This window comes from Sturnus vulgaris, chromosome 3 (genome assembly GCF_052056855.1).
Source record: "Sturnus vulgaris isolate bStuVul1 chromosome 3, bStuVul1.hap1, whole genome shotgun sequence".
NCBI classification, from domain to species: domain Eukaryota; kingdom Metazoa; phylum Chordata; class Aves; order Passeriformes; family Sturnidae; genus Sturnus; species Sturnus vulgaris.
The window spans coordinates 60,650,619-60,766,488 of NC_142245.1; the positions used below are offsets into that span (position 1 = coordinate 60,650,619).

At 40.2% G+C, this 115,870-nt stretch overlaps 1 protein-coding gene and 2 long non-coding RNA genes across 11 annotated transcripts; 2 read left to right on the forward strand and 1 right to left on the reverse strand.

Moving 5' to 3' along the window:
• The first annotated feature begins 3,274 nt into the window (after nucleotides 1-3,274).
• On the forward strand, nucleotides 3,275-47,010 carry LOC106851931 (uncharacterized). Its single transcript, XR_015802497.1, has 3 exons — nucleotides 3,275-3,421; nucleotides 5,745-5,866; nucleotides 46,719-47,010. It is a non-coding gene; the product is annotated as an uncharacterized LOC106851931 (long non-coding RNA).
• On the reverse strand, nucleotides 28,466-106,338 carry LOC148224377 (uncharacterized). Of its 9 annotated transcripts, none has more exons than XR_015802489.1 (7): nucleotides 106,205-106,338; nucleotides 105,196-105,431; nucleotides 101,947-102,055; nucleotides 84,805-84,897; nucleotides 76,941-77,061; nucleotides 62,130-62,666; nucleotides 28,466-28,704 (listed from the first exon to the last, which is right to left on the reverse strand). It is a non-coding gene; the product is annotated as an uncharacterized LOC148224377 (long non-coding RNA). The 9 variants fall into 9 exon arrangements; XR_015802490.1 differs by lacking the exon at nucleotides 28,466-28,704 and adding an exon at nucleotides 41,842-41,955; XR_015802488.1 differs by lacking the exon at nucleotides 28,466-28,704 and adding an exon at nucleotides 56,009-57,466.
• Nucleotides 106,227-109,100, forward strand: CCN2 (cellular communication network factor 2). The gene is made up of 5 exons (XM_014874278.2): nucleotides 106,227-106,328; nucleotides 106,435-106,657; nucleotides 106,773-107,024; nucleotides 107,250-107,461; nucleotides 107,781-109,100. The coding sequence occupies exons 1-5, from the start codon at nucleotides 106,269-106,271 to the stop codon at nucleotides 108,075-108,077; spliced, it is 1,044 nt and encodes a 347-aa protein (XP_014729764.1). The 5' UTR covers nucleotides 106,227-106,268; the 3' UTR covers nucleotides 108,078-109,100.
• Nucleotides 109,101-115,870: the final 6,770 nt, after the last annotated feature.

Below are 115,870 nucleotides of genomic sequence, written 5' to 3' on the forward strand. Positions count from 1 at the left end.
GCTCCTAAAGAACACCCATCTCCTATTCACTAATATTGCAAGAAAGATTGTTCTGGATTATTGCTTATCCTTAGATCTTGAGAAAAAAAATCACTGAACTCTTTGTTCTTCCAGCTTGTATCTCTTCTGCACTTCCTTCAAAGATGGATTTCCCTCTTCTCCTTGGGGAAATCCCTGAACTACGTCTCTCTCCATTCATACACTGTAGAAGTATAATGGTATGCCCAAAATTTCATAGATTTCTGAGTAAAAAATTTCCACACTGAATTTTAATGGATGCATGTTTGTAGAAGTAAATTAACCATTTATGCCTTTTAAGAGATATGATTTGATGAGTCTTCTGAAGTTCACTAAATTAATGCAGTGCTCAACAGAGCATGGGCAATCAATATTCACAAATATCCCATGTGTGTTGGAAATCTGATTATTTGTTTCTACCTGTGCCTGCTGACTCTTACTTTGTCACTGTGCATGTCCAGCTTTGCTCCATCTCCTCTCCAACCACCCTTTAAGTAATTGTAGACAACAGTCAGACACTTCTGAACCCTTTGTCTTTTAGACTGAGCAAATTCCTCTCCTTCAGCCTCTCTTTGTGCATAAGTGGTCCAGGCCACTGACCAGTTTGGTGAACCTATGCTGGCTGGTCTCTCCAGCAAATGTTTATGTCTTGTACTGTGGAGACCAAATAACTACCAAAGAAGCAAATAATCACTTCTCTTGCTGCTCTGACCTTAAACAACTACCAAAGACCAGGTTCTGCAGATCCCTCACCCTTTATTTTCACATGACCTCTTCCTGTGCTGGTGTTATGTGAACCAGATCACATCCTATATATTTTGGTTTATTTTCTGTACACACCATCAATAGATATCAAGTGGTTTTCAGCCCCATAAATGCTGACTGGTCCCCCTTTCTTCAGGGGATTAGCTTGTCTGAAAAACACAGTATGAAGTGTGACAGAGCATGAGATGCTGCAAAGAGTACAGATGTGTAACATGATGATTCATGAAAAAACAAAGTGAGACATATCAACATTTATTCCCACTAGACTAATTCCCTTTTATAAAAGTAACAGTGTTTTGGGAACATTTAGCTGCAAAGAGGAATAGGGGCTGGTCCAGACTTCTCACCTCGGAAAGAAAGGAGAATTTTGTCTCTGACTTCAACAGTAGTAAATCCACAGATCCTTTGCCAAACCATACAGTGAATAGAGAGCAAAATGTGTCACATCCACTGCTGTGTAATGCACAGCTGCCATTAAGACCCCTTAGTGTAATGGTCATTGACCACCCTCTGCATGGATTAAATAGTCCTTTTGCAACTTCGAGACATAAAAGGGAAAAAATACTTGTCCTAGGGAGCAAAATGAATACAGGTAGGACATAAAGTGGGCGTTAAGCCCAAAAAACCTTCCAATTTTTGGAACAACCTAAGAGTTTCAGCTGCTCCCCAACCTCTGGAATCTGTCTTGGAGAAAGGAATTTGCAGAGCCTGAAAGAAGAGGCAATGCCATACTGCCTGCCCCTAGCAAGGAGTGCTGGAGGGGCTCCACAAAATAACTTTTATGTCAGGGAATAATTATTTTGTACTGAGACAGAAATTGTCTCATTTAAATAACATTTTTCCTACATTACTTTCTCAAGGCCTAAGGCTTTGCTCTTCCAAAAAATGAGATTTTTGGCAGCCCCAGAGCTTTTCTCGTATTTCTGTCTGTCCTACTCATACTATAAACAGTATTCTTACAAAATAATTTCTAGACTACAGTTTCTTCATCAGTCCACTGGAGAAGAAAGGAAAAAAATCTATGTTTTATGTAACTTAGCAGCTGCAGACAGTTACTTGGTTGTGCTGTACAGGTCTACCTTTTGTTAGTCAAATAGTCCAATTCTATGGGATTGGATTATTCAGATGTCAGACGAAATGTTTAAACAGTCACTTTTGGCATTAAAAGCTATAAAAACAATTATAATTTCAGTATCATAAACAATGCTATTAAATACAAAGTGTCTGTATGTACCCTTTAAAGTTTTTGTACTGTATTGGAGTCACTCATAATACTGAATATACTTTTTAGTTTGGGGATCTCTTCCTAGATGCTGGAAGAGATTGTGGCTGATAATCAACACATACTAATAAGAATCCATGAGCAACAAAACTATATTTGATGGAACTGTGGGAAAAAATCCTTATAATTCTGCATTCAACTTCAAAATCAAATACTGTTCTGTTCACTGGTATATTCAGTTTGCATTCCGCAGACAAAAAAAAATATTGGTTAGATCAACAATATTCCCTTTACTTTTATACCTGTACATTTGTGAGTAGCTGAAACACAATCCTGGACCTGCCTAAACTAACAGGGATTTTGCTTGAATCTGTGAGGGGTTTTGGCAACAGTGATTTTATTAATTCATTTAAAATCTGTAGATATTTTTGCTCTGCACAGATTTCCAGGGATGTATTGGATAGGTACTGAATGTAGGGAATGTAAATTGCCCCTCCTTCTGGCCAGGGATGGTGACTGACGATTTAGCAGTCCTATGATGCTCTAAAACCTCTCGAGGAGCAGTAACCTTCCAGGAGACTTCAAAACAGAACACAATCATTCCACCTCCTGTCTTGAGCCACAGCTCCAGCAGAACAAAGAATCAGAGACACCCAATGCCCTAAGCACCATAGCACCTCCTCAGTCATTTCTTATTAAAATAAAATAAAAAGAGGTCTGCCAAGGTACTTTGAACTTTCTGGGGAGAAAGAAAAATGATCGTGCAAGCTGAAGCAATTAGAGGAGCTGTGAATGGCTCCATCAAACAGATGGCTAGAGGAACAGAGTCTTTCCCCATAGGTATTATAAATAATGTTTTCATATTTTATATGTTCTATAAACAATTTCAAATGCAGTGGAATTAGTGGGGATGGAGGGAAATATAAGAAGCGAGCAGGGTGGGAGTGCAGGGTGAGGGAGGATATGAAAGACGAGCTGTCTGAAATATGAAGATCATAAGTACTGGTGTGTCTGGTTATTTGAGTGTCCCTAGCAGTCAAATAATGAGCCTTCTTCATGTTTTGCCTTTCTGGACTTGGCTTGCTTCGACAAATTTGTAGGCATTAGGGTCTGTCTGGAGTTAGTTCCAAGATCTCTTTTTTTTTCCCCTTAACATTTTGCAGCTGAGGCAGGCTTGTGAAAAAGATGCTTTGAAGAGAAACATTACCAAATATGTCTTTTCTCCTGCCCATATCTTCTGTTTCCACAGGAAAAGGACGCAGGCACAGGCAGCCCAATGGAAACACAGGAACATCCACCGTCACAGGGGGAGGAAGGCAAGTCCTGTCTGCAGCCCTGCTCACAGAGGAAGCAGCTGAGAGTAAACGTCTTGAACATCCGTAAAAGGGGACGCTGACAGCTTGACTTTTCTGCCAGGTCTGTAAAGGTTTTACTCAGCGCTTCCACCACCTCCAGCCACCCTTGGCCACTCTTGGCTGACCACCTTAGATGATTGTTTTGCTTTCCTCAGCTGCTCTTTGCAAAGTGCAGACAGCAGGGTCTGTCTATTTTTGTCGGGGACACCACTCACACAGGCAGGATAACTGAATCCTGTGCTATGAAATTCTTCCTGCCAGAACCTCAGCTGCAAAAGCAGCTACATAACCTACTCACTTCTCTGTGTTTCCAAAGATTTTAGGTAATCACAGAATGAGAATGGAAGAAGGGAGCTGCTTGTTCCTTTCCACTGCTACTTCTTTTCTGATACAAAATGTTGATTGTAACACCTGCATGTAAAAGCCCTAAAGAGGCTGGTCACTGTGCTAGGATTGTATAGACCAAAACCAAGATGTTTTACTGTCCTGTTCATTGATGTCCCTTCTACTATTATCTCAATAATTTTTCCCCAGAGGAAAATCCTAACCTCTGCAGTCACAATTGCTCAAAAGTCCTTATTTACATGTACTGAAACTCCCTTTTCCCCAAAATGTTACTGCGAGCTTTAACACAAGCGAAATCAAACTACCGAAGTCATCATTATCCCTCTACCATTCTTTCTTGCTACTCCCCAATCACTTTTTTCTGTAACCTATGACAGTCATACCAGTCTTCAGACCATACAGACTACAGCTCATCCAGACATGCATAAAGGGTGGTTTCTTGTCTGGTCTCTTTTCTGAGTGAACAGGCAACTGCTACCAGGCAAAATCTCCTAAGGTTTATCTCTGCCTCCTTCTCCTTCTGGAAGAAATTAATTCTACTTCCTAGCTTCTAACCAGCTCTCACAGAACTTGAATATTTAAACTTTGTGGCAAGTCAGGTTGAAACTAGTGAATGCATTCAAAAGATGCCACACTTGCTCAAATGGATAGGCCACGTCAGAATTATGATATGCTGTTTTCCTTAGGAAGACAAACAAAAATATTTCTAGACTGTTCTTGCAGACAGGAAGGAAATAGTCAAGCTCTGTTTACTCCATTTCAGACTAAGAACAAACCCAGATTATAACAGTAGCAAGGTTTCCCTAAGTGTTCCTACTTCAAATCCCATTTTGAACAGAAATTTTTGTTTGGCTTTCTGTACTACCTTCTTGTGCAATTGTATTGAATTATAATCAAATCAAGTGGCACTTGTGAAATCTTGTTCTCCATGGAGAGCTGTAGTGACATTATACTTTGACAAGCCACAAAGTTGAGTCGAGACAGAGTATGGAATCACCAGATGGCAACTTTATTTTGTAGTTAACAGATGAAGCTGCAGATAGGATTGGGACCAATAAAGAGCAAAGAATTTGGAATATAGTTATGTCTAACAATAACCTTGGCTGGGTTGCAGTAGGCAATCTCTGTGTAAATTTTCTGGCAGTACCAGAATGTGGCCTAGGTTTATGATGTGTCTCATTTGGTGATGGCAACTAGCAGAGAAATAAACCACAGGTGACCTACTGGTAAGACATTAGGCCTTAGGTTATGACTTGTATGAAACCTAAGATTAGATGCAAGGTAGTTTTTAAATTGTAGGGAGTTATCACATGATAGTTTTGGTTTGTTTTAGCGAATGCCTACTGCCCATGACTGTCTTAGGTTAGGTAAGAACTAGAAGGAACCAAAGAGTTGAAAGTCAGTTTAAAGCTAGTGAAGTAGAAGCTAGTAGTAGATCCTAAACCATGCCAGACTAGGTTCAGGCTGCAGGTCAGCAAAGAGCTTTGTGCTAGAGCCACCATCAAAGGTGACTTCTGCAGGCCAAGGAGATCTCCAGAGGATGGAGATCCTGGAGCCTGATTGAGACCTGGCATGGCAGGCATTTGCACAAGGTATAAGGCTCCAGTGGAAGGCCACAGCCAATAACATGAGGCTGAGGCCCAGGGGGTGGTTTTCTTTCAACCACGAGCACTGGATGGATTACAATTATATTGGCATGTGTTGGGGTTTTTTCCCTATAATAGTGTTAGAGACAGTAGGTGTCTGTGTGCAAGGGCTACAGTAGGAGTCAGTGTCTCAGTGATAGTGCTCAAACAGTTTGGAGCTAGGCTTAAGAGTAAATCCAGTAAATCAGTCTGTGAACTGCACCCCTCAAAATATTCAGCTTCATCTTTTATGTTCTTGTTTACCAATCCTCAATGCAAACTCAAGCCACATTTATACCAATACCTTAAACTATTTATCTTCCTGAATTCCAACTCATTCAAATTTGTTCAGAGGAAATAATCAGAATTTTATTCAGTGTTATCTTCTGGCTTCAATCCTAATCCAATTCACAGATGCCTGCCTATATCAAGAGCTCTGAAAAGCTACTGTCCAGTGTGCATCAGTACCAGTTGCCATCTGAAGCTAAGTCTGAAGAAATATATTGTTAAGGTCTTCATGCCAAACAGTTCCATGGGTAAGTTTCATGCCAGACAGCTTGGCCAATATCATTAAAACAAAGATAGAAGTTGTATTTCTCCACTGGGCACCTGCAATTACTTTATTAAATTCCTATAGCTGCACATTATTCACATTATAACAGAGAAAAGCGCAGAGACTCGGTTGCACCAGCCCATATGAGGTGCAACCGGAGATGCCTTACAGAGACTCTCAGGGCCTGTCCTGAGGAAAGAGATCATGTCTGCACCTCAAGAAACACTGAGGCTGCTGCATGGCTTCTCCTGAGCAACACCTCATGAAATGCCACAAACTTCTGCATACATCTGTGATGCTTTCATTAACAGTAATAAATAAAACAGTAATAAATAAAATTACTAAAATAGCAGTAAATAAAATTGAGAATGGAAAGAGATATGCCTTTTCAGCAAAAAACCATAGGGGCAAAAAGAGGAGAGAGACATTTGGATTTTCAGGTTTAATATTCACTCTAGCCTTTCAGCTGAAGCATATAGGGGAAATGATTAATTAGTTTTGTGCTAACTTTAATCATCAAATAACTCTTCATAATTTCTGACCAATATTCTTTCCCTTTGGAGTAACAATCAAATAATGCATGATACTCCCTGTTTACTTCCTGAGGAGACGAATAACAACTCCCTCCTGTTATGACTGCATACAGATCCAACCCCTCCTGCAAGTCCCCTGTGTCAGTCACCCCCCTCTTCCCACAAAACCCTTGTGCCTACAGTGGTAATTACAACCATTCTGAATTTTTGATCTCTTGGCTTTTTTTTTTTTTTTTTTTGTTATTTTTGCTTCTTTCCTGCTCCCATTCCTCTCCCCAGCCTTGTAATTCTCTGCAGGCTCTGAACAATGGATTAGCTGTTCCCTCCAGTAAAGTTCTCCAGAAATAGTTTTTAGAGTTTTGCCGTATGTTTATCTTTCTTAATACTCTAGTGAGTAGCCCCCTCATGACTCACGGGCAAACAAAGGTCTTGAATGGTCTCGAATGGTTTGTTTATTCTTCTCAACTAGATGGCATTGCCTGGGGCTTGCCATGAGGGCAGCAGAGGAGATCTGAGGAGCTGCATACTGTTGCACATATTACATTACAAGCAACTTCATATTTGCCCTGGCCCAGACTGCTATGAATCAGAATGAAGGCTGGAAAATCTAGCTGCCCTCAGGTAGTCTCACTCTAATATTGTCCCATGTGCCAGTGTGCTTCTACATGTACATTCATTCCCATGTGGACCCACTGGTGAGAGAAGCAGAGGAGGAGTGGAGAAGTCACCCTAAATAACCCAGATTCTGACCTTTTCCCACTAGGCTGTCTCCCATTTCCGACATAATCACTGAATAACTCTTGCCCGTCAGTGGTAAGGTGTATTTTGGCTCACAAAGAACTAAGTCAAGAACAGTGCTGGAGCCCAAGAATTCAGTATTAGATAAATAAACAAGTTTACCACTCCTGACAAAGACAAAAACACAACAGCCAGTCACAGAGTTAAATGCCCAGCAAAAACAAATGTGCCCAAAAGAGACCTGAGCTCTGGAGCTAAGCAATATTCTTCAGAGTGCTGAATATAAGACTAGGTCTCATGGCCAGAGCTGGGTGTGCAAAGCCATGCAAAACATTCAGATACAGAACCTTAAATCACTTCAGATCCTGAAGAAGGATTGATGAGGTTAGTCAGTTGCCTGTCCCCTCAAGAGAAAGGATCAAGGTGAAAGAAGCTAAATGTGATCCAAGTAGGCACCTAAGCAAGCAGCTTTCTCCAACTTTTAAACACTCTGTGGTCTCTAAGGGGACTGTGCCTGTCTGGCAGCTCTGATTAGGAACATCTGTGAGCTCTTGCTTTTACAGAGAAGGTGTTGGAGGCTGGGCATAGGATGCTATTTAGAGGTCTTCTTTTAGGGCTCAGAAACTTGAGACCTGTCCATTCAGCAACCCATACATCTAGTTGGGACACACCATGGCATGGATTAGGGTCATGGGTTAAGATGGAAAAGTGTCAGGTATTGTGTGATATTTTGACAATCATGAGTAGATCTGGGAAGCTATGCTGGTTGAGAGAGATGAGGCTGCTGGGATGCAGCTATTGTTTTAGATGCAAAGATGTAAAATAAAACTGTTAGAGGAAAATATATTAAATCTAGACCTACCTAGCAGAGGTCCCAAGGTGTCTATGCCCTCATTTAGAGACGGCTGAATAGCAAAATTTGGAACTAAAGGCAAGGGTGACCAAATGGCATGAAACCTCAGAAGATGGTGTGGAGGTAAAAAATTATCAGATCACCAAAGGAAGAAGATTAATCAGAGCTACTGTACACTGAAAAGGAAAAGAAGTCTTTGTGACTGAGAGGAACCTCAGCATCTAAAATGCAGGTTGGTACCAAGGTGTCCTACCTGGTATCCACCTCTTGTTTCAGAATAACATGGGCCTTCTAAAAATATGACATAAATATGTCACAATATGACAATAAATATGTCACAAAATATGACACAAAATATGTGACATGTATCAGGTACCACAAAGCACTTAAAATGTCACAAGTGACTTGGGCAGGCACTTGAGCGGGTCCAAACTGCCTGTCACCCATGTGAGCACTTAAAAGTCAAACTAGGTAAACAAGGATGTCTGACCTTTCTGAAAAACAGTGAAATGATGAAAGTTCAGTCCCTAAGGAGTGACTGTATTTCTGTACTTCAGAAGGTCACAAACTGCCTCCAAATGCTTATTCACCAAGGTGGGCTGCCCCTGGAAGATGAGCAGATTAAAGATTTGGGGACCCAGGAAATCAGTGAACTCCAGCAGGCTGCTGTAATCAGCACCATTCCCTTACAGACAGGGACCTTCTTTTCAAAAGACTCTGCTGATCACAGCTGTGCAAATAGCAAGAGAAGTAAAGCCTTTTTGGAAGGGAGGATTTATGTCTTTCATAGGTCAAGCTTCTTCTGAAATCAAGAGGAAGATCAGGACAGGTAGTGAAGCATGAATATAATATATCCACTTCAAGGTAGTATATAGTGTATGAGATCTTTTCTAAAGATTAAAAAGGGATTGATAGTATCTTGGGTTTTCGGCATACCTTGGAAATATCACCAGATTTCCAAGTTTTCAACATCAACAGTAAATGAAAGGTGAACTCCTCTTTACTTAAAGGGTAGAAAAGGGAGGTGATGGAAGAAAGATATAAGGTTGGCAAGTATTTTGTTGCTTTCTCTGAGCAACCCTAATCGTCACAAGTCAAAATATTTTGCAACAGGAAGGAAAGGATAACTTGTACACTGAGGTCTTTTATAAGAAAGGAAGTTCAGTCAGAGTGTGTGTTTCCTAAGCATCAGAGAAACAAATACATTCAGCACCAAAAAATGGAAAAACAGAACAAGTTTTCCAGGCACAGCTCACCTCTTCTCACAAGGCAGGTAGAAGTCCGACAGGAAGAGGAGGAGACACAATTTCAGATGCTCTACAGAGCCATGTTAAATTCCACCAATACTCCGAAACAAAGGCACAAGGTCTGAGTCTTTCTGTTGACAAGGTTTTGAGTATATATTTCTATATTTTTGTTTATATATTTATCTTCTACAACACACTACCATCATGTACATTATTTCATCTTGTATGAATGGGCATGGGCTGTATTATCTTGGGAGCACCTTAAATGGTACACTGAAAAGGGAACATGTCTCTGCCTATGTATTTGTAGGCTGCATTTTACTTCTGGAGCAATTGGTTTGCAAAAACAAGAAGCATAATTTTTACCTGTTCTGGACATGTACGGATAATATTTTTTTTTAACATAAATATATGATAAATTTTAAGGCTACAAAATCAAGCGCTCTGTCTGAATCTTCTATAATAGGTATAATATTATACATTGTAATTTAGGGACAAAGAATCTATTGCAGTGTGATTCCTCTGGCCTTTTTTTCAGCAGTGCTACATAAAAGGGAGTAAAAATATTATTTTATAAAATATCACTCTATATCAATATCCATATCACTGCAAACCATGATGATTGCATGAAGGTGCATGAGATGTGTTTTGATTTATAGGTATTGGGCTATTTGTGTAGGCCATGAAAACCAGAGAGGATTCTGTTCTGTGTTTAGTAAATACATAGCATCTACTGTTTTGTGGAAGTATTCACCATTTCTGCTGATCTTTTGCCCAGGCCTGCTTTTTGTAAACCTCACCATTGCATGTGACATTTTAAGTACACATCACAAGAGTCGATGGTTTCAGCTAAGTAGCTGGAAACATTGAATAATTCATGCCTACATTCATATATTTCCTGGAGTTTTCAAGCAGGATGTTTCAACAGAAAAAAATTGAAGTTCACATAGATCCTGTGTCTACCCACAAATTGAAGCAATCACAATAATTGATTTGCTTCTTATTTTATTGGCAACAATAACCTTTGCCTTGACATCGTACAAGTAGAAAGAAAGGTTTTGTGAAGGTAATGTTGATGCCTAGAACAGAGGCTAGACAGTGTCAAAGGAATAAAGTAGGTATTTATTAAAAGGCCTTAAAGGATACACCTTGGGCAGTGCAAGATCCTGGCTAAGGCTACAATGGACCCCGGGTCATGAGTTTTCACACTTTTATAGGTTTTGGTCCATTTACACATTGAGGTCAATTGTCGAATTCCAGTTACATGTTATGAAGTCCCATCCTCCCAGTTTGCTCTCCTCAATTCACTGCTGTTTATGCTTTTTGGGCCTGGAGCTGTAACAGTGTCCTTGGTTCTCAGGCTGGTAAAGGATTGTTTTGTCTAACTAAACGATGAAGAGAACTTGCTAACACTTTATATAAAGTTCAGAGTTACATACTAATGCAGTACAGAATCTGGAAAATATGAAAGTTACAATTTAAGGCATCAATGTGGAGATTTGTCTGTGCTGATTTTCTGGTCATCCCCTTACCAGCTACGAAATCCTGACACTCCTTAGCCATCTAGAAACTTCACTGAGTTTTGTTGATGCAAGTGCTTTAACTTCAGAAGTAAATGGCTTGCAAACTGCACAGGATTCATTATTCCTTCAGTGTCTGGTTCTGTTTCTGTTGAAACAGGTGTAACTCTGACCATCAGTTCCTATGAGCTCCTTTATCTTTTATGTAAATCAGCTTACTTTTCTTTATAAGACAAACTGATAACCACAGGACCAATAAATCATCAGCATAGTTGTCTGTCATGTGCATCAGAAATACTGAGAAGCACTGCATGAGATAAATGTAATTTCAGCTCCTTACACAGCCTATTCTTGTCTTTTGCTGAATGCTAGTTTTGACTTGCCATCTTCTTCTCATACCTGGATGTGAAGGCACCTTGACTAGTTTGAGAGAACAAGCCTGCAGAGCTGTCAGTTGCTTATTATGTTTAGAAATTGCTCCTTGAATCGTAGCTTACATCTGTCATGATGTTAAAACAGCATCAGGATCACCTGAATTAATTTCCTAGCATCAGGTTTTAAAGTGCCACACAGAAATTTCTCCATCAGAAAGAAAGGCTGAGATTGTCCAGCTTTTCAAAAAAGAGATCTTTCCTTATTCAAAGCCTGCTGTACTGCTCAGTACCAGATTATATATATCTGATGTATATGAATCATACTATATTCCTATTGTGCTACACTACAACAATCTAGTCTAAAGTATTGTATCATATGCTATGCATAAAGCATTATGTATATGTTGCATATTATTATTAATTATATACACAATATATTAATATCCTAATATTCCTCTGTTAATGTGATTATTGCTGTATTAATTACATATATTGGCATATTTTTATATAGACTATATAGGAATTTATATATACACACATTGTGTGGATATGCATATATCTATATCTATATGTATGCCTATGTATACATTCATACACATGAATATCCAGGCTGTAGAATTATTTTCAGTATTTACAGCAGTGAATGGAGTGGTGGTATAGAATAACAACCTGGACATGTCCATATGGCTCCAGGCTCCTCCCCCTCACAGCTGCTGCCATAAAATTAACTCTGTCCTGGCTGAAACCCAGGACACAAGTGATAGTCTATTACTATTCTGGATTATTACCCATGGCAGCAGGCCAACGTGTGACATATTTTAGAGTCTGTCCAACCTTAAATCTTGCTGTAGCAGTGAGAGGCTAACCACCAGTTAGTCCAGTCTTGGTGTGCCAGTGAATGCCAAGGGCCACAAGGAGTCCCAGAGGGTGGGTGAAAGACGTGCAGTGGTGAAGCAGAAGAGGGAAGGAGGCTGGTGAGCATGCTGGCACCTTTCCCTCATGTTGCAATGAAGACTGTGCCAGGGGCTGGGAGTCTAAAGTCCAGCCCTGGTATTTCGAGGGACAAGCTGCTCACCCAACTCAGGGTCCTGGGGGGTCAGTGCATCATCTCCCCACCCCTCTGGGTCTTCTCCTTTGCAGAAGCTTCCTGCAAGGCCTTGGAATCCCCCTACTTTTTCTGGGAATTTGGTCTCTCTCATGACCCTAGGGCATCATGCAGTCTTATTTTTTGGATTCATATCACCAACAGAGATGTGATGTTTTCAGTCAGCAAAAGTTTACGCCCATGTTACGATGGCAGCAGAGGCAATTCCTTCCTGTCTTTTGGCCTGATATACCAACTAAATAATAAGTGTCTTCTGCTTGCTGTCTTTCAAGCTGCCTCCTGAAGGCAAGTGGATGATTGGCATCTGAGCTCAAATAATGGATCTTTTTCCCTGTAACCACAGGAACTGTGCCTCCCTTTCCTAGTCTTGTATCTTATTTTGAGTTGTCCCTTTCCTTGAATTTTCATCTGGCAAATACCAGAGATATATTTTCCTGCATGCAGTGTGAATTGAATATTTTCTAAAAGTCATGTTTAGTGCCTCCATTAGTGCAGATTTGTATAGTGTGGAAAACCCCATCATCTCTTACTTTCCTTCCAAAAGTCTCCTCTACACAAACAATGAGGGAAAGTGATATCGAGGAAAGGGGAGGGCACTGCTGTTTTCTGGGAGAAAGACTCTCTAAGTATTTTTCAGCATGTTTCCTAATAAGTGAATATTTTGCAATGAATTAGGCCTCCAGTAACATTTTTTAAGGCAGCTGTAAGGCTTCACAGAATCATAAAAGTCATGGACTGATTAAATGATCTAAGACAATGCACTCATTTTTCCATTCCTCTCCTGGTAAACGATTGTTCTCTGAGCGATGTTTTTCCAGTGCTCTTTCTCAGTTTTGTTTAAAGGAATTAGACAATAAAGGACTCTCATTGTTTTCTCAGTAGGTTATTTCCAGAGCCAGAAAAATCTCCATAGATATAATCAGCAAATGTTTCGTGCTATTACTCTGTTTTCTTGTAACTCGTGTTGTTCATTTTACTCATGCTAAAATCATATCTTTGTGCTGCTTACACTCTCAAAATCTTTACAGGTAATTTCTGTGCTGTATATATGTTCTCCCAGTTATGTGCTGGTCTTAAATGAGATCTATATCCTTTGCTTTCCTAGCATTACCTTGAATTTAATAAATTGGTTCCAAAATAGTGATTTAAAAATTCAGATCCCTCAAAATAAATTTTTCCTTATTTTTTTTGTACTGGTCTCCTTTTAATTCCTTCCAATTTGCTGTTTTTCCTCTGCATTTTCTATAAATTGAATGTGATACTACAGGTTTAATATATGTATATTTATGTTTGGGAATAGATGTTAAGATACCAGCTCATCACAGTTAAGTGGGTGTTTTCAGGTACTTGAGCAAAGAATACACAGAATGAAACTTCACTATCTCACAGATAAGTACCATATTTTTTAAAGGGCTCCAGCACACAGTCATTCACATTTATAACTTGCAAAAGTCAGAGGCAAAATATGTAAACTTGTTTATATTCATGCCAAAACTTAGGCAACTTCTGCCTCTTGTCAACAGGTGTGGTGTTTAGTATGACCCACAAGCCACGAAAGCCTTGCAGATGATATGGCTTGGTTTGCAATACAAAACAAATGCCTTTCTGTTTACTTAATTTGACTGTGAAAAAGCAAACCTGTGGAAAACACATTCTTACAGAGGTAAAATGTGGCTATAAAAAGTGTTCCTCTATTCTTAAATCTAAGTAAGTTATTCACTCTTTCATTCCCATGCTAATGTGATGAATGTCTAAAAAAATCCAAGTTAATTACTGCTAAAACTTCATTGATTCATAATGCACTGCAGATTTTTTCAGACCACTGTGCAGAAGTGTTGTCTGACTACAGCACTTAGAAGTGCTGGATGTTACAAGTACCTAATGAGTACGGTATGCTAAAAGTACCTCAGTTCCATTACACTTGAGATAGTACTTGAAGTAATTTCCATTTGGCTGGCTCTCAAGCATTTGCTGTTGTCCTTTTCTGAACTACAGCTAAACAAAAAAGTAAGAAAGGCTCTTTTCAACATTGCATTCCACATTTCTCAGCTCAGATTTTCTCTTTCAAGATCTATATAGTTCATTAGACTGGAATGGTAAAATGAAAGGAAAAAAAAAACTTTTCAAGATGATGTAGCCTGCATTGCAGAGTAGGTCAGGGTAGTAGTCACAGTCAGACTGGGAAGGAAATTGGGTGCAAGGGCAGGGAGGAGGAAGCAATATACCTTTACGGCAATGATATCTCAGCATTGGCACTACATAAGGCCATCAAGTCATAAAATCACTAGTATAACATGTTATCCCTTCTGTACAAGTGGAGAGAAGAGCCTGTAGACAAAAAAGACATGACCAGGGTAAAGCTAGAGTTGCATGATTCCAGCTTAGTGACACACCACGCCTTCTAATGCTGGTTTTGACTGGGGTGGAGTTAATTTTCTTCATAGTAGTTCATATGGGGCTATATTTTGTGTTTCTGTTGAAAATGGTGTTGATAGTATAAAAATATTTTTTTGTTATTGCTAAGCAGCACTTGCACAGGTACATGGCCCTTTCTACTTCTTAAACTGCCCCACCAACGAGGAGTCTGGGGATGCATAAGAAGTTGAGAGGGGACAGAGCTGGGACAGCTGACCCAGATTGACCAGAGGGATATTCCAGACCATATGGCATCATGCTCAACATATAAACTGGGGAAAGAAGAATGAAAGGACAGGATATTGAGAATGATAATGTTTGTCTTCCCAAGTCACTATTCTGTGTGATGCAGCCCTGCTCTCCTGGAGATGGCTGAGCACCTGTCTGCACGTGGGAAGTTGTGAATGAATGCCTTCTTTTCCTTTGCTTGTGTGCACAGCTTTTGTTCTACATGTTAAACTGTATCTCAATTCATGGGCTTTCTCACTTTTACAATTTTCTTCCTCATCCCACCAGGAGTGGGTTCCAGAAGGTAATTTCTATGATACTCCCTACAGCCAGCAAATAGGACGACTTGATCTTTGAAATTATCTCTACCCTTCTCTTTTATGTGTATAGAAGGTATTTGCAGAGTCTTTCTTCCTGCATTTACAGATTCTTAGACCAACAGACACCTCACAGAGAAGGGGAGCTGTGACAGAGCTAATAGGAGTAGGCAGTGGGCAGTCAGAACAGCTGTGTACTCCTGTTCCTTTCCACACTGAAGAAATGCAGCTTTAAATACAAATACATGGATATAGCTGAATTTAACTAGAGAAAGTTTACTATGCTTATATGGTTTTTTGGCAAACCACTCGACTAAGTTATAGAGCTCACTGAAATTACTGTTGTGTGAATCAACTATTTTAAATGTTTCTAAATGCCTGTTTAAAAGACTTGTGCCTTCATGGGCAAGTATGACTATATTCAAAAGACAATATTGCATGATCCACTGTGTCATGCAGAAGGAGAGGAGTTCCTCTTTGTTGTTTTGAGGGGAAAAGTGCTTCTGCATGTTGCAAAAGGCTAGTATATTGATTTGAGCTGTGCAACAGAAGGTCAGACATATTGTGAATGATGATTATGTGAGTGTTACAAATTTATCAGGACTTTTAAAACTCTCTCATCTGTCAGCCAGCTGTTAACATGCATAGGTGTAAATTTTAGTTACACCTACACAGAAATAAGAAATCTCCATTTGCCAGCAGGGTTTGCCACCATTTTACTGCTCAGGAGAAAAGCATGAATAGCATGAAGTGTGTATCCCATGAGGTTTTCAGGAGAATTTCCTTCATGTGAGCTGCTTGAGGAGAGCAGGAAGATAAAACCACAGGATTTGGTGCTAGACACACCATCAATGTGCTCCCCACACACAGGGATACAACACTAACCTGATTTGTTTGTGTTAGGTTAGATATCACACCAGAAATTCATGATTTACAAACACTTGAATTTTTCCCCACTAAGTCCATATATTATAATAACATTAATAGTGAAAGGTATCTATCAGCTACATGGTCATAATGCCATTTTCCACTTTTAGGAGTCAGTTGCTTTCTACAAAGAACTGGGAAAGAGGAGCAAATCCCCCTAGAAGGCTCTAATCCAGTAAGCATGAAGTCAGTAATCATTTATGCTTAGATTAGATTCTAACATCCAAACTACAAGGCTACCAAAACCCCAGGGATCTTCATATGTCAGATGAATCATGCCTTCACTTATCATTCAGGAATGGAAAGAGCAAGTAATGACTTCATTCAAGCAGTAAATCCAAAACAAGTGCTCCAAGCCTTTGAACCCTGAGCAATGCCAGTGAGGCCCAGACAGTATATTTGGCCTTCAGAGTTTGGGCATGTGTGTATGTGTGTGCAGTCATCCTCCTCCATTTCACGTAACAGGATTGTCTTGCATGCAAATCCAGAGCCAGGTGACCCGAGGGGAACTGTAGACCAAGTTATTTACACAGTTTCCACATTTTGCTTGCTGAGCTGTAATGGTTTTAAAACCCTCAAGTAAGGAGTACACTGTGCTCTGCTGTGTAAATGTGCTGGAAAAAATACTGCATGTGTTGTCCTACCAGGTTTTGGTGATGTGAGCTCCGTGCTGTCCTTCTGCAGGTGAATAACATGTAGGGTTCTTTTAGAATAGTCCAGACATGAGGTGGTAATCCCAGACTTGAAATCCTAGGGCAGACAGGGGTGCAGAGTAGTCATTACTGGGAAGTTAAGAGGCAAATCTGGTGTAGTTTCATTACCTAAACAGATACTCAAAGATTTGCTCTGGAGATCTCACCTTATTCATTGATGTTATACATGGTTGGTAAGGGAAATAGTCATAAATGCTTTGATACTCAATGGAAAATTGTATCATTCCACAGAGATGTAAATTGTTCCTATCTCTAGATCTTTAAAGGATATACAAAAAGTGAAAATAAGAACAGAATCTAATTTTCTCTGGGATCCACAAAAAGGAATAGGAATTTTGCAATTACTACAGTGAGGCAAAGTTGTCTTTGAATGTGAAATCTTTCTTACCACAGTAAGTTTTTCTTTTTTCATCTCTCTTACCAGCCAGTAAGCCTGTGATCAAAATACATTGTGTTCTGTTACTGAACTTCAGTTGCAACTAGTTACATATTTTACTATTTTAGAGGATTGGCAAAAGCTTTTATTTTGAAGATTTTCTCTTCCATTAAAATTACATATGAAGACCTGGTTCAGCAGAGTTTACCCACATGGTTTTGAAATGACCAAATTCACAAATAACCATTGTGGTATATGAAACTGCAGAATAATTGTCAAGAGTGGTCCTTTTAAATACACAAACCTCTTCATTGACTGTACATAGTGGCTTCCCAAATTCTTTAAAAAAATTTTTGAAAGGTATTGTCTATGAAAACATCTGTGATCAGGAAGCAGAATGAGGTCAGAGGAAAAGCTGTGACGAAAGTAACCTCAGTGGGCATATTATTATCCAATCCAGACAACATGCTGGTGCTACAAAATAAATACCACCTTCAGGTAAGAAATTCTTCCCCAAGTGTCTTTGGTCAACACCTGAGCTCAATTCAAACTTTCCTGAAGGTCCAAGAGAAACATTGCATTCTTCTTAGGTGTTTTCCTGTTTGTCTGCCTCTGTCTTCCTGAGGTGCAGCCTGAATTGAGTCACCCAGTCTTAGAATTCATAGAGGAAATTGCAGAACGTCAGATTGACATCATCACTGTTGCAGTTGTACCTGAATTTACAAATTTAGTGGGTCCAACAGCAACTTTACATAGCCTGGCCCTTTAAACAGGGTCAGTATTGATCCTAATTCATGGGCTCCCATGAAACCAAGCAAACTGGCATCAAGAGTGAAGCTAGGCAGAAATGAGAGGCTTTGAGCTGCTTCTAAGCAAAAGCAGAGGCTCCTTGCTGGCAGTGAGGCTGCCTGCAGCTGAAACTGATGCACGGAGGAGTTTGTACCAAGGGGAGAGGACCTGCAGTTGTAGGCTGTGAAAATAACACAAAAGAGGAAACTTGTGAGCAAAGAGAAGTTCAGAGGGAAGGGATCAAAGCACAGCCAGCTTTAGGCTATTTTCAGACTGCAAAGACTTTAGCTTCTCCTGAGTTTCAGCCATGATTAAAGACTGAAGACTGAGGATGAGCACTCGTTTCGTCTGTAGAGGAGAGTCACAAGCAACTCAAATCTCTGACATTTATGTCCACTGACATATATGACTCTAAACAAATTACCTTGAGCCAGGTATTTGAGATTGTCTATCTCACCTGACTGCTCAGGGTGGCTCTCCTGTTGTGTTTCTTCTTCTAATAAGCCCTGGCCATGAGAATAGTCTGTGGTCAGACACCCACTCAGTTGGCTTTACATAGACAGATTCAGACCATCTCAGGTATGAAAGCTTAATTGTCCCAAAGACTTGCCCTGGCACAATCTGGAAGTGACACACAATTCCAGTACAGTCACAGGGGTCCTTTTAAAGCCTCAGAAGTCATTTGGACTGTGTAACTCATCTCCCACTGGGATTTCAGTGGTTCCTGGGTTTAGTCATCAACCTATTTGCTGTGGAAAGGCCTAAGGAAAATGGGATTCACAAGAAGTCCTCAGCACTCTCCTAGACCTACTTCTATTCAAAGAAATGTCAGCAGCATTCAAGAAAGTGCAGGGCATTTCCAAAGGTCCTTCTTCAATCCCACTTTTGTGAGGTTGGAGTAAGGTATTTTTCTTTTTTAAGCTTGAACTTTCCCACACTGTTTTGTCAATGGTGAACAATATTAAGAGGGCTTCTTACCTTCAAACTTTTAGGACATTTTTAACCTAGTTACCTAAAAAAATTAGTTATATATGTTGTATATGTTTTTCCTCTCCAAGAAAAAAAAAATCCTAAAAATTGTACCTAATAATAGCCTGAAAAACCTACAAAGAATAAAAATCGGGTTTACAAGCAATTCTAAACAAGTGTCACTTCAATATATTTTTATGCCTTTAATGAGCTCATTTTTCAGTGACTTTTCTTATCTGATATTCCTGAAGGGTCCTTGGCATTCCTTGCATTTTTTCCCTTTTGCTTTCAGCTGCTTCATAGTGCCCTTTCTACTTCAATCTTTCATTGAGATGCTAAGTTGAGTGACATACTTTAATTAGGTGACATTTGTTGCTAAGGAGATATGCTTATTTAGATTAAATAAGAGGAGGTTACTTTAAAATCCAAATGCACTCTAAATGGTAGCTTTATGTGTAGAAGGGGACAAGACTTTTATAGAAGAGGTCATTAGCATATTCCTCCTTTTATTTTGGAAAGAAACTTACAGCAACATTCATTTTTTTGCTGCTCAACATAGCTCCAGTCTTGCCAGTCTGCCACGCTAAAGAAATATTTTTCATAATTAACCAGTGAAAGCTGGTAGTACCTGGCAAGTGCTTGTATTTAAATCCTCTTGGAGTCAATGTTGCATTGGTATACGAAGACATATGTTTCTACCATGCTTATTTTGGCTTTTTGTTAGTCCTAATTCTAGTAATGATAATATCTGAAACAATTAAAAAATATATTTTCAGGGTACCCAGTGTGAAAAGGTCTTGTCTGAATTCGCCCTCTGGTAAAAGGAGTAACAGATGGAGGACATACAATATTAATTATGGGAACGTGTATAGGAGTTGGTAGCTGGAGTAAGATTAAACCATCAAAGTAGATTTCACATGTCAACACTAAGTCCACAGGGATATTCAGGTGTTTCAAACTGAGCCATAAAGAAGCTCCTTGAATTAAAAAAAAAAAAAAGTATAACATAGTCAAAAGTAAGGGCCAAAGATTCATATATCAGATATTAATACAAGTATATAAAATAATGTAGTCAATCAATATGTAGCTGCACAGTTATAGAGACCTGCTGCAGAGATTAATGGATTATATACCAAATTCCAGATAGTTCTGAGCCATTCCATAGCTATTCTTCCTGAAGTGGAACCTTATGCATTTTAGAATAGTGTCTCTGATTAAATCTTGGTTCAATTTATATATGTGAAAGTCCTGAAAATCCTTGAAAACCTATCCAATCTCCAAGAAAAAGAAGGTTGAAAATTTGTTTTGGAGTGAGCTAAAATTCAATTAAATTTTCACTAAGATAAGAGAGAAAAATAACTTCCTATCTCACTTAAATAAGCCTTATCAGGACAGGAAATAAACTCTCTTTTTTGTTGTTGTAGTAATAGCAAAGAGATCATTATAGCCATCTTATGCTGCAGGTTTTTGTTTTTGACCTTGCCTTTTTCCTGGATAGAATGCTTTGCCCCATCTGGACAAAATTGATTGCAACAAAACAGGAGGAAGAATGAAACTTTTCCAGTCTGAATCACAAGTGCCTTAAGGAGCTGGTGGTGCCATTGAACCAATCTGGCCAAGCATTTTGGGTTAGATGCACACTTATGATAGCAGAATCCATGCAACATATTTACAGTCTTTTCCTTGCTGCCATGGTGACTGCGTGTTTAACTATTTGTTAATTATTCCATGCAAAATATATAAAATCTCAGTTCAAAACTACCCTTGAGTATCTGAATGGCAGTCAGAACATGCTTTATTACTTAATAATAAAGATAAATTTTTAAGTGCTTTGCTGATCTAGGTAAGAATATAGTCTCACTCATGTTTTTCCACCTGACACCAGTATGAATAAACCCAATGACAAGGACTACATGTGAGCAGGGATCTGAAGATCAGACATTTAACCTTTAAAATATGTTCCTTTTCATTGAATCAGTTCTTATAGAAAAAGTAAGTTTAAAATATTAATTGTATTTTATAATCTTCTTAAGACTGGTATTTGATGTTTTGGTTATTTTTTCAAAATGATGCACCAGTAGACTTATACATTCTTCTCTCAGTCAGTCTGAGTCTTTAATTGTCTGCCTTTTGATCAGCCACAGACATGAGCCTACAGTGGTGAACTCTGCAGCCTGTAGAAATGAGGTCAAGTATTTTATCCACTGAGATGATGCCTTCTAGCTGAAGACATTTCTTGAGGAATTTGCAAAAGAACAGATTTTTTCTTTGCAGGTGAACAGCCATGGCAGTCCCAGAGGTTTTGGTCTGAGTAAGCTAAAAATGCCAGCCAGTGTAAAAGGCTGGTGCTTGGGCCAGCTCTGTCACCATTGGTGGCCATTACTGCATTATTTCAGCAAAACAGGATATTATCCAAGAGAAAAATGGGGTGTCCCTTCCTTTAGCTAAATTTCACAACGGCTGGGACTATTAATCATAAAATCTCGGAAATGGGAGTGGAGATTTCTCCAAGAAGATGAAGGAAATTATCCTGATTTCCTACATCCTGACAAATATCTGAGGGAACTGCTCACTCAAAAAAAGACAGGGTAAAGAGTGCATCCACTCTTAATGACAAATTACATGAACTCTTTCGTAGCAAATTTGAAATGTCATTGAACTCTAGGAGAAAGAGCAAAAGGATTTTATATTAATAAAGGATTAAGGCTTCTAGATAAAACTTGTCTTGTAGATTCCCCTCAGTCATTTTAATGTGTACCCTATCATTTGAAAAAGTTTGCAGAAATTGTTAAACTATTAACTCAAACGCAGCACAAATGAAGTCAATTGGATAAGATAATAACAGAAAACAATATAGAAAAATATAGAACTCAAAAAAAAAAAAAAAAACAGCATAAAACTAGGTTCTCGCTGAGACAAAAAATAACTTGTGTTTGCACAGGACTAAAGGAAATTAATTCTGATTTATATTGGATGCTTCAAATATGTCAATGAAGCATTTATGCACATTTTAATGCTCTCCTGAATATGAGCTCTTGTCCAGTAGAGCTTTCTGCTGTTGCCTTCTCTATACTTTCTTAAGGTCTATTAGAGCAATTCTAAGAGACAGGGAAAATGAAACTGCCACGACTCCCGTGCCTTCTCTTGCCTGTATTTCTCTTTCCCTAAAAAAGAAGATGTCAGTCTACATATATCTACATATCTACCTTACTATTTCTCTTAATATACACAATTATACATCAAAATTTAATTTGATAGCACAGTTACATGACTGTCCATGTCTTTAGTCTAATTTAATTTAAAACTACCATAGAAAAATACTCAATTTTTAATAAAATTCAGGTTTTTGGCCCCACCCTTCTTCCCACATCCAAACCCACCATCCCAGACAGAGGTTAAAATAATAACATAGCAATTCCCTAATTCCCTAATTCCTTAAGGTCAGCAGGTTCAAGTTTCTTCTCAGATTAAATAGAAATCTTATCCTAAAAGACCCTGATTGAAACTGTACTCTTCTGTTTAAAATTCTGAGGTGTGCATTCAAGTCCCTGAGCAGATTTTAATGTTGTGGTTACAGGCAAACAGGGAGATTTTGGATAGCCAGTGCTACTCTAGTTCTCTTAGAGGGAAACACGAGTGTGTTCAGAGTCCTCACTCCCACATGTCTTGTATTGACTTCACTTAGATGATTCCTGGTCTACTCTGGCATTGGCAAGGTCAATACTGAACATGGGAATCTGCAGAAGCAGAAATTTGGTTGTGGGCTTTTCCAGAACCACAGTAAAAGTTAGCATTTATTATATAGGTGTCTCTCAGCTAGAAATCTGTGCCTAGAGTGCACTATTCAAAACACTTACTGTAGGGCCTGGCTTTCCTCCTGTCCCTCTCTATACACACACAACCATGTAAAGTCAATTCTACCAAATATGTGGGTGGAGAGCAATTTGCACCTGCTTCTAATACTTCCCTGTGTTATTCACCCCTCTACCATTAGCATTGGTACAGGGGATGGCTACAATACCATTCCTGTAGAGGCTTTTCTTTTTCATTTGCTTTTAACTGCTAGCTTTAGGATCAAAAGCTTTTGAAAGTCCAGCTATGAGTGGAATTCAGGTGCTGAATCAAACAACCATATGTGAAGATGGGAATGAATATTGGTATGCCTTAAAAAAAATTACTTGTGTATCAGAATGGGCAGCATCCCCTGAAGAGAATAGATGAGGGTATAGGACAGCTAGATTGTTTCCAGCCTGTCACTACCTCCATTAGTGCAAGTGCCAATATCTGTCTGCTGAATGCAGTGCAGAAAAGCCATGTAATTACAGAGCTCATCTTTCAGTTCTACTCTTGGACGTAGGCTGGAGATTAATTTATCTGCGATGCTGAATCCTTTTTCCTTCTTATGATGAAGTCAGGAGAGAATTGCCACCCACTCTAAATCATGACACTGTAAACCTCGAAGCTGTGACACAGAAATGAACAGCAGAGCTTATTTTCCCTTTGAGAAAAAGAAGGATAAACTGTCAGAGAAAGGGCTGCGACTGTGATAAGATTGGATCAAAACAGTGTCCACCGTTTGTCCTTACTTCCATTAAAAAACACTCCCTGAATAATATTTGGCTGGAAAAAAGACATTAACTGCTGGTTCTGCTTGGCCACAGCTCTAGTAGAGCTCCCAAAGGCAGCTGATTTAATGTAGGTCGTGGTTCCTCGCCCCTGTGAGCACATTTACAGTACATGGATCTCAAAACCCCAGAGTCATGGGTCTTTTCTGTGAGGTGAAGTGAGCACAAAGGGTTTGGAACACACACTTAGGATTGCTTTGGGGGTTATTTTGCTTGGATAAGATAAAAGCACAAGAAGAAAGCTTCCCAGGGATCACTGCCCCTTGCTCAGGTGGTGTGTTTAGTTAGGTGCTGTCATGCATTTTCAAGTTGTCCTGGAAAAGTCTGGCCAGCTACAATTTAATGATACTTTTGCAAGGTATTTTTTTGCATATTGCATATTATTACTGTTTAGAATATGTGGGTACATTAGCATTTTTCCATAATATTTTGATTTAATGATGTGTTATTTAAACTAAAGGCCATGTCTTGTAATGATAGTACTTGTCAGATCAAACACAGAAAATATCAAAGGACAGTCACATATCAAAACTGTAAGTCCATTTGTCTCATTCTGTGCAAGTAGTCTGGTTTTGAAGGGTATTTTTCGGAAATTATTAACTTCCTCTGCCTAAGTCAGGCAAAGTACTCCCCAACTGTTTCTTCTGACTGTTCTTCTGAACTACTCATTTCCAACCTGTTTTCTGTGCTTTTAGTGTTCTTCATGTCTGCTGTCTGGGTGAAACGACTGCCTTGTAGTGCAAGGTTTTCCACAGTTTTGAAAGCCCATATAATCTTCTGACCTTAAAAATCTTAAGCAAACAGATATTTGCAGTGTTAAAATGAATAACTAAAGCTAGCATCTTACAAATTAACTAGACAATTCGCATCACAGAGCTGGTGTTTCATTCTGTGTTTGTAGTCTGTTCACTTGTGTCTGCAAACATGTATGAATCCATATAATAGGTGAGATTTAAGTAAAACAGCATCAGATAAAGCAAGAAGAATATGCATAATATATCATTAATGCAATACCAACAAGATGTTAATATTTATTTTTATGACATTGGAAAACTGAAAAAAATTGTCCCTGAACTATGGGACATGTGAAAATCATACCTAATGCAGTGTTATATTGACAGAAAAAGCAGTGGAAATAAACATTTTCTTTTGAAAAGCTTCCCCAGCACACAGCAGGTCCCTTCTGTGATGACGCTGGCAAAGGCACTCCCTGCATGGGAGGGTGCTTGTCCTTGACCCTGGGTGACAGCTGCTATGAATCCACAGGGAACCTGGATGTTTAAAAGCAAGGTATTATAATGCTCACTGCTGTAGTCTCCAAATAATTTTTTTAAATATACTTTTTTATTCAGTTTGTTTGCTTTGAATGAAGGCTAAGGTCTTGAAGATAAACCATGGCCTCTTTTATGTCTCTCCAGAAGTGGGTCTCTTTGGTGCAGGAAAACACTGTCCTATTGGAAGTGCAAGGGAAATTTTAAATGTTATTTCAAAATCTGGCCATTGGATCCCTAATGCAAAGGATAAAATAGAAGAATGGCAGAGGCACAAATTCTGTAGTTAACTACAGCTCTTCAAACTGTACAACTCTGGTTTCCTTGCCCTGTTTTTGAATTTTAAAGATTAATAAACATTAAAAACATCCAGTAAAATAATAAAGCCTGGGATAGAAGCCTGATGGACAAAGGTAGCCAGATCTAGTTCCCACCCTTGTCAAAAATAATAGGAAATCCATTTCAGACATGAAAATAAACTTCTGCAGAATAAGTCTGATTCAAGGCCAGAATGAAATATGGTCTCTTCACAAAGGTTTGTGTTTGTCAAGTACCTTTTCAAGCAAGGTCTTCTAAGCAGCTAAAAAAGGAACTAAAAGTGCTGAAATACAGAATAATCCATCTAGGATAGGAAAATATTTTTCTTCTTCCTAATATCTGAAAATGGAATAGAGTTGCATTACCTTTTCTTGTTTGATGACCACTTTCTTTTTTATAGCCTGTATTCTTGTGCCAAACCAAAGTTCTAGTTTGACAATATGAAAGGTCTGTGACAACACTGACCTAGGGCACTGCCTTCTAGAGTCACAACCAAGTTTCAGAGGTTTCAATGCTTTCATAAACAAAGGAAAATGTGAGGAAAGGAGGAGCTGCTCAAACCTTACACTTCTTTTGTAGTGCTCAGCATATCCTTAAAGAGCCTCTGGCATTTCTGAAGATCCTCTATTATACCTGTGTTTGGGCTTGCCAGGGGACCAAAGGTAACTATTCTACTGATCACAGACACAAAAAGATAATTTGTCCATTTTCTTCAGTGAAATAAATGTTGTAATACAAAAGCCAGAGGGAAATAATCAGGATATCCAAGCAACGTCGATTCCTCAGTGAGACACTGTCTCACAGTCAAACGTGAAGTCACAGTCTAAACAGATATTTCTTACTTATTAGACCCATGCAGACTTCTTTGATTACCACACTATTTATTGTACAATACTTTGATTCGCATACTACTGCTTTCTCACACATGGTTCTCACACATGGATCGTATTTTCCTTCATAATATTGCAATTTCTTGTATAGGGAAATGACAAAGATGTTGCCAGAGGGAGAGGGCTAATTTATTAAAAAAAAAAAAAAAAAAGAGTCCTTTTAGAAAAATTAATGTAATTTTTGACACTTAACAAAAAAAAATCTGATAAGCCGTCTATTTTGAAAGACACTTATAATAACTTTTTTAAAAATATGCCAAAATTAAGAGTGATTCCCCAGAGATTTAGAGTAGCCTGGAAATGCATCCAAAACAGGGAGTGCTTTGTCTGCACCCTGCAGGTTAGTACAGATAATTACTTTCTGAAATCAGATTTCACTGTGCAGTGAAAGCACAGAGTTCCTTTGCAAAGACCCTGCAAGCCGAAGTACATGTCACGCATGACCAATGTTAATTTTCTTACTCAGTGGAGCAAAATTCAATCTATTTTATGCCCAAAGACTATCACAGTTCTGAGACACACTTATCTTGTCATCAGTTCCTCTTCCATGGCATGTGTGCTGGCTTCAATAGTGCATGAGATGATTGACTATAAAGTGAATTAGTTTTTAAAAATATCTCTACGTTAGAAAGTTACAGCCTGACTATATTTCACTGAATTACAGAAATTTAAGTACACCAGAAAGTGGTGTGGAGAAAGAACAGCAATTCTCTCTCAGAGTGGACTTTGCCATTTCCATATCTGAGTACAGTCTCGTTAGAAAGTCCTGTGAAACTGAATAATCAGCAGAAGAGCCACCAAAGCACAAGAAGCCAAGCAGGCAGGGGAGCAGGAAAGAGGTCTGTGGGCAGTCTGGCCTGCTTGGCTTCAGCCAGAAGCTTTTCCAAATGGCTGACCTCTTTTCCATTCTGACTAGTCAACAGATATCAGAGGAGCTGATGTTGCAACTGAGTATTTCTCTGCCTAGCTCTAATCATGACAGAAATAAGTCTTTCTGGACTAAGAAAAAAATTAATTGCTTTTAAATGCAGGATGCTGGTCTGAGCAGTCACCTTGGCTACACTTTCAAAGACATGGCTTTATTCAAACACTGTACATATGCCTATGTCCCCTTTCCATCAACAGTTAAATACATATTTTAAACCGGGGGCAGTGCTGACTTTTTACTGAGTAGCACTAAGATGTGAAAGCAATCCTCACGTTAGGTTTCCCAGACAGCTCCATTACACCTTTAGAAAACTGTTAAGGAAATATTCTGGGCAGAAACTGCCGATCATTGGTTCTGTCAGCCTGTGGGACAGCAAAAAAAAATGTTGAGAGAAGACTATCAAGTTCCTCAATTGATCCAAGGTCAGAATTTGAGCTGGATTTGCAGACCCTCAGGCGTGATTCCATCCACTGACTCTTTGGATTATTCTGGCCCTGAAGACCTGCATTAATAATAACGAATTAAATGAAAAATTAAATGTTTCTTTTGTTAAATGAAAAATTAAATGTGTCTTATACAATATTGCTGCAGTGAGTTGCTACAGAACAACGGAAAAAATGAGAGTTGCCACCAAGATTTTCTAGACTGGGAGAATCAATTACTGGAGTTGATCTCAAGTTTTCACTAGAAGAAGTAGTGCTGCTACCTGAACTGGAGGTCAGGGGAAATCTATTTGGCATGCAACTTCACTGCTTTCAACCTCTCCAGAATTTTTTTTTTTTTTTTTTCGCTAAAGTCTACATTGTATTTAATCTTGCACAATGTATCTCAAGCTTCTGGAGGTAGGGCTGAGATGCTCAGTATTTTATTGCCCATAAGAGTACAAGCAGACATAGGATATGTTTTAAGGATGTAGTAGTTGTGAATATTTTATCTTGCACTGGAAATGGCTTTTTTTTTTTTCACATGCATTTGGAAACTTTAATGGAACTCAGCTTGAGAAGGGTCTTTCTGTAATGGTCACAGTTAGAGGGTAGTACTCTTAAAAAGCAACATTGTCCCTACCCATGATCTCTCAGAGGTGGAATGTCAGATGGCTGCAGGCTGTCCAATTTCACAATTAGTAAGAAGGCTGCATTATATTTTCATTTAAATATATGCTTTCCAAACTGTGGAGACATCAGCTATCTGTTACAGCCTGGCCTGCTTCATTAATGTGACTGGGGAAAAGAAAATTCCACCCTTTCCCCAATGAATTACACAAAGAAAATGGGATTCTGTTGTGGGCCACCTCAGAGTATTTTTTTTTAATCCCACCCATGGAGTGATTGTATGAACTGGTAGCAGTCAGTACCCACAGAGTTAAGGCCCCCCCTTAAGCAATGTTCGAAATATCTGAATTAATGGATTCAGCATGGGGAAAGGAAAATCCAGAGTCAGGGAGGATTGTGAGGTTTGTGTCTTTTGAATATTTTTATTCTGCACAATTTGTTCACAACTGCAGCATCTCCAGGCTGAGTTATCTGCTTTGCTTCATTCATCTTGCATTATAGAAAGTGAGGGTATGCCAGGCGGAGGGATTCACTGCTGTGGCACAAGCCTGGCCACTTCAGGAGCTGTGGGAAGAGCTCTGCCATCTGTCCCTCACACCTGTGTCACCACCTGCTTTCCTGGACATTCTTTCCCTGCAGTGAAGGAAAACAGAGTACAGATTAGTATTTGCTCTGTGTTTTCCATTTAGACAAATTCAACAGAAGAAGAGGGAAATTTTATAGTGGGTAAGTCAAAGTGCTTCTCACAGCCAAAGAAACTCCCATTTTACAAGTCATAGCTGCATGGAGCACTTGTTTGGCAAGACAGTTCCTCAGCATTAAGCCTCTCACTTCTTCAGGAAAAGGATGTAAAGAGCTGCTCTTCCATCAGATGAATGTGCTGCCCATCCATGTCACCTTACAGATCTGTTTCTTTCCTCAATGATCGTTTTCCTAATCCAGCTCTTGGACTACTGTCACTTCTTTCTTGAAATTAAACTAATTTTCTTCACATCAGAGGAAAACTTCAGGCTCCTCACTATTTAGCTCCTATATCTCTTCCTATTTCACACATACTGGTGCTTGACTTTCATCTTTTACAGTTGCTTAACTCCCCATATTTCAAATTTCAGATACAGTCTCAAAACCAAAACTATTTTACTGGTCTTCTTTGAATCCCTACTGAAATCTCTCTTTTGACATCATTCCTGAGAAAATCTTGACAAAATTTAGGCTACTGCAGGGTTGACACAGCCAGAACTGTTGAACATACCTGTAACATTCTTATCCAGGTCTGTCATCTTCTTTTAAAGAGACCATAAATTTGTGGAATAGTCACCCCCTTTTGACCTTGCCTGACAGTATTATCCACATTGTGTTGAGGTATAGAACTGTGGCTCCTAGGCACAATGCAGATATCACTTCAGAAAGGTATTTTTAGTAAAAGTACTGCTCAGGGGGTTTATAGCTCACTTTTCCATTACAGTTGGCCCAGGCATTCAGGACGTTCCTTTTGTCCATCACATGCTTAAATTTCCAGAACAGTATTACTCATAACTCAGGATAATAATAAACAAATGTCATAAATTAATTAATATACTAAATAAATGGTGCTGCAGTTTCCTCAGATTTTTCTAGCTGGAATATTTACAGGTGCATGCAGAGACTGGCTTTCCTTAATCAAAGCTTAGAAGGAAAACTTCTTACAGTAAAGAATACAATTTAACTAAATATGTGGGGAATTAAAAGATCATCCTACCAAAGTCTTTAAAAAGGGTGTCAGCCACTGATGTAATCAATACACTTTGAAATGATTCCAGCAGAACTCTAGTATCTTTAGAAAATGATTGGTTTTATTCAAATCATACTTCACAAATCTTATATAAAAGAGATCTTAGCACACCAGACACACCATGAAATGGCATCCAAGACAGCCTGTGTGGGTGGAGTGGTGCCTTGCTTTTTCTTCTGCTTAGTGAAACAATATGGATATAGACCTCACAGAAAGAAAAATGTCATGTTCATCAAAAATTTGCTAAAGTTGAGCTGTCTGTTCCTAACATTCCTTTCCTAATGTTGAGCTTTTCCCAGCCCTTAGAAAAAGGGTAAAATAGTCAATCCATTCCCTGTCACATGAGAAAACAAGCACCCTGGATTGCCAGCCTGGCAAAAAGGACATCCTTTGTCAATGCTCATGCAATCCCATCTGAACAGGATGTTAAAAAGAAAGCTGTTGTGTACGGAGGCTACCTCTGAGCTAATGACAATTCATTTCTGATGTTGTATATACTCTGTGTGGGAGATTTAAATTGAAAGTGAAAGAGTAGAGCCATAAAATCAACAAGGCTGGAAAATTGCCATCTTCATACTACTGTGGTGAGGACATCTGTAGAAAACAGATCCAAGGTCCCTCTTTTTCTCATCCAGCTCAAAGCAAAAAACAGGGAGAAGTAAGAGATGACCAGAGTTATTCACTGAAGTTGAATTCTTGCCTCTGGAGATTTGTTTTACCTTCTACCTAATTCTTAACTGTTTGGAGGGAGAAGATGAAAAGTAAATGATACTTCAGTATGCAAGTGATTGAACTATGACATAATTTTTGGACAGTCACATCATATCCATTTCCTGTCCTATCTGTTAGTTGTCAGGGTCTCTTTGATCTCTGACTTTTAAGGGCAAAGCCTGTCTCTCACCATGTATTTGCACACAGCCTAGCAATGCTGGCTTCCTTTTGGATCAGGGCCTCTAAATATTACCATCATATAAATAGCCATTCTCAGAGAAACAAAAATCAAACACAAAACTGTGAGGAGATGAAAAGAACACATGGTTTTCTGGTTACTCATTTTGCACAGTTCTGAACATGTAGTTATATTTTGCTCTCAAAGCAAAAAATGGTGCCCTCCACAGAAAAGTAAGGTTGCCAACACAGAGAAGTAACCTACAGCAGAACTCAGGGCAAGTGTTTGGGTTTTTTAGGGCTTGTTTTTTTTTCTCTCTTTTTCCTCCACTGAGTACTGCATCACTAAACAAGCATTTCTCCTTGCAAGTTATAAATAGGCACCAGTCCTTATCATCTTCATGCTCACTGGGAAAGAATGTGGATCAGCTAAAGAATGAGACACCCAGGAAAGCTGCTGAACTGCAGCAACCATTTTTTGTTTAAAAACCCTCTCTCCCAGAGTCATAGGCATACATTCTTTGGGAATGAGTTTCTTGACCTGGTAAATAACATGATGCTTTATATACAAAAATGTTAGGAGAGGATTATGTCACTGGCAAAATGTGCTGAAATGAGGCCTTTCCCTTTTGCAAGCCTTTAAAGGAGCTTTCCAAGCTTACCAAAACTGTGCAGTCATGCTGCTGACAGGCAGCCAAGTTCCCATAAGAACCAGTACAAGGGCACCTTCAAAGCCAGCACACTGATGGACTTCTCATATAAACTGTGAGGTGTGTCAGACTTCACATTACCAACATGGGATCTCAAAGCCCAGAAATAATTATCATCCTTCATTCTTGTATCTCAAGGTGAATCTCAAAATAGCTATAAATCAGGACTCCAGGAAACATGGAGATGATTGGGGAAAGAGAAGCCATCAAGACAAGGCACTGGATGAGGATCAACAAGATATAGGCCAAGATCCACATAGGTATTTAGCTTCTTGTCATTCATATATTTCACAGTGAGCATTGGTGCCTAAAAAGAGTTACAGTCTTAAATTCTTTTGTAGATTTTTGCCCTCTGTTTTATTCCCAGGCTTATTCAGCTGACAAAACAATTCACCTCTCAATGGAGAGTTCACATTTCCTAACTTGCAAAACATGTGCATAGCACATATGTATCAAAAGTGCATTTTCACAGACTCAGTGTCATGACAAGGATGACAGAATATCCCCAGGCGAAAAAACATTTTGGTCCAGTAATTGAACACTTGTTTTGCTCATGCTGCAGGAAGTATTAATGTTTCATCAGGTTCTTCAATGTGAAGAAAGGTACCAGATTTTTCAGTTCAACTGCAGCTATAAGTGATAGATGAGGCAGGGAACTTTACTTAAGAAGAAGATTAATTTATTTTAATATAATCTCTTTGGAGACACATTCCTTTCAACCCTCTATACAGTAAGCACCTAATTCAAATTGATAAATTGATTCTGCTTTATTAACAATTCCTGGGTGGAATCTTTATCAGCTGAGATCTTAGGACCACAAAAAAGAAAACAAAAAAAACCAAACAAGCAAACAAACAAAACCCACAATTTAAAAAAAAAACCACCCAAACCATTGGACCATTGTATGTAAAAAAAAAATATGGCCAGGGTTTGTCCTTAAAAGGCGTAGAGAAAGACAAATAAAAAATGAAAATAATGATAACCCTCTTCAGCTTTGTAGTTTGTTTCTGCAAAGTAATTTTTAAAAAATTTATTAATTATTCTAAGTTTTAGGAACGTCTTACCTAAAGCATGCACAGAGCCAAAAGATGGTGCTATTTTTGGAGTGATATTTCTCAGCTTGTTTTGGCAGGATAAAACCAATGTATCTGAAAGACTTGCATCCTCCAAGACTAGAAACTTTGAGAATGCACAGGTCAGACCCTGTCTTCAGGCGAGTTTGGCAGACATCTACACACAAGACAAAGCTTTCCAGAGGGAAACCTGCTACAATAACAAATTTGCTATGAATGGAGTAACCAGGAGAAAGTCATACCCATCATTGCTCAGGGTTCTGTAAAACAGGCCATTAGTATAGTATTTTCTAGACTACTACATCCTTTTCAGCGCTTCCTGAGTCAGTTGCTAGAGCAATCTATCCCCTCAGACATTAAAACAAATAACATTGGAGATCTATTTTCTTCTGTTAATATCACAGAACTCTTTCTGGATCTCAACAGCAACTGTAAGAAATTGTTCTGGTTTCAAATTCACAGCAATTACGGGGGAAGGGATTATTAAGTGAAAAAGGATCTCTCCATCATAGATAACTGTCCCACACACCAACAAGAAGTGTTCTTCACCATATATGCTGAAACTGCATCTAGCAGATCTTCTCCTGCTTCTGGTAGGAGCTGTGGGACTGTGCAGCAGCCTCAGCATGAAGATTAGAAGCAACCATTGGGACATAATTCCCACCTTAATTTGTAATCAGAAATCAGCTAGTCACTCTAGAAGCCACCTAGCCTTCTACAGTGCCTTTCTTTTCACACACTGCTTTGTGGCAGTAGGTAAAAGTCTGAGGCCACTTAAGAGTTCAGAGATTAATGAGGGATGAAGTGTCTTAGTCACTGTGGCAGCTGACAAACCTTTGTTTTCAAGAAGCAGAATTCTAATCCCGATTTTACTGTGAACTGCGCTAGAACAATAAAATTTTTGTTTCGATTGTTTTCTTAATACTAGAAGAGACGTTTTCTAAAATAAACATTGCTGCAGACAGGAATCTGGACAAGGTATGGTAGAATTGCACAAGTAGACTGACTTACATCAAACTTACAGATGTGCTCCCAAAATGTGTACACACCCATTATGCTTGAAAGTGCTGGACATTGATCTCCATTTCAATTTAAACCACAACCAGGATCTAATTTCCCTTTCTTCACATTTTACATTTTCAAAACCAACTCAGCAAGTTCTCATCCACCCTCGCACCTGGGGAGAAAAAAGCCAAAAAGGCAAGAGAACCAGCCAAAGGGAAACAGGGGTACTCCTGGGTTGCTAAATGACTTTGCTCCAATAGATGAAAAAAAGATTGACCTACCCTTAGAAGATGTTGCCACTCCAGTTCCCACTTTCATGTGTTTAGGATGCTAAGCAGAGAATTAATACTCTCTGACAGTGCAATATGCTGACATGGAAATACTCTAGTCCTTTCTGGTGAGGATTTGACAGAATACTCTTTTTAATATATCTGAATGTCTTTATATGCATCTCTTCTTGGCCAGGTAGTAGAGGGTCCTCTGACCAACCATGCCCTTTTCCAGTTCTTAAGCTTGTTATGAATCTCATAAAATAAGTTTTTGAAACATTTTAGAAGAAAGAGTCATACTGTTTCTTTGCTTTTGTTATTGTTTATCCAATTTCAGAATTTGCATTTTTTAAACATACAAAGAAATAGGAAATAGCTAGAAATGGGTGCAGCCTTTTGTATGTCTGTTCCATGGCTCCAAAACAGATATAAACCAGATGTAGTTTGGAGCAGAACAATTACAGAAGTACAGGAGTAAATTCAAACCAGCATATCAGCTGGTTACATTAATTATCTTTAGGTCAGCCTAGTATTAATGTAGTCAAACTTTCTTTAGTTTTGTGTATGTTAGGGGAGAGCTCAGCTGGCTTTCCCCTAATACATAGCAGAACCCTCTTCAGAGTACTCAGAGAAGATAAAGAGTCTGTTTTCTACCTGTAGTTTCCAAAGATTTTAATGCATCTCCCTTTTATCAAAACAGAATATGCTAAAAGGTGTCTATGAAATGAAGGTTTGGCTATTGCCCTTGCCAGCATCAAAGGCAAAAACTGGGCAACTTTTACTTAATTGAATTAATTACAAATTAACAGAAACTTTCAATCACTGGTCCAGGTATCAGGAAAGAAAGAGATAATATAAACAATTAAACACTCAAGTAAACATCTTTTCCTTTCCTTCCTCAGGCTCACTTTAAGTCAAACACCTATGCTCCTTAATTCTTAGTCTCAATTTCCCTTATTCTTGCTGCAGGATACACTCAGTCCACCCCATTTCCTGCAGTGAAGCAGTGGGTGGTCCTGGAAGTTGGATTGTGTTCATAACAGCTGCTGCCTGTTGCTCTGTGCTCATTGGCTTCTCTCTTCTCCAGGGTGCTACTCATTGCTTTTCTTCAACTGTGCTGATGCTTTGTATTGGTTTTTCAGGATCACCTCCTACAATCTCAAGAACCACCCATTCTGAAATGAAAGAAATCATGACAGGTGACAGGAGGCCTGAATGGATGGACAAGAATTTCCTGATCAGCCTTAAATATAAACAGGGTGCATAAAAGAGGTCAAGGCAGGGAGAGGTGACCCAGAGGGAACATAGAGACATTGCTGTATCGTTCAGAGATGAGATTTGTAAAGCCAAAGCCCACCTAGAGTTGATTCTGGTGAGACACATGAAGGCAACAAAAAAGGCTGTGGAAAATGTGGGTCTGCTGCTGAATAGGGCAGCTGCCCTTTGCCAAAAGACACAGAGAAGTACATGGTGTTCAGGTCTTCTTCACTTTGGTCTTTACTGGTAAAAACAGTCTTCAGAAATCCCAGACTCCAGAGATTAGTGGGAAAGTCTACTGCAAAGAAGACTTACTTGTGGAGGATGAGGATTAAATCAGGGAGTTTCTAAACCAAGTGGATAAGTGTAACTCCACAGCACCTAATGGGATACACCCATGAATGCTGAGGGAGCTATGCCGAGTCAATGCAAGGGTACCAGTCCTTTACAGATCTTGGTCATTAGGGAAGGTTTCTTATGGCTGGAAAAAAGGACATTTCAATTCTATCATCTCTCTATGTGTCTATGTGACATATTCCTCCATATTCTTCCTTTATTGATTTTATTTAAGGAGAATAAATAAATAAATAAATAAATAAATAAATCTTTTATATATATATATATATAAATTATATATATATATATATATATATATATATATATATATATATATATATATATAAGAAGCTGATGGGCTGGAATCCCAGTGACCAGACTCCAGTCAGGATCTGAGCTTCAATTAACTTGTGGATTGTTGGAAGACTAAGAGTGTTGCCTGCTGTCTGTTGCATAATTGAACTGTGTGAACAACAGGCTTGCACTCTCTACAAAGAATTAGAGTATGAATTGTCTTTTCTTTCTCCAGAAAAAATCTGGTTTGAAAAGTCAGTAAATTGTACAAGGTAAGCGGAAGCATATGTCACTTTTTAGTCCCTTTTGTAATCCTTATGAAGTTTCCACCTGAATCATAGATGGCAGAAAAGGAATAAGAATTTTCTTGGAAATTTGTGTAAACTTTTCAGTAGAAACAGGTTAATTGATCATGAAAAGAATACATGGAAATAAAATAGTTAAGAGCTGAGGAAAATCACATTTGTTTGACATGAATTGAAATGAGCAAATGGAGCAGGAAGACACTGCTTAACACTGTAAGAATGCTATTATGACTGACTACCCACATTTAGAAGTGGTGAACACTGCTGAGTGAGAAGAATTGCATATAACTGCAAGTGATGTTATGACATTGAGCAATGCACAATGTTGGCTACATATCTGGAAAACAACCCTCTTCATCAGAAAATCTGCTGTAGACCAGCAGACCTAACTCCACCTTCGTTTTCTGTAAAGTGCTCCATTGTCAGGCTAAGGAGAGTTTTGAGTGATGTACCATACCCAGGATACACGACTGGTAGAAGGATAATCAGATTCTTCTTGCTCCTGAGGAGCTAGGAATGTCACCTGTTTAATGTCTGTATAGTTGTTCCCTGTCTCCTGATACTGCATCCATCTTCCGATACAATTCCATTCAGCAGGCTGTGTCTTAAAACCACTTTGGTTCCTTGCTCCAGGCTCATCATACTCTGCTAAAACTTTGCAGTACTGCCAGTTCTTTCAGTTTCTAACCCAGGGTGATTCATAGTCATATTAAAAAAAAGAAAAAAAAAATCAGTGCAGCATGGTCTTTAAGTTCAGAGAGTTACTTCCCTGCTTTCCTTTACTCACCAATGTACTTAGGGAGTGCAACCTATGTTTCTTTCACTGTGCTTCTCAGTCTCTACCTTGCAAGACAGAACTCTCCTCCACTGGCCATTTCAACCATCTTCTCTGCATGTTTTGTTTAAATTTGCTTTGCTGAAGAAAACGTATTAGAAAATGTAATTAACCAGAGGTTAAATTTCCAGTGATGCTTTGGGCTCATCTCCAGACTATGCTGAAATTACCATATCTGATAAATCTTAGGATGATGTGTGACTTGTTCAGGACTGGTCCTGTCAGTGTTTCACAGTCATCCTCTGACTGGCTAATACCTTAATCTGCTGTAGCATACACTCTATCCTGATTTCCAACAAATGAATCCCCAGTTTCCAATGGAAAATCTTACTATATACTTCTAGGGGTGTAACTCCTGCACTTTGATGATTTAAATTCAGGACAGAGATCTAAATCACTTAATAAACAGAACCCTGCTGCTGCTATATTTCTCTCTGCCTTGAGAATAGTTAGTTCTTCCCTTTTTATGGAAAAAAAGAATGACCTAAACAGAAATACAAAGCATTGCATGTTTGCATGACCTCACCCTAGTCTTGTCCTGTTGGAAAGTACCCTACACTTGACATGCATTCCAAGTATACTCTGCTTTGCAAATTTTTTTTTATTCCCTCTTCCCAGAACTTATTTTAAGCCACTAGTTCATAAACAAAGGTCACAACCTTACTTTTATGCACAAGCTTGCCAGTATAATTGAAAGTGGGGTCATGACCCCAGAAGGGGGTCTTGACAGACAGATGTTCTGAGATTCAAAACCCCTTTTGACCTCTTTTAACACCATTAAAGTCTCTAGTAGTGTGAAGCACATCATGAATGCAACGGGAGAAGATGAACCTCCACTTACCATCATTTGAGCAGTTGATGAACTCTGAAGCTCTCAGCCTGAGCAGCTGCTGGGCTCAGGACACAACTCCTAAGTGTTTGCCGAATGGGCAATTAATAATAAAATTTTCTCTGTTTCCATACAGGGTGTTTTTAAGTGAGTGCAATGAAAATAATATAGGAAAGCTCTTAGTAATACACACACACCTCACGAGTCTATTCTAGGCCTGCCTACTTAAGCTGTGAAATTATTCCGACATGCTGATAAAGTCTTTCCAGGCTTCCATTGGGATCATATACATCATTCCTCTCAGATAAATTGAACTCAGTTATTCCTATGAGCTGAAATAGTTTGGTTTAATTACAGAACTGTTCATGCCCAGATAGTGCTCTGGAAGGAATTCAGGGGCAAACATAGCCATTTTCCGTAGAAAAGGGTCAGAAGAAAAATAGATGCAGATAAAGACCTGCTGTCACAAGCATTAAATAGGTCTAGGGCTGGCACAAAATTAAGAAATACTTCATAAGAGTGACTGTGACCAATGATGAAATGTGTGCCAGAGCACTCTGGTCCCACAGTTGTCTGGATAGTCAGTCACCCTTCTCACTTGTGTATCCAAATCTTCCCAAGAGCATGAGATTGCCTTTCTCTCACTTCGGAGCATGGCAGGGAGGCAAGGAAACACATATTCAGATCCTGTAGTTGAGAAGCCCCCTGGAGTAAACCACTTTAGACAATGAGGCTATGTCTGTGTTAGTAAATTACACAGTGCCCAGAACAGTCCTGTGCACTGGAATGCAATTGTCTCTACATTTCCTGTTAGAGGGCTCCCAGGTATGCTTTAGGTCTCTGCCAGCCAGCATCCCAAATAATTCCTAGATAGGAACTGTGGTCTGAACATTTCCAGGAACATTCTCAGTGGGGACTTTGCATGCAAATCCTCTCTTTTGCCATCTGAAAGAGCTTATTAGAATAGAGATAGACTATTCAATCCAGTAAGATGGTTTAAATTATATACATAGAGTGTTAAATGTTCCACTAGCTTCAGTAAAGTTATTCATGGTGTGCTATTGTACTTAAGTTGTTGGGGTCCTTACTGTAGGAGGAGAGTGAGGAGGCTTTCTGAAATACTCTGAGCAAGAAGCAAGACTGTGAGCCACTTTCAGTGGACCTGAAGGAGGCAGAAGTACTCTGTTCTTTTTGTTGTTGTGTATCTGCTCGTCAATCCTGTCTGCTCCAGAGCACAGAGACAGCAGTGGTGCTTGTGGAAGGATATGCCAGCCAAAAGCATAAGCTCTTCCTGGTGGTGGATCCTCTGTGATAAATGGCACACACAGTACAGCTTAGCCCTTTCTCTGTTCTGGCAAAGGCAGCAACCATCATGTTCACTGGTCTCAGCCAGAAGTTGAGCAGAATAATGCTTCAGTGACCTATACCCTAATAAGAAAGTTTCCATCACCATGACTAAACTCTCCACTTCAAATGTCAATTCTTCCTTTCATTCTATCATTTATTTAATTTATTTCCTGAAGAATAGCTTATGCCCAATAGATACTTTTTCTTTCAACAGTATGATGATACTACCTGGTTTTCCTTTTTCTCCTTATGAACCACTGATAGACTTTTGATGCTGTATTATTCTTCTCTTTTAGTTTAGGCCTATGTTTTGTCTTAGTGGTCTTTCTGAACTTTAAGTCATTTTGCCATAGTTCCTAATTACTGTCCCACACTTGCCAAAAGGAAACCAATATGCCTCCAGAGAAATATTACTTAACAATTTTAAATGATTGTGCAAATGCCAGTGTTAAGGACTTAACAAAAATAAATCATCTTCTGCTCTGATACCATCAGTTCGAGGTCTGTGGCTCTGAGCCCAGGTGTTTTGTTGGTTGACTGTGCATCAGCAGCCAGGCTGTTGTCATTGCTGTATTTAAACTGCTCTAGACACTGGGAACTTTTGTTAGTATTTTTCCCACTGTGCTTCAGCACATATGTTCAGCTATAGAATAGCTCTTGAACACTGGGAGTCTTTTGCATTTTTCTCTGAATTTATTAAAATTCAGATAACAGTGCATAGCGTGTGCTGCCCCAGGCTTTCTCAGTCAAAATGAAAAAAAACTCTTCTCAGATGACACAAGTTTTCACTACAACTTTTATCCCTTTAAAATTTTTTTTTAAAAGTTGATAATGAATATTCATGACCACTTGAGTATATAGTCTGGTGGCTATAGGTACACTTGAAATCATACGGAGAGCTCAAACAGTGGGTGACAAAGATAGCACACACCTCTGAGAAGGCCTGAATGACTATGCAGTGGAATATAGTGATTGGGTCATATGAGGACTAGAACTCCAGGATCCTCCCAAGTGCATTTTACAAGCCAGACCAGACACCTAGGGAGATCTGCCACCTCTGAATGCCTCCCCAACCTGCTCCCAGCTACTGGTCACACCTGCCTTCCAGAGGCAGCATGGAACCCCAGCTCTGCTGTGGCTTTGCATGTGCACTCACTCCCAGCCCAGATCTTTGGGATTCAAAGCTTCATACAAAGGTCGCAAATATTGGAGTCACTGTGATGGCAACAGACCAAAGAATCTGCTTTGTAAGAAGGGAAAATCTTTAGCAAAGTTCTTTTTCCCTAGCCAGCCTGCAGACCCCATGAGCTCTCCCCGGTGCCCACAGAGCTGCCTGCACCACTATCAAGGAGCAGCCAACCCAATTAGTCCCTTCTCTTTCAAAAAGGACACAGGCCCTTGAGCCGTGCCAGATGCGAGACACTGGGCCCTGTAAGAGTTGGAGCAGAGACAGGTTCAAGATGGCTTGCTTCCTTTTAATTACTTACAGTTATAAATCTGAGAGTATAAACTCTGCAAGGCTAAACAATATCTTCTCCCATGACTTATTAAAGTTGAATGGCATGCAGCCTTGTTCTTTTGCCATGCTGTTTCACAGAGCTCCGTCTCAGACTGGTTGGCGAAAATTCACTTTAAGATGAAAAGCTTTTGCAAAGAGAACAGCACATTCTGAGCACATAACAAGTACTTTGAGGCAAGAAAGGCTTTCTCTTATTTTTAAAGATAAGCTCATTAGGGGTTGGGCTTGTGTTTTGTAAGTGATGTTGCAATGGCAACAAACTGGCTCCTTAATAGTTCTAGGTGGAACAGACTCACCTTCTCACGTCTCCCTCCTGCTTCTCTCCCTGCCCAGATATTCTGTTCCTCTTACCTTCCAACCCACTGAAAAAAGTGCAGGTTGTGCATTCTCCCTTACTCTGCCTAGGAGAGTTGTGTTTGACTGATTAGCTGATGATTGTGAGCCACTTCTAGTCTCTCTCACTGAGTGTAAGGTGGCCTTCTGCTGAAGCAAAGAAGCAAATAAGACATGTTCTAGAAGCTGTTTGCAGCTATGTCCTATATCTGCAGCTGTGTCTCTTATAATCTCTGCTTTCACTGCTTTCTAGTACGAAAACACTCTGGTTCACAAAAAGCAAAACCATTAACAAAAATTCTGACCATAATCTGTTCTCTGTCTACTGGATTTCCTTTTTTTCCTGCAGGAGGATAACAGTTCTTGTCCCTTTCTCCAAGGCCACCCCTCTTGCATCACAAGTCTCAGCTTTAGTGTTTTTCCACTTCAGGTTAATCACTCTCCCTTCACCAAACCACTTCTTAAAATCCACAATTCTCATCTTCTTCAGACTTCTCAAGTTTGCCATTTCTATCAAACCCTAGGGAAGAACAAGGAGATAATGACAACTTCACAAGGATGTGTAAAGCTGAATCAAATCATCTTGGGCCTCCTTTAGAGAAATAAGCACAAGTGACCATTATGTGAAAGATGTTGTCACTCCTTGCTTTCCTGCCTCTCCTCAAAGTTGCACAGTTTTGAGAGCTTGTCTGCTCCAGAATTTCTGAGTAGATCCCAACATAAACACTGGAGACTTTTCTCCAGCAGTAGTATTTTCTGTCAATTATTTCACCCGCTGTTTCCATGCAGAATGACAATGGTTACACTATTATGGTCTGCATTATATTTGTACCTACTTAATTGCTACTTTTATATTTTCCACTGAACAGAGGACAGGGAGGGGTTATCTCCCCCTTTTAACTAGTAAATAAAAAAGAAATTACAGAGTTATTTGACTACTTTATCTTCTTTCTCTCAGACAGAGGACTAGCTTTCATTTTACAAAAACCCAAGTTGTTTTGATCATTAAACTTGCAAAGTATATGAGGAGCCAATTGCTTTTCTTGACCTTAGTGTCTGAGATGTAGCTTTTCAAAACTCTTCTTCGGCCGAGTCATCACAACTTTTACAAGGCTGTGAAAAATGATGAGAAAAAATATAGCGTATTAGGGGAAAATACTGACTGAGGTGTCAAAAGGAGTATTAACTTTGGAGCCAAAAGGGACATTGACTGTGTCATTATAAGAAAAACATTCTTAAACATTGTGTTCCAAACAGGAAAAATTAAGAAGTCATGGCTTGAACTGATGGTAAATGCTGCCTTGCTGAAACAATTTGCTTTTGTCCATGCTACTGTTAAATATGTGTATATATACATGTCTATATAAATGTTCCCATGAGAAAAAAAATCTCTTTTTTTTAATGACAAAGTGGTAGTATCATATTTCATTCCGGATTAAAATATTTTACATTATCCAGATCAAAGTAAAAATTTCAATAACAACTGACAAATTATTTCCTTCAGTTGGGCAGAATAGAATGAGAAGAAAAACAAAAAAGGGAAGAAAAAAGCCACAGAGACAATTAAAAGTAGAAGAGAAGCAGGAGGCAGCCAAAGCAGAGCACAGATTTTATCAGATGGGCATGCAGAGAAGCTGGCTGGCATGACAGTGCATTAGGGGCTGGAGAACAAAGATGATGTGAACACTGCTTTGCTTTGATGCAGTGACTAGCCTCATACCTAAGATGAGAAAAGACACTGTGTACAAGTGCCACACCATTTTATGAGCACTTGACATACGGCATTAATCATTTCCCTCACTAGAAGCAGCTTGCCAAGTATTGTTCTCTGTTCTGGGAGTGCATTCAATGAGCACTGCACCTACCTAATAGAGACTGAAAGCTGGCCTAGAGTTTCACTTTGAAGGTATTTTGCAGGAGCTTTCTTGTCATAATGCATTCATTTCTATAGGATTCAAAATCTTTAGGTCTTTAAGAGCTACATGGGGACACAGGTATGTGAGGGTCACTCCATGCAGTTCAAGTGTCCTGCTTCCAACAGGCTCCATTTACTATCAATCTGGGAAAAGATGGAAACCACCCAGAAAACTGCATAAAGCTCTCATGGTGGGAAATGCCTTCCTGGTTCCTGTGGAGATCAGCGTGTGCCCTGAAGCATGAGATTTGATTACCTTACTCCAGATCATAAAACTTTTAATGCTATTAGAAAGCCTTTAGGCTCTTAGGCATTTTCTTGAAATACAGCTACCATCTCTAGCTTGATGACCCCCTATAGAACAGGCCATGTGCCTGGTATTTCCTTCTACTTTCTACTTTCCTTCTAATCATCAATCATTAATATCATCACATGAGCCCTGTACATAACCATATGCCCCTTTTCAAGAAGCAAAAGGCCACCTGGTCCTAGATTCCACCAGAAAAGAAAAGGTCAGTCTGAAATTCAGGGCTAATAGGACAACTTTATTACAAAAAAGGTCTATTCCTCTACTTCCTATGAGCAGCTGTACACACACAGCATTTGGACAGCCCAGGCCTTCCCTGTAGCCCTAGAGAAAGCATGAATATGTCAGCTGTGCAAAGTAGGTCAGCAGCTTGACCCTTAGCATTTTGCCCAGAGGCTTACTCTGAGCCTTGTGCTACACCTGCTGTTTGGCCCAGGGGCTTGGGTAAAAAACACCCTCTGAAGTAGCCATGGTTTGGAGAACCTCAGGTCTGAGCTATTCTGGGGGGAAAGGAAAAAGAAAGAAAGGCAAAGTGAGGTAGCTTACTGTAGGCTAAGCCTGTGATCCTCTGTAGTAAAAGTGACAGGCAAAAAATGCTATGTCGTTTTCTTGATCTGCAACATAACCACAGATGACTGCCAATAGTCACAGGCAAAGTTTGTTCCTTTGTTTGCTTTGTCTCTAGCCCCACCTTCTGCAGATCACTCAGCTGTGAAGAGTTCTTACCTTCTCCTAGATGAGAAAAAATGCTCTTCTTTAGACCTGTTGATACCCAAAGGTTTGCTGGAAGTAAGGGCCCTGCATCTCACCTGAACGGATATACCTGGTAGCATCATTAGCAAAATCCTTGCTGCCTTAAATGAAACTAGGATTTCATTCCCTGTCTTTACAAAAGCTTCAGGTTCTGCAATTTCTCTACTATAATACCTGTGATTCACAGAAATCTTAGCTCTAGGGTTACCCTCTGGGCACTTTTCTACCGCTGTCTTAACAGGTTTTACAGGCAGTATAGTCAGATGGATTATAACAAACCCTGCTGGGGCAACTCACACAGCGGCCCTGCAAGCAGGATCCTTTCTACCTTCATGCAGCTCTTTAACAGCACAACGGTGTGCAGAATGCTGTGGTCTTCCCCTCCTACAGGGATCAGGGAACATACATACAAAGGTATTTGTATATCTGAAGTCATCAAAAGATATGAAAATGAAAACAAAAATAACTACTTCCATACTGAATACCATATTGTGTAGGTGGCACACAAGAGCTGAGAGAAGACAAGCAATGAGCTCTACCATATAGCAATAATTTCCTTCCTCTCTGTTAGACAGATAGCTGAGTAGGGATTGAAAACCTTACAGGTGCCAGGAAGAATATGACATATCTATAAAGTTGTGCTGGAAGGTGTCAATATATAAATATATTTGAAATAACAAAAGCACAGCTGAATATATATTGCTCTACATAAATATCTCACATTTGGAGAAAAAGTATGAATAGTTGAGATTAAAATGACCAGCATTGCATGGGTGATGCACTGGTATCAGAATGAGAGGGGGGGAAAACTCCATCTCACAAAATGACTGGAATTAGAATGAGGGAAGGATAGCTGTTCTTCCAAGGGTTTTGTTGGCTACATTCTTTATGTTATCAAATCTTAATTTTATTTGAATTTTGTGGTAAAATAAAGGCAAGAACTCGAAATAAATTAAACTAGAATACCAAGTTTTGCCCAATTTTAAGATGACATCATCTGTTTTTACAGGGTTTCTACCTGACAGCACTTTTCAGCCATGACTTAGATAATGGAGAAGGTTGACTGAGCTACAAAATTGAGATCTGGGTTATTTAATCTCCTTTTTTCTTCAAATTTTAAGAAAATTTGTAGCAAGACTTGTTTTGGTGCAACCAATTTAAATGTCTGTAGTTATTTGTGAGTCCTTGAATGAATCTGCACTAGGACATTTTCCCTGACATGACACTAGACAAATTTTAATCTGCCTCCAGTCATTGGAAAGACCACTCTGAACCTTTTAGGCCTCAATCAGTTGTCACTAGTCTCAGGGTAGAATTATGTCTTTCAGAAAACATGTATCTGTTTACATGCAGTTGTTCTCTGTAGGAACCAAAGAGGTGCACTTTTTCTTTCTGACAAGCACTTTTTTTTCTTTCTGACATCTTATTTATGCAGTTTCTATATTAAAATGGGGCAATCTGTGAGAAAGTAATATCTGCTAAGAGGAGATCAGGAAAAAGCCAAATTAGAAACATTTCTTATACCTATGTAATAATCGGTTTTCCATTGAATTAGAGAAAAAAGTACAGGATAAGCAGGGAAATCATGGTACTTTAAAATAAGCATCTTATAAGGATTCTGTGACTTGAATTCCTTGCTATACATATAGAATGAACCAGCTGATTGTTGAAGGCATGTTTATTGAAGATTAATCTTCATGTAAAGGATGCATAATTCCTAAGCCGCAGAAAATCTGTTTTTAATGTTCAACTGGCATAAAACAAACCAAGAATAATGAACTCTTAAAATCTATATTGAAAGTGTATTGGAGACATTTGTTTCAAACTGTCACTGAAGTATTTCTTAGCTAATGGCATCAACATTTTATTTCAGAAATATAGAAATAATCACAGGCTCTCACTTTCATTGCTTTTCACTGAAGAAGGCATGATTTAGGTAATTAAGTATGCCATTTTAGATTAATCCCTTCTGTTTCTTAGAAGATGAAAAAGGTTTCCTCCCCACATTTGCATTCATTAAAACCTGTGACTATTGTCTACTGTTCATGCCAGCATTCTAATGACTACTTAAAGTTAACAACATTAAGGCTTGAGATGAAAATAATTGATTAAAATAACTCTCATAAATTTTTCCACTGCAGCAACTCCGTAAAAACTTTGCAGGTGGCATTGGTGGGTGGGAAATAGGCATCACTCTAAAGCTGCCATCACTGCAAAGAGGTTCATTGCTCCACTGCACTAACAAAACTGAGAATTAGTTTTTCAAGGCAAGCAACTGAAGATGAACTTGTCCTCTTGAAAAATTATTTCTCTCTCCAGAGAATATTGAGGAGCTTGGGTCAAGCTGTGGGAAATGTTGTGTGGGTTCTGGTAAGCTGCTCCCACTCTGTTGGTGCTGGCTTCTATAGCACTTCAGCCCTGATCACAGACAACAGGTCCCACAACAGCAATGCACTTACATCACATAATTGCAAGCTGATCCTTGGGCTGGTTCACTCAAAAAGACCCCTGACCTCAGTGCTTGGGTATGTTTTGCTGTTTGTAAGAGCCCACTGTCAACTCTGACTACAGGCAATAATTTTCTTTCCTACATGAGTGGGTCCAGGACTGAGACTTTTATTTATCAGTTTCTTCACAGATTTGGATAGGTACTTGGCAATAAGAAAGTAAAATAATTATTTAAATAATAGAAACTGTTTCTCATCCTCATGTTTTTTAAATTATATCTCGTATCAATAGACTCTAAATCGCACAAAACAAACAAAACCAGTCAGAAAACGATCACTGGGGAATTCTTGGGGCAATAAATATTCTTCCAGAGGCACGTCACGTAATGTTAACAGTTACTTTATTAGCCTGTGCTAACTAGTGTGTTGATTTTTTTTCATTTTTATTTTTAAGATTCTGCAGCTCTCTGATTCCTGAGAAACAATAAAGCCTTGGATTACTCAACAGGAAACCATGTTTTTTTCAGAAGAATTTATTATTTCAACCATTCTTTTACACTTATTCTTCTGGAAAACTCAACAGAGGAGAAGTTTCTCCCAAAAAGGTTGCAAGGGTTTGTTCATCTGTTCCTGATGAAGAAGTCCTCTTCTGCAGTTCCACAGTATTTATTTTTGTCATCAGACTGATCTTCCTTATGATGAGAATAAACAAATAGGTAAAAGCAAGTCTTCTTTTTATATATCTTAATGATCCCTTTCAAAAGACTTAGTTTAAAAAGCAATGTGGCCCCCACGACAGCAAATATCAGAAACTTCACAATCAGAATTTACATAAACTCATGCTACAGAAATCCTACGCTTCTTGTTTGACAGATGTGAAATTGAAGCACAGATTTTGAGGAAAACTAAGTCTGTTGTGGCTCTGTGGCTCAGTGATTTGTCAAAGATAACACAGGAAGTATGTGACAGAGATTTTAATTTAGGTTTCCTTAATTTGTGGCTATCATCCTGACCATCCTCCTACCTTTTTCCTCTCATCAGTAATATCACCACAGTGATCTTTACCAAGCATCAAACACATATTTTTAGAGGAAGTGGGAGGTAGTTGCTAAGGCTAAAAAGAAAGTCTATGTTTTAGAAAGAAAACAAGCCCTGTACTTGCCAGCTGGCATCCACAGTTAGAAAATGAGCTTTGCTTTCTGTTCTGGCTGCAATTATAAATGCTCTTTCTTGTGGACATGGGCAAAGTACGCATAGAGGACAACTGCCACAAGTTGGGCAATAAAGTAACCAAGCAGCCAACACCACTGACACTTAAATACCCTGAGAACTGCTTTCTCTAGGAAAATGTCTGAGGAAGTCTGAGAACGTTTCCACTGCTGTCAATTCTCTCCTTTTTCTCTGTGCAAAAAGAAGGCTTGCTTTGCTCCTGGTCTTGTGACTTAACTGAGAGAAGCCCTTGTCACCTAAGTGGCATCACGACTGGTCTTCAGAACATAAAGCTCCCTGCATAAAGAATCCATATTAACTTTATATCACAGAATTGCTGTGGAGAAATATCCTGAGATTGGAAATTGTGTTTATGAAGTAGCCTCACATTCCTGTGCATCTCTGGCGTGCCATACTCCTACAAAGTCTGCTGCCTCCAGCAAAACAAGGGTTTTTTTATAGAAAAGGCCCCTAGCCATGACTGCAATTGAGGGTCTGTTGTTTTGGGGTGACCTTAAGCATGGGCTACGTCCATCCACAGGACACATGAGCGTATGGCCTCTTTATTATCTCCTCCAGAGAGAAGCGAATTGTGTGAGAAGGTAAAACTGTACAGTCACCACTGACAAATATACAGTCAAGGGGCAAGTCTGTTGTAAAACTGCATTTCTTCTCAGCAGTGGAATTAAACAGTGAGACAAGTCTGAGAAAAGTAATTCTCTGAAACTTTTTAGGAAGTGATTGTTGGGTTTTTTTGTTGTCACACAGAGATGACTTTGCCAGAACCATGAGAATTCAAGCGAACTCAGTGTCCCCGTTTGAGCTGAAAATGGCCATAAGAAACAACTGGAGGGTGCTGATAGCATGTTATCCTACATGAATTCTTCACAATATCCTTGCACTGTTCCTTTTAAAAGAAGAAAAACATTTCCTGCCTGGATACATTACTGCAGAGGGCAAATGTTCTGGAATGACCCAAGACAAAGGCAGGGGTTTTGTTTTGTTTTCTTTTGTTTTAATGAGACTCGGAGAATAATAATGGTTCAGGATACCAACAAACAGCCCAGTTGGGCTTTTGCTCCAGCTCTTAGAAGGAAGAAAAACAACCTCCCTAGACTGCAGACATTTTTTCCTTATATTTGTCTTACACCTCAACAAGGAAGGTCTGCTAATAATGGGAGGCTAATATTGCTTGTGTTTGCCTGTATATTAAAAGGCTTTCAAGTATTCAGATTTCTTCCTTATGTTAAGGGTGATGCAGCTGCTTTTTCTCAAGATGTTTTTCTTCCATAGCTGTAGTTGTAGAGCAATGATAATGACTATTACTAGCCAGGCATAGAACAGATTTATTTATCAGCACAGAAACAAACACAAAAATGGAAAAATACCCATTATACTCAGAATCTTTTTTCTAATACTTTTAATCATTTCACAGAAGAAATTAACTGGTGCATTTAAAGATGCACTATTTATTCAATTAGAGTGTTTTAAAATATCTTGAATAACATATTAAGTCATTAAAGCCAGAATTAGAGAAAGAAAAGATTTGAAGTACCTGATTCATTTTCCCATCAGAAGCAAGATATGTGGCTTTGAACTTTGACTAGTGTTTTCATTACTTTTGCTCATCTGGCTTGCAGAGAACCCTTACACCACTGTTTAGTGCAGTAGGATCCAGGGCCAATGTTTTGATTGCATTCAAAAATAATTTCTTGTGTAACAGAAGAATATATACAAAGACATTCAACTCCTGCTTCTCAGCCCAGCCTTCTGTAAGGTATAATATCAACACTCACAAGAAGTTTCCACTTTCCTCAGCTCTTAGTTCAAAGGAGAAGTAAAAGCAAGAGGCACATGTAGATGATTCTCCTTTCACATCACTGAAAATCAGGACTAGATCCAGAAAGATCAAGTGGGCTGTACTAGAACAACGTTACCATAAGCAGGAACACAAGTGATATGCAATACTGCTGTAACTGTTGGCAGACAGAGTTCTGCCCTCTTGTGTATTTGTTCTTGTCATTTTGACCGTCTGCCTAGAACCTTTTCACATGCTGAATTTTATAGTTATGCTAGCCCCTGTTTATTTCTTTTTCCCTGGTGACACCCACTCTCAGACATTTTCTTTGAAGTTCTCCTGATAAGGTTAGGAAATCTTGGTGGATCATGAACTTTGAACAGTTTTAAAGCTGAAAGAAGACTAGCATTAGCTCCTTCTTTAGGCCAAAATTGCAATCTTGGCTATAAAGCTCTGGATTATTTCATTTTAAAAGTCTTGATAAAACATTTTGAACTCTAACAGTAGTTTTTATTTCTCTTTTCAAGTCTCCACTTAAATTGTCAGGAGTATCTCTGCTCCTCACCTTTTTTTATCACAGAGCACATAGCCAAGCACTCATTATTAGTAGCTTCTAATATATTGCAACTAACAGCTTTAGGTATGCTCCCTCTTTCTTATAAATGGAATTGGTAACATGCAGGATTATCTCTTCCCTTAAGCCTTTTTGCATCATCACATCTCTAATATATTTGACTATGAATGTACTCGAATATACTTGTCAATACACATGCTAATAATGGAGTGGGACTCATATCACATAACCATGACAAAGTTATGGCATGCGGTCAAGTCAGTTCTTCTGGATTCTTCTGTAGTTAAAGGAGAGAGACCATTACCTCTAGACACTAGTCCTTCCACCTTCAGATCAGTGAACTGAATTGCCTCACTTCAGTTAGAGCCCCACCCTAGAGAGATAGCATGGACTAGATGGCAGCTGTCAAGTGGCAGTGTCTAAATGAGGTGAATATGAATTCTGGTCACAGGAGATGACATCCCTAAGCACATGGTGAATGGAAAGGGATAAGACAAGAAATAGTATCTTCAAGTTGAGAGATGATAAATTTCACTCCAGACTCTTATCATACTGTTTGAAAATGTTAACATAAGACTAAGGGCAGCAAAAATTTCATGAAGTCATCTTTTCCCAATGTGGACAGGCAAGGTTCTGAATGTATTGTGAACAGGTAAAGTCACTTGTATTTAAGTATAATGACCAATATTCAAGTGAAGGTGAAAAAAACTTATCAAAAGATCAGGAGTGCTAAAAAATTTATAGAGAAGGTAAGTTAGACTGGTATGATTGGTTTGGCAAGACGATGAACAGGGGATATTTTTCCCTTTTTACAAGTACAAAGCAGAAAAAAAAACCACAAGGAAGATTTAAATGGAAGCACAGCACTGACAGAAGACTAGGTGGGAACACAGGAACTGCAAACACAGTGTGGTTGTCAGAATGGAGCAGTGCAGCAGCGTGTCTTTCTGGATGTGTGATTAACTCTTGGCTTTATGTGTGACCCCAGGAGAGAGGCTGAGAGCCCTCCATTCAACAGAAATGGAGAGTGCCAGATCTTTTGAAAGAAGTATAGCAGATGCCTCCATTTACATAGGACTCAAGCCCCTCTGTGGTGCTGACACAACATATATCACTGTTAAAAACAGATTTCTTACAATAGTTAAAGGGGTGGAAAAAAAATGCTTGTCCTTCTCCACTCTATGTTTTCTTATTTTTAAAGTGAACATTTTGCTAACTGCTTCCACATGTCATTTTAATACATGAACAAATGTCTCAGAAAAGTACCTAAAAAATATTAACAGTTATTTTAGTTTTCAATTTAAATCCAATATCACTCTTCCAAGATAGGAAAAGACACTTTCACAACAACCTTCTGCTCAAACTACTGTTAGGAAGGTTATAACCCCTTGAAAAATATGTGTGAAACTGAAAATACTGGCAACCATTTCAGCAGAAGATCCCCACTCTACACTGCTATAAGAAGGATTTGGAAAGAATGATACTTATGACATCAGCTATCACTTTCTTCAAAAGCCTAAATCTTTTTCTATGAAGTTTTTTTATCATCTTACCAATGCTGTAAAAAATGTTGATGCGTCCCTAAATGTGGGCCAGATTAGACAGTCAAAAAGGAATTAAATTGCCATTACTTTAAACAGAACTTTCTGGTTCAAGTAAGGACTTTTTGGATGTATCCGATGCTGTAGAATCTGACCCAGTATTAATAGACACTAGTGAAATGGTCTCCAGTTACAATCTTATGCTAAATTTAGAATAAACTGTATTAATGAGGAATGGTTTGAAGTACACAAATGCTGTGGAGAAATGTTTATTCTGCATCAGTACCCCATTACCAAAACTGCATTTGTTACTAGTAGATATTTTACCCTTCAAGTGACCGCTGAAGGGGAAGAGATGTTAGAGAGAATTACAAATTTTTGTACCAAAAGGAAAAGGCATTTTGATACAGAACTCAGTCCAACCAAAAACATTTGGTTGCTAAAAGCTGTAGGTCTAAATAAAAATAATCCTGTAAGGGAGCAGGAGTCGAAAGGCTGGAGATAAAGAAATACACACAGGTGAATACTAAGGCACAGGACATATGCAGTGTGTATGGGTCAGAGTGGTCATTAGATACAAAAGCAAAACTAAGCTTTTGAAGTGCAGGTATTGTTGCAACACTAGATTTTTCTGGCTGTGCTCAAAAGCTTAGATGTCCAGTTTCCTTTTACTAAGCTTCAGCCGAGCTGGGCACCTGAAAACTGAACACCAAACCATGTGTACACTATCACTCAGAGCTGCCTAGAGCAAGTCAGATGGCACAGGCTGAGCTTTGGTACCTGCTTTCCCCAAGATTTTGGTTGATGCCCAAAGATGGGTCACTTTATGCAAACATTGGGTAAAATATAGAAGCTGCCCTGCAGCCTGCTAACCCTTAAATGTGGTGCTCCATCTCCTTTTTTTCTGACCCAGTGGATTTTGGATTCTTCATTGCATAAGGTTTCCTCTTTAACAGAAGCTGTTTGGACAGCAAGTTTTGTTTTTGGAAAACGAGTTTTCCAAAAGCCAGATGATTAAGAAATTCTTCAAGGACATCTTGAAGCAGGCTTCCCACGAACTGGGCAATTCTATTAGGATGAAGTAACTTGTTGAGAACTAGGGCAGGATAAACCTTACCCTAAATGTCCATGAAAGCATAAGCTATGACTTAAAATCAGAACTGGACATCACACTCCTGATACAGAACTAGTTGGTGCCCGTTCTTCTGAAGCTCAGAGATAACTAGATTTGAAATGCTTTAAATTAGCTTCTTGTTTGTTTGTTTTTATGAACAGTGATCTCTACACAGGGATCAGGAAAAGTAACAGCACAGCACTTTGAGCCCTCTCACGCCCATTCACCACAGGAACAGGTCAATATTTTGTTCTTTTTATAACACACTTTTTATATTATGTCTTTTCTTATCTGGAGCCCAGAAACAGAGATACTACTTCAGGCCATGGAGTATTTATTCCCATTGAATGGCTTGCAACCACAGAAAGACCAAAAGCAAACAAGCAACAGATCCTCACTGCCAACTTGGTCTCAGTGCTGGGGGCCAACTTGAAGGAAAGCAGAGGTGGTGAAGGACCTGGGGCTGGAGCCAGCAGTGTGCCCTTGTGACCAAGAAGGCCAGCAGAACCCTGGGGTGTGCTAGGAAGAGCATTGCCAGCAGGACAAGAGAGGTGATCCTGCCCCTCTACTCAGCCCTGGTGAGGCCACATCTGGAGTGTCCAGTCCTGGGCTCCTCAGTACAGGAGAGACATGGAGCCCCTGGAGGGCTGTGAGGGTAACAAGGATAGTTAAGAGACTGGAACATCTCTCTTGTGAGTGGAGTCTCCCCCATTGGAGATATTCAAGAACTTCCTGGACACAGTCCTGTGTCATTTGCTCTAGCATGACCCTGATTGAGCAAGGAAATTGGACAAGATGGCCCACTTCCACCTGACCCATTCTGTGATTCTGGGATCTTTCTACAAGCTACCAGGGAGCCCTGGGTGTATTTTCCCTGGGCAGGATGAACTCACCACCTCAGGAAGCTGTTCTCACAGCCACATGAGGGACCTTGAGCACTAGATGCAGAAGGGCTTCCCCTTCTCCCTTGGGTATGTCCAAGTTGCAGCCCAAATTTGTTTCTTATGATATCTGTCATGCACACGATGACTCCAAAGACAAGTGTATGCTTGAGAATTTCCACATCCTTGTGAGCTTCAGGAAGTTAAGTCCCTTAGAACTCAACCTGGCTGTATTTTGGACAGCCAGAAGTTTCCCACTGGCCCCAGTCAGGACTGAACTGACAGCGAGGTTTTCTGCCAAGACAAGCACTTCCTTTAACAGTGGGTGGGTAACCTGGAAGCTTTCAATCATGGGAGACAACTGGGAGTCATAATGCTGTAAGTATCCCCAGGAATTTGCTTAGAAAAAGGAAGCTGAAGATACAAAAAAAATTCTTCTTTTTAGTCTTCAAGTACCATAACGCATGGCTTGCAATATTTAATCTCACTTTTCCCAGCAAAGTACTTTTTAAGTCTTTTTTTTTTAACATATAATCTGTTGGCTAGCTTCTGCACTTTCTGTCTCATTAAATCTCCTTTCCACCTAATAAAATGAATAAAAAAATGTATCCTGTTCTGAGCTATTGACCCATCTCATGGCAGGGCACTTATGTCACTTGGAAAGCATTGCACCCCACTGGTTTTGTAGTGATATCTGGCTCTCATGGAGATGTGGTTTCTACCCACTCATGTTTCTTTGGACTGATATATGTATGTTAAAGGACAATAACACAGAAAAATATTATAACATCCTGGACAAACTGCAGCTAGAACCTTAAAAAGTTCTGTGAAGGATGTGTAGTCTAACATTATTCTTGTGGCTCACACTTTCTCAGATGCAACTTCTATGAAAATCCAACCCTATATGGATCACACTTTTCCATGGCCTACCCCTATCCTGCATTAAGCAAACAAACAAACAGAGAAAACACCTAGAACTGCATTGAGAACTGGAATTTAAGAAGAAAGCAAAATTTTTTGACAGAAAATTTGGTGACAAATTCACAAAAATTATTAAATATTAAAATATTCCATACCTCACTGCAAACAGAAGTGGCAACCTAATACCAATATGCTGGGGACTTTATGCTCTTATTTCTCTCTATAGGCAGAGTTCTCTGGTTAAAACACACTTTCCAGGGCACAACACAGACTCCTTACCTGGAGAGGAGATATGTTTCTTTACAACAGACAGAGGTCAACACAGGAGCGTGCCTTTTCATCAGGAAACTTGAACACAAACTTTCAAGTATACTTCTGCCCCAAAACTAATTTCTACTAACTACTGGCATTCTACTTTTCCATAGCCAGCAATGTGTAGAATAGTAGAAAAACAAACATGCATGTAAATAGACAGACAGTCAGGCAGATTTTCTACCAAAGTCAAGCACCTTCTCATGTACTATTTTTGAAAAGACAGTTTTCAAAGGCCTATTAAAAAGACTGATTCTGACAGAATAACCAAACATTGAAATCACTAGCAATTAAAAGTCAAATTGCCATGTATAGCTTCATAATCCACCTACAGCTCTGTGGTTCTGGCCACATCTGTATCTTTATGACGAAATTAAGAAATGCACTGTAAGCCCAAGTCATGGTCCTGCAAGGCTAAGGGGAAGCTGGGTGTTGTTTTCCACAGAAGACATGTCTGAATTCATAGTCCTCAATTCAGTATGGAAAAGTCTTGCTATGGAAAAGTTTTTCTGATCCACAGTAACAATAAAACAAATGGTGTGCCTCATGCCAGTCTCCTTGACTAACTACACTGATAGTTGGATCCCCTTGTGACATTTTCACAGGACTTGTTTGAACACTATATTATATTGTTATCAGAGTTTCTAGACTAGAAATGGTTGGACAGCTTGGAGGAGAGAAACATGAAGTCATTAACCTGTACCCATTTTGAAAGTGAAGTCCTTGCAAGATTCAGCTTATCATTCCTGGATGTTTTATGCAGGCGACCTCTGAAATGATGTAGAATCAATTATGTGGAAAAAAAAGAGATAATTTCACTTCAGAGCTCACACTCTCAGCTAATGGGAATAAGCCCTTTTTTTCTTGTCTCTTTAATTCTTATTTTGAAAATGCAATTATTGTCTGGGAAATCTGACTCTTGTTAGCCACCTGCCAAGTACTGACTCACATCTGTGTACAAGATGTTCCCAGCTCTTGTGCATGTATTTTTTTCTATTTGCAAAATGTATCACATCAGGCACTTTCTAAATGCATAGAATGAAAAAGAAAAGGACCCCCAGCATAACCAGAGGGTCGGGTTCTGGTTCCCCTTACTTGTTTGCATCTTTCCGCTTTTGATGTCTCTTTACAGGCTGCTCTGTACGATTCAGAAGCAATCACGGACTCTCAAGCACCACTAAAATATGGCAAATCTCCAGTCTCTGGTTTCCATAAGATGCTGATGAACTAGTGTACAGTGAATATATGGTATCCTTATAACAAGCTGGCTCAAATGGTTTAGCTCCCATTCCTTAATTACCAGGTTGGAGCATTTCTCTTGTGATAGCAGCCTTCAAATCTAGTTACATTCATGATATTAGCCTTGTATTGATGCCATTTTCCAGCACACTCAATGCCATTTGGGCAGTCCTGAAATTTATTTGAGCTCTTTCACATATGTGTTTGCATATGTGTGTGTGTGTGTGTGTACACACTAACTGAGAACCAGGAAGAAAGATAGACTTGCTGATTTACAATGTGTATGGTTCCTGAAAAGGCTTTACTGCTAAGAAACAACAAGTATCACTTATAGTCAATCACCTAGACTGGCATTGCACTCGAATTTGGTTCAATCTCCCATCAAGACGCTCAATGTAGGGGGAATACCCTAAGGGGAAGAGGAGCTCTGTAGGCAGAGGAGCACTGTCAGGTGCAGATGGAGCAGGTCAGTCATTATACCCAGAACCCTGACATCTACCAGTGTATAACAGTCAAGCAAATGCTCTTTAACACTATACTAGTGCATCAGCAACTTATGCAGGCTGGGAAAGAAATTCCTGTAGGAGTTGCAATTTATTTCCTGTTAGTCTGTCACTGACTTCCCGTTGGCTGTTTGTGCAGTATAGCACTCAAGGAAACCTGAAGTCACACTGTCAAGACTTGCAGCCTTTAATATAGTGAGCTGCAAAAGACCTTGGAATTTTTGTAAGCTGGAAATAGCTGGAAACTTGTATTAAGACAGTCTGGGACGGCACCCCTGATCTCCCTGAAGTGAATTGGTACCCATCTGGCTGTTCATCAGAAATGTGATGGGTCAATATGGTTGTGACTGTGTTGAAAAAGCAATTGCTATGTAAATAAGACTGTCCAAATCACTTAATGAACACAGCCCTAGGTCTTCAATATCCCTCTTCAAAATGGTACAGATCAACAGGATGAACCCAAGCGCTGTCGAAAAAAAGACCGAGGTCCCTTCTGCTAAATTCTAATAAGTCCCGTAGGTTTGATGTTTTGGGGTGACTCGAAGGAGATTTCTTCAGAGCAATGCAGTATGGTAGCAGAGATGGGGTGTACCTGGTAGGTAGGTTTGCTCACAAGGAGAAGTAAGTGCACCCATCTCCCTGGCAATCTTTCTTGTCCTGTGGCCAATTGTGGCAGAGGAAAAGTACAAGGACAAGGTAAGCACAGAGTTATGAATTCATCTGGAAGAAATGGCTGCTGTTTCCTAGCTATAGATCAGCACTGCCTAACTTTCTCAGTGAATATCTGGTTTTGAAATTCAGACTTCTTAAATGATTCAGATGGAATGCTGAAATCAAAAAAAGAATGGAAAAATCAGAGAAACCAAAATCTGATGTCTCTTGAAGAGCAACTTGAGAGACTGGCTGTTACTTCATCCACTTATTCCATTGGGGAGAAGTCAACCATTCAATATCTCCATGGCACACACAGCTGCTTCAAAGCACCTTCAGGCTGCTCTTATGCTGTGCTTCTACAGAGTGCTGAGTGTATTCGTTGCTCTCTTCTATCCTGACCACCTTCAACCACAGCTATCTCTTTAGGAGAGGTACAGAAAATACTCCAAAGCCTTCCTGCCAACAAACAAAACAAATTCCCATTAAGTAAAGAGTAATGTATAGACTGTGCTTCCACAAAAAAAACCTACTATACATAGTACAGCATACATAATACTATGACAGCAATAGTATTGTTTGTTGGGGTATTCCTAGCTTCCTGAGTATGACTGACCTGACCTCAGGGAACTACTCCAGGATGTCAGGAGCAGTCTTATGCCCTTCTGGAACAGCTTGAACTTACTATGCAAGTCTTGCAGTACCAATCGTCAGCAGTCCCGGCCTTATCACGCTGGCCAGCCAGCTTTCGGCAGCAGCTGCAGGAGCAGCATGGCTGGAGCTGCTCCTGTGTGCCTTGAAGATAAAAAAAGAACACCCTATCTGACTCACTGAGTTAATATCTATCAGCTCTGCCAACACTGTGTTCAGTGTCTGGGAAGCTGATATAGTAAATTTCTGCCCATATTGGTAATGGCAGTGATTCACTGAAGCACTTGGAAAGATGTTTAAGATCATGTAACAGGCTTAGGATTTCTTTACCTGGCAAAAGAAATAGGGATTTAAACTACCATAAATTCTCTGTGAAATATTTCTTTTGCATTCATTTTATTTTCCAATTTTAACTGGCTTTCTGTTCTTGACCATCTTTCTTTCTTTCTTTCTTTCTTTCTTTCTTTCTTTCTTTCTTTCTTTCTTTCTTTCTTTCTTTCTTTCTTTCTTTCTTTCTTTCTTTCTTTCTTTCTTTCTTTCTTTCTTTCTTTCTTTCTTTCTTTCTTTCTTTCTTTCTTTCTTTCTTTCTTTCTTTCTTTCTTTCTTCCTTCCTTCCTTCCTTCCTTCCTTCCTTCCTTCCTTCCTTCCTTCCTTCCTTCCTTCCTTCCTTCCTTCCTTCCTTCCTTCCTTCCTTCCTTCCTTCATTTCCTCCCTTCCTTCATTTCCTCCCTTCCTTCTTGCTCTACGTTTCTTTTTTTTCTTCATTTTTCATGCTCTATTTATGTCTTCCCTTAAAAGAGTATATGCGGGCAGCCCAGGAGTAACTGCTACACCTCACACATAAAATTCATGTACATCTTCATAATATTTCTCAGATCTTTCTTTTCTAATGCTGCAAGTGAAAGGTTTGTGTTTCAAAAGTCAATTTTAGAAGAACAGACTGAGTTACATGAAACAATGATTATACACCAAAGTGTATGATCTTAGATTATAATCTGTTGATACTGATTATTGCTGTGAGCCTTAAGTTTGGCCAAAATGACTGTATGGAAAGTTTGGACCTTGAGGTTTCCATGATATCTAAACCTATTCCCTTTCCTACAAATTCATATTAGTTTATTAATGACTGATTTAACACATCAGAAAAATTACTGGTATGTAGAAATATGATATTATATGAGAAGGAACAGGAAGAGAAACTCTAAAGTATTAATGGTGAAGGTCAGGGAAAGGAAGTTGCAAGGTTCAGAATAACAAACAGACATGGTGTTTTTATTTTGGGAATATGGGAAAATGGGCCTGTGGAAAGGAAGGAGTCTGAAGGGTAAAAGACAATGGAGTTGAACTGAAATTGAACTGAAGTGCCCCAGGGAGGTAGCAGAAGAGCCTCACTGAGCAACTGCCACAGATTCAGTAGAAACTGGATTCCTACAACTCTTCTTGGGAAAGACGGACTTTCAAGGAGGGAAACCTAAGGTCATTTAATGGTCATTTCTCCCACTGGCCTCCTCACTCCCAGGAATAGCTCTGGATATCAAGCACGGTATGATATTGAAGTACGTAGAAGTCCAGGGATGAGTCATCAGTGAAGCCTATCTAGCATTCATTAACTTCCACTAACTTTGTTAGTTCTCTCTTCAGCAGAACCTCTGAAAACAGTGCTATATTTGGCAGGGCCTAAACAAAACACTTGTTTATTCTGGTGCAAATCAGCACAACTTGAATTTTACTGATTTAGGTGAGACTTAAGACTCCGCCTAGGACTCATTTTCTTCAAGTGAAAACCCAAAACTAAATATTCATAAGGACATAGCAGTGGAGGAAAGGGGAATTGGTCGGGGTTTTTTTTTTTGGTTCATTGGGTTTTAGTAAAAATTAGGCAGAAAGAACCAAAACAAAATATGTAGCTCAGTTCATTCGAGGTGGGATTGGAGCAACAGACAGGACTGATGCCTCACAACAACATACCAGCTTGGACAGTACTCAGTACATAGCATTCTTCAAATATTGAAACAGGACAGTGTTTAGAACCTGAGTTTGCTCAAAAACACTGGAATGAGAAAAATACTAAAAGAAAATAGTTGGCTACCACTTACATGGCTTCTGTTTCCTTGGAGTTGAGGGAAAATATGTTACTAGAAGTAATAATTATTGAAATTATAGAAAGGGACAAAGTGAGGTCTAGGTTAGTTAGACTTACCTATTGCCTGCCAGCTGTAATAAAAAAAGTGCACTTTTCAAAATTTTTTTAAATTATTTTTAATTTTTTTTGCAAAAAGTACTCTGTGGCTTCACTGAGGAACTAGAAAATCCCTTCACATTGGCATGGTATATGGTGCTCCATGCTTTTTTCCCATGTGTCTCACTTTGACTTTTGGCCATGCAATCAAATCTTGTAAACCTAAAAAAAGAACCTAAACAAAAAACCTAAAGATCTAGGGGCAAACAAAATGCAGTACCAAATAATATTTGAGGCTGATGTGGTAGAAGAAGAAAATGGATCAACAATTTATGAATTATAGCTTTTACACTAATGGGGGAAAATGCTGTAACACACTTCACACCCTCAAATATTTGTTGTTTTCCTGTCTTTGCATGGGGCCAAGTTCTTCAGCTCCTGTATGCACCTACTCATTATAGTTCAACAGCATCAAATGCCAGTGTAGAATGACATTGACCAGTTCCCTTTTAAGTATCTTTACATGGAACTGAGAATATTTGCACTTTAACTGAAGGCTAATCATTGAACTTCCTTAGTGAAAGAGAAAACTTCGGTCACATTTTCCTTTTTTGATTTTTTTTTCTTCTTCTTTTTTTGGGGGGAGGGGGATGGGAGGGAGATTAAAAACATTTGATTTGGCCTGAAGTAAAAGTGCATACTTCACACATATTTCTAACCAACCCCCAAAAACAGTCTCTGGCTTTGAACGTGTTGAACAGGAAGCCATTTAGTGTTGGAATGCTTGCTTTGCTGGTCCAAGAAACACACGTACTTATTACTCCTGGGCTATCTAAAAAGTTTGAGGGTGAAAAAGTTTAATTTATATGTAGAAACTTGCTTCCTGTTTTGTTTTTTCCCCTTGTGTGCCAAGTCTGTTTTTTAAACTCTGTGATAGGAAACACATTTCCCTTTTTCTCCCTTTCGTCTTACTTTATTTACCCAGCTGTATAATTCGCTTCAATTTATAGCTCATACTCTTACCTGGCTTAAAGTCCAAAGACACAGTCAGAGAGAGGAAAAGATGGATGTTGTGTTTTCATGGTTACTGAGGAAAGGGAGGAATCTGGGTGGATGTGAAACTGCCTTTATATCAATATCAAGGAAGTGGTGGTGGGAGACTTCTCTTTCAGGATGTGCCACAGTATATGTTGAAGAAAGGTGAGGAAGAGGGCACAAGGAAAGCTGTGCCAGTGTGGAGCGTCCCATGATTACTGAATCAAGTTATGCATGTTTTAAGTCTGCTTGCTTTCTCTGAATGAGATACCCATCTCAGCAACTAGGCTCACTTTGGAACTACTTACATGTGGAAGCATGAGCAGCTAAAAATAAAATTAAGTAAAACAAAACAAAGCAATATAACAACAACAACAATAGTAATAATAATAATAATAATAATAATAATAATAATAATAGTAGTAGTAGTAGTAGTAGTAGTAGTAGTAGTAGTAGTAGTGGTAGTAGTTGTGAAAAGACCAAAAGACCCATTCATAGCTCTTGGGTGTGCCTATACACATAAGTATTTATGCTTGAGCTCGGCAAAGGAGTTAGTTGCCCAAAGAGGAAGAAAAGTGCTCCTGAACAAGAGCTGTAAGATCTTATAATAAAATTTTGCATGTAAACCAAGATTTCTACAATTAAAACCAGAGAGTGCCTGTAGAACTGGTTTTTATTATCATTAATTTGGGGTCATTGTTCTGACCAGGCTTGTAGCAAATGGAGGGTTTTGTGGAGGTAAAGTGATGGCTGACAAAATCCATTGTGCTCGTAACTATAAATGTCTATCACAGTTACAGAGAACTGCCAGACACAATACTTTATTTACTTTACTATTTGAATTTATAAGACTATAACAGCCTACGGAACAGTTTGTTCCAGCATTTCAACATTGCCTAGTATAACAAACTAACAAAAAAACTTTCCAAGCTAGTAAACAGAGCAAATGCACCCAGAAGATAACTGACATGATTCCCTTTATGTGCTCTCCTGGGAGTGATGTAAAAAAACTATTCCTCTCTTTTGCATTGCACTTCCTATGGAGGTCAAATGCTGTATGTTAATAGTCCCAAATTAGAGTTTAGCGTAAATGCACAAGATTTCTTCTGTGTCTGTAAGAGATCCTTCACTCCCTTATACCTCTATTGCTAAGAAAGAAGTCAATGAAATAGTGAGTGCCCCCACCAAACCTGCCCAAAGCAATCCCCTTTCATTCAGGACTGTGGCTGGGGCAGACCGGCTGCTCAGCACCGTTACCTGCAGAGGAACTTGCAGCTGCAGTGAGCTCTCAGGGCTGCCACACCAAATCGCCTCCACACGGGTTCCTACAAGGCCACGCACAGGCATGAAGAGATTTCACTTGGCATTTGCCCACATTTCTGCCAGTACTCCTGGCTGGACTGCCTGCCACACCCCAGCCGGAGCAGGATTGTCAAATCTCTCTGGGAAGCAGAAATTCTTGAAAAAGACCACTGCCTTTGTAGCACATTTTCCATTTTCACATAGGTTGCTTCCTATAGTTAGTGGCATATCCCAGATGGTGGTATATGTGCTGGATGCACCAGGTCTAAAGTTCAAGATCCTTCATCTCCCTGGTCCATGTCTTTTCCTGAAGAGAAGTTTCAACAACAGGAAGAATAATTGTTCCTCATTTCTGCCAGAATGGCACAGTCCTTCCTACAATGTCTCTGGAGCAAAGTCTCATGTTGGCTCAAGGAAGTGTTCTGCCTCTTCTCTGTCCAAGGATCTGGGATATGGGAAGGAAGGAGGGCTGAGCCTTCAGTGCACATCACTCTGCTCAAGGAGAAAAGATGCTGCATTTAACGCTAAAGTGTTCAGATGCCAAATGTTCTGCAAGGGACTCACCCAACCGCTGGACAGCAAAATAAAGAAAGCCTTCCTTGGTCTGTCAGAATACTTGCAAAACAAAGTTAAATTATGGCTTTTTCTGACTAAATAATATAAAAATGAGGCACTTAGTGGACCATTTCAAAGGCTGGCTGCTAACCACCAGCAATAAATATATTTCAATGGTAACTGAATGCAGGAATTATGGTAGAGCAAATCTCTATTTGAGGCCTGGTTGAGGCATATTACAATGAAGAATTGGCAGAAGTAGAATGAGCTTCTTTTATCCAACTGGTGTGCTTTTCATCCATCATTCCTTTTATCTTATTTTATTTTGTCTGAATAGATTGTAAATATTTTTCCTTCCAAGATCTTACTAATTCTTCTGAGGATCCTTCAAAATTCCTCTGTTTCCTGCCTGATTTAGGAACTCTCAATTTTGTCTCTGTAGCAATAGCTACAGCCACATTACTACAGACTTCCCCTCAGGGAACAGTCCTACACCAGGTGGCACAGAGTGACTCAAATCCATAGTGCTCCGGGATATGCTCTGGACCACCTCACCCACTGTCTCCTCTGGAGTCCACAGGAAGCCCCCATGGCCTAAGACATATTTATTTTATGTTGTGACCGTCCAGAACGTTTCAGACTGCTGCAGTGGTGTCCTTATAATGTAATGGGTAAGTAATGCACACCATGGAGTATGCTATGAGTTAGTGAGAGGGTAATCAAGTGAACAAATTTGCTAGAATTACATAGAAAAACTGTGTAGAGCTGAACAAGCTGAACTAGTGTTTTCTGAAAATAAATTATCCCCAAAATAATTAGTGGATTTCATCTCAGGGAAGACTTGATTTCTTCCAAAGATCAGCTTAAATATCTTGTTTCCTTGGAAGAAAATGAATAGAGGTCAGAGTATGAAGATAGGTTTAGCACCTGAGTTACAGTGTAGACATATCCATAGCCTCTGGCATTTAACTAACAGCTAGCTTCTCAACTCCTCTTCCTAATTAGGTGTAGGGGGTCTGCAAATGACAGATGAGCACATCCCTGTCTGCTGAAGGGCTCCACATGATTTCTGAAAGTTTCCAAAAGGTTGGATGGTTCAGAATGTTCTCCTTACCAACACAAAAAAAGAAAACTTTTTTCCATAGACTTAAAAAAAAGAGTCGATCAGAAGTTGGTGTGATAATGACCTCCTTCCATTAGTTTTTGTTTTATCCCAGTAGGTCATTCCAATCTTGGTCACTACTGAGCAAGCATGTCTAGGCACCTGCACTGGTGAGAGGGAGTTGAGAGTCCAGGAGCAATGTTCTGACAAGCCTTCAAGTGACCTGACACTTTCAAAACTTCCAGTGCCTGACTCTATTCTCAGCAAAGCTGGTAGTAGCTGTCCCATTGATTTCCACATTTTCTTGGTCTGTGTCAAAGCACACATTTCATAAGGAAGTTACTGGTGGGCTATAATGGAAATTATTTAGAGAAACAGTGCCCAAAAAGAGGTTTCTGGAGATGCCTTAAATCAGTCTTGTGAAGGACGTATTAAAATTTGAAGGTAAGTTTTCCCTGACTGCACTGCAAGTGGAAAAAGGCAGTCACACAGGGCTTTTGGAAATCACTTAGCAGCAGGTCTGGTATAAAGCCTAAACATATACTCAGGAGTAGGCATTTGCTGATAAAGCCTAGAGAACTAAAATTTTTAGTTAATAGTCATGAGTTTACCTTGCCAATATTAGAAAACTTACTGATAAGTATGTAAAAAACCTGGCAAATACTTTGCAAACTTCCTAGGCCAAATAGTTCAAGCTAAGTAGAGACCTCACCGTCTTCTCAATTCTGTTGGTGCTAGCCTAAGAAATGGTGCCTTTATACCCATTTTTACGAAAGTCTGCAAATGCAGCAATGCATAAACACCTCCTGTCTAATCTGTGAATCCTGGCACACAACCTGCCACTTCCAGAATCTGCATTTCTTATCTAACCAATCTGAGCTGTAGTGGTCCACTGAAAAACAAAATACACCTTTCCAAAGCCTCTCCAGTAGGCCTTTCTTCAAGCTGAATACATAATACCAGCAGGAAACAAAGAAGAATGTTCTTATTCTGCATAACTCTCAGTGACTGAAAGTCTTCTTCAGCCTTATATATACTGTATAAAGAAAGATATGGTTTATATCTCCTTTTTTGAGTTAGGCAGAAATTGAATGCCTAAGTTCTACCAGTACTTAATGAAAATCATGTGAAATTTTTCAAATGCATTTTATTATTTCCTGGCAACATTGTGGGAAGTGTAAGCAATATAAGGATTCCAGGTCGTTCAATTAAGATTTCTCAAATCCCAAAGCAAACTTTATTGATTCTACTAAAATTATCTTCACTTCTCAAATCTTGCTTTATCTGTATGTTTGGTGATTCCCTCGACAGTGTATTTAAAAAAACCCCATACAATTACCATAAATATATTAGGATATCTACAGGAAAAATAGACTTCCCATAATCCTGTATCTATGGAGATGAGCCTAATGAAACTTTTTGCATTACACTTTCATTGGTTGTAGTTTACTTTGAAGATTAGAAATGGAAACATTTACATTTTATAGGTATAGATTCTGGGGAAAAGAAAGTGTCTTTTGCATTTAATCCAAAGAATTAAGAGGCATCTCCATTAATTTTGGATCAACTGTCAAAAAATAAACCTGAGGAAACTGAAGAACCAAAATATGTAATTCCCTCTGCCTCCTCAAACACTTGAGGTTGATATTTTGCAACTTCAGTTTATCAAGAGTCACCTTTCTACTATATATGATAATGAGGTCATAGTTTTAGTGAGGATTTTATGTTTTGGGTGAGTGAGGAAGAACACACATATTCATGTGGACAATTTCACACATGTAGTGTTAGGCTGTGTTTCTGTTTGAAAGGTTGCATTTTATAAATAATTTTATCTCTAGGAAATGTTATCTGAGTGGTTTTTGTGCCTTTCTAAGACCTAACCCACTCTCTTAAGAAATGCTAGTTGTGAATCCAAGAAACTAGTTCCTTTCTGTGAAACCTTTGACTGCTTCGTGTTAGTAGTATTTTGGGAAATGAAACTCAATAAAAATTTTCATTTTCTCTGTGTTTTGCATGCTTTTACATATCTGCAAATATGAGTATATCAAGGACTTTATTGTTTATTATGGAAAAGAAATCCATTTATTAATTATCTTGTTTATTCCTACTCCTTTTTGACTTGTGATCCTGGCGGGACTTGGGTTTCTTTATTGGGTTTCATTTATAGATTATGTAAACATTACAATTTTCATTGTATTTGCACCAACTCTGCAGAAGTCCTGTAAATCCAAAAATAAGTAGTTTTCTGTGTGTTGTCAAAGCACCATTTAAAGCTAGGTTGGCATTTAAAAGTGATTCACATTTACTGTCTCTCAGTGGCTTCCCATCACTTTTCCTCAGTTTAAAAGCAAAAGGTGGTTTTAGCTGTCAGGTCATTGAGTTGTTTCTTGGTTTGAAAATAAGGTGGAGTCCTTCCTGCTCATGTGCCATCACTTCTAAACCAGTCCTAGCTGCAGTAAGACATTAATGTAGAGAACTGGGGAGATCTTGAGAAGCCCAAATAGCAGGGAAGCACCACAAGGTCACAATCATTTATAACAATGAGGTTAGTTGTGGTTGGGTAAGCATATTCATAACCCATGGGATTGAAAGAAAAACAATATTTAATGATATTTTACCTGTAAATGCATTAAACTTTTTTAAGACAGAAGGAAAAAAACATGGCTTATACAAGCATTTTCAGAAAAAACACTTCAGTAGACAGAACTCAGTCCATCCATAAATACATTGGTCTGAGAGAAGGGCTCCTCTCCTTCCCCATGAGTATCTACTACTATACAATTATGTATATCCTTGATAACACAGTTGACCATTTTTTTCCATTCACTAATATATATTCCATTAGGCATCATTATATTTGTCTTTTTTATCTAAGAGGTCTGCCTTTTAATATCTTGAGATTTCCTGACCAATGCTGAGATGAAGAAGGGCAAAGTAGTTGAAGCAAAATTAAAGGTCTTTGCTTATGCTTAGAGTCAATACTGCCTAAAGCTTGCCTCACTTCCTAAAATGTTAAGTTGGTCATTTTTTACAAATGTTTTGGACTTCTGCTCTTCAAGATCCGGGTTAGACAGGGAAATAAATGCCAATATTACAAAATAAAACCTAAAACAGTGGTAGTGGAAGGTGGGACCAGAAACATTGGCAATCTGTCCTAGAATTCTTATATTCAAATTTCTTCCTCTTCAATTTTGAAGTATCAAGACATTTGACTTATTTAGATAAGGTCTGAATAAGAGGCTGGGCTCTCCAACATGTGTCTGAAACTAAACTGAAGTTCCCAACTTTGGGACAAAAATATTTGGGCACTAGTTCAATTAAAATGCTATAGGAAGAGTATTCTTAAAGTTCCAGTAGCCATCTGCTGTACAAAACACTGATTATTTGAAATCTCATCATCAGTCAACCTTGAGCTAAATGGTGGAATAAAACCTGAATGTGAATAAAGAATCTCATTAACTAGGTCCCTGTACCTACTCTGGGAGCAGCTACTGAAATCTAGGGAGTACATTAGGTGGAAAAGGTCTGCTCAGAGCACATGGGGAATAGAATGATGCTTAGATAGGAGTCTACTTCGTGACCTTGCTGAATTTTGGATCAGCCCCTAAGAAGTCAGGTTATGTGTCCTTTAGAAAAGGAATGCCATACAAATGCAAATGTACACTGTGCCTTAGGATGTGCAAAAATACAGATCAAAAATATGAGACAAATGTGATGGTAATTTAGTCATATAAAATGAATATATTTTCCAGCTGCAGTTAACAGCTGTTAAGCAAGTGGTGATTACATATTTTCACCTTTCTGACAGGGAAATGCAAGTATTTTATAGCTGTTGGAGAACAATCTTTATAAACCACATTATCAAAGTCTGAGCAATAAGTTTTTACTTTAATTTTCCGAAGATTCTGTCTTTTCACAGTAACATTATAATGGTTGTTTGGGTGGGGAGGGGGAGAAGGAAAAGGGTTGACACTGTTCAGCTAATAATCATAGCTTAGACATGAAATAGTACTTTTTAATTATAGATACAGAAAGTAGTTTCTATGTTAACTTACTTTGTGAAGTCAAGAAAAATATCAACACTAAGTTCAAAGAAATTAACTGAAGATAGAATTTTGAAAAAGTGGTTTTTATAAATTAATCTTTATTTGTTAGTTCATGATAAGTCTAATATAGCTCTCTATTACTACTCTTGTTTCAAACATCAGCTTTCAAGAACTTATATTCTGTTAGTTAAAATTGTGTCAAATTTAAGTTTTGCATATGGCATATCTTCCTCAAGATGAATGTTTCTGAAATGTTTCAGCCAAAACTATAGGGATATTCCTGGGAATGTGTAAGAAAATGGAGATTCAATGCTTTGTTTTCTTGACCAGACTCATTTCACAACTTGGTCACATTCTAGCTGGAAGTGACTATGACTGCCCAGCTCAGTGCTATGGGCATGTGCTAAGCACACTGAGCATTTGCTTAAAAATATTGCTTTCTCAGAAGGCAGGCACAGATTGCTCAGACAGCAACATGTCTTCATTCTACCTTAGATGACATTTAATTCCTTTTGTGCATCTGAGATGTGAGTAAAGATGTGCAATAAACAAAAACCAAATTGTTTTTTCTTCAGTGAGCACCAGTCAATCTATGCCTCAAAATGGAACAGGACTTCTGTTGCATGACAGCATGTGAATGTGGGCTGCATCAAAATGTGAACATGGCAAGGTGCTGAACTTAAAAAGAGTGTCTGAATACTTCCTGTCATGGCCTCAACTTTGCATCTTTTGCATAAAAACAAATCACCACATTGTTGGTGTTTCTGGGGTGGATGATGTTACTAATTCACTTCCTTGCTTAATCTTTGTGCTATTCTGCTTTAAACCATTGGAAAGTCTACAGTATACCATATTATTTTATAGAACATGAGATGAAAGTAAACGAAGTGAATTTTCAGTACTGTGAAATTTCTTTGAATTCATTCATTTGAATGCAGTGAGGGCAGCAGCCTTTTTGTCAGACTGAGTAGAAAGTAGGCAAATCGTCTTTCCTTTGCTCTGCTGTAAATTAGCTCAACCACTTGAAGTTTACTCACAGAGACTGACTGAAATGTGAGGCATGTGTTGAACACCTGAAGATACAACTAGGTCTGATTATCAGTCTGCCTCTGTTCTGAGTAAAAAATCAGCATCAAGCCTGTTGAACAAGCTGCAAAAGGATTCTAGGAGACATCTCTCCTCCTATGACAGCTTTAAGACCTTTGTTATGACTCTAGGAACTGCATCAGATATAAAAAGATATATTACATCCATTAGGTCCTGGATTACTCTGTTACAGTCCATGAATTGCCACTTTATAATTGTCAAGCAATTTTGAGAATTTGAGTCATTCAGAAAGAAAAATATTTCAGAAAATGCTTCTTTTCTTTTCCCCACATACAGCAAACTGTAGCAATGTTAGAGTCATATGAATGTCCTGCAAAGACAAGTTGTCTTCAGCATGCAGTGAGTCTGACACACCAACATTAGCAGAAAGGTGATCTGGCTGTTGCATTTCACTTTTTGTAAGACTTCAGTTTTCAAAACATCCCTCTACTCTTTATTTCTTCTCCCAATTAAAGTCTTGCACTAGGAAGATGTGATAACTCATCTACTTCTTCCCTTTTGCTACAGTAATATAAAAGAGGTTGGCTGCAGAGCAAGATGAAGTCGAGGAGAAGCTCATTCTCCCATCCTATCACAAGCAGCATCTAGCAACTGCTGTCTCTGCAGACCTTTTCTTCAGGTGACTCAATCTCTCAAATTGACTGTGATCCTGGAAAAAGGGCTCATGCCAAATAACCATCTGGATAATGCTGCAAATTCCAAGCTAATCAGAGAAATTGCCTATTCACTTGAACAACAGCCACAGGCCTGGGAGGCGCCAGTCTCCAACTGCAGTCATGCCTTGGCTCATTAGTCCTATGTGCCCCCGAAACTAAACTGTCAAAGGAGTGTTGAGTGCACAAAGACTGGGCAGCAGCTGAATTAAATTCCTTCGCAGAACCAAAAATAGAACACTTTGAGCCCCTTCTCTGTTGTGAAGAAAAAAATTCCTGGACAAAAAAAAAATGCTTTTCTTGGTATTATTTAACGCGTTTTTCTGTCTAAAAAGCTAAAGATTTTTGGCCTCAAGGGGTGCTAGCCTGTTACCTTAGAGACTGTTTCTTTTAGAGGCAGTGGAGTGGCAGAGGGCATGCCTTTGTTGCTTACCTTGGCAACCATGAATTGCTAAATGCTGTTCCCATGAATGCAAGCCTTTCACTGCCATTAGTGCCTGCCCACAGGTATAAACATTCCTTCATGAAAAGGTCCAGGGGAATGTACACTACCTCGATAAAAATCAAGACGACAAACAAAAGCATATTATATAACACAGCAGTTATATAAAATTAGATTTTAAAACAAGATGTGTCTTTAATGACATTGATCCTGGATGCGGTCAAATTTCCTGTTCCATTTATATTCCCTACAGTCACACCAAGCAGTGGCAGTGGGGAAGGGAGGAAAGCGAGAAAGCTCGACAGGATGTTCTTGTTTCTGTAATTGCAAAATGGAAGACCACTCTGTCTGTACTCAGAATAAACCTGCTGGACAGTTTCAGAGGAATAGGACGACTCTGGCAGTCTCCCTCCCTGGCAGTAGGGTGGATAGAGGCAGGAGGAAAGCAGAGGTTGACGGGCTGGGCAATGGCACTAGATCCCCTCTGCTACCAGGAATTCTTTATGGTCTAGCTGGGCAAACACTACAGGCAACATTCTCAACATGTTTACCTGTATAAAGGCCTTGTGCTGCAAAAACAAGAGATTTGTTGTATTCTTCCTGTAAATGAGCCTGTTGAGTGTGGAGGAATTAAGTTCTAAACTTAATTCTCCCCTCCCTCCTTGCTCCATGATCTCCATTTTGTAAATTGATTTTTTGAAAAACACCAAGATTTTCATTCAATTATCAAGTCAATTCACTTTCTCAGATCTGATAGTCAGTACTTCTAACAAAACCTTGGCCCACCTGGATTTTTAGATTATAATCTGGCATATTTAAGAGAACAATCTCTTGGGAAAAGAGATCCACGACAAGATAAATCTCTACATGTTTGTCAAAGGGGAGCCAGAAAGAAACTCATGGTCCTTGTGGACTGAAAATCTCAGACTGCAGCAACGGGACTATGGTCTTGAGCTGCCATAGAAAAACAGCTTTGTACAATGAGATTGGGGTAAAGTCCCACAGGGGGTTTGTTGGGCCAGGAGAAGACTTCTCTTGCCTTGAGAAAATCCATGTGGTAATGGTGCTAGGCTCTTCCCATGTAACCCTCCCTGAGTGGACTGGCCTTGTATCCAGCATGCCAGGACACCTAGCAGCCAAATAAGCTCTTGAAAGCTGAGCCAAATGCAAGGGCAGCATTGCAGACCTTCAGCTGATGGCCATATAGCTGCACCCAGCTAGCCAGGTGTGCACACAGACAGACAGATGGCTGCCCCTGAAACATTCACACGCACACAGGAGATGACAGTGGAACAGCAGCTCTTATTATCATGTGGTAAAGCTTATTCATGGTCCAAACCCCTGCAGAACACCACTAAAGCCAGAAGTGTGGCTGTATCTGTGTGGCCCCTATTTGCACAAAGGGGAAGTGCTCATTGCTAAAAAAAATTCAAAATGTCAGCATGGCTAGCAGGTCAAGAGAGGTGACTCTGCCCCTCTGCTCCATTCTGGTGAGACTCCACCTGGAGTACTGCATCCAGCTCTGAAGTCTTCAGCACAGGAAGAACATTGAGCCAAGCCTAGAGGGAGACCATAAAGATGATCAGAGGGCTGGAGTATCTCTCCTATGAAGAGAGTTGGGGCTGTTCAGCCTGGAGAATAGAAGGCTCTGGGGAGACCTTTTTGCAGCCTTCCAGTACCTAAAGGGAGCCTACAAAAAATGTAGGGGCAGACTTTTTAGTAGGTCTGTGATGATAGGATAATAGGTAATGATTTTAAATTAAAAGAGGGTGGATTCAGAGTAGATACAGGGAAGAAATTCCCTTATGATGTGGGTGGTAAAACACTGGAACCCACTGATTTCCCAGGTGGTGGTTGCCCCATCCCTGGAAACATTCAAGGTCAGCTGGATGGGGCTCTGAGCAATATAATCTAGCTGAAATTGTCTCTGCTTAGGGCAGGGGGTTTGGAATTAGACAACCTTTAAAGGTCCCTTCCAACCCAAACTATTTGACAATTCTATAAAAACAAGCAGAACATTTCAGCCAGCATTAACAAGGGCCACACACCAGGCAAGCACACAGAGGGACAGCTGTGATCAGAAGAACCTGGCCTGTTGGCCATGCTCTGCCCTTCCTGGCTCCCAGCAGGGAGCTAGAGACCAAGCAGAGAGAACACGCAGAACAGGAGACCCAAGCCTGACCTGGAAACCTGAGTGGCCTTTTCTCTTACTCCTGAAACCTGTGGGTTTGACTTTTCTCTCTCAAAAGAAGAAATGTTATACTGACAGGAAAAATATTTACAGATGTCACTTTTTAAGATACCTCTTTCTTTCCCCTCTCAAGTTCCAGTCCAGTGATTTTCAATCATTGCTAGTAAAGCAGCTGCATTTTTATTTCCCTTTGCCCACATGTTGTAGCACTGTCAGAAGAATGTGGTAGACACCTAGTGAGGTTGACCAGCCATCCCCGGAGGTCCTGCCTCAACATCTCCTCTCACTCTCCAAATTTCCTATTTCCCCTTATGAGGTCTGACAGCTGCAGCTGAGCCATGGATGCTCCAGCACTTAAGAACTCAGTGTCCTCATGCCTATCTGCTGTGGCACAAGCTCCATGCCTGCTGACCTCCTAGTGTTACCTCTTTGGGCTTCTGCTGGTGTCATTGGGGGAGCAGCTTTGTGCTTCTTTCTGATAATCACACTGCTGATCACACTGTCACTGTTGCCTTGTAGGAATGGGGTCTTTACAGATTGACATCATGTTCTTCTGTTCCAAACACACCCTTGTTGACATTTCCACTCCTAGTGTAACATCAAGAGAATGAGGAACCTTCTGGTTTGTTGCAATGGGCAGTGCCTATGGGCTTCACAGCCTTAGGGGTGTAGCAAAGCTTTAAATACCTCACTGTTAGAGGTTTCTACTAGAAAGGAAACAAAAAAACTTGCAAAGTACAGAACTCACTCCTGCTAGATTTCAAATTTTATGAAAAATTTTCAGCCTCTGTCTCAATGTATGTAAAAATACAATCAAACAAAAAACAGGGCAAGTCCAGGAAAAAATAAACATTAAAAAGGTCAAAAAAATATGCACTTTTGGTGCCCGAAAGGGTGAGTGTTCTTTTGAGGAGCACTAAATCCAGAAACAACTACAAAAAATGAGATCCGTCCTTGGTTTCTTGATCAAAACAACCTTCTGTCATGAAAAAAATAGTATTGCTTTCCAGGTGTTTATCAAACAAAAGACAATGGTAATTATGGGACATTTTTATAATCCATAAGTAAGAAAAATTCAAAAGACATTTGATATATGATACATGAAGCAATTGCAAAGCAATGCATCTGTGAAATTAATTATAGCAAACATCTTACAAGGAATGTTAAAACACTGAGAACATGCAGAGGAAGTTCAGCAAGCTTCTAAGCTTTACAAACTTAGAATGTTTGCTGTGCAGAGTTATAGTGCCTTCCAAAAAACAAAAAAATATTTCTTCATGATATTTTTTCCTTGTTTTTCCTCATCATCTAAGTACACCAAAATGTTCCAAGAAGCAGGATATTTGCTCTGCTCAGTTCAAAGTAGCAGAATATATATGTAAATTGAAGAGATTAAGTAAATCAAGTCATAAACAATTCTGAACTCAATATGCACTTCACAAAAATATGCTGTCTTACAGTTCTGTGTTCAAAAACTGTTGCTTGAGTTGGTTTCTGAAGTTCTTACTGCATTGAGGTAACACAAGTTCTGGCATCTCCTTCAAGAAAAATGAAAAAAAAAAAAGGACAGAAAACGAGCAGGAGGGCTGGAGGATCTGTAAGCATCCACCATCTGTCGGCTGGTAACAAGCAGACTTTAAGATTTAGAAGCAATTAAATTAGAATTCTGTTTCCTTTTAAAGTATGGATGGTTCAGACTTGGAGTCCCTTCCTTTCTCTACCCCAAAAGAACCCTCACCTCCCTCCCATGGCTGACTGTTATGGAAGTGCAGGCCAATGGCTGCCCCTGTTTCTTTCCTGGCATGGATGAACAATAACCATTTACATCAAAGAAACATAAATCTGGGAGCATAATGGCATCACATATCAATCAAAACAAGCCAGATATGAAACCAACCTGAAGACTGATGGGGGAATAAAGACAGGACCTCACCTCAATGAGAGCTTTTCCACTGTTTTCCATTTGTGCTATTACTGCTCAACCAAATGACAACACAGCGCTGCATTTCAGAGCTTTTAAAGAAGTTTCCACTATAGGAAACACACCGAATAATGTTAGATACTTTATCATTTTAGTTTTCCAGTAGCCATGTCAGGTCACATTTAGATTTGTTCAACTGATTTCCTGCATCTGAGCTGTAGATTCTTGACATATTCAGCAGTTCCTGCATAATGACAGCTCCCATAAGAAATTATTCTTGCCATTCCTTCTCTTCCCACAAAAACTCTCCTCCTTCTCGAAGACTTTGGGGCAGCTTGGTCACCAAGTTTTGTTACTTCAGGTTGTGGAGGGCGGCTTTCCCCAAGTCCACCCTGAGCTCAGCCCCTGTGCAGCCAGCCAGCACAGCACAGCCCAGCCCTGACCCAAGAACATCTACATGATCACTGGGTCTGCTGTCCCTCCCAGTGACAATACAGAGTAGGTCCAGGGTGAAATCAAACAAACTGGTATCATTTTAGGGGAAGCAAGTAGCAGTGGTTTTGGTTCACTACAGTGAATATGTTAAAGACCAAAAGTTGCAAGGAAAAGAACTGTGCAAATTAAGGGATAATTTTTTCTGTGACATGAGGGAATCAAAGAAAAGCTAAAATTAGCATTCTAATACTAGCTTCACAGGTCCCAGTTCTGCCATTACTGAATAAATGTGCTGAAATGTGAGGGGAGAAAAGACTTAATTCTGTCAGGGACCTCTGAAATGCTCTGATTATGAGGGAGTTGTGGAAAGTTCCCTGGAATTATCTAGTGAACGCATATCAGGCTGTTTCAATTGATACCTGAACTCATACCTACTGTGAACATACAAAGAGAGGAGCCCTCATCTCTCCTTCTCCAGATTTTGCCTGTGGGTTGGATAGTCCTGATCATTCTCTTCCTCTACTTACAGGAAACATGCTCAGATTCACCCACCAATATAACTTCTGCTGTAACACAGTGGTCACAGTTTGAAGATACCAGAGCACATGGCCCACAGTGACCATCTTTGCTGCATATTGCTGCACCAAAATCACCATCAAATATTTCTCCTTTCAAAGCAATCACAGATAATTATGTTGCTGATTAATGTCATAAGTTATTGTACTATCTAGTCATGGTTAAAAACACTTTCATCTGGAAGATTTGAACTAACAAATGTTTTGGATGGTTAATTCCACAAGAATATGCTCCTAATTTTATTTATCTGGTGGCTTACTTCAATCACTGCCTTTATAGTGAAGTCACTGCTGGGATGGTGGACAGCAAATATTTAACAGTAGTCGATAATGCTATGCAAAAGTGTAGGGAACAAACTAAGGAGGAACACCATATCCAATTGAAGTGGCAGAGGAATGCAGTAGGCAGAATGTAATTACTTGGTGAGAATTTGCCTAGGAAACTGAAGCAAATGCCTCTACTCCTTTGAAAAATATACTTTTTTGCATATAATGATCTAAGTCTCTTTACTAGGTGAACATTGCATTGTTAGAGTGCTGGCAAAAAAGTGAAAAAGTAAGCACAACAGAGTAAATGTTGCTTGAATGTTGATTAATTTTAATCTGATATAAGGAAAAAAAAAACCAACATAACTCCCTAAGAAAAGCAAAATGGAAATCAAGGGTAAGTATGGCTAGTTTTGAGCCTCACACATCTAGAAGCCAGGGCCAAAGGCAGAAAAAATCAGGGGTATTTCAGACCCAGGAAATGCTAAACTTCATATAAATGCCTTTTTTCCCCCCACTGGATTTAAGACCTGGAGCTACACTTACATTTGGAAACTTTTGAAAATGGTTTGGCAATTTAATATGGCCTTGATGGCATTTCTCAAGTCTTTAAAAAAATAGCCTGGGATCTTTTGAATGTTTATAAGTTTTGCAAGGAAGATCTGAAGTCTATACTCATTACTAGTAAAAGCAAAAGAAAGTCGAGAAAGTGATCCAAAGGAGGGATGCAGGAATGTGTTTGGAAGAACAGCACCCAGCCTGGTGATGCTGAGCCTCTTCTAGGCACTGTGCAGGAGACAGCTACAGGGAATCCACTCTGTGCACTGCTGAGAATGCTCTGAGCAGCACAAGCAGGGAAACCAGCAACAAACAGGGAAATCCTGACGACAGGCTCAGATTTTTAACTCCACCTTCAAGGCACCATGTGTTGCACTCAGAGTTATGGGAAGGTACCTTCCCCCTCTTCAAATCAAAGTCTCCGTCTGTAGGAAAACTGCCTAAACTACAATACGAAGCAGAGGTGTCCAGCCATGCTTTGAAAAAATCACCTCAGGGCAGTCTGCAGTGGCCTAGTTGACATCTGTGGTTTCATGGGAAGTGGCTGACTGCTACTCACCCTGGTCCTTCAAAGCTGGGAGAAATTTATTTTTTTGGAAAGCTCCCAAACCAGCCAGTAACAGGCATGTGCCCTCCTGCCTGCTCAGACTCCTGTGCAAGAGAAGGACAGATGCTCTCAGACAAACTGAGTGCAAGTGGCAACCTAAACGCTATGCACAGAGGAAGAAAAGGGGTAGCTTTTCACATTACCTTTGATCCCCTGGGCCCTGCCCTGCAACCAGCACAGATGGAAAATCTGATTAGTTGAAGCATAGCACTATGCAGAGGAAGCAATATTCCCTTTCATTCAAAATCTAACTTGGATGACCAGGGTCTGTGTATGTGCTGTAGTCAGAGGCGATAGGGATACTTACCACTGCTTAAGTCACTGCTCTGGTCATCAGTTTGTTATGATGTCTTATTTTCCATAGATGATAAAAATGGGATATTCTGGTATCTCTGCAGGTTGAAGACAAACTGTATACGTTGAAAAAGCTGCAGCAAGAAAGAACAGAAAAGACTGGGCAGAAAATCTTCAAATATAAAGTTCAATTTAGTAACGTATCATGTCAGCGTCTCTTCACAATATTACACAAACCACTCTTAACAGAGACATTTACAAGCACGGAGTATAGATTTGGAAGAAGTCAAGACTCCTTTTATTCCAGGAAATTGAGAGAAACTTTCCATGCAAACACACACACCCGTGCAATCACAAAATCTCCTCGAGTGTAACTTTAAGAGACGCAGCAGCTTTGCAAGTCAGATCAGCCAGAACCACTTCAGTTTGATTGAAGAGAGGAAAAACAACAACAGTAAAACCACTGGGTTCAACAGTTTGGGCCAAGTCCTAAAAATAGAACTGCTTTCTTATGGAAAGGAATAAAAAAGTAGAAAAAAAGATCCAAAACAAAAACAAAACAAAACAAAACAAAATTAAAAAAACAGCCTCCAGAAGATCTGAAATGTTCTCAAAATTGTCTGAATTTGGTGCCAAGCACACAGGGGCAGCCTAATACTTAAGAGGCTGCCTGTGCCAGCTCCGAATCCCTCCAGTAACTAGAGACTGTATATCCAAGACTGGGAAGTGACTATGGAAAAAAACCCTGTTTTCTAGTGGGCAAGCTGTCCAGCCAGTTTAACCCTTGCTTGAATACTTGCCTTGAGGCCTCATGATGCACAGAGTTTCCTCAGCAGCTGCTGCAGCTGCCAGTGCTTGCAGCCTGCATGACAGTGCAGTGGGACCAGCCTTGGTCACCCACGCTCCAGCAGTGCCAGGGGTGAAACAGCAGCTTTGTTCCTTGTGAGGAAAGGGTTTGGCCCTGCTGGAGAGGATGGCAGCTCCAGCCTCCCCCGCTGCCCAGACCAGGAACCTTTGGTATTGTGTGTCTGCAAGAAGGGTTCAGCCCAAGGTTCCGACCAGCCTGTCCCTGCACAGGCTCACCCCCTCCGTGACCACTGGGCAAAGAGCAGCTGCCTTAGCAGGGAACAGGGCATCACTGGCAGAGAACGGATCTGCTCTTGCACAAAAAATCACTGCTGTGGATGAGCTGCCTGAAATTATCATCTGGGAGCAAGTCTTTGCTGTGTTGTACAAACTCAGAAGTATCTGTGTAGCACTGGGAAGGCACAGGGGAATGTGCTTCTTTTCATGCAAAATAACTGAAGAGGAAAGGCAGTTTTCTGTTTGCCTGCCTGCACCTTTCAGAATGGCCAAAACACAAAAAACAATGTTAAGAAAATAAGTAACAAAGCAGCTTACATTTATCCCCTGTGAGACTCTCCATTATCTTACTAAGAACCAGGCAGAAATACAGCTCCTCATGATTTTGCTTTCATGCTTTGCCCAATCTCAAATTGTACGGTACTAAGACAATGTATCCCCTTCAGAGACAGAATAAAGGAATAAACACTTTCCGCTCATTATCCTGCCAAGAAATACAGGTCTTCTTTATTCACAAAGAAAGGCAGGATTCTGGATTTTCACAAACCATCTGAGAGCTTCATGCTAGAAAAACTGAAATGTCATTATCGACATGTGGCAAAAGAGCTGTCAAAGGTTGTCAAAACTTTTTCTCCAGACCGATGGCCTGACAGGCTGTTTGCCCAGAACACCTGAGGATACTGCTTGAAAAGACTCTGGGAGGGCAACTCCACCACCTCCCTCTGAAATGCTCCTCAGATTCTGCTGCTTCTGTTAGGAAATTCACTGGTATTCCAAGGCAATCTCTGTATTACCCATTTTTACTTTTATTATACATTTTACTTTATATATACTGTGGTATAAATAGTTATTTTTTAAAAGTGTATGTAAGATTTTTAGTAGTAGAATTAGCTAATCTCCATCACTTTAATTGTTGCCAAACAGATTCCAGTGCAGCTCTATCAGTTTTCATATAAACTCCAGACTCTGTCCTTGCTTCAGTTTCCTGAAAACCTTAGCTAAAGTGGCAGGATAAGCTTGTTTCTTCCTTTCCACAATGCTGAAGTTGGCATAAGGACCAAGAGAGGCCAGGACATTTAAGGAAACCATTTTCATGCAAAAAGGGTTTTTAAGAAGCCAGGGTCACAGCTGAATTTTCATATGCCAACTTCAAGAAATATAATATGAGAGAAACAGAAGTGCTATTTTGGGTCACATAAGTATCATATTCTGAATAATCCTTTTATTAGCAGGCTGCCCTTTCCTACCTCATCTTTCTTGCCAGCAGTTACAGACCTCAGGCTCATACATTTCCATCAATGCTATGAGAAGGGCATTTATCAACTTCCTGTTGCTCAAAAAATATAACTAAATCTGAAATTGAACTTACTAAGTAGCACATCACAAAGCACAGAGCAGCAACTCTCAAAGTTGTTTAAAAATGTGTTTTCAAGGAGAAGGTCAATATTTTTTATATGATATTTATCTTCTTTCTAAACGTCTGACCCAAATAAGTAATCAAAGAGAATGAAAGCCTAAAGCAATCAGTTTAAATTTCATCATGTGATTCTGGCCTGGTGTGTAAGAAAACACTGTTTGAACTTAACAAGCAAAGTGTGCATAGGAAATATTATTCTAAGCATTTAATGGAGTTGCACAACTCTTGTGTGTTTGCTAAAGATAGCAAAAATAGTCAAGAAACTTTTTTTAATTAAAAATGCCCTTTTATTTTAAAAAAATAAGTTGCTTATGCTTTTTACAGACATATAGTATTAAAGTGCATCTAATAAACATTTATCAAGGCTCTTTCGGTAACTTGTTTTAAAAAAATACTCATAGAGAATAGCTTCCTTTTAATATGCTAAAATGAGAATTGAAATTTTTTTTGTGCAAACATTTGCTTTCCAAACAGCTATCACAAACACTTTCACTTCAGAGTACAGTGTGGTTAAATTGTTTATTCAAGACTCCAAATTATTAGTGTATTTTCTCCCACCCCTTTTTTTTTAAGTTTAACATTAATTATAAGTTTAAAAGCTTTCATATGATTTGGACAATTACAGAAGCCCCTTGGAACCGAAGCTCTGCCTGTAGTAGGCATGCTCCAAGGCCAGCTGAGAGAGTCCAGGAGCATTTTTAATTACAGCACCACCCTATGCATTTATTATTACTTAAGTGTACTTGACCCCACCAGTTGTCTAATCCTTCCTTTTAACTTCTCCACGGTCTATTAAACATCCCCATTTACAAGACTCTCTGCTGGAATCAAACCCTTGGTGGCTGCAATGTCTGCCTTTCCTGCTCACAGCGTTCTGACAGCGCTTAACATATTCCAGTCCAGATTTGACCTCTCAAGGGAACGCGTCTAAATTGAGTCGATCTCATTGACAAAGATCAAACCACTGCTTAAAATGTCTCGTGGCTGGATTTCCTTCCCAGCAGACCCACAACTCCAAGCTGAAGTAAACATGAAAGGCTGCATGCAGCTGCAAGCAGTATTAGGTAGGAGAACAGCGCAAGCCTCACATGATCTGAGCAGTAAGTGCTCCTGTGGCAGTGGTAGAGGGAGAAGGGAGGGGAAATGGGCAACAAGCTCCTGACCCTTGAGTAAATCCATGCCTAGAAAGCGTGGTGGGCATACTCATCCATGCACAAGGGGGACCACTCACTGCACACTACACATGCACAAAGTACATAGAGTCCGCACTGGATAAATTACTCCTCTGAGTAGAAATGAAAGATTTTATGCTATTTTCCTTCTTTGTGGTGTTGCTTGATTCATTCGTACTTATGGCTCAGAACTTTTCACAATCACCATCTGGAAAAACAGCTTTCCTACAAGTCCAGGCAATCCAGCAGTACAATATACTGTTATAGGTATTTTGCATAGAAAAAGAATTGCTGCTCTCAAGTACGTAGAATAATTTATGAATCCTGTCCTTAAGGTGATTACCAGCTGATATCAAACTAGATTAGAAAATACAATTCCTATTGTTTTCCACTAAGAAGTCACAATGTAGACAAAACCACTGTTTTTGCAGGAAGGTGAAGATGCTAAGCAAAAAGCTACAGTATCTTCGGTTTTATCTGTGATTTCATTATTTACTTTCAACCAGGAATTTCATTTTCTTTTTAAGTCATATCCTTTTTGGACAAGTATTCTAGCAAGGAGTAAGAAAAAAGATCTTGCTTTCAATTTCTTGAAAAGGCAATTTTGCCATTAATAAACTGGGAACCAGTCAACAACTGTGTTCCTGCAGGGCCCACAGAAACAGAACTGGTACAAAAAGGGGTTGAACTAATTCTTTCAATGCCAATGTAAAAAAAGTCATGTTCTCAACAGAAGAGGTCAGGTACAGCCAGAACGTGCACTTTGGAAAAGAGTATGTGTTTTCCAGATAATAATGTTCTTTGGAAAGAATCTCATGCTCCTAGAAATTGGTCTGTGAAGTTTATTTTCTGGCTATATGAGTGGAGGAACACAGATCCAGGAAATATACTTACAATTCTCAGTGGATTAGAAACATTAATGGCTGTCTCACACAACACTTTCAACTTGCCTTGATCCTCTCCTTAGCTTCCTACATTTTCCCACAATGTCCTATAGTAACTCTGACCGCACTGAATGCAAATTTCTTTATCTATATGACATTCTAAAAGAAATGCATTCAAAACTTTCTTCTAATGAAACCAAACACCCAGGAAAGAAAAACCAGTGTGCTTGATAAGAATTCACTCTGTGATTGTGAGAGGTTGGGACAACTAAGAAAAAAGATGCATCTTATTTTTCCAGTAATGGAATGGACAAATCAGTTAAATTGGAGGTCTCAGAAAGCAACCCACACAGATTACTTCAGGTTTTTGAGCTTATAAAGTAAAAATGAAACAAAGAAATTAATAACATACCAGCTAACTTGGGGTAAACAGGTGAATAATTGTTCTGTACTATATCTTAGCAGTGAGAAAACTACTCTTTTATTTCAAAACTATGTACATAGGGAAGAGCAACTGACATCATCTACTTAGACATTTGACACTGTCCTGAACAATGTCCTTGATTCTCAACTGGAGAGACATGAATTTGACATAGGAACCAGTCAGTGGATAAGAAATTATCTGCATAATCACACTATGAGAGTTGTGGCCAATGGTTCAATGTCCCAGTGGAGACCAGTGAGGAGTGCCCTCCCTCAGGGCCAGCACAGGGACCAGCACTGTTGGACATTTTGTCAGTGACACGGGCAGCAGGATCAAGGCACCCTCAGCCAGTTTGCCAATGACACCGAGCTGTGTGGTGCAGTCAACAGGCTGGAGGGAAGGGATGCCATCCAGAGGGGCCTGGGCAAGCTGGAGAGGTGGGACTGTGCAAAGGCCAAGTGTGTGGTCCTGCAGGAGGGTCAGGACAATCCCAAGTAACAAATATAGACTGGGCAGAGAATTGTTTGAGAGCAGCCCTGCAGAGAAGGACATGGGGGTGCTGGTAGATGAAAAGCTGGGCACAGGCTGTCACTGTGCACTCACAGCCCAAAAGGCCAACTGCATCCTGGGCTGTATTAAAAGCAATATGACCAGCAGGTCAAGGGAGGGGATTCTGCCCCTCTACTGTGCCCTTGTGAGATCCCAGATGGAGTGCTGCCCCTAGCTCTGGGGCCCTCAACATGAGAAGGATGTGGACTTCTTGGAGTGAGTCCAGAGAAGGGCCACAGAGATGATCAGAGGGCTGTAGCAAATCTCCTGTGAAGACAGGCTGAGAGAGTTGAGGCTGTTTACTGTGAAGAACAGAAAGCCCCAGAGAGACCTTACAGCAGCCTTCCAGTACAAAGGAGTCTTCCAAGAGAACTTGAGAGAGAAGTTTTAGAAGGGGCATGTGACAGGACTAGACTAATGGCTTTAAAGTGGGAGAGGGCAGGTTTAGCTTAGATATCAGGAAGAAATACCTTACAGTGAAAGTGGTGAGGCACTGGAAATGGTTGCCCAGAGAAGTTGTGGTAGCCCCATTCCTGGAAGTTTTCAAGACCAGGCTGGAAAAGCAACCTGGTCTAGTGCAAGGTGACCCTGCTCATGGCATAAGGGTTGGAATGAGATCATCTTTAGGGTCCCTTCCAACCCAAACAATTCTACAGTTCTGTGATACATAGGTATATATAGTAACCACTGGTATTTCATATTCCCTAAGAAATATTTCCTAGTTTACGTATTACACAACAGACTGAAGAGTTTTAATTATGCCCTCCCAACTTTGTACTTGTTCTCTTCCCTGCCAGGAGGAAAAACCCTGTGGCATTTCAATTCCACTCTGCAGCTGAGCTTCCCAGTACACATTGCATATTTCTTGTCTTGAGGTAGCAAAACCAATTTGTTAATTTGGTTGTTAATTCAGGTGAAGAGGAGTAGTGCTTCTGGGCTTCTTTGTAATTCTCAGTCTGGTAAATTACCTATTTTCTTCCAAATATACTGCAGAGTTTGGAATTTGTAGTAAAGATGAGAAATTATTCTAGAATTTGCTTTCCCATTTAAAAGGTATTTAAATTAAAGTATCTGGCTAGAAATTCTTACTTAGAGAATAGCTTCTTGATAAATCCTGTGTTGCACCTAGTGCAATATCCTCAGTCACTGTGCCGAAGGAAAGTGAGAATATTCCTGGGGATTCCAGATTTTGACAATGTCTTTCTAACCTGCTATAAGATGGCACAGGGTTTAATAAGAGCTAGCACTTCCCCTTCCCACACAATTACAACTGATGGCATCTCTCTATAAGAACACACATAAAATCCCTGGAATTGCATATTATGAAACATTTGAGGCAAGATATTTGATAACTGTAGTATGGGAATATTATGCTCTAAAAATAAAAGGCAGAATAGGATTAAGGGTATCTAAGACACCTAATAGCTCAGAATCTAGGCAGGCGTTAATGCACATGCACACAGATTTCTTTGAACCAAGTATGACTAAGGCTTTGACTAATTTAAGCATTTGATGTGTCTCTCATAATTCCAGGAACACAGCAAGCCTTTTGCTGCTTGGATGTTTTAAGTGATGAATCTTGTATGCCAGGTAAGCATCTGCTTTCATTATGGTTGTTCTGGTTCCTAGGAAACAAAGCACTCTGGCTTTTAAAGTCTCCTCTAGTTCCTTTCAATTCTATTAATAAAAATTGTGGAATACATTTCATTTGAATAAAAATATCACATACATGGATCATTATTTTTGCTTTTGCAAAAGCAAAATATTTCTAAATCACAGTACTAACACAAACTGTCAACATAATCAATCTCTGACCTGACCTTCTACTGTCACAAACAGGACCACAGTAATGTATAACTACTGAGCTGTTTTTCAGGTATTTCATGAATTCTTTACTGGGCTTCTGGATAAGAAATAAATAATAATCAACACTCATCACAAGAGATGCTTTAATTGCTTTGACAGACCCACTGAGGGTGAAGTTTTCTGCCTTGAACTTACACATCTTATCTGAGCCTGCTTTCTCCCATTTGTAGACTGAAGAATCTTCATGAATCCATGAAGCAAGGCCTTCATTGGTTCAAGTTTTCTTAATTCCTCCCATAGATCTCACCTCTTATAACAAAGTGTTAATGGAAAGTTCTATTCAAAACCTTTCTGTTCTTCTTAATAAATGAGCATTCAGGTACCTGACTGTAGTGGAAAACAGAAATTACATAGAACAATGTAAAAGCTTACTACTTTCTATTAGATAAATATTATATATATTCCTTGAAAAAAATGTTGTAAAATTTCAAGTTCTTTGGCTAGTTCAATTTGCTGTCATTTAACTCTCTGATATTACTTACCTTCTCTCCTTCCAGCCTTTTTGTTCTGTTTCAAGGGCCTGTGTTATTTTGCTCCATTAAAGTCCTCCTCTGAGGAATTCAGTTTTCCCACAGCTGCTGAAACACAAATCAAGAAAAACAAAAAGTTGTCTTGGTTCCTTCATATTTTCATGCCATTCTCCTAATTTTTTCTTCAAGACTCTTCCTCCAAACCAAAATAACTGAACTATTCTCCATTTTACAGACCCCAAGAAGCCCTTTTTCTTCCAAAAACCCTTCTCCTTGTCCCTAAATCCCCTCTTTCTTTTGATACAATATTCTCCTTGAGCCTGCTGTCTATCTGCTCATCACTGAGACTGGCAGACAAAAATTGCATTCTGTTCACTTCTGTAGTGTCTCCTGCTCTAGCACAAGTCTTACTCAGCTCCAGTAGTTTCTTCCCACCAAAAATGTTCCATTTAACTCTTTGGCCAGAAAAAATCCCTGGTATATTAGCAGGCATTTTACCTTCAGGGCTCCATTTCAGCACAACAGGCATAGAGGAATCACCAGTCCTGCCTGAAGGACGAACCTCCAATAGTCATATTTTTACTGGAACTTCCTTGCATTTTGTAAGTATTTTTTTAAACATTTCCCCATTTTCATGTCTGTCTAGGTTTCAAGTTTACTGAAATAAAGTAGATCCAATTAATGAAGAATTTTCTACCATGTGTCTCACAGTCATTGTCAAAAACACAAAATAAAAAAGCCTCTCAAACTTTTGTCAGCATGTTCTCTGCAGACATAAGAAAGTAATTTGGACTAGGTGAATCACTGTTGGTTCCTTTCCAGAGGTAGTTTTCACTATGAAAAAATAAAGTTCTTTGTTTTAAATGCCCTGAAAAACAACAGTAGCTGTTTTCACAGACTAAATTCTCTACTCCTTAAGAAATATTGATAAAGGAATCAAATTACCGGACTCTCCTCAGCTTCTTGTATCACGTGCACAAAACTTTAGTAAATTCAAAGCTCACCATTTAATTACAGAACATTATTTAAAATGAGGCACATGCAAAAGGAGCTCAACTGACTAAGTCTGCAATTTTGAAGAAGAACCCTAATTTAATGGAGACTGCCTCTATCTTTCCTAATTATTGGTAAGCAATTAATCACTGCAGCTTGTAAGGTAAAAGCAGAACATTAAGTCAAAACATGATCACATTACATTTACAAATCTCAGGTACCACCCTGACTTTCTTATTTCCAGTTTCACAGGACCTTGGTGCTTTCTGGTAATCCTGGTATATCTATACCTGGCTTCAGAAGTGACCCTAACTGGACAGCTTCTCAAGAAGACCTTGGCAGGAAGAACGCAACACTAAAATATCCAAAAAAAAGGTTTCTCACTTCATGTGGGGTTGTTACACAAGACTTTCTTCTGGGATGGGATACAGATCTAAAGCAGTCTGGTTCTTAATATCCAGGCTAATCATCAAGAACAGTACAAATCATGGTATTTAAATTAAGTAAACAGCAATTTTGAGTCATGCTGTTGCTCCCTTCTAACATGCTGTATGCTGTGGGTGAACCATCTAACATCTGGACTGTGAATATAGTATTGCAAAGCTGTACTCTGTGGTTGCCAAACTGTTGAGCCCACGTGTGGCTTCACAGCTTGATATCCAGGGAGCCCAACTATGATTCAAATTCTGAAAAATCACCAGGTCTATGGCTGAAATATGATTCAGCAGTTTGGAGGCGAGCCTTCTTAAGTTAAAAAAAAAGAAAAAAACAGCAGCAAAAAAAGCCACAGCTGACTATATATGGCATACAGCTCCTAGCAAAGAAGAAAAGTTGTTGAACATCTTCATTTCACAACAGAGCTCCATAACTTGACTGGATGGTACAAAATATGGCTTATCACAAGCATCAGGCTAAATTCTGCTCCCCTAACAACTGAGTAAATTCAGATGAACTCCACTAATTTCAGCGATACACAGTCTATTTAAATATGAAAGTACAGAATTTCCTGGACATGCCTCTTGCTGGTGCTGTTTGAGATAAGGAGTCACTAGCCAGGTAGAGAGCAGCATCCTTACAGAAGAAAGCATCCAGTGGTACTCCAGGAAAGGAGCTGCAGAGGTAGACTCGTTCCTTACCACACAGATATACTTGATTTGTAAAGGAATTAAGCCTCGTGAATCGACCAGAAACAAAACCCAGGTTCTGCACACATACAAAATGCACTGGGAATGTCAGGCTAATTGTTCTGTCCTCTAGGATCATTTACACACACATAAAAGATGACCATATCTTGCCAAAATTAGATGTCTACTGGCCTGGTACATGGAAGAGCTCAGCTGCTGATTCACATTGCAAATTTGAGTCACATTGCAAACTGTTTCTCAAACTTGTCTCCTTGCCTTCTAGCAGATATAAATAGATAAAATATTACTTTCTTTCTTCATTTTTTCATTGTTTCGGGTGGACCATCACTGCACCAAGGCATGACAGTCCTCAACCCTCATCCTGTGCTGCTCAGCCCTGCTTGGTCAGACAGATGAGACACTGTCCTTCCATGTGTTCTGCCCTAAGTTCTTCCGGTGATGATGCTTACTCTTCCTTTGCCAAGCAGAGCAGCTTAACTAATATCCTTACTCCCTGCAAAATACATGCTCAGTCATTCGGGAAATTGAAAAAAAAAAGGTGAAATAAATACTGCTCCATTTGAAGTTGAATGATTTGTTCAACACCACAAAATGTTGCTTTAAGAAAGCTCCCTTTTAATACACTAAATGAGACAAATGGAGTCTCCTTTTTTCTCATTCCCTTCTCTTTAATACTAATTGAATGAAATGGAGATTGTGAGGTAAAACCAAGCACATCTGGGTCAATTAGCATGGAAAGTCAATTCTTTAAAACCTGATGGATGCCTCTGGGAATCGCGCACTTCTCAGCACGAATCTCAGTGCAGCGCTGCACTCTCAGCAACTCAACTCAATTAAGCCATTACGTGGTTCTTTAAATCTGGGGGTCCGGGGGAATTGCTTAATTGTCTGCTTGTCATAGTTCCTCCTCAGGGAGCATGTAAACGTCTTCTGTTTCTCCTATAGATGTGTGGTGCACATAAGAACAATCCATTTTAGCTGACTTATTCAAAGCTTATTTCTCCCGTGGGAAAATTAATCTTCCACCTCAAACACAGAACAAAGCTCTCCAGTGGAAACAAACCATGCCATCAATGTGGAATAGGTTTTCAATGAGTACAGTCAAGTTTATAGTTCCTTTTCCTTACAAGGCTCAACTATTTCTCCCTGCTTTCACTTGTTCCTAACTTTCACAACCAAACTCCTCAGGCCTGTATAGTGTTTCACCATTCTCTGCTGCTACGGGCAGCCCTGACACACCTAATGCACCCACTGGCTTTACAGTCAACAGAGCCCAAGCAAGCCATCTAAACATTTATGAAGCCCCTAACTCCGTGGACAGAGCTGAACACCCCAGAGGATAACTCATTCCACTTCCAGAGAGGTGGGCAGGATGGCACATCAGGGGATGCTCATCTGTCCTGATTGAGAGATGTTCTGAATTCACTGAACTAAGGGATCTACTGAAGAGATCTTGACCAGCCAGCAGGCTGTTCAAGGCAGACATTCCACTTTTAGAAAACAAAATTCGTGAATTTAATCCCACCTACATCTCCCCACTGCTGTGACTGTGACAACCACTTGGGAAAGACAGACTGCTGTTCCTGTTTCACCACACCACATCAGTGAGTTCCTCTTCATGTGCACACAAGCAGCTGCTTTCAGTCTTATTTTGCTCCATATTTCAGACTGATGAACACCCAAAATCTCAAGCTGGTCTCAGCAGGAGACAGTTGCTGGGTGCTCAGGATTGTGGAAACAAATAATCCCATTTAGCCCCTAAATATGGATTTAGAAGGCTAACTTTAGCCTCAGATTTTTTTTAAACTTGGCATGGTATTAAAATCCATCCATGAGGCGAGTTAATTTTTTACCATCAAAGAGTAGTAAAACAACTTGTCCAAGGTCATACAGCAGGATGACTAGGATTAGAATGCCACAAATTCCATGTGCTATAACCAGAAAATTATTCTGTTTCCTAAATGTAACATAATTGGGACACAGTCTGATAAATGGAGACTGAGTAAGCCACACTAAATCTACTGATGTGTTCTGCAACGTCTGGATGCATCCCCAACCCTAGCTATGAAAGGAAATGTAATTATGGTAATGAGAAAGTACAGTCCACCCATCATTTGGGTTACCACACACATACGTAACCGATTCCAAATATAGAACTGCAGTAATGTCTCCTACACTCTTATCTCCCATTGGATCCCTTTTCCTTAAGTTATAGATTTGCCATCTTTTCCTCTGACAGGAGAAACAATCTATTTTAGTGTATGCACAGCAGCTAAAGGGCTATCACGTCTGTCAGGACACGGGAACAGCTGCTGGACGTTCACCAGGGAGCTGACACGAGGGGCAGACACCTTCCCTTGCCCACACAGATGTAACCAGTGTGTTTGCTCAGGAGCACTGCTGGGGATGAAGGAGGGAACCTAAGTTTGAGGAAGAATGTTCAAGGAGGAGAGGAAGATCAAGAAGCCAGAAAGTTTTATAAAGCACCCTTGTGTGTTGGAATCTATGCCAATTTTAAAAACGAAGTATATGTCTCTTAGTGCAGTCTTAAGCCATGAATGCAAGACAGTGTAGAGATTCAGAAGGCTTATTTAAACATCCTAGTTTGGCTCCAGAAAAGCAGAACAGCGTAGCACACAGTCCAGGCTAACTTACACAGCTCTGCCATGGCGGTTTAGACCAGTCAGTGCCTTGGGTGTGTAAAGGTCTCTGTACAGCAGTGTCCTCAGCATGCATCACTCGCTTGGTTTACATCATCTGGAGGATATGTCTTCACCGTGGTGCAATGTGTGTGTGTAACTTAAAAATTTCAGCTGTGGCTCCAGAGTACGTGCAAGGGATCCTGACGACAAACATTCTGTCTCTCCTGCCTGTCTGCAATCCAAAGACACAATGCCAGACACTTCTCCTCCTGCGGTGGACCAGCATGCAATTATTTTTGTGCACCTCAGCTTGTCTTGGTTAAAAAAAAAGAGGGGAAATATTTTAGTAACTTTCATCTCCTAAACCAGTGTGGCAGATAGCTAGACTTCCAGTTTCACCAGGTTTCTGTAGGCAAAGGAGAAATAGATCATTGGCAGGTGTTTATAAAGGTATTCAGAAGTATCTAAAGATGAAAAAGAGTTCTTAGTCTAACCTGAAAATGTTAGTACATTGAGGCTGTCATGTCTAGATGTTTGCCATGAGTTACAGGGGTATAATCAGACATCGCAGAGGCAGCAGTATTAGAGAAATAGATTGTGACCTGCAGATCCCCACATGAGGCTCCTTGGAAGTGCCTCGGGTTTGTGCTGAGCAACAGCATGTCACAGCAAAGGAATCCCAGACAGGGCAGGGGCGGCCAGTCCCAGTGTGCTGGTTACAGCTCCTTCAGCATTCAGTGCTTTTGGACACAGTCACATCAGGGCTCCACATTGAAGGGACTCTCTGTCCACTTTCCACTCTCAGTGTAAGCAACACCACCGCCCTGTTCTCAGTGAAAATAACACTAAATGTATGTGCATCTGGACCAATTGCCAGGGTGTTGTAAATTCAAAATACTTTAATTTCTGTTTTAGAAAACAAAGGAAGTGAAAAATCAGCAGATTACCTCTTATACCCTCTGCCTTTCTTATTGCCTGGAATTAACAAAGATGATGCCTGATAAGGCATGGATGGAAAAAGAAAAATTGCAAAGGACTAGACCAATCCCAGTAAATTCAATCCAACCAAGTCAACAGCAACTTGAAGATTTTCTCGATGCTCCACAACCCACATGCAAGAGTTCTTCCAGTCCACTTTCTGCTACAAATGTATCTGCATCCCAAAGCTAATACAGACAGAGGCCAGTAGCAGCTGAATTGCTTCCTGACATAAGGTAGTGTAGCCTCCCAGTTGAATATACACCATATACATGTTGGACTGAATGGCAGCTGCATGCAGAGTAGCCAGGCCATGGCTGCCCCTGCATGTCCTTTGCTGTAGCCTGCTATCCTGGTTTGGAGATTATGTGAGATGCTGCCACCATGTTTATGTTGGCTCCACTTTGATGCAAGGGACTACATGAAATATCACACACACACACACACACACACACATGCACACCCCAAAGAACAGGCCTTCTTCCAGAGCTGTCAGCAGCATCTTTGAAAAGTTATATGTGTACCTTAAAAAAAAAAAAAAAAAGAAAAAAGAAAAAAAGAAGCCATGCTGAAGAACTTATTTTTCTTACCTTTCTTCAGAAACAGCTCTACCACCCTCCAACACTCAGGCTAGCACAAAATCAGGTAGGTTCAGCTTATTATTTCAAGCACATACAGACACAGGTACATACATACACATACCTATGCAGACCCAAAACTCTCTCCCCAGGAACATGGCCTTCCCTTTTCAGGTACATACCAGTAGGAATGCACACACTGAAGAAACAGAGGAAGAAAAAACATGTTTTTCACACAGCCATTTTATTCTGCTTGGAGGAGTTCCTTTTCCAGTCACGGGCAAGGGCTGAATCCAGAGAAGCCAAAGGCAGTTGAGGCGGGATGTAAATGAGACCACACCTTCCAGACACACTCCAGTCATAAGGGAAGAGCACAGATGTAAATAAAACCACACCTTTGCTGGACTAGCCTTCTCTCCTTAGTGAAACAGTTTCCATGTAAATAAGGCCACTCCCTCGGACGGGCTGCCTATTTCCATTTGTGATGAGAGGCATGTAGGCAAGGCCAAGCCCTTTCACAAACTCCTAAGTAAAATTTTGCAAGGATTGCAAGTTTTACCCTTCTCTGGCTCAGAGAAGACTAGTTCCTTCTTTGGAAAGCACTTCATTGCTCTGCGTGGGATCTGATGAGCCAGCACATATCTTTCCTCAGTCTTCCTGTCAGGCACTGAGGACTGCTTTATGAAAAACTGCTCACAGAACATGGATACACATTTTAACATGCAACTTCTAATTTGCACTGACAAACCTTTACACTAGCATTAGATGGGTGCCTTCCTTTCAGCTGAGCAGAATTTAAAAATGTAACAATGGAAATCTGAGATCCTTCTGCATTTTTCTCCATTTTCTCTTATATCCTTCTTTCCACATGCACATCCAAATCTGATTTTGAGATTTCCAATCCAGATCAAATGCAAAAGGCTTGTCCAAAAGGTAAAGAACTAAACTGCAGCCAGGCTTCAGTATAACTTTTTCCAGATGCCAGAGCCCCCATAATCATCATTGATTTTGGTTTGGGTCAACAAGCAACATAAATATCAGTAAAACCTTACTATCACTGAGAGTCTTTAACTACTTGGAAACACTTCAAATGTTTAGGTTAGGAAGGCAAACAACTTGAAGGCATTCTGAAAGAAAAAACACAGTTCTCATCTATACTCCTCACACGAAGAAAGTCATGGAGGAATGAGAAAAAAGAAGACTCAGTTTCCTAGAACAAGATACATGAGACAGAGTGAAAGTGCATACAAAGGCACACTATCCAAAAAGGTGGTTTTTAATAAAATTGGGAAAGGGTGTGCTTCATTCCCACAGAAATGGTATGTTCACAGCTGTTATCCAAGTTTAGGAAAACAAAACTGTCCACATTTTTGATGTTTGCACCAAAGGAAAAAATGCTGCTTTGAGCATTTGGTGGAAGACAGCTAGAGGAAATCAATATTATTGTGGCTCTGACCAGTGACACAAGAGGCCAGGAACTGTCACATTTTCCTTATAAATCTATCTTTCAGGAGAGTCTAAATAGGCTTTAAATGACTATAGCTAGGACCAAAATTTGGATTGCGAGATCCCTGGAAACAAAACTGCATCTGGCAGCTTACAAAATTCCAGTCTAGAGAGACCGTGAGAGCGGAAGAGGGATAATTTTTAGTGGTTAAAGGTATCTATCTTGTTTGTGCTGCTAATCAGTGATCAGAAACCGAACAGGATGTTTGGAATCAGTGCTGATGAACACCCAGAAGGCTGCATGCACATTTAGCCATCTCCTCCAGCATTTTCTTCTTAAATACACAGCTGCCACACAACACAGGCTGTCTTGTGATATATCTGGAGCTCGCATTTCCAGAGACATCCTGGACAAAACTCAGCAAGAACCACAGCAGGAAAAGAAAGATTCACAAACAATTTGATTTTAGAAAATAATTATTTCATGCCCAGGCTTAAAATGAAGCTACGTCTAAAACACGATTATTATAATAGTTTAATGAACCAGTTCATTAGGCTTCAAGGGTAGCACTCAAACCAAAACATATATGCAGTTTTCCTTTCCTGAGCAGTCCCCCAAAAGTTCCTACCTATCCCAGAGCTGTAGACTTTAAAGAGAGAGAAAGAAAGTAAAATGAGAAATGGAGTTATAGTACAGGTCTGATCTGGCAGATTTTTCATTTAATGGACTGAGTATACCAGTCTATCCACTGCTTCTGCCTCATTGCACTGTTCAGTGGCCCATGGCCCTCCCGCACACTTGTAGCACGTTCCAGCTATTTGCTTCTACAGCTTCCTTCCACACTTCAACTTACATAGCTGTAAAAATGAAAAAAGTCAGTGGTGAAGTTCATTAATGTTTGGCTTTACCAGGCTAATTAGGTGTTGGGCAGAACAGCAATGGGCTCTGGTGTAAAACCCACCACGTTCTACTCTTTCAGTAACTCATCCATATGTTTTTCTGCTCTACAGTTTGTTGAACTTCTCCCCTCAGCATTTTACTTGCTTGCTATTTCTGCTCCAGTTTATACCATGTACCTCTTCTTCCTCAGTCTTCCTTTCAACTGCAACACCCCTAAAGCAAACCACCTTACCTGCACTCTGGAGTATTTACCCACACAGGTTATTGGTTCTCCCACTTTACCAGATTTTACAGGCTCTTTTGCACAAACCTGTTCTTTATCTGTGCAGCACAATTGGCAAAATCTTGACCCAAGAATGGCCTCTTCACACAGAAGCTGTATTTCACTGTGCATTCCTGCAACACTGCACACAACTGGTACCTTTTGCACATTAGTCTACTATTTAAAATGTCTTACCCCATCAATTATGTCTCAAACCTACTAGTTCAACAAATCATATAAATCCCTTATATTTTAATTAGCTTATTAGATATATCTTTTAGGAAGATGGTCTCTTAAACTCCTAGGCATACCACAGAATGATTTTGTGAACCAAATCTATATAACAGTATCTGAGAGAAACTTTGAAACAAAATATTACAAGACAGAAACTGAAGTTGGTGAGAGACCAATAAACACACTGTAAATTCTGAGGGTTTTCACAAGAAACACTGAGTAGTGAATGACTATTCCAGAAATGGAAAAATAGAGAGTCTCTTGACATCCGAATAGGGTGAGCAGGCAGAGGTCCAACAAACAAATCAGAAGTGGAAAGAGAAAAAAATGTCTTTTTGGATCCAAACAGTTTCAAAAATGAAAACAGGGATTAAAAAACAAGAATTAAAACATGGGAAGCTGAAGTCTATTCTCATATTTTATTGCACCACTTGAAAGAAAGCTAAATGCAGGCTCTGTCCTGATGAGAAACAACATCCTCTGTTTTCCTGCCAATTTTAGATAAGACTCACTGTCAAAAATGGGGTTTAAAATAGGACGGGATTTAAATCAGTGCACAGATAGAGAGGTCATGCTACTTCTTCTTTCTTTAAATGCAGGGGTGAGTTTCCTAACCTGTGTACCCTAGAGGTGGCAGACCAGGTAGATAAGGCTCTCCCCTCAGCTGTTCCCCACGCCACTCTGCAAAGCAGGTAGTCCACAAGGGCAGCTGCTGGTAACACTGACAAGTGCTGAATGCTGCTGCCCTTGGCTGTGAAAGGCAGGAAAAGCCCTGAAGGAATAACCTGCACCAGCCCTCTGCCCTGCTGGCAATGCAGCCCACACTTGAGCCCTCTGAAAACATCTCAGGCACATGTGGGACATGCTTGAGGGCTTAGGGCATAAACCCAACTACTACTAGTTTGGAGAGCTGTTCAGTGCTAGAGCACCTGGATTAAACTCAAGAAACACAAAATGATCCTGAAGCAGCTGTGACGGGAGATAAGGCCCTTGTGTGCGAGTGCCATGAGAGAAAAGTTTGGTACCCTCAGGTCTGCAAAGAAGATCTCACTGGACTCAATCTCTGCAGCTGTGCCTCCCTGAAAACTCCCCCTGCAACTCCAGCAGAGAAGAAGGATGACAAACAACTACCATTTCTTTGCAGGTAGCAAAGCTTCCACCTACACTCCCAACTATACTGCACACTCAAGCACAGGAAATGCAGAATGGTGGCTGAAGGTCACCAAGGCCATCTTCAGTGATTAATGTGATCCTTACCTGCTGGACTCACTGGCCTGTACCCAACACTGACCTATTGAACTACCTAACCCAAGGCTCCCTACTGCAGACACTCACAATGGGATTTGGTTCAGGAACAACTACAGGTAGAACTGCATTACCAAATTTTATTTTACATAATAGCCTTTCATGACTCTAAACAAATCATTGGATGCTTTTAACTGTTCCCTGATGTGGGCCAGAAAACATTTTTTTCTTCTCTTTGAAGAAGACTGGGTTTCCAAACACAAGTTCAGCCCTACTTACAGTGATAGACATTAAAAAATGTCACTCAAGATGAAAAATTTTTAAGTGTTTTTGAGGACAATCAAGACCAGTAGGTCATTGACACAAAGAGGATTTGAAATAAACTCCTTCAACATTTCTCCCTTTCAAAATCAAACCAAATCATCAACATGTTTCAGAACAAAATAATTACAAGTTATTTCTCAGCTTCATTTTGCTGAAAATCAACACAAGCAATGCACAGGGTCTATTTCATCAGGATTTCTCTTTCTAATGAAAAAAAAATTCAATCAAAGCTTCCCAGTTGTCCTAGAAATTTAGGAAAAAATACTAGAAATGTTCTTGATGTCTTTGTCTCTCAGTTGAGAAAATGATAGGCTCTGTAAACTGCATAAGACAGTTTAGGCAAGCAGATGCTCACAACTTTGAAGACACACCAAAAAAATAGTCCTCGAATTCTGAAGGGGATTTTCATAGCTTGTCTGTAGTTCTGACTGGTTCCCCAGTTGGAAAACAAATATATAATTGCCTTATATACTCTTAAAAAAAAATCCTGTCATAATTTTAAAGTGTGTTGATCACAGTTTATTTTTAGATCTGACAAACCACAGAAACATCTCCAAAAATATTCTAAAGAAGCAGTGACCTTTCCAATTTGGAAAGCAAAGTTGTTTTAAAAACATCCTTCAAGCTATGGCACAGGCTAAACAAATCTGCAAGACCCCTCTATTGCCTTCCCAAAAGTCTTCCATGTTCACGTATACATTGTTTTATAAAAACTTTTCACTTAGGCTAGGAAAGGTAGTCTTAACAATCAGCTGATGCTCAGAAGCAGACTGAGGAGTCACTTCCTGAGGAGGAGAGCACTGCTCTGAGGACAGAAAAGCCTGCTTGTGGGAACGTGGGCTGCAGTGGTGAGGAGCAACAGCAGCTTCATGTCTGTGCTAGAGAAGATACAGTTCAGTGAAGACACAAGCAAAAATGAGGAAAGGTGGTGAAAAGGCACTCAGTCAGGGAAAATGATGGTCAGGAAAAGAGAAAGCTTCCAAAATGAAGAGGGATTTGATGCACAAATGGTGCAAAAGTACGTGGATACTTTACAAGGTGCAAGGGGCAGAGGCAGGCAAGGAAGAAATGCTCTTGGGATGGAATGTTGTAGCTGGTCAGGCAGTGCCACAACTGCCCCATGGTCAGTCTGCTGAAGCTATCCACAGCTGGGTACTGTATGATGGCTAACAATTATCCCCTACACTTATTTACAAATTCAAAACTTCCTTCCAAGCAAGAGCAGCCATTAGGAAAGATGATCACCCTGGGTCTATTTTCATCAGAACTATCTCAGCATCAGTTGTTCACAAAAATTCGGAGCACTCTACTGTCAATCTTGTGAGATTTTTTTCTCTCCAGCCTTCCTGTTATTCCCATCTTAGTTCTCCCCAAAACTCTAATGCATTTGTTCACTTAGTCCAGGATTATCAAATATGTTTTAAGTCCTGCAACTATGTTCCTGCTTTGCTTTCTTGGTAGAATCTGTAGAAGAGAACTTCTTGTTACCTTGGTGGGTTTTTTTTTCATATTTTTTTAATGATTAAATAATGAGAATGTACTGTTCTGTGTTGGCCTGAAGCAAAAGCAGGAAAAATTAAGGAATTTTGAGTAAAAACATAACTTTGGCAAGATTTGCTCTGGTGGCCTTCAAGAAATAAGAATTAGACACCTCATCTATTCAACTAATTTGACTTGAAATACAGCATGTGTGTTTTTCTTGCTGCAATTATATAATAAAATGTCAAAAGTGCGTAAGGAGTCAAGTCTGGACACAATGTAAAACCAAGCCTCTGCAGAAACAAACTTGTGACCTCTAGCAGCAGAAACACACACCTATGCCTCTTCAACAAGAAGAATGATTCAATTACACTATAGTAACCATGCTGTCCATTCATCCTAAACTACGACGAAGAGTCAAAACAGAAGGACTGACACATCAGGTAAAAGTGTTGGACTCAAAAAGGATTGCTGCAATTTCCCTCAGACTTACTTACTCTCTTTTTCATTTCTTTCCTGAAAAGAATAAAGTTATGAAAATGGAAACTCCATAAAAACTGGAATTGCAAACCATGTAAAGCTGGTTTTGTTCTTGGTTTTGTCTTTGTATACTTATTGATTCTTCAAACATTAAAAACATACATCATGTCCAGAATTAATATCTTGACACTGTGCTTTGCAAAAGCACTCTAACAGGGTCTAGCTATTGTGATACTGACACAGACCAGTGTTCTCTTGGGTTTTATTATTGCAAGAGTCCAGGTGAGTGCAGTAAACTGTGGTACAAGCTTCACTATGCTTCTGACTTTAACCTCTTCTATAATTCATGCAAAACTGGAACTAAAGAAAAAATTAAAGTTGCTCTGAATGTATTTTTTATGTTTGTATTTTTATGTTTGGTTAACTTCCTGAATTTGCAACAACCACCCTAATTAAAAACAAGAAACTTGAGGTTAAGGCACAAGTTTGGAATATATATATGTATTTTTTTTAATCTTAGATGTTTACTGTTGAGCAAAACCAGCCTTACATTCCTTGAGAATTTCATTATACTTAACAAAGTTCCAGTCAAACTTAGGCACATTACCTCCCAAAAGCATAAACAAATTCCTTATGTCTTATTTGGAAATTGGACCAATAATTGTCCCTTTTTTGTGTCTGTTAAGAACAAGATTGTGGAGCAAGCACTGAATTTATCAATGTGCTAAACATAAAGAATGAGGATTTTGCCCAGGCTCCTTTTGATGATAGTTCAAAAGTCTAGGAATCGCACATATACAAAACGCACCAAAAAAAATGTTTCCCAAAGAATGGTTTTCCTTCCCAACCTATTTTCACCATTAAAACCAAAAGCAAAGACTTATCTGCCATATTCTCCTCTGCATTCTAAAATAACACATTTAGCAAGTGTAACTGTTATTTCTCATATGTTATGGAAGCATAAATGTGTTTAGTTCTTTAATTCTTCCTTTATTCTTTCTCTACCTTGTTACAGATCTGTGCACTCAGATCTTGAGGGCTTAGAAAATGTACCTGATTCACTCCTTTCAGTTGTTTTCCTGGTCACTAACGAGTTCCTGAAAATTATTTCATTCTTTCCCAAAAATTGTTAACTAGGTTGTCCAGTGATAAAACTCCCTAACGCCGATCCAAAAAGTGAGAAACTCGTAGTGTCTCCACCGTGCACCCCAGTGCAGCTTGTTCCTGAGTACAGCAGGCCAAGAGAAAGCAGGGACTGGCTACCAAAGGTGTGGAGGAGCACCCAGGCTGTGCTGCAGACACCTCTCTCTTCTTCTGGCAAATGAGTTTTCCCATGGTTGAACTGGCCTGAGCAGGGTTTCTAGGTGGTGAAATGCTGTGAAGGCAGTGGGAAGGAAGCTGCCAAGCCCACCTCATCCTTGGCTGGTTCACCTACACCACTCTCCTCACACACTGATTCTCCACTTCCTCTGTTCCACCGCAACCCTTCCCACACAAACACTTATGTGCACCTTTCTCTTCAGCCCTATTTAGCCTTTCCCACTTAGGACCCTGGCTGGTTTTCTCTGGGGATATGCTCAAATACAGCACATGGGTGGGAAGCTAACAGGAGGGGTAAGTCCCTTTCCACCTTCTTGTTATACTGCACTACTTCAAAATCCAAGCCCAGTCCTTCAACTCCGGCTCTTACAACCCCCTCTCTGCCCACCTGCCTCCTTCTGCAAAACTGTACCAAACCCAGTAGCAGGGCAGGATGGTGGCTGATAGATGTGCTGCTGCTTCAGACTATGCCTTGCAAGAGAAGTTGTGGTCACACAGGGGACAAGAGAGGAGCCCCACAGCCAGGGCCAAGGCGTGAGGAACGCATCCTGCCTGCAGAGCACCCACAGAGTCCAGTTACTCATCCTGAAGCAGACAGGATGGATTTCACCAACACTAACAGTCCCACAAAAACAACCCTTTTCTATCAAGTTAGCAAAACTTTTCCTCACTGTGTCCTCTGCCTTGCCTCTGCCTAGCATTTTTTCTTCATTAGCCAATAGCCTCAATGTGGGAAAAGCCTTTTGTCAGACAGGCAGGGATTTTGCAAGTACTTTACAACTCCCACATGTCATCTTCCCTCCTGAGGCAGGAAAACAATTCAGTCACATTCTCCTTGGACAGAAAAGTTGGTAGGAATGAATAAGAAAACCAGCGTGGTTTTGCAAAGCAGTGAAACATTCAGTTGGTTCAAGCTGTAGAAACCTCCAGCTCCTTTCTCCAACCAACTTTTTCATTCCTAGAACACACACTCCTCTTTTGCCCCTGCTTTTCTCCCCGTGAGAGACTAGCCAGGGTAGTACACACAAATACAGCACTTGCCTCGGCTCTTTGGGCAGCACAGTCCTTTCCAAACTTCTACTCCCCCCTGTGGCAAAAAAGATTGATGGCAAAAAAGAAATAGCGCACTTCCCAAGTCATGCACTCCACCGTCACTCTTTGCAAGCCATTTATCAAGAAATATAAAGATATGTGAAGGCCTAGGTGGGGTATCACTGAATTTAAGAAGGTAAAATGCAAAAACTGTTCCCAAGGAATTTGTAAATCAACCCTCTGTATCTTGTGAGTGACAGAAGGAGGAAGGCTAGATCATACATGTTTTTAAAACTCACCTGAAATTTTTATTACAAAGTTTCTAACTCACAGAGGAACAGTGTTAGGACAGATTTAAGATTTTCAAATACCTTGCAAAGCTTAAGCAATACAAAAAGGCAGTTGATGAACTGTCTTTTCATCCCGTGTCATAATTGAATCTTAAATAATCATACAGATCTACCATACTATTAAGGTTAGACTTTTCCACAAGATCCATCAGGGATAACTTCCTCACAAGAAATGCACCACAAATAACTTCTTAGGCTCAATCTTCACAAAAACCCCATTGTCCAAAATGGTCAAAACAAACACCATACAGTAAAAACCTAACCTTGATTTCTATTTAAAACCCTTTAATAAAAGGGCTATAAATGGAGTAATATGTTCAGAAACACTTGCTGTTAGTGAGAGTCCTACCACTTTTACAACATCACGCCTATTACTTAAAAGCCACGCATCAATAGGACATCTGTAGCAACATGGTTGTAAACTCTAGACCTGCGACCATTGATGTTTAAAACAACTAGGCTTCCTCAATTAGTTCCTGCAGGAAATCAAAATATTTTAAACACGGCCCCACTTCCGTAAAAACGCACATTTCTTGGAGTATCTGCTTTTCCCTTCTCCATGTGAAAAATGGTCTGACAGAGAATTTCCCACCAACACCAGAGGGATCAGCAGTCTAAGATGTTTTTCAGACCTGGCCCTTAGTAGTTGCTAAATTTCACACACATCCGTGGGTCAATAAGGAAGCCACCTTGGCTGTTGTAGGTTACATCCTAGTTCCCCTGTCTGCGTCACTTGTACAGATGTATTTACACAGGTCACATACCACACATCACCTGCTGAAAAAACAGACAGCCAAGCTGGCAGATGAGCCATGGGGAACACAGATAAAATTCTATAATTTTTTCCTGAAAAAAAAAAAAAAATCAGGAAAAAATCATAGAATCTCTAAAATCCGGTGCCAGTGCGTTGAGGACATTATGTTCCTTTGCAGGTCAGCTGGTGCAGTGTGCTTATGAAGTCCTCCAGAGACATTGCAGACCTACACAATAAGCCAACTCCTCCACTTCCTCTGGAAGGACTGTGTAAACAGAAAAGCCCACTACACCAAGGTCAGTGAACTGGGATTGCATCAAAATTGGGGGAGACATTTCTCTCTTTTCTTTTCTCCCCAGAGAAACCACTCTGTCACCCACACATGTAAAAGCATTGACCCTATCCTATCAGACAACATGGCAAATATATCCCACAGGATTCTCCCTAGGCCTCTACACCACAGCAGCTACAACATAAATTAAGAGACCCTACAGCTTACGGCAAAGCAAACTGCATTTGTTGAGGGAAGTCCCTAATTGGGTCAAATGCTAATTAAACACTGATGTCTCAGTTTGGGGGAAAAAAACCCACAAACTCTCAAAACTTACACTGATAGCTCCTGAAAGAAGCAGGTTGAAAAACTGAAAACGGTATCACATGCATTGTAGGCTAAGCAGATCTGATTCATTCCTGCCCACATAATCCACGACAGAGTGGGAGGAAGTGTTCATCCAGCTGTTTTCCACGTGGTTCCTCTGAGAATCTCAAAAGGATTTCTGGTGTATGTTCTGAGTCAATCCCTGGCCACATTTCCTCTCCAACCAGCAACATTAACTTTGTATGAATTGTTACCTATTTATGGGACAATTGTCAAAGGAGTGGTTAGTGACTCACTACAGCCCTACACTAGCTGACTTACTACAGCAAGAGGTTGCAAACCTCAGTCAAATCTGAGAAATAAACAGCTGAAAGTCTCTCCCTCTTTACTCACCTTTGCAAACCATGGAAGGGCTCTACGCTTCCCCAGAAAAACCCAGGACACAGCCAGCCTCCTCACAGAAGTAGTGAATACTGCCCCTACAGTGCTTCTACGACCAGATCTGTAGCAAATTTTTCAGAATAAAATAAGATAAACTGAAGGTGAGGCTCAGTAGGTAAAGGACACTTGGCTTCACAGTACTCATAATCTCACTTTTGCACAAATAGATTTACATGTACTTTGAATACTCATTTAGATTATTCTACTTCCAGTAATTACTTTGCTTGGTTTAAGACTATACACATTCACAAAAACTTCAATTACTTTTTAAGAATAAAGCCAAGTGCTTAAAGCAGCATTCTCAGGGACTCTGGAAGTAACAAAATATTTGCATGCTAACACATAAAGAATGGCATTACAGAAAACAACAAAACTCAGGTCTGCTAGTGAGAATCACATCTGATGATTTTGCTTTAGCCCAACGGACTTCAAGTCATGGTATTTTGATGGCCAACAGTGCATTTAGTGAACTACCCAACTGATGCTAGCAGAGAATCTACAATAGTATATTGAGGAATTTGGAGTAGGTCCACCATTTCAGCAGCAAACATTTCCATAGGCCCTAGCCATCCACTCCCCCTCCCTGCCTTCTTATTCTGGTTCACTTTGGAGAAGAGCTAATGGCTCTCATTAGTAAGATTAGCTGATGTGAATTGTCATGGCTCCAAGGTGAAAGGCTTTGTACCACTCTAACAAAGTGCACAACATGGATAAGTTGCTTGACAGATCCTGGGAAATGTGGTCCTTTCTTTGCCTTTGTTGATTCATGAGATCATGCATCGCCCCAGAAAAGGATGAGAAAAAGTTCAGCAAGTGGTCTACTTCAGAGCCCTTTCTATGCCTACAGATACGTAGAATAAGCTACCAGATGAATTCTAAGAAAGAGAAATACCAGGCAACCACATTCATGATGGAATAAATCTCTTTATTTTTATTCTGTGTCTATTTCTGAGCTAGCAGAGTAAGTCTTTCTTGGAATCTGCATTTTAAGCAAAAGCCTACTAACGTAACTTTAACCAGACCTCTCAGAATTTTTAGATGTATTTATTACAATTTTAAAGAAATATCCTGGTGAGCATTTTGGGAAAGGAACTAATTGGCACACTAACCCTGAGGCAAGCCAGAAATGTCTGAAGCCAGCTACAAGCCTATCGTGATGATAAACAGCTCAGGGTCCAGATGTCCATATATGGCAAGACTTCCTATAAGACTGACAGTACTGTATGTGCATTGCGTATGGTTGTTGGATCAGATTCACATTCCTCGGGTATGTTTCTCTGGGAGATTTTGATTTCCGCTTTGAGGGCTGGCTCAGACCTCCAATTGCTCTTATAAAAAAATATCTGTGACTGAAAGTTGAAAATGTGCAAGATTCTTTCTTTAAGTACACAAACACTCCAAGTCTAGCCACTTTCCTGTAGTCTTGCCAGGTTTTCACTATGTCTGATACCTGATCAAGTGACTTTTTGGGGGGAAGCAGGAAAAAAAAAAAGAAGGAAAAACACCAGAGAGGAATGTAGCAATCCACACCTGTACATTTTACAAGACTTCACCAACTGAAGCTGATGTAGACACACACATACCGTATATAGCTGTGTAAACAAGTCTGCAAGGCTGGTGTAGTGAATTCCTAGTTTCAGCAGAAAAAATATACTATCTTAAAAGCATGTGCTGTATAAACACCTGCATAGAAGTCAAAATTAGTGCATTTTAACCATTTTATGCATCAATGCCAAGATGGACTTGTCCAACCTGTGGCATACTCAAGAGGGACCTGGATGTGGCATCCGGGGATATGGTTTAGGGGTGATTGTGGTGAGGTCACATTTCCAGCTGGACTAACTGATCTTGAAGGTCTCTTCCAACCTTGAGGGTTCTGTGATTGTCATCAGAAAGAATAAGCTGAAGACTGATTGGAGTCTGCAAGAACTGCCTTTGCTTCCAAGCTCCCCTTGCCCCTGTGCGTACATACACACGCACCAATGAGGTACCCACTGGGACACATCTAACAACACAGAAACCAAGATGACCAAAAGGCACTCCTGTGGACTGATTCTTACCTACCTGCATGTGCTGATACAACTTGTAATTTAGTGGGCTAATGCCTGATCCACAGTGGTGCAAGACCAGAATTAGTTCTGAATTCAAATAACTATTCAAGCCGTTTTTCTCAGGGCAGCAAGTGTATGGGGCTTGCTGTACTTGGCCTGCAGTGGGTGGACTTAGGACAGATTTATCCTTTAATTTTGGATTTCCTGGCTTTCTGGTAGTTTGTTACTTTTAAACATACTTTTTCTGTCAATGAGATTCTTAGGTTTTGTTAATAAAATTGTATCTCTGAAAAACCTCTTACATGGAAAGTTATAAAACATGTCTAGAGCCTCTCTCTCTCTCTGATGTTCTCCTACCATATTTAGGCATTTAAAAAAGGCATTCTGTTTACCTGGTTACATTTGCATTTTGGTATGCATGTCATACATAGTTTGGTACACATACTATTTACCCAGCACTGAGGCCACTGGAGTCCTTCTTCAAGTAAATACAGATTTTAGGAGACCTCATGGTTTTGGGAACATAAATTATTTACCATAACTGTTCTTCTGGGATTCATTTTTTCTTTCAAAGCCAATCTCATTTCTTTTAATGGAGAATTTCAAGCAGAAGAAATGACATCCAAATGACTTTACCAGACACAGTACAATGCTGGCAGAATATAAGTAGCAGTTTTACAGCACAATGGTCCTACTGGGGCATTACATGGAAGACCTTCTTTTCCCCTCATTAATTCTGTTTTATTGCTGCATGATAGCATGGAAGTATGCCTAGATATGGAGAGATGGAAAGAAGTGTGGAGCAAGGGAGAAGGGTGGCGGGGGAAAGCCTGCACACAACAGATGAGATCTCTTAAGGTAACTACCAGATTTTAGATTGCTTAATGCATTGCATGGAGCTGGTATCCCTTACTAAACACTAACGTACTTCCACGGGTCAAAAGCCAAAACATTGGCATTCCTTGCGTTAAAGCGGAGGTCAAACAACATGACATCACTGAATATTCAAATCATACACAGGAGGCGGGGGAAGAGCCATCCTCCCAGTTAAAAAAAGAAAAAAAGAAACACAACAATAATCATAGCAGTTATCTACAATGACTTAATACAAGCCACAATGCTTAGGTCCTGGGTTCAGTCAAATACAAACCACAGCGTTAAGGTTTTGGCTCAGTGAGGTGGCATGCCATTCTCTTCTTGTTGTAATCCTGGGACGGGCCATCAGCAAGGTTGGAAGCAGGGATGTGCGAGGAACGTGTTGCTCAGAAATGACAGCTGCACACAGGCAGTGGGAAAATAATAGCCACTTCTTCCATGCTTCAGACTCCACTCGCTGTGCCAAGTATTTCAGAGTAAATAGGCACTCTCTCTATTCATAGAGAGCATCTATTAGGGAAGGAACACATTACAAATATTCAGTATGATTCAGTGGTACACAGAGTCAATTTATACCCGGTAGTGTAATTATACCTTTTTTCGGTGGTACCAAAGCGCCGGGACCGTTCGCCGCCGGACACCGGGTACCCCGCGCCACCCCCGATCCACCCGCCCCGCGTCGCCTGTGCCCGGGGGAGGGACGAGGGACGAGCGGGGAGCACAGGGGAAGGGAAATAGCGGATTCCCCCGAACGCCCCTGGCAACCACCCCGCCGCCCCCCTCGCCCCTTCTCGCCGGACCCGCCGCCCGCCTCGAAATAACGCGCTGCCAGGGGCGGGGGGCGGCGGGGAGCGCCGGCAGCGACGGGGACTCACATTTAAAACACATCAGGACGAAAAATAAAAAACCGTGCTGGGGGGGGTGAGAGTGTGCGCTGGGGGGGCGCAGGCGGAGGAATGCGAGAGTCAGGGGTCAGGGCCGCTCCGGGGCGGCGGCGGCGGCGCGGGGCGGGGCGGGCGGCGCGGCGCGGCGCGCAGGAATGCGCGGAATGTCGCTGTTTGTCCGCGGCCCCATTCAGCCCATTGGCGAGGCCGCGCCGCCGCCGCCTATAAAGGGGCGTCCGTCCCGGCACTCGGCAGTCACACAGCCACTCTCCCGCCGCACTCGGACGGAGCGGAGCAGAGCGGAGCCACCCAGCAGCCAGCCACCCTCCGGCACAGCGCCCGCCGCAGCCCCGTCCGCTCCGCCGAGAAGATCCGCCCTGCGGGAAGCTCTCGGTTCACCTCGGCTCCCGTCGCCTCCCGGCAGCCCGACGCCGCCGCCTCGCCACCCTCTGACCGCCGCAGGATGGTCCCCAACACCTTCGCCCCGTGGGCCGTAGTCCTGCTGCTCGCTCTCCTCAGCCCGGTAAGTGCTGCCGCCCGCCGCGCCGCCGCGCCTGCCCCGTCCAGGCGGTCCCGGCGGCGGCTCTGACGTCCCCTCTCTCTCTCTGTGTCCCCCCCGGCACTTGCAGGAGGCTCATGGCCAGGAGTGCAGCGGGCAGTGCCAGTGCGGAACGGGGCCGGGCCCCACCTGCCCTGCCGGCGTCTCCCTGGTGCTCGACGGCTGCGGCTGCTGCCGCGTGTGCGCCAAGCAGCTGGGCGAGCTCTGCACCGAGCGCGACCCCTGCGACCACCACAAGGGGCTCTTCTGCGATTTCGGCTCCCCCGCCAACCGCAGAATCGGCGTCTGCACCGGTGAGTGGGGGCCGGGGCTGCCGCCCTCCGCGGGACGGGAACGGGGAGCGAGGGAAGTGGGAACCTCCGAGACTCCCGCCCGCCCGGCTCACGCTCTGCTTCCTGGTCCCCGCAGCTCGGGACGGCGCTCCGTGCGTGTTCAGCGGCATGGTGTACCGGAGCGGAGAGTCCTTCCAGAGCAGCTGCAAGTACCAGTGCACCTGCCTGGACGGAGCGGTGGGCTGCGTGCCCCTCTGCAGCATGGACGTCCGCCTGCCCAGCCCCGACTGCCCCTACCCGCGCCGGGTGAAGCTGCCTGGGAAGTGCTGCGAGGAGTGGGTCTGCGATGAGGCCAAAGAGCAGACTGCCGTGGGACCTGCACTTGCCGGTGAGTGGGGGGCTCTCTGCAGATGGCAGCCAGGGGAAGGGGGCACCCTGCATGGAGGCTGAAGGCAGTGGGCTGGGGGGACACAAGGCAGAGGCCGGAGGGCTGCAGTTAGTGGAATCGCCCCACGGCTTTAGTATAGCTGCCCGGATTTCTCAGGAAAAGGAAGGAGCATTTAGAGGGCTGAGGTCAGGCAGTGGTCTCATTTTGGTTTTCTGTCTCCTGCAGCTTACAGACTGGAAGACACTTATGGTCCAGACCCAACAATGATGCGTGCCAACTGCCTGGTGCAGACCACGGAATGGAGTGCTTGCTCCAAGACCTGTGGCATGGGTATCTCTACCAGGGTCACCAATGATAATGCCTTCTGCAGACTGGAGAAACAGAGTAGACTCTGCATGGTCAGACCTTGTGAAGCAGACCTGGAGGAGAACATCAAGGTAAATAAGATTATCTTTATGTATGCTCCACTAGGTTGCTTCCACCCAATAGCAAAAGGACAATGATCAGAAGTGCAGTGCTGACAGGTAGTCAGTTTGAAGTGGTTTTAAATTTGAGTTTTACCCTAGTGGTGATCACTATTTACAATTAAATGTCCTTAGTTTTCTCTCATGCTGTATTATGGCACTGTATAAGACAATCTTGCTTAATGATAATACAGTAAGGATTAGCATGTCTGCTTGCCATTAACTTGCAAGCCCAGTGTGCTTTATGAAAACCTACCTTCTAAACATCTTGTATTCACTTCTATCCTAACAGAAAGGCAAAAAGTGCATTCGCACCCCCAAAATCTCCAAGCCCATCAAGTTTGAGCTGTCTGGCTGCACCAGCGTGAAGACCTACAGAGCTAAGTTCTGTGGTGTTTGCACTGACGGGCGCTGCTGCACACCCCACAGAACAGCCACCCTCCCTGTGGAGTTCAAGTGCCCTGATGGGGAGATCATGAAAAGGAAAATGATGTTCATCAAGACCTGCGCGTGCCACTACAACTGCCCTGGAGACAATGACATCTTTGAGTCTCTGTACTACAGGAAGATGTATGGAGACATGGCATAAAGCCAGAAGGAGACGCTAAGTACATTCTCAACTTGAACTGATTTGCATCTCATTTTGTAAACATGATTCAATAGCACAAGGTATTTAAATCAGTTTTTTTTTTTTCAATTTCAACAAACTGCTCCATGTGACTTAAGACAATTTTTCTACTGACCCCAAATGGTGGTTTGAAGAAGAACGTAAAACGGACAGTGGGACCACAGCAAGACACAGCTTCAGAACATGTTGTTCGTGAGATGGTGTGATGGGGTTAAGGGAAACAGGCAGGAAAAGCAGATTCAAGCAAAAGTTCCCTTAATGTGGTACAGTGTGCTTCATCTAGTAGTGCAATTGAGAAGAGACCATTAGCATGTTTGCTGGTGCTGGCTTAGAGACAGCAACAGCTGGAATGGAAACACCCAGCAAAGTGCTAAGAAGGTGTTCTGTTAGTCAGGACAGTAATGTTTCAGCTCTGACACTCTGATTCAGATGGCTTGGCCAACAAGAATCAGAATCATGTCAATTAGACTGGACAGCTTGTGGCAGTTAATTTACCTGTAACAAGCTACTTTTTATGAATATTGTAAATACTGTGTGTATATATATTTGTACAGTTATCTAAATTAATTTAAAGTTTTGTGCTTTTGTTTAATGCTTTGAAAGTTCAATGATAGCCTTCTTTTTTGGAACAAGATAGGTAAGATTTAAAGCTTGTTTGACAATGCATTCAAAGCATGAAATAGATACTCTAGTGGAAATTGTTCAGATAGGGCCAAATGGTGAGTCGAGGTCAAGATGAAGTTGATTTGCCTGTAATGTTATAAAGCATTCGTCTGGCAAAATATGTTTACTTACTACTTTATAAGACAAGTGGTTTTAAGAGAAATGGCTGTTCTGTAGCTCATCAGTCTTTCCACTTGAGCATTTGTTTCTTTCTTTGACTATGGCTCTTTTTGGACAGTTTATTTGTTGAGAAGTGTGACCAAAAGTTACATGTTTGCACCTTTTTAGTTGAAAATAAAGTATTTATATTTTTTATATAAACGGCTTGGTATTTCATTTATCTTTAGTCTCCACTATTCCTTTCCATGTTTCTAAAGGGGTTGCCTTTGCACTAGATGAAAATCAAGTAATGTGTGGTGGGTTCTTTCTCCAGAAGCACATATGCTTAGGAATAAGCTAATGATTGACTTACTCTGTTACTAGTGAACCAACTGTAGTTTGTTCTCTTCTGAATTTAGAGTAGAAGGAAGGGCCAGGCTTGCTTTGCCAAGCCCAGTATAGCATTAGAAAGTGCAGCAGGTCTCCTCATGCATCACATGTAGTTTGATGGGAGCCAGCTGGTCACCATGGTATTCAGCTGCTGCTCTAATGCACCACACAACAAGCTTAATTTCATTGAGGTGTTCCACTGGTTAAGATTTGTTTTCAACTAAGGCAAGGAAATTATTTTAATTACTAGAAGCATTGAAGTGGTTTTGACTCTAGACTCAAATCCAGAAGTCCAAAATGTTGTACAATTCTCAGGGAAGAGCTAATCAGTTGTATCATAAAAAGCACAGGATACTACAGGTTGGAAGGCACTTTGATTTAAGCTTCATGCAGTGCAGGGCTAATGTAGATGTAGCTTTACTTGAATTAACACCCAAGTGTGGTATGGTAGAGCACTGAACTCTGGTGGCAGTTACATAGATTTTTTTCCTGCATGCTGACAAGGCCAAATCATTGTATGTGACAGTTCTGTGTGAAGTTAGGTTCAAACACTTGCAAGGCCATGGATGAGAAGTATTGTAAGAGCTACACATTTTGATAGTAGTCCAAATATTCTTCTTAGATAAGCAAGAACTATTGTAAGGACAGTTGTGAGTCACCTGCCTCATCCCCCTGAAGAAAAGCTTCAGTCCTGTGGTGGGTCCTACATCAGTAACAGACTTTTTTGTCCCTTTATTAAGTCAAGGAGATTCTTTGAATTCAAAATTAACCTTTGCACCAGAAGCATTAGTTCTTGTTTTCAGAAAAAAACATGCTCTCCAACAGGAATCCTTTTCAGGCAAACAAGTTCAATCTGGAATTTCCTGGTGCTGAAAGAGTGTTAGCTTACAAAAATGTCCATCCTTCCTGAGCACCTTCCAATCCCATTGATTTCAGCTAGCATTAGCAGCAAATCAGTGTAACACCAGCTTTGACTAATGATGAACAACAGAGCCCTAAACTAATGGGAAGTCAATGGGAGTCTTGCCAATGGCTTCACCAGGCTTTGCTCAAAGCCATAGAAGAATTTTCCCTTCCTCTGAAAAATAAAAGGAATTCTCCTGGCATGAGGAAGTGGCTTTCTATGTCCCATACAAAATACTTTTGGGTAGCCTCTGGCTCTTATGCTCTCTGAGACTCTTCAGCATTTTTTCTCTATTTTTTTCAGGTTATGAATATTGTGCAGCCATTCAGTTCACCCTGGAAACGTTTCAAACACTCATACAACACCAAGGACTGGTTGCCTGACCACTACTGTGGCTCCACCCCCAAATAACAAGAAAACTGTCATTACTAGTTCCAGAAAGGGCAGGAGGTACATAGATTTCATTCATAACTATCGCTATAGAAGCTCTCAGGATCAGCAGAACAGAGAGAAGCACAATGTACCTGGCAGGCTGGGATTAATTCCTGTAAGAGATGGGGTGCTTATGGCACTGCTTAGGGCTGTTGATGAACAGCTCTGACCTGCAGTCTTTTGACAATTAGTATCAGATATTATAATGAATGACATCCCTAATATCATCATTCCCATGAGCCCCATGACCATGGGCCCGTGAGATTCATCGTGTTCTGCTCCCAGCTCTCTGCAGCATGGGCTGTATCTCCAACACCTAAGCCACACACCTCTGTGGCTTCCCCTGGCACTGTCATCCAGCTGTGCCTGGCAAACAAGGCTGGAGGGTCAGAGAGTAACAGCAGGGCTCTGGTTGAGGAAGGGCTGTCTGAAGGACACCCACAAAGGGGTTCCCCCAAAGAAGCCCAGGACTCTGAACTATCCTTTCCCAAATTATGTGATGATGAAACTGCCTTGACTGCCATCTGACACATTATTGCACTGTTCCACAGGTCAGCAGAGCACAGAAGAGGCCTGTCAGAATATTTTGATAGTGATTTGCTGTTGCCACTGTGAATTAAAATAAGGAAGTATGCTACATTATGCAAATCTTTTGAGCAAGTTGTTGCTTTCCCCTGAGCATATCAGGGATCATAAATCTCAGGTATGCATTATAATGAATTGCACTCCTTTTTCCAGGAACAAGTGTAGTCTTCTGACAGAAGCATATGTTTTACACCATTTCACATGTGTTAAACCTCTGAAGGATTTATGTCTGAAGGTAAAGAAATTTAAATATTTTCTTGTAAGCTCTCCTAGAGGTATAGGTAGGCATCATACGGTTTGTAAGGCTTTCTTTCAAAGGTATCCCGGGAAAAAGGAGCCCTTGTGTGGAATTTATGGCATCTTAAATGATGGCTACAATGTGGACCTTTCAACCATAAAGAAGTTTCCTGATTTCATTCTTTGTGCCTAAGATGAATAGATGGAAGAATAAAAACTTGAGTTCAAAAGTCCAAAGTTACTTACAAGAGAGAGAAAACTGGTTCAAGTTCCTTTCAAAATACCTTGTTTTGGAAGTCTGCTTTTGGTTGCTTGCTTCCTCAGAAAATCTTATCATGCAGGTTTGCTGCTGTATTTTTAAAATATTTTATTCATATATGAAAGCATATTCCTTCTAATTACTAGCTCCTTTAAATTGATCTCCAGCGATATTAATAATACAGTTGGTAAAGAATCACTGTAAAGTCAATACTAATTCAATATAAGGTATTCAATTAAATATTAAACAGAAATTCAAGGTGGCTGTAGACCAGAGTATCAAATACTCTGAAATAGTTCTAAGCCATCGTATTTCAGATTTTTGTACCATAACACTTTTGCATGGATTTGCAGCTTAGCTTTCTAACACAATACAGATGTGAACAACAGACACGGATTATAGCCCTTTCATATGAAATAGGCTCTACTCTCCAGATGGAAATTTGTCAGATTCCTCAGAGCTAAGACACATCCAAAAGACACCAGTTAAAAAAGTCTTCAAGAATGAGCCACTTTTAATGATCTGCAACCACACAGGAACAAATAAGTCTTTGAACAGTATCCAGTTGTTTGTCTCACAAAGACAGGGACTCAGCTGAGAAAACTGACTTTTGGACACCACTAGAAATAGCATATTCTTTACTAGATCATTTGTAATTTTTTCATGTAGCATAGCTTTTTCAGACCTCGCACTTGAAGAAAGCTCTCGTTTCATTATACCAAAAAGGACTTTAAATGTAATGTAAAACAGTAATATTTTTACCTGAATATATAATAATTCAACCATTCTGACTTTATATCCTACCACCAAAAACCCAAGTTCTTTAAAAACAGTGCTTAAATGTGGCTTTAACTGATGTTATATTATACCTACATATGGAAGTAGTTAGCAAGGAGAAGTTGGGATGAAATACCACTGTAAGGCTTTGCCCAAAACCCAAGAAGAATCTGAGAGAGGAAGTAGTTCAGTTAACTTATTTTTCCTCTCATTTTCCACTTTTTTTCCTCCCTGCAGTTCCTTTGATTCATGTCCATAAATGGACATACCAAAAGCCACTACATTCTCACAGTGTTTTTCAGCCTGCCTGGAACCAGGAAATACCAGGAATTTCTTCAAGGAACCTGTTCCCAAACTGTACTAAATCCTTCAACACATTTAGTGTTTGAACACTATTTGTGTTCATTTGTGTAATTTGGAAGCATGACTAAGGTCCCATCTCCACTGCACGATTCAGCGTTGCTGCTGCATCAGAGAACGACTGCTTGCAGTGCTTAGTGCTAGCCCTTGCTTTTTCAGCTCTTCTCTGTGCTAGTCCAAGCCCACATCCCCAGCATAGCGAGTTTGGGCCCATTCTGAAATGTCCCACCCTGAAACATCTGGCTGCATACTGTGACAGCATTCCTCAGCTCCCGTCTGTTATTGGAGCAGTGCCAATTATGCATTTGCTTAATGGTAAGTAAATTCAGCCCTGATAGTAGTATAATGGTGTTTATGTTGTGAGGAACAAAGCGTTTTACAGCCTCCTGAGCAGGACCAAAAGGTTGCTAACACAGTATTGCAGTGCTAATACAATCCAGTAGTGCCTCCATTCATTACTCAGCCCCATTAATTGAGCCACTGAAAGAAATGTGCAATTCAAATAAATGTTTGTTGGTTTAAATTAGACCTATTAAAAGCAGGTATTTAGCAGCTTTCAGCAGCTACAAAATATGTTTTCCTGCTCCTGAGCTGAATGCTAAGAACCAGCTTTTCAGCCAGTTTTCAGGACTCTGGTCAGCCCAGCTAACACACACAACTGCAGTCAGACTGGTTTAGACCACTTGTGACCCAAAATCCCGAGGCTGTACAATTTTAGGGGAGCTGCATGGGACTGTGTGCCTTGGAGGGTTCCTGGGAGGACACAGGCTGGCTCCTCTGGCATTTGCTGGGCAATAAGCACTTCCAGGAACACGAAGTGCACAAGATAGTATTCTGTAAACACCTAAAATTACTACCTAGTACAACCTACTAGGGGAGTGATAAGCCAGTGTATCTGATAAACGAAAGAGAAGAACAAGGATTCAAAATAGACCTGAAATATTCAAACTTTAGGCAATGTAACATGTGGGAAGATATTAAATATAATCTTAATACACTGTGATATGGTGTTAAGTATGCTTTTTTAATTAACAGAGCAATGGAAATAAGTAAGAAGTCATATTTGGCCTTTTCCATTTATACATGCTGCTCTAATTCTAAGCTTGTTGTGAGGATTCACAAGAATTCACAAAATTCCAAGATCAAGTAAGTTGATCAAGATTTTTAAATCTAATGTGTTAGGAGTTAAAGAAGAAAGCCAGCTCATCTTATCTTGGGAACTGCCACGAGTGTCTCTCAGTGGGTTTTCCTATCAACCTCTTAGCTGTAGTTGCCCATCTGGGGGTATCAGCTCAAATGAGGTTTTTCTTCACCTGTGACTCAAAGGATTTTCATACGATGGCATAGAAATGAAATATTTCTTTCCTTCCATTGATTATTCCATCCACAGCTCCATAACCAATAAATAGTCACTTTGGAAAGATAATAGATAATAATATGCCCCAGGCATTGATCTTGAATGGATCCCAGCTAATGCCTGTGAGAAGTCACCTGGGATGAGTATTTCAAGGGAAAGCAACATTTGTTTTATCTTGCTGTGCTAAAGGTACAGCATTGCTGCTTATCCTTATGATCCACGGGAGTACTAAAGACCACTCCTGTCTGTGTGCTGTTTTATTTTACAGTCATTTGATTACAGGCACCAGGAAATGCTGTTAGAGAAGTATTGGCAATGCTATCCCACTTCACAAGAGGGTGCCTTAGAGTTATTCAACATGGAAAACATCTCAAATAAGGATATTCTGTGAGGTTTAACCTTACACACACACAAGCACTTACACACGCAGACATCCCCACTGTAGCTCTCTGTATTATCTAGCTATTCTCATGAAGATACAGTTATAATAGAAATGTGTCACCATATACAATATTCTACTCTACAGATGAGAGTATGCTCATGTTACCCTTTGGATAACTGTATACAATGGGGATTTTTAGTTCTGGCTTTTCTGACTTCGGCAAGAATATAATGAGCATAGCAAATCTTGGAAGTACAGCCAGCCTTAAGAGTGCAAGGATTATCTGGGTAAAAACTTGAGTTTTGTATAAAGAAATAGTGGACTTTCTACATGCAGAAATAAATCAAGACTCTTCTGTCCTTAACAGTGCTTTAGTTTCATACTGTTGAAAAGCAAATTAGAGACTATTTATGTAATGTTTTCTTTGGCTTCTGCCTAGCATTCTCCACAGACCTTATCATAAAACAATTTAGAAACAATATGTATATTTGTTAACAACCCCACACAGACAAATACAATGGGCCTCTCAACACAAATCAGAGACAAACAAGCAACTGGCTGATAAAATCTCTTTGTGCTATAAGGTTACTGCTGATTGTGAGAGGCAGCAGGATCTTCTTCCAAATAGTTTACAGTTATGCTTAAAATCTCTCTAAAATTACTTATTAGACTTCATTAAACTAGTCTTTGAATATTTTTTGCTCTGTACATCCACACCAGGACAAGTTGTGGGCTAATGGGATTGCACAAAAGCATCCTGTCCTTTAGACAGAAAACAAAGAAACACTGGCACCTGCATTTTGTCTATCTGCTTTTCCAAAGCAAGGAGGAGGCAAAAGTTGGTCTGTCATTTTATTTCATGAGTTCATTTAGATAAAAGTGGCTTCATGATGGGCAAATTTGAAGCACATAATTTATGGTAGATGATGCTGCTTATAAATAGTGTAGGAAGTACAGCAATATATTCCGTATTTATCCTAGCTAGCACTTAATACCCTACTTGAACCTGTGTCAGACTATCAGATCCTGAAACACCAAAATACCACAAAGACCCGGTCAGGTCCCAGCTAGCACAGGGCTGTGCCAGATTCCACACCGGACCACGAGAACGAGACCGGGCTCTTTCTCTGCATGACACTGACACCGTGCGGCGGCTCTGCAGCCACCGTTTGCTCGTGCTCCTTTGGTGGAAGGAATTTGATTATTCACTTGAAACAATTCCTGCTATTTTGTTACGAGGGATGACGTGACAGCCTGTAAGCGTAGACTCGTATGAAATATAGGAAATCTTTTCCTATTTTCTCAAAGT

Excerpts from the sequence above, each read along its gene's own strand:
- CCN2 (XM_014874278.2), top strand. The coding sequence starts at position 106,269 with ATGGTCCCCAACACCTTCGCCCCGTGGGCCGTAGTCCTGCTGCTCGCT. Across the intron at positions 107,025-107,249 it reads CGTGGGACCTGCACTTGCCG|CTTACAGACTGGAAGACACT; the intron begins GTGAGTGGGGGG and ends TGTCTCCTGCAG. Across the intron at positions 107,462-107,780 it reads ACCTGGAGGAGAACATCAAG|AAAGGCAAAAAGTGCATTCG; the intron begins GTAAATAAGATT and ends CTATCCTAACAG.